The 144,179-nt window shown below is 39.0% G+C and overlaps 2 protein-coding genes across 2 annotated transcripts; one reads left to right on the top strand and one right to left on the bottom strand.

Moving 5' to 3' along the window:
* The first annotated feature begins 1,408 nt into the window (after positions 1 to 1,408).
* On the top strand, positions 1,409 to 10,862 carry gtf2b (general transcription factor 2B). Its single transcript, NM_001016277.2, is given in 7 exon segments — positions 1,409 to 1,452; positions 6,775 to 6,881; positions 7,957 to 8,090; positions 8,705 to 8,851; positions 8,946 to 9,075; positions 9,337 to 9,618; positions 9,990 to 10,862. Coding segments are annotated over 7 exon segments (951 nt in total). The 5' UTR covers positions 1,409 to 1,435; the 3' UTR covers positions 10,124 to 10,862.
* Positions 10,863 to 23,508: 12,646 nt separating this feature from the next.
* pkn2 (protein kinase N2) lies at positions 23,509 to 102,640 on the bottom strand. The gene is made up of 22 exons (XM_004913726.4): positions 101,708 to 102,640; positions 52,006 to 52,303; positions 46,528 to 46,682; positions 43,941 to 44,061; positions 43,122 to 43,267; positions 41,385 to 41,598; positions 39,535 to 39,720; positions 38,196 to 38,305; positions 37,136 to 37,279; positions 36,225 to 36,300; positions 34,813 to 34,984; positions 34,542 to 34,671; positions 33,681 to 33,811; positions 33,520 to 33,595; positions 33,352 to 33,443; positions 32,221 to 32,397; positions 30,660 to 30,722; positions 29,921 to 29,997; positions 28,829 to 28,971; positions 27,974 to 28,081; positions 25,785 to 25,865; positions 23,509 to 25,475 (listed from the first exon to the last, which is right to left on the bottom strand). Exons 1-22 carry the CDS (start codon positions 101,750 to 101,752, stop codon positions 25,272 to 25,274), a joined length of 2,949 nt encoding a protein of 982 aa, XP_004913783.1. The 5' UTR covers positions 101,753 to 102,640; the 3' UTR covers positions 23,509 to 25,271.
* Positions 102,641 to 144,179: the final 41,539 nt, after the last annotated feature.

Genomic DNA, 144,179 nt, shown 5'->3' on the forward strand with positions numbered 1-144,179 from the left:
CACCACAGCCCCACCTCTTCCCCACCCTTTGTGATGTCACCCCGCCCCCTTGCCCCACTAAGAAAGCCGGCAGAGGTGGCAACCCTAAAGTAAAACAATAAAAACAAACTTAATTGGTTGCCATATGTTTTTACCCAATTACAAACTTGCCCAATGTATATAAATGAGCCCTGTTATGCTTTGTGTGAAGCAGGACATTCTTAGCAGAAAGATAAGAGGCCCTCGCAAAGGGGACATATTTTCAAGTGCTCCAAATCTCTTCTAGCAGCGATGCGGGCTTAACGACCCATGTTTCCTTCCCATCTGCATTAATATAAATCACCGCTAGGTAAACATACGCCCTGTATAGTAGCTAGCCTAGTCGCAACTTACGGTAGCCATATACAGGCTGATTTTAGCTGCTATCGGTCCTTCAGACCAATTCAGCAGCTTATCTGCCCATGTATGGGCACGCACGACAGGCCACCCCAACCGACATCTGGCCTAAAATCGGCCAGATCTCTATTGGGCAGGTTTGATTTTTATGTTGGGTCAGGGACCACATTGACTGCACATTGATGCAGTCCCCAAACTGACAGCTCCTGTACCCTCTGTTTTAATTCAATCGTACCCCGCGAGTGGGCATAATGAATATCAGCTCATTTGCTGACCTTACAGTGTATGGCCACCTTAAGGGGCATATTTATTATGCTGTGTAAAAAAAAAAAAAAAATTCGCCAGGCTTCGCCGTGTAAAAATGGCGTAATTGTTTTACGCGTTTTTTCTTCCACCCGAACTTATGGGAAAATAACGGCGTAATATCCGACATTCAGGTGGCGATCTTTTCCATTTATTTTACACAGCTTTTTACTACGAATTAGTTTTACACAGCATAATAAATACGCCCCTAAGTGTCCATTAATCCTCAGCTGGGGCAGCCTTATTGCCCCACACATATTCTACTCCGGCCATTGTTTCTGTATAAAAGTTTTTTGGTTTTTTTTTATTATCTTTAGCAATATTTCCCCATTTAATAGTTAAGAATTTTAATGAAAGTTGTGGGAATCAATCCCAGATACGGCTATACCACCACATAAAAGAATTTCAAGAAAAATATATATTTTATATAAGAAAACATAACAAAGTTACTGCTTACTTGTACTAGGTTGAGAGTAGTAGTAAAATAAACTGCGTACCAAAGGGAAATGACAGAGTATACCCACACTGCATCTCGCCAAAACTCAGACGCCTGTACGTTCCTCCGTATTACGCACACGTAACTAAGCCCGGCGCTGTCTCTCTGTAGCTGGCAGTGCTGCGCATACATGTGACATCCGCTGTGCGCCGGCCGCCCTGCCTCACTGGGCACGTGACTGGCTAGTCTATATAAGGAAGAGCGCGCCGTCTGTCGGGCTTGTTTCAAAGCAGATTGAAAAGTCGGCGTTAGAAGACAGTCATGGCGTCGACGAGTCGGTTAGTATGTTACCTACCTTTTGGTGCCTTTGCAGTTGTGTTTGTCCTGTCCGTGGGCAGCATGCAGCGGGGGGCTGCTTTGGATAGACTTTCGCTTTCTATTACGCGGGGTGACGACCCTACTGGGGAGCGAATATGAAACTCTCTATACGGCCCCTAAATCAGAACTAATCGTGCCGTACGGTGCAGTTGTTCGGCCGTAGTCCCTGTGAACTTTGTATTAGTCGCTGGGGGAATGGTGGGGATTGTAATGCAGTGAGTTATGGAAGCCAGCGCTGTCAAGTTCGCCTTCATGGCTGGAATCCTTTGTGCCCTGCAGCCTAACTGGGCCAATATTATCCTGCAATGGGGATTGGTGGAACGAGCCATTATTACTATGTTTTCTCAATGGTGATAGGGTTTTGTGGTGGGCCCTTAACTATGGGATTCAGCATAGTCCAGTTATGGGGAGATTTAGGGATAGTACTTATTTGCCCTATTAGCCCAGGTTGAGGGCCACTGAGCAATTTGGACAGGAGACCCTGTTAAACTGACTGCCCCTGGGCTACAGCTGATTGGCTAATGCAGCAATGCCTGTCTGTCCTTTTTATTAACTAAGGGGCTTTTAAAGTCTAGAACAGTGGTCCCCAACCAGTGGCTCGTGAGCAACATGTTGCTCCCCAACCCTTTGGATGTTGCTCCCAGTGGCCTCAAATAAAGTGCTTATTTTTGAATTCTTGGCTTGGGGGCAAGTTTTGGAGGCATAAAAACCAGGTGTACTGCCAAACAGAGTCTCCTATTAGGCTGGCAGTCCATATAGGGGCTGCCAAATAGCCAATAACAGTCCTTATTTGGCACCCCCAGGTACATGTTTCATGCTCGTGTTGCTCCCCAAGTCTTTTTACACTTAAATGTAGCTCACGGGTAAAAAAGGTTGGGGATCCCTGTTCTAGAAGATAACCTAGTACTGTTTTGTGATTCTGTAAACCGGGTGGGTTCTTGTCTCCGCTATAGGGCAATATCCCTGCAATAGTGGCTTTGGCTTCCCCACTGGTTGCTATGTTAGTTGCTATCATTCTATTGACCTGAGTTTCCTGACCTTTTTCTCTGGGGACCAGAGCAAAGTCTAAAAGTTTTGTGACCCAAGTATTATTTATAATATACTTAATTATAATGTGGCTTATTTCATTTTAAGTAGAAGCAACACTGTAAGTCACTCACCTTAAAGCATTGGAATCCACTTTGGTGCCCTGATCTGTAGGGCTTTTGATGTATGCACTTCTCTTCTGGCTTTTAATTACATTTAGCTGCTTCAGTCAGAGCTACGTAGGTGTCTAAATGGTGTGGCATGGCGCTGTCAGGTGTATGTGGCTATGAGGCTGGCTGCAGTCATGTTTGGCATTTGCTTGGCAGGGGGCCTGTAGATGAGTCTTTAATGCTAAAGAAGTTCTGATCTTTCCCTTATATTGACTATTCTGGGGAAAAAATGGACTTTAATAGCTCCGCTTTCTCCCTGGGTTAAAAGGCTAGTAACAGCAGGACCTAAACACGCAGTCAAAACATTTACATATAACGTATGGGCATATTTATCTGAGTGAAAATAAATCTACCCATCACTTATTAACTTTGATAAATATGCCCCTAAAATACTATAAAAGCGCATTATTCCTTGAAAAATTTGCCCCTAGAGTAAGTAGCGGTTTATTGTCATCCCAACAATATACTTAAAAGTATGCAGTGGAACAAAATATCGTCCTCCTGGAGCAAAAAGGTGCAAGAGAATATGGACCTGTAAAACCTTCCTATGGTGAAGTGTCTATTTTCATCCATTTAATAAATGTGTCCCTTAGTGTGAAAACTTGAAGCTTGGGCACCAGTTTTAGAAAGTGATATCTTATTTGAAGATTCATCAATAGATCCCAAGGGTCTTTAAAAAAAAAAAACACTCTCTGAACACAGTGTGCGTTCTAAACATGCTTCAATGGGGTAAGGGAACATAAGTTGTAATTTTGGGAATATTAGTGCAGTAAAGAGGAGGGTGTGCTAGAAGTGTGTGCCACTCTTTATAAAGCTAAAAGTTTAGTGTTTAGGCCAGTTGTAAAGAGATGGGTAAACACTGCTAAATAAATGTTCATAAACCCTTGAATTTCATGGACTGTAATGTTTAACTTTGCTAATGGTTGCATATGTTAAAGAATGACTGACATTGCTGAATTTGACCTCTTAAGGTGGCCATACACGTAACGATCCGCTCGCCTGGCGAGATCGCAGAGCGAGCGGATCTTCTCCCGATATCCCCACCTACGGGTGGGTGATATCGGGGAATTTAGGCTAATTCGGTATGACTGTAAAGGGCGCAGTTGGTTCGGGGACCGCATCAACGAGCCGATGCGGTCCCCGGTCGGACTGAATCTTTTAACCTGCCCGATCAATATTTGCCCAATTTCAGGCCAGATATCGGTTGGGCAGGCCAGTCCAGTCGTTGCTGACCCTACACAGGCCGAAAAGCTGCCGAATCAGTCCAAGGGACTTATCGGCAGCTACAATCGGCCCGTGTATGGGGACCTTTATGGAGTATTTTTGACAGACCTACCTGCTATCCCATTTGATCAGTCTGTCCAATAGAAAATTCTGCCATTGCCTCACATTTACAGGGCATTAGCAGATCTAGAAGTATATTGTATCCCCAGAATGATTGGGACCTGGGGTTTTTCAGCTAAGAGAAATGTCTGTAATTTGGATCACCATACTTATGTTTGCTAAAAACACACTAAACGCTATTAGATTGTTTTGCCACCAATATGCATTCATGCAGCTTAGTTAGTCAAGTTCAAGGTACTGTTGTATTACAGAGAAAAACATTTTTTAAAATGATTTGCTTTAAATGGAGTCTATGGGAGATGTCCTTCCTTTAATTTGGAGCTTTCTGGATAAGGGATCCCATACCTTTAGTTGGATAAAATTCTTCTTGGGTATAGAACTTAATTTCCAAAGAATTGTCAGGTGGGTGAAAATGTTCAGTCCTTGGTCACTTATATGTACATTTCGAATCTTCTTCATTGGTAGTTTTTGATATTTCTGGGTTCCTTTGTAAGCTTCACTGGCACAGGGACTGGTGTGAATGATCTATGTCAGTGCTGTCCAACTGGCGGCCCGCGGGCCCCCCTCTGTGTGGCCCCCCACCTGTCTGGCTGCTTTGATGGCTTACCTTTGAGTAAGCATTAAATGGTATAAGTACTGAGATTAACTGGCCCCCTGCATGGTTCTCACCTCAGATTCAGGCTGTAATCCCTCTGTATTGTTTAAAAATGTAATCCATTGTGTTTTTCACACCTTTTAATCCCTGCATTGTTCACCCCCTGCAGTGTTCACACCTCAGGCTGAGACTGTAATCACTCCCATTGTTCACGTATTCACACCTCAGACATAGGTACTGTAGGCAGAGTATGGCACATGCAGCCAGCATAGGGCAGGTAGAGTATGGCACATACAGCCAGCATAGGGCAGGTAGAGTATGGCACACACAGGCAGCATAGGTCAGGGAGGGTATGGCACACACAGGAAGGGTAGGGCAGGCAGAGTATGGCACACACAGTCAGGGTAGGGCAGGCAGAGTATGGCACACACAGGCAGGGTAGGGCAGGCAGAGTATGGCACACAGAGGCAGCATAGGGAAGGCAGAGTATGGCACACACAGGCAGGGTAGGACAGGCAGAGTATGGCACACAGACAGCATAGGACAGGCAGAGTGCTGCCTGTGTGTGCCATACTCTGCTTGCCCTATGCTGCTTGTGGGAGGTGAACCTGGCAGGGGTTTGTTGTGGGAGTTTGTTAGCAGTTGGAAATAGCCATTAAATGGTCCCTAAGGTGTTTAATTATGTACTGGGGGTTGCTCTGCTATCCACAGGGGAGGAGGAGGCATATGGAATTTAAGGGTATATCTTAATATGACCTAATTCTTTCACATATGAATGATGGTTGATATCCCCACAGTAAGGACCAAGCATTTGGGATTTTGCTGTGCTACCACCATTGTGATAAAATAGGTGTGGTTTCAAAAAGGGGAGTGGTCAAAACTGGCTTCCATTAGCGGCCCTCCACCATGTATGCTAGAGAAATTCCGGCCCTTGGCACTGTAGAAGTTGGACAGCACTGATCTATGTAATTATACAAGTTGTACATTTCAAACAGTACACTGAGGCCTTTTGTATTCTATATGCGGTTGCAGTTATTCTGACTGCATATTTAATCGGATGGAAGTTTTATTGTTGCAGTGCATATACCAACTGTTCAGTATGGTGAACTGATCACACCCATGATATCTTTACTCTTTGGCTGTGTTTAACTCTCAAGCCATAAACCAGCTGAAAAAACTTGTTCCTTTTAATCCCCATGTTTTGTGTGCTTTAGATCGCTTTCGGTTTCTTTTAAACAAATTACTGGTGATTGATAGGTCTCAAGCAGTTTTCTCTAAATGGCACATTTTTATGTATGTCTTTCATTTTTCAGTTTTTGACACCCGGCTATTGGTATGTTTTTCTTACTTGCAATCAGAATGTAAGCTTTAAGACAAGCACTTGCTCTAATGGTATACATAGATGTATTTACTTGTTATAGGCATAATTAAAGGGTCATATTAATGGACTCTACAGTTGAGTAAATTAACTTGCTGTGTACTCCATGTTTAGTCTTCTTGCAGGTAATCCGCATTCCTTTAACTTGCAGCCTAAGTGTAGGGTGATGTTAGCAGCCCCTGCACTTTTTCTCCCCGGCACGCAGCATGCTTACTGCTCAAACCCAGGTTATGGTGCATGCTTTGTTAGGGGTAAATGCATAGAAATCCAACGTGACCCCAGCAGTGTTACTGCACCAATTCTAAACACAAAGGTAGCTTTTGGCTTCAAATGTACTCCTGTTTCTTGGCCTAAATTTAGTTGCCTGCTGTATATAGGCTGACTTTCTCGTTTTAAGTGATTTTCCCATCTAACCGAACAGTGTGTTTCTGTCTGCATTTATTAAGACCAAATGTTACTGCTAACAAATGCTTATGTCCAGTATTAAATAGAATAGGGCTGTTCAGCTGGAGGACTGAGGGCTGTATGTGGCTTTTTCTGAGTTCTTTATAGCCCGTCTGCCCAAGATCTCCAAAGACATCTTTCTATGGCATAACTGCTATAGAATAATTGGCCCAAATCATTTGAAATAAAAAATGTTATCCACAACATGGGAAACATTGTATGGCTTCAGTATACAGCTGCCTGGCTGGAGCCATGTAACACTCACTGCTGCTTGTACAAACTGCACATGTAAGTAAGTAACCTAATTTTTCTTATTTCCAAACAGCATTGATGCACTTCCCAAGGTAACTTGCCCAAACCATCCTGATGCCCTTCTGGTAGAAGATTATAGGGCTGGGGATATGATCTGTTCAGAATGCGGATTGGTAGTGGGTAAGTCTTTGTTATAAAACCCCATTATTAAATGTGTAATCTATTTCTGAGTTCACTGTTAGGGCTTGTGTTAAACATGAATTCTGTTTTTCACTAAATGCAAATCGGTAAACAAACTGGTTTTTTTAGTGTCCTATATATATTTTGCTTAAGTTCATAATAATCCTCATCATTATTACTATGGCTTAGGTATATATAATGCCTTTACGGTTGTGCTCTGTAGCTTTGTAGCTTCAGAGCCAGTTTTTCGTTTTTAAATATTTAGACCTACAGCATTTTGCTGGTGCTCTACATTAAGTGGTCAGATTATGCAGAGAGGAGCCCTTGGCCTGAACATCTAGATATTGGACTGTTTTGCAATCCCACAAACAGGAAAATAACACTTATCCATTCACTCTTTCATGGCCTGAAAAAGGTTGGCTACCCTATTTGCCAGTGCCCTATCATGTGCTGAGAAAGAGCATTGGTAGATTTGTTACTCTGTTTTAACAGAGTGGCTGTATCCCATAGGATGGTCTTCTGAAATCCTACCCTGATGTGATTTGGTCAGTCTCCCCCACACCTGAATTCAGGTTTACACATAAGAAAACTTTGTTAAATTTGTCAACCCCCTATAGTGCTAGTGATATCCATAGTGGCAAATAAATTGCAAACCTAAATCTTTCCCTTAGTGGACTTCAGGCAAAGCTCCTCTTTTGGCAACATATGGCATAGAGTTCTTTTGGTGCTTTAGATTCAGAAAAAAGCCACAAAGCCTCAGTCAGGGCAGTATCTGCAAAGAATTTGTCCTTCCCATGCTTTCCACTTTCCTCCCACATCCCAAAAACTTACTGGCAGGTTATTTGGCTCCTCATTAACCATAGTTTGTTGGAGACATGAGACTGTAACCTTCACTGGGGCAGGGACTGATATTCTGTAGCACAATACAGAGATTATACATATATTCATATGTTGGCACCATGTAAAGGAAAATGCAAAAGGCATAAAAGATAATGAACAGCTGCATATTGCTTTATAATACAGCAGGAATGTTAAAATGAAAATGTCATTCTTTGTGGCTGTATTTGTTTTTCAGGTGATCGAGTTATTGATGTTGGATCTGAATGGAGAACATTTAGCAATGATAAAGCTGCTAAAGATCCTTCTCGAGTTGGAGATGCACAGAATCCTCTTTTAAGCGGGGGAGACCTGACTACAATGATTGGCAAGGTAATCCTTTATAAAAATGAATGATAACACATTTATAAATTTCCAGTAAAGTGGACAATAAAATTAAAAGGGGATATATTAAAGGAACAGTAAAACACTCCCGTTATCCAGAAAGTTCCGAATTACGGAAAGGCCATCTCCCATAGACTATTGTAAGCAAATAATTCTAATTTTTAATTTTTTTTCTTTTTTCTCTAATAATTAAACAGTACCTTGTACTTGATCCCAACAAAGATATAATTAATCCTTATTGGAGGAAAGACAAGCCTTTTGGATTTATTCAATATTTAAATAAATGATTTTTAGCAGACTTAAGTTATGGAGATCCAAATTATGGAAAGATCCCTTATCTGGAAAACCCCAGGTCCCGAGCATTCTGGATAACAGGTCCCATACCTGTAATTAAAATATAATGTACTGTAGTGCTACACTGGTAGTTGTGTTTTTGCTTCTGAAAGCATAATATATAAACAAGCTGCTCTGTAGCCACAAGGCCAGCCATTCCATCTGGTTACAGATTAACTCTGTTTTCTAACATTCACAGTTCTTATTATGTGAACACTATTAGTGTGTGTGTGTGTATCTATGTATATCATGTATTGTTTCAATCTCAGGGGACAGGTGCTGCAAGCTTTGATGAATTTGGAAACAACAAATATCAAAATCGCAGGACTATGAGCAGCTCTGACAGAGCAATGATGAATGCTTTCAAAGAAATAACGAACATGGCAGACAGAATTAACCTTCCTCGCAACATAGTTGTAAGTAGCCATCTTATAAACTTATAAAATGCTAAAGATTCTCATGGATAAAAAGACATTGCTGTTTTTTTTTTTTTGTTTGTTTTTTTTTTAGGATCGGACTAATAATTTATTTAAGCAGGTATATGAGCAAAAAAGTCTAAAAGGGAGGAGCAATGATGCTATAGCTTCTGCATGCCTCTATATTGCCTGCAGACAGGAAGGGGTCCCTAGAACATTTAAAGGTAAATATTGATGTTTTATCTTCATTTAATTTAGGTCCTGTATATTCTTAATGTGGACTGATATCATCTTAGGTTTTTATTTTTGCAAGAACAGTAGCTAGTATGCCCAGAAGATGGGAATGATCATGTTTGCTGGCTTATGGCCTCAGGGCTATCTGCAAAGATGAGATTTGTTGTGTTCTGAGGGTTAGTCAGTGAAGAATGTTTGAACTAATGCTCCCAAGGCAGTATTGGACCTCTTCAATATTTATTTTTTCCCAGAAATCTGTGCAGTATCAAGAATTTCCAAGAAGGAAATTGGCAGATGTTTTAAACTCATCCTGAAAGCTCTTGAGACAAATGTGGATTTGATAACTACTGGAGATTTTATGTCACGGTTCTGCTCAAATCTGGGCCTTACTAAACAGGTTCAGATGGCAGCTACTCACATCGCACGCAAAGCTGTGGAGCTAGACTTGGTTCCAGGGAGAAGTCCAATCTCTGTGGCAGCTGCTGCCATTTACATGGCGTCTCAAGCATCTGCTGAGAAGAGAACACAGAAGGGTAGGTAGCATGGTCTGCTCTGTGGTATGCCCAATAATTGCCAAAGGGATATTGTATTACAATACAGATGCAGTCCTGTACTGGCACGGACTGGGGGCACCCCACCAGAACTAGTTTTGGAATAAGCTGAATTTCTCGTTGTTTTGGCATTGTGCATGTGTGATTCCACATTCGTGTCCTACGGGGTAGATGCCCCAGGGTAATGAACTACAGAACTGCAACTCGCCAATGTATTGCAAAGGGTAATATTTCATGTATGTGAAAGCAGACTATTTTAATGCTATTCATATAAACATGTACCCACTAACTTATTGGTGAGTTATTTTTGCTTTTGCTAATATTTTGAACATTTTTTTTTTTTCTCCCTGCAGAGATTGGTGACATTGCGGGAGTAGCTGATGTGACCATAAGGCAATCTTACAGACTGATATACCCACGAGCACCTGACTTGTTTCCTGCAGACTTCAAGTTTGACACACCAGTTGACAAATTACCTCAACTATAAACTAAGCTCTGATTGGTTCTAACATGTGTGACATATTACATTCTCTTTATTTAATGTGTTGATACTGAGCCATCAGAATAAAATTGGGTTATTTTCTGCTGCATATTTTAACTCTACACATTCCAAACTGGTACTTTGTGTGTATACAGGTGGGTTCACTATTCCAGTAGAGCAAAGTTTTTTTTTTTTTTTTTTTTGTTTTTTTTTCTGAAGTAGCAAATATTTAGAGCCCTGTAAATTGTTTGAAATTTCCTAGAGCACCAGAGTTTTGCTAGCTGGCACTTGATGGGAGTGTGCTAAGGCCAGTTCCCAGGCCACGAGTGAAGGAATGGTGTAGTTCCTTGAGAAAGTTCTTGTTTTGTACGGACTTATCTGCAGCAACCCAGTATTTACTTTTTATTGTAATGTAAAGTTTACAGTGGACTTGTCATTTTGTGTACATTTTTATGAATGTTGAGTAAATTTTCTATTTAATATATGCTTTATTTTAATGCCAAATGGGCTACTGTGACCTTTCTTTTTATTACGATCGCTACTTAATACCACTTACCTGATAGAAATGGTAACTTAAGCAATAGCCGCAGGAAACGGCGGTTGGAATAAATATTGCAGGTGTAAAATATGTTTTGCTTAACTTTGTAATATTTTGTTACAATGCTGAATTGCTAAATCCAATCTTGCTCATATTTGCAGTAGCAGAACCTTTTGCCAGGCTTTGTAGTAAAGGATTTTTGCTTTTCATTGTGTCTGTCTTTCAATTTGCTCATGTCGTTATAGAGTTCTGACCTAAACATCTTGCAAATCCCCTTTCCACTGCATTCTGTATAGGAATGTTTAATCACTGATACCAGTTTGAGAGTTTTCTATTCACAAGCTGTTTTTTCCAGTTTACTATAAATCCAGTTAATATAAATAGGGTATTTATTTAGAAGGTACTGCAACATGTGCTACCGTGCTAACTACTCTGGTGCTGACGCTGTGGCAGTGCCAATCACTTTGAAACCAAGCACTACAGTGCAGCATAAGCCTTCCATGCCTGAGTTGGGAAACAGACCGAGTGCTAGTTATGCACAAAAGCCTTGTGTTTGGATGCACGTGTTCAGTGGTGCAGTTTTGTTAGGATTGGACAATACTTACATTCAAAATCTGCTACAAAAGTAAGTTAAAGGGGAACTAAATCCTAAAAGTGAATACAACTAGAAATGTCAATATTTTACATACTAAATGAACTGTACTAGCCTGAAAGTACAGCATCTGTAATAATAATAATAGTAGTAATGATTCAGGCTTTTAGAGTTGTCAAAGGAGCTTAACATCTTTGATTCTTTCAGCTGATTCTGCAGGGCTGTGTTTAAAATTTTAATGGTAGTTGTGATGGTTTTGTAGCAGCCATGTAATGACGATAACTGGCCTTGTATTGTGACTTGCAGTAAATCAGCAGGAAAGATAGAGAACTACTGGGGCATCTTTGGAGGCACAGATCTTCCCTGTTATAGGGCTGTAGTTGCCTTGGGCTGGTACAGAAGCCTAAAACATCCTTAGTTAAGCTTTCATTTTTTTAAATTACCATGTTTGTGGGTTATTGCTTAAATTATAAAATATTCAGCAGCACTGTACTGTACATATGGGTGCTTAGCTACATACAGACCGACCAATGCAAGCTTTTGTGGGTAGGGTCCCTTGTATACAAGTAGGCCCCTTCCTGTTGATGTTTGTCAGTGTAACCTTGTTACCTAGGCCAGAGCCCCTATCAACCAAAGTAAGAATGCTCTTCTGTGCAATTATTTGACAATTAACATAAACATGATTTTTTTTTTTTGTATTAGCAGTTTTACACTTCTAGTACAGGTATGGGACCCCTTATCCAGAATGCTTGGGACCTGGGGTTTTCTGGATAAGGGACCTCTTACATTAAGTCTACTAAAGAAATTATTTAAACTAATCAAACCCAGTATTTTGGCTCCAATAAGGATAAATTATACCTTAGTTGGGATCAAGTACAATGTACTGTCTTATTATTACAGATTACATTATCACTCCTAGGCAGTGCTTTTAGGATGATATTTACTGGGGAGACCAGTCTCCCCGCAAGCTATCGACTACTATAGGCGGCAAATCTCCTGAAAATTTTTTCCCCCCACAGGGGAATCACGTCAATTGGCTTTTCATAAACCAGCACTTTTGCTGTAATTGAATTTTGTATATAAAATAAATGATGGTGACAAGTGAATGAGAAATTCTGCGAATTACAGTGGACAACTGAACAGTAGTCACATGTTTTTTTATTAGTGGAGGAGCCATAAGTGCAAAGCATTAGCCCCTTGGGTCTGTAACATTTGTGTTCCATTATCAGTTCCTTGCTTGTGTCCTGGGAGAGCCAAGGTCCCTGCCCAGCACATGTAGTTGGTTATATGTAGTTGGCCTTCCCTGCTTTGCGGTTTCAGTATGCTCAGTATCAATCACATTGGCCCATTTAGCTGGGTGAGACCCTTCCATGTTGCTTTGCTTCCCCTGTGTATCTGATACAACAGCCACACATTCTCACTGCCTGCCACAACAAAACTCCACATCTGGCATTGGCCCTAATCTCCCTGTAGTGCCAGTACATTACAGCAAGTAATGCTGCCACATTTGTGCAGTTTTGGCTCCAGTTTTGATTGCATTAACCTTTTCGGTGCAGAATCAAAATGGATAAAATTCTGAATCCGACAATTCACCATCTTAAACTTGCTGAGATTATGTAGACGTCAATGGCAGATGTCCTTTCTCTGGAGGATCCTTCTTTTACTTTGAAACTTTTGAGGGTTTGGATTTTTGATGCTGTTTTTTTTTTTTTTCAATTCAGACTTTTAAGTAAATGTCAGACATGTGGAAGTGAGGGTTTTTTTTTTAAATATAAATAAGTCTTATGGGCTTATTTATTAATTTTTGAGTCTGTAATAAGGGCAGTGACTAATATCCCCAAATTACCATCCCACTGGCTACAATGTAAATCGCCAGCGAGATGGCACTTCGGGGAGATTTGTCGCACAGCAACTAAATCCCTAAATCCAAGTTTGTTTTTCTAAATCAAATGAACTTTTAAAAAAATAAATAAAAAGCTCAATGCTTCCAATTTTCAAGTTTTCAAATGAATAAAATTCAAACTTGACTTTCTCAAATTAAAAATATGGTTTGGCTTTGCCTAGGGCAACTCCTTCTATCAAAACTTGCAAAGTTTTACATTCAAGTTTTTTTGAGGTTTTTTTTTGCACTTAATAAATATCAGACATTTGAACCATACAATGAGTTTTAGTGCTAAAAAAACTCAAGTCATAATAAAAAATAGAGCTGGGCGGTATGACCAAAAATTTATATCACTGTATTTTTCAAAATTATATCGGTGTCACGGTATTTGACGGTATTTTTTTTTTCCTATGCATGATTAGGTGTTAACCCCATTTCCTAATAAATTACAGAATAATTACTGCAGTATTGAAAATCAGAGTCAGGCAAGCGAAGGATCGGCAACAGAAAGTCGAAAGGTAAATCAGGCAGGCTTAGTTTCCCAGGCAAGGCCGCAGACAACATAGCACAGGAGGAGGCGTTTGATAGCTTTAAATACCCCCCACGCATGCGCAGAATCGGCGCATCGCGGACGTGCACGCTTTGACATGTACGTGCGCAACATCCCGCGGACAACGGGACGCGCATGCAAGGAGGTGCGCAAGACCGGCCCGCACGGGTGAGTACCCTGACACCACGGTATTGCGGTATCTGAAAAATAAATATAGTTTAAAAAAAAAAAACCCACTGGTATTCAGTATTAAACGGTATATCGCCCAGCCCTAATAAAAAACACCCCCCCACTCAAATGTTGATGAATCTGCCCCTGAGAGAAACATCAGAAATCGGTATGTATACATGAATAGAAATTAATTGGGAAGCCCATCTTATACGATTGCACAGTGAGGTTGGTGGCCAAAATGCCAGTTCTGCTGGTCTTGCTGTGCAGTGGATGTTTTACACCTGACTCAAACACTTGAAATTAGAATACAATATCATCACCGTAATATAAGTACATGGTGTGACTAGTGATCGTATTATTACCACCAGGCAAAACCAATACAGTAAAAAAAAAAAAAGTTTGTGGAATTGTGTATCTGCCAAAGCTCCCCAAAAAAGGAACTACAAATAGCAGTTGCTGGAGGGCCAGTACATCGCTTAAAGGAACAGTAACATCAAAAAATTAAAGTAATTAAAATATAACTGGTGTTTTTGCAACAGAAAAGCTACTATATAAATAAGCTGCTGTGTAGCCATGGGGGCAGCCATTCAAGCTGGAAAAAAGTAGAAAAGGCACAGGTTACATATAACAGATAAGCTCTGTAGAATACAATGGCAATCCACACAGTTTTTCTCTTATGTAACCTGTGTATTTTCATCTTGAATGGCTGCCCCCATGGCTACACAGCAGTTTACTTATATAAACTATAGTAGTCTTTTTGAGGCAAACACACCAGTTGTAGCAATGCAGGGCAACAGTACATTATATTATTACTTTTATACACTTTCATTTTTTTGTGTTACTGTTCCTTTAATCAGACTATACCAAAAGGATTTCTACTGAGCTCTGTAGGGATCCTGAACCTCACAAGAACAACAATATGTGAGACAAAGCCACCACCGTGCCCCTATTCAGGCCCATTGTGTGTGCAGGCTGAACATAAAGCAGTTCTAGTAAACATGACTTTACAGAGGCTTAGCAGGGACGATGTGGCCATTCTGCTGCGTGAGGTAACAAAGCCATATAAACAGGGTACAGCCCTTGGATCAACATGAGAGCAATGAATAGGGCACAGGGAACTTGTTGTTTAATTAGGAGAGCCACAGTCAATTATCTCTTGCACAAAGCAGCAAAAACAAAAAAATTAAATAAAAATTACTTCAATATTTACCTTCCTGATCTTTCAGATCAATTTTGGGAGTTGGAGAAGCCTGGGCAAACCCCCAGTAATATGAACCCCTCCTTACATGGAAACCTGACTCACAGGCAGGAACTGGGGGGTGGGAAGTGGTCCATTTACAGTGACCGTGTATCTCTGCTTAACCCTTCCACTGCCACAGATCTTAGAATTTGAATAAAGGAAAGTGCCACAGAGTGTACATGCTAGCAGCTCAAGCACCACCAGGCTGGGCATTGGAGCCATTCTTTATTCCCCTTACCCTAGACCAGTGCTGTCCAACTTCCGTGGTGCTGACGGACGGAATTTCTCTATCGTACATGGTGGAGGGCCGCTAGTGGAAGCCAGTTTTGACCATTCCCCCTTTTTAAACTACACCCACTTCAAACCACACCTATTTTATCACAATGGCGGTAGCACAGCAAAATCCCAAATGCTTGGTCCTTACAGCGAGGATATCAACCGTCATTCATATGTGAAAGAATTATATTATGTCATATTAAGTTAAACCCTTAAATCCATATGCCTCCTCCTCCCCTGTGGATAGCACAGAAACCCCCAGCATATAATTACACATCTTAGGCTATTTCCAACTGCTAACAAACCCCTGCCAGGTTCACCTCCCACAGGCAGCATAGGTCAGGCAGAGTATGGCGCACACACAGGCAGCACTCTGTCTGCCCTATGCTGCCTGTGTGTGCGCCATTCTCTGTCTGTCTTATGCTGCCAGTTTGTGCCATACTCTTTCTGCCCTACCCTGCCTGTGTGTGCCACACTCTGCCTGTCCTATGATGCCTGTGTGTGCCATACTCTGCCTGCCCTACCCGTTTTTGCCATGCCCTCCCTATGCTATGTACCATAATCTGCCTACTCTATGCTCCCTGTGTGTGCCATACACACAGGCAGCATAGTCCAGGCAGTACCTACAATGTCTAAGGTGTGAACAGGTGAACAATGTGGGTGATTACAGCCTGAGCCTGAGGTGTGAACACTGCAGGATGTTAACAATGCAGGGATTAAAAGGTGTGAACAACACAGGGGATTACATGTTTAAACAATACAGCCTGATTACAGCCTGAATCAGACGTGCGAACCATGCAGGGGGCCAGTTTATCTCAGTACTGATACCATTTAAAGCTTACACAAAGGTAAACCATCAAAGCAGCCAGAAAGGTGGGGGGCCACACAGAGGGGGGTCGAGGGCCGCCAGTTGGACAGCACTGCCCTAGACCACCAGCAAAAGGGAAAATGCCTGACCTCGTGGCCCACAATCTCCCCATGTCATCCAGACAAGCAAATACATAAAAACCTCACAAAGGTGGGGCTCCCGTCTGGATTGTGTAGCTCTGCTGCCTCCCCTACCTGAATGCGCACTCAGGTAACAGGCTTACACTATGCAGTATAAATAAAAGGTGTAAACCGTTTGGGGAGGTGCTCACAAACCCCCCCCCCCCCCCCCTTTTTTTATACCCTAATAATGTTTCATTGCGTGTAAGCAGCATAAAGACAATCCACACTATTCCTCTGCATAGAGAGCTACTGCTGGATTGTTTGTATCTGTGACACTTCCATAGCCCAGTGAGACCCACTTTGGATTTGGCTGAATGTGTCAAACTATATGGTTTCCTGGGGTCTTTCTACTCTTTGGGCAATGGTGGGCCTTGCATCTTAAAGGATGCTTTTTTTGTGGGTGTAACTTTAAAAATTCATGCCCAAAATTAATCTACATTAATCAGAAATCTCCATAAAGCTATATACATTTGGGAGACACGGGACATTCCCAATCAGTTGTATTTTTGAGCAAGTAATAAATTGTTTCTGATGAATTGCTATTATGAGAAATGACATTTTCAAAAATTGTTTTTTTTAGGCATTTAGTGCCGTATCTTTTGAGAAGTAAAATTACACAAACATTTAGGTAAATAAACAATATATAAAGTACCCCCAATCCAATTAAACACATACAGTTTCAGTAAAAGTCCTGTGAAGGTTCATCTTGCCTTTTAACTTGACCTCCCCTACCTCAACCTTTTCTCTATGTGTGATCTGCACAGAAGCCCTGGCTTAGTGTCCGAGACACAGTGGTGAGGTTTCCCCTTGCAACTATTGTAGCTGTGTGTTGCACAAACACTCTTCAGGGATTGCAGCCATAAATAGGGGTATGTGATAGAAGAGGTAAATGCATAGCACAGATTCTTTGCAAAGCAGAGGGACTTCAAAGTCCCAGAATTCATTGTTTCACAAAAGAACAAGATGAGGGAGGTGTTGGGTACACTGGGAAACAGTTCTTACAAGTGTTGCGGTTTCCTTCTATGGAATCAGGTATGGTTGTGCAACAAATTCAGCAAGAAGTGCAGCTAGCGCTTGTGCACATTCTCTACATAATCTCAACTGAATTAGCTGAAAAGGGGGGCATATCTAGATACTGTAGCTTTGCTATTAAAGGAGAAGGAAGGGCACAATCACTGGGGGTGGAAATGTTAGGCAGCCCCCAGTGACTGTAATCACTTACCTGATACCCCAGGTTGGTGCTCGTTAGGAGAAAACTGCTACAGCCCAGGGTAGCTGGGTGGGAGCAATCCTGTCCCTGTCATGGCGCTACTTGCACATGTGGTAGAGCGAAAAATGGAACTTTAACAAAAAAAAAAAATTTTCTTTTTCATTCTACTGCGCATGCGCCGGCCCCGGGATTCCAAAGATAGAGAAGGAAGAGGATCGCTCCCTCGCAGCTACCCCGGGCTGGTGCGGTTTTCTAACAGGAGCACCAACCTGGGATATAAGGTAAGCGACTACAATCATCAGGGGGGCCTAATAATTTTGGTACCACCCAGTGATTTTACCTTTCCTCCTCCAGTAACACCAAAAAATGATAAATATTTTATAATATAACTGACTGCTGCCCTGCACTGGTAAAAGTTTTCTTTGAATAAGCTGCTGTGTAGCCATGGGGGCAGCCATTCAAGATGAAAATACACAGGTTACATAAGAGAAAAACTGCGTGGATTGCCATTGTATTCTACAGAGCTTATCTGTTATATGTAACCTGTGCCTTTTCTCCTTTTTCCAGCTTGAATGGCTGCCCCCGTGGCCACACAGCAGGGTATTTATATAAACTATAGTAGGGTTGCTGCAGCAAACACACAACTTTACCAGTGCAGGGCAATAATATATTACAGTAATTACTTTGATACACTATTATTTTTTGGTGTTATTGCTCCTTTAATATATTACTCTTGCTACCTTTCAAATAATTTATTCTAACATTTAAAATTTTATTTTCAAATTAAAGTATTTGTTTTTCAGTTGTAATAATGGAGTGCGGGCAGCCATCTTACTTTCTTATACATGGTTCTGTGCTTGTAGGAACAGCCAGTACCACATCATGCAAGTTTTTAGGCAGCTACTACCTCAGCCATTCCTTTTGTCACATACATTGGGGCTTTGCCTCCTGTTCCCCCGCTGGCGACTGGTCTCGTGCCACATTCAGCGTTGCACACACCTTCCCTGCTAAAGCCTACCTTGTTATTGGGGGGAGCAGACCTGCTTTGGTAGAATACAGGTGATGTCAGGACCCATTTCTTCTTATTATATATAATGTATTTTGAACTCAAGTTTTCACTTCAGGTGTCATTTATTAACAGAGCATTTTGTCTGGCAGAGAAATGCCTAAAACCACCCATTCTGCTCCCTATATAAAGGGATATAAAGTGAAACCGTTGGTTCTTGTCCCAAATACACATATTAATAACAAATAATTGTTGGCTGCCGGCAGTCATTGGCACCTAAAATGCCAGTCACTATACTATTAACTGAGCATTTCATCACTTTGTTGTTACTCATATCAAAGGGGGGCTTTATGGTAGGGAAGAAAGCCTGACTGGAAGGGGTTTTTCTTCTATTTTTGGAATCTATATCGGAGGCAAAACAATCCTATTGGGTTTATCGATTTTTGAGTTTGTGAATTAAAGTTTGTTTTTCTAAATCAAATAAACTCGCATATCATAGTTACATAGTAACAAATTTGATTTTAAGTGCAAAAAACTAAAACCAAGAAAAACAAAACTCAGGCATTTAAACTGGGCATTTAAGCCAAAGCAGATGTAAAGTGAAGGTTACAATGACAACACTGGCAATAGAGTGGGATGCCACCTCTCCAACAAGCCCACTCATTAGCTTTATGCCATGCTAGAGCTGCCCAAGACCAAGTGTAGAAGCCCCTTCCCTGTTCCAGTACAATAATGCCCTTGTGCCAAAGTCTGTAGTTGGTTACTGGGATATGGGCATGAAGGAACCTGATTGGCCTACACATAACCATCATATCATCCCACTTGAGCAGCTGTAGAATAAACTTGAGTGGTGCCAGTGCCCCAGGCCTAGTTGCCCAAGCTCACCAATGCTGTTGTGGCTGAATGGAAGCAAATCCCACCGACGATGCTCCCAAATCTAGCAGAAGCTTTCCCAGAAGAACGGCGTAAGACTGAATGTTAATGCACCTGGTTTGAATGAGGCAGATAAGCGTATGGAAGCAATGTACTTGTTCTTTGGTTCTGATGGCACTATCACACTGTACAGTTACATCCTCACCTACAGGACAATCACACAGTGCAATCAACCAATGGAAACCACGAACAAACTCCACGCACTAAACAAAGATTTCAGTCTATTTAAATGTTTAATTTGTGCATTCATAGGACTTAATGACTGCAAAACACTCCTTTTCAGAATGACATTTTCTCCAAGGCACATTTCATATCAATGCATAGTGTACCATCCTAAAAATATTCTAGTTTCCTTACAAAGTGCTTGAGCAGCCACTTACAGCTATAGCAAAATATATTTACAATCTAGAGTTTAAAATCATAATTTGCCTAAAAATAGTCGATATCTGTAAAAAACAAAAAAAATTAAAAAAAAATAAAATTGGAACTAAAAGGAAATCCTACACAGATAAAATTAGTGCTTCTTTTCAGCTTACGTTGGTGACATACCCTGGCTTATAATATTTAGTGATTTCTTTAGACTAACGGTTATGTACAAAATGTGTTGGGAAACTTCTAACTCTCAATTCTGATTCAACTCTGTGACGCTGCGGCCATTCTACGTAACAATCACATGGGGAAACTGCACCACCGCAGGAAACTATGTACAAACAGGAGTAATAGAAGATACCTGCTCAGGTTGGCTCAGGGGCAATATTCTCCCCCACACAATACTGGGAGTTGGGGTAGGTTAAGGGCAGGGGACCCTATGTTTATGGAATGGCTACACACAAACCAACAGTTATGATTAAAAAAAAAGCATGAAATGACTACGATGCTCTAAAACTGCCTCTTTCCACTATAATACTCTGGATTTCCCGGCAAGCCATGCTCTGTAAAGTTACACTGTGTGGATAATAATAATACAGCCAATTGCTTTATTCCTTTGTACAATGGCATCTCCATCTGTGCAGCACTGGTACAGTCAGAACAGAGAGAACATCAGAGGTGTTGCCTGATATCAGTTGGGTGGCTGGCCAAGGAAAAAATCATTTACACAATGTAATAGAAGGGAAGGGCAGGGTTAACACTTTCCCTACGTGTAGTTGCATGTGTAGCCTACTAGGGGCGCCCAGCTGATTGTGTTGCACAGACCAAAGGCTGGAGGTGAATGTAGTGCACAGACCATGCACAAAAGCACACACAATAACATTACACATTTGTATCAACGCAAGGGACAGCCAGCCCACACTTTTACTAAGGCAAAGTTGCATTGTAACATTCATTTTCCTTCTTAGCTGCTTTGCTGGGTTATATCACATAATGTATCTTCTATGATCAAACATGATTGGCTCTATACCAGCACACACAACCTGTAGTGCCTGATGTAGAAAGACACTTCCCAGCATCCCGAATGCCAATGGAGACAGACCGAACCCTCCTGGATTAACCTGTGCCTAGTATTTACTAGAAATAAACATTATATGATTGCTTTTTTGCATTTAAAAAGTTAGTCTTTGTCAGTATGAATGGCAAAGCTACGGTGGCCTGGCGAGTGATTTGAGGTATTGTTTTACGGCTTAGTGCATTTCTTATACATAACATGAATACTTTTCAGGAACATGATAAGGAAGTGTGAGCGAGGCCCTTAGACATACATAGAATGACAATGGGTTTGCTTACTCCTTACTATCCAATGAAAATGCAGAACCCCCTACACACATTGCTACTGCTGGGAGGGATCTTTATGTTTGACGCTCCCTTTAAGCAGCAAATAAATGAAGACAAGTTTTGTTCTCTAATCTTTGAGGTACAGCTACAATTAGTGTTACAATAGGATTATAAAATATACATTTTTATCAAAAATATTTATACATTCTGTTACAACATATTGCGTTTACCCTCAGACGCTAAAAAAAAAGAAAAATCCAGTGGCCCATAATGTCTGTTAGTGTACAATGTAGCATTTTCTAGTGTCTGTGTTGTCTTAGGGGGTCAAATCACATGCCCACAGTACAAATAAAGAATAATAAAACTCCATAAATATGCATGTCAAGCAGTAAAAGGAAGGAAATCACCTGATGACCTGCAAGCAAGATGGCTGCAGCAAAATATGCCATGCTCCTTTATCAATAGGCAACAAATAGCATGGTCTGCCATTCCTGAATGACTGGAGGAACGCATGTAATACATAGGCAGATGTAGGGTTAGGCCTAATGAAGAGAAAATATAGACTTTTATGAGATCCACCTGCTGTACCCAACCCACTCACATCATACTAGGCCAATGACTTCATCCCCATCAATACTCTGCCATTCCTTACAATACAAAGGTAAAAGGAGTCAAGGCAAAATGAGTTTGGCAAGTGGCTTTGGTACATCTCCTTCAGTAAGTCTTATGGAAACCCATGTATAAGCCAGCGTGCCCAGGATCACCACTAGGTGCTCTCATCATTCTCTTACACCTTCAAGGATTTAAATCAAGGCTGCACTTTTTTTCTTCTATAAACTCATGAAGGTAGCGGGGGGTGGCAGGCAGCACTGGGCATACTGTGTGTATTAGCAAATGGAAATGTCCCGCACTCACAGGTCTTAGGTGAAGCAAAAGGTGTTTACTGAATCAGCATCTAACGTTTCGGCTGCCTCCGCAGCCTTTCTCAAATACTTTTTTTTAGAGAAAGGCTGCGGAGGCAGCCAAAACGTTAGATGCTGATTCAATAAACACCTTTTGCTTCACCTAAGACCTGTGAGTGCGGGACATTTCCATTTGCTATTTTTCCTATACCCTTTGGGACTGCACCCAGGCATTGTTATGATACTATGATGTGAGTGCCTGTTTACAAGCTGTATATATATATATATGCACAATATTCCCTATGTGATATCTTTCACACAGCTCAAACAAGCTTTGACCCTTTCTGCACTTTTGTTTTACCCCCTTTACGCCCACAAATAAAATAATTTGCAACTGTCACCTTAGTTAGCAGTAAAAATAGTTGGAAAAAACTCCAACAACTTTGGTTATAGTCATTACTCCTAGTGCTCAGGGCTGCTGTTCTGCCAAGCTTAATGCAGCCCAGAGAAACATAAGTGCAATAAATAGGGCTTGTGCTGAACATACTTTTTGCATATTGTTTAAATCATGGCAACCTATAGTTTTTTATATTTCTTGAGCTAAACATGAAACTAAACATGGAAGCTGAAGCTACTCCATGTTTGGTCCTTGCAAGGGTGATAGTGTATCAGAACACAGATAAAACAGACATCCATTACACAGGGGGATTATCTGAGCACTGGTAATTATCTCTCTCGCAAGAACAAAACATGGAGTAACTTCAACTTCCCTGTTTAGCTAAGTAGAAATAATAAAAAAAAAAAATTCAAAAAGTATGTTCAGCATAAGCTCTATTTTTGCTCTTATGTTCACCCACACTGCACACACATTGCTGCATATGCTTAAGCTTGGTAGAACTGTAGGTTAAGAGACTGCTCCGGTGAGTGCATTTATTGCACCCATGTTTAAAAAGGGGTATGCTGGCCCTTTAAGTATCCTGTACACCTGAGAGCAGAACACTGCAATGGGCTTAGTCATGGGTTTGGAGTGAGGCCACATGGGGACAACAGCAGGTAAGTTATGGCTGTACGGGAGCTGAGACACACACTATGCAATAAATTCGTATAATAAAAAGTTTGTTCATTATAAATATCTTAGATGTTTGGTGCAGCTGAACTGCAGGAAAAGAAACTGGTTTAATGAACACACGGCCAACAACCACCCATATAAATGCTCGGGCGCTCTAGGATAAATAAGAGGGAGCCAGCAAGTCCTGCTATGTGGCACAGAAGCCCTATGCCATAACAATGATAACAGAGATAAATATGAGCTAAGCTTCCCATTTACTGACAAACAGAACAGTGTTGGAGGATTATTGATTCGAAGCAGCAGCCCTGACATGAAAAACAGCGACACCTAGTGGCAGCCCCAGGCAAGTTGGCAAATACCTAAAAAAGATTTAAGGCATTGAGAAGTGAAGGTCTGGCTGCTAGAAATGAGCACTAAACGACTTTTACAAAGGCATCTGCCGAGATTCACATATTCAAATCAGCAAAACTAAAAAAGCTGCTAAAAGTGAACAGGAATACAGATATATATATACGTTGTGCTGCCCCTATATACTAATTCATTAGCAACAGGTGCAAGCCTGGGGAACAATTCATATATAAAAACAGTCATCATTTCCATTAAAAATTCCATCAAATTCAAGTTGGTTGTGGCTGATACATTTCAGTGAGTGAGCATCACAATTTGTTCTAGCTCTATCCAATTCACAGCTACTTATACCTATCATGCACTACAAAGTAGTAATGTTAAGTTTAGCATTGAGTTAAATAAATCACTATATCGATGGGAATTTATTTGTGCAGCTGCTCCCATTGCTCATTGCTAGGATTACATCTTTACCTTAAGGATGTTTTCTATTTTTTAAGAGACTCGAAATGTTTAATTGCCCCCGGAGTGGTTCCTAGGGGCGTGCAGGTTGCGCAGTTGACCGCCAGCCATAACCCGCCTAATCCAACCCGATTTGGCCTCCTGTATTTTAAGGCCCACGCCTGCACTGCCCATCTCTGATGTCATAAAGGGGGGCAGGTGGAGCAGGTGCATTCCTATAAATACAGGCTGCTGAAGGCAGAAGAGGGGATATTGTAAGGTTGTAGGGGGGTGTAGGAGGAAAAGTTTCGGCTAGAACCTGCCCGTGACCCTCAAAATGTTTGGATGTCAGATGCCAGCCCAAGCCCTTCTCTGACCCATGGCCCACAGGTTTCAATCTGACCAACACATCACTAGTTCTAAACACTTGGTCGCCCTACCATTTTTAGCTTATCAAGGAGAGGACAAAAACTAAATATAAGCCATTCTTTAAAGGGGCTGTCTGGTGAACATTAGAGGGTGGGCTATAAGTGTTAAAGGCCTGGCTTTCTTTGAAGGCAAAAACCAGACTGTTGGCTTCTAAACCCCAGCACCAGTAACAACCAACTTGACATTTATGGAAACCAGCAGGACGCCTATATATATGGCTTTTCTTTCTGATAAATCATTCACTTAAATCATCAAACCACACTAAAAATAACACCTTATTTGTTATGAGATATCCAACAGATAGAGGTTAATGAGCTGCAGCTGCAACTCTTTTTGAACTACAATTCCCAGAATGGATGGACAATAAGAGCTGTAGTCCAACAAGAGTGAAAGGGCCCTCCTGCTACAGACAGTGATTTATTTTTATAAAGTGACTACTAGTGTTATGGTTAAAAGGACTCTCTGAACATAGATTAGCATTGGAACATTATAAAAGGTTGGTCAATGTAAAGAGTTCTCTAATTCAATTGGTTCTTATCAGCTCTGATTCAGAGAATATTCTGCTCTGGATAATCCTTGCCAGTACGAACAAGAGAGGGTACAGTACAGATATCTAGCTCAGTGCCTGCATCCGTAGGGTTAGCTGGACCAGACTTGAAACTGCTTCCAGTGCTTGTTAAAATAATAAAAGAAAATAAAAAAATGGGCATTTGTTGAAAGAGGCCACTCTTCAGCGGAGTTTATATAAAATAGTAATTTGAAAGAATCTTCATGTAATTTCAAAAATAAAATAATTAGGAACTGAAGATGGCACAAGATGGCTGGGGACAGTATTTGCCATTTTGCTCCAGTTTCACAGTGTCCACGTACTCAACACCAATCCGCGATGTAATCAAAATCTCTAAATGCTTCTTGCTCTTCTTCTGTCAGTATCCTTGGCTCCCGGGGTGGCGTTAAAATAGGAGCTTCTGAGGTAAATTCGTCATCAAAATTGCTCACATCTTCCCGTCCTTTGATGGTGGGTACAAATGGGGGCTTGACTTTCTTTGCTAGCAAAGCGTTCCAGTCTGTATGCTGTAAAAAGACAGACGGGATTTGCTATAAGTACAGCCAGGCTCCTATTTAACTAGAGCTGTTAGCAGTTTCAATGGGGGAAGGGGGGTAGGGAACACAGAATGCTGTGGGGCACAAGAACATGCAAGATGATGGATACAAAAGTGGAACATACTGACAAGAGAGGTTTTTTTTCCCCTCTTTGCCTTTAGGCCTTGCCTAAATATATGCCCCCATCCACGCACACATTATTATTATATAATAATAATTTTGTTTGTTTTTTTCATCTATCAATGCTTGTGATATGACAGATCTCAGATGTGTACATACTCTGAAGAAAGGGTGCTTCTTTACGTCTTCAGCATCTTTTTCACTTGCACCAAGTCGACGCTCTGGATTTCTTCTCAAAAGCTGCAAACAAAGATAAAATATAGCAACAAGTTAAACCATGCTTGCTTTATGGAGGATATCTGTTCCTGAGCAGCAACCACTACATTAAAACATACTCATTACTGAAAGAAACAAAAAGGGAAGAATAGTAAGGGGAAGGATGTCACTACAGATGGAAACTTTTCAAGTTGCTTTCATTTTTAATTGCGTGGTTCCTATTCTGCATCTAAACACAGTGCAGTGTAAATGATATCCTCTGCATAGGATCAGTGGCCCCAGAAACAAGAAACTAATGTCTCTGCCTTGAATTCCTTAAAGTGAAGGTCAAAGCCTGTCATTTTTGGATTTGAAGCAGTGCTGTGTGTATAGCATGAGGCAAGTGACTACCTTCTGCTTTAAGGCGGCTCTCAGTGCCCATTTTAATTGTGAAGCTAGATTCCAAGGGAGAGCTTCATAACAACCAAAATATATAACAACATATATAAACTCAATATAAACTAACTAAAAACAAAACCACTTACACAGGTATTGTAAACTGAACTGCCTTTTATACATGTAAAAACCTAATATTATGCAATATTGAGCAGAAAGCATTGAAACCTCTAAGGAGTAGGGCTCTACTTTACCTCCTGTATCTTTCAGTATTTGTATGTAACCTTTGTTTCTTGTGTGCACCCTTCAAATACACATTGCTATGGAGTATTTTGCCCTTTATAAATATTATGGTCTGTGTTATGGACCAGTAGAGATATCAAACCAATTTATTGTTACTGACAAGAAGCCTATCACATCATGGGCAGACAGTCACGACAGTCAACTATTATCAAACAGCTGTAGGGGTGCAGTGGGCAAGTGCTGAGATCAGGCTGCTGGTGGTTATTATTATTATTAACATTTATTTATAAAGCGCCAACATATTCCGTAGCGCTGTACAATAAGTGGGTTTCATACATTGGACATACAGAGTAACATATAAAGCAATCAATAACCGATACAAGAGGTGAAGAGGGCCCTGGCCAAAAGAGCTTACAATCTACAATGGTTAGTAGTATAGGCACTTAGAGCCATGACTTCACAGAGAGTCCCATCATTTTCAGGCAGCTTGGGAAAAGCAGGTAAACTAAAGCATCCAGAGGCAAAGCCCAGGAGAGCAGGGAATATAGTCTGAGGAGCAGATATGAATGGCTACAAAGATTTCACCAACCCCATTATACAGGTGATTGGAAATAACACCCCAATATAACAAATCACACTTTTGCTTCTTTTCATCTACAGTGTACATGTTCACTGCATAACCAAATGCAATCCAGCTATGTACCAGGCACTTCAAAGGGCCATCTAGGGTGCATAACCCTGCATTGCTAAAGGCCATACAAAAATACACTTGTCGTAACCTGCTGGCATATTAAAGGAGAAATAAAGGTAAAAACTAAGTAAGCTTTAGCAGAAAGGTCTATGTAAATACAGCCATAAGCACTCACAGAAACGCTGCACTTTCTCTGAAAAAAGATTAGTTGTTTCTGTAATTCCTGTGCCACAGACACGCAGCTTTCTGTTCTCTGCTCTTTCCTGCTCCCCCCTCCCTCAAGAATGCTAAGTACTCACCCCCCCTTAGGAATGTGGATCTGAGCCAATCAGCAGGAAGCTTCCTCATAGTCTTACTAACCGAGCATGTACACTTGGTCTGGGTGTCTGTGCAGGAGTGAGGCATTATGGGAACTTTCTTTACACAGCTCAGCGTTTTTTCTTCCTGTTTGGCTTCAGATCTTCTGAACAGGTGAAATATGGGGAGACTTAAGGGCACTATTGAGACAACTGAAGGTGTGCCTGCAGCTTGAGATTAACTCTTTACTTGCCTTTCCTTCTCCTTTAATTCTCCACCACATACACACCACCAACCCCAGTATATAGAAAGAATCAAATGCAGAATAAAAGGGGAGTATACTGTCCCTTTAACGCCACATAGATTTCACAGACAAAATCAGCAAAAAATATTGTGCACAGAGTTTTCTTGTTTTGGATTATTACTGGGCCACTAAGAAAAAATATATAAGGTGTAATGGAAGGCAATGCTAGTGGGACAGTGTAGACAACCATATGAAGCCACAATTATGATGCTGGAAACTTACTCTTCTCATTATGGAGATAGCTTCTGTAGACAGAAATCGTGGATATCTGACTTCATCATTAACTATACTGTCAAACACTTCCTCTTCATCGTCTCCTGGAAAGGGGGACTGAAAAACAATATTGCACTTAAATGAGCCACTCGGGTATCACAGAGAATCACAGTAGGGTTAAGGCAAAGAGGCACACTTTTTAAGCTTTTTCATTCAGCACACTAGGCATATGGGCTGTGTTATGGATCAGTGTATGAACCTATGTCTCGGAGGAAGGCGAAGAGGAGAATATGGGCTACAAAGCACTCTTTGTGCAGCTGCACTCAGGTTGACGCTGTGCCAGTTAGTAGAGCTAAACCTGGGGTAACAGTAGGTTTAAGTGGTCTTTCGAGGTGTAAGAAACGAAGGCTCTATGAGAAAAAGATGCTGATGTCACCAGGACAGGAACAAGACACGTTTGGAAACAGACGTGAAAATTAGATCACTATAATTTGCTGAACTACCCCTGTGAAAAGGCAGCGAACCATATAAAATAGGCAAAACTAGATTGTGTGATGAGCCCGCAACATATATAAACCTTTATCTTACAAAAACTCCAGGGCACTTCAAAAAAACTTGAATAGCTGCTACTGCTCAGCAGAAATTCATTTATATATAAAATCCTGAAATGACCTGCAGTTTTTCTAAGAATGGATATATGACACCGCCTATCTTGGTACAGTGAGCAACAATTCATTTTGACTGTATGTGTCAAGTGTTGTTTTACTACAAGCAATGTTTAAAAAAAACAAAACAAAACAAAAAAAAAAACCACTGCACTGCTCCATCATTAATTTTTTCTGTTAAACAAAGCTTAAATCTTACCTCACCAACAAGCATCTCATAAATGAGTACTCCCAAACCCCACCAATCCACTGCTCTGGTGTACGATGTTTCTGTAAGCACCTCTGGAGCCAGGAACTCAGGAGTCCCGCAGAAAGTGCTTGTCCGGTCCCCAAAACCCATTCCTAAAATACAAAGAGCATTGTAAGCTGGAAGCTCAAGCTATTTTTTTTTTTTTTTTTAAATATGGTAAGCTATTTGTAAATGGCTACAGTAAGGTGCACAGTATCTAGTCTATTAGACTACACAAACTACAAATGCCGCAAAAATATAAAAATGGTATTTGTTTTTGTATACACAGCAGGAGTTTTTTTCCCCCATCTGATTTTCTTTTATTCTACTAAAAGGATCATCATCAAACACCCACAATATGGTTCTAAGTTGGTGTTTACGTGAAGAAAGGCAGGAGAAGTCAAAGATAAAAAGCCAAAGTGTTATTACACTGAAATAAATTTGTAAATAAAAAAATTGTCACTGAAATAATAGAGTTACTGTTCAATGTTGGCCTCTCTCTCAGCATGTCTTTGTTGATTCTCTCTCTAATATATATTTTGGTGGGGGGCGAGGTTGAATACAACTTCTATGCAAAATGAACTCCCCCCCACCCAAGGGCTGTATTACATTGCTAAGAGGGGGGAGGTGAAAAGCAACTTGATTATTTCAGAAATGGTACAGAATTTCTAATTAATTGATTACATATAGAACTTTTTTTTATATTTTAGTATGATGAAACTTATATTAAATTTTGGGAATAGCCCTCTTTAATGACTGGATTTACTGAAAAGGAAAGTGACACATTCCAGGTTTTAACAGGAACATGCCACTGTGCCTTCATAAACCCTATCGTCATTATTCTTTGCCTGAACCATAGCGGCGCTAACATCAGTTAAGTGACACATTCCTGTTAAAATTTGAAAATGTCCCTCTCTTTGAAGGCAGTCAGAAATGCAAGGGGATTACCTTAAGGAAAGAACAGAAATCAGCAGCCCCTAAAAACCCAAGCAAACTTAAAAACTGTAAAACAAGACCTACTATTATGAATAATCATCTTCATCATCAAGATATATATCATACCTTCTTTGCAAAGACCAAAGTCTGCAATTTTCACAAATCCTTCAGTGTCCAACAACAGGTTATCCAACTTCAGATCTCTACAAAAGAACATTGTAATGCAATAAATTTAAATACAACACATTTACTTTTCCATTACTATTTTTTCCCATTTTCAAAACTCAGAGTCCCTCACTACAGGGGTGGGGCATATATTATTGCTATACTCCTGTGTCTCTTATCTCAAGAAGATACTAAGCCACTGCATAAAATTAAGTTAATTTCTGATAATCAGCATAGCAGGACTTAATAGAAGTGCAGTCTTTTTAATCTCTAAAGGTGCTCATACACACACCAATATTATTGTACAAAACGAGGTTTGGTATGATATTAGGTGCGTGTCTCGTGGGTTGATGAGGCGCAATCTGCCCAGGGATGGAACATAACATGCCAAGGAACCTGAGCACGATGTATAAGGCATGTTGCACTTATGTGATCCCCCATGTGTTCTCACTACCATGCCATGTAGCATGCTATAAAACTAAATAGGAGGTTGGTATGAGTTTTAGAAATTTAGTGCTTACTAGTCCATCTGCAAATTAATTACTGTCTCTAATACAGAGCACATCCATTTATTATACATACATTAACTATATTACACACAACAAGATTCATTCTATTGGTGTTGACTTATACATTAGAAATTACAATGCATGACTGTGCAGTTACCTAACCAAAGTTTTCGTCTTTTATACAAGCTTACCTATAAACAATTTTGTGCTCATGCAAATACTGCAAACCAAGGACGACACAGGCTGCATAAAAACTAAAAAGGTAAACAAAATGTAAGTTAGATAAACATTTAATATTACATTACTAATATTAAATAAACATTGACTATTTTATTTCCTTTTCCCTGTGTTTAAATTAAGATTTATGTATTAAAGCAACAGCTAAACTATATCAGGGAAGTTACTCATAGCAAACTACTGCAAGTTGAGAGAAAAAAAAACAAAAAGCCAAAAGATCTTAAGGGGTGGTATGGATAATTGCACTAATTTAATTTAGCAATTTAGCACTTACGTTTTCGTAATCAGCTTATGTTAGTTATTGGCCCTGCTCTAAGGTAGACAGTAAAGACGGGGCTGGGGTGTGTCTCCTGATGACGATGCTGCTCTTTCCATAGAGAGACATATTTTTGATCTGTCGCTCTGTGCAAAAAGCAGCAAGCCTGGAGCGGCAAATGAGCTCTCTTATGTTTTGCCATATTGCCTGCCTTGGCAGAAAATAGCTTAACAATTGTCACTATGCTACAAATGTGCTGAGGTCTACGCAGATGCAAGAAATGTGGCAGCAACAACTAAAAACCAGTAACACTAAAAACTGGGACAAATAAACAGATACCATACAAGGTGTTACACACAGTATGGCCACCTTTCTACTGTTATACTTGTTTGGGCTGACAGCCTACAATTGGAAAAGCAGGAAGCAGAGTTGTCTGGAGGTCTGAGTGTTTCCGGTTCACTTCTTGGGCGGAATACCATATTGCGTAAGAATAATAAATGGGGAAGGAGGGGGGGTGCTCAGAGGTTGATTCTAGCGTCTTAGCATGTGTGTCACAGAAAGACAAGGCTTGTCTAGTGGCTTGGGAGCAACATGTTGCTCACCAACCCCTTGGATGTTGCTCTCAGTGCCCCCACACCAGGTAGTTATTTTTGAATTCCTGACTTGGTGGCAAGTTTTGGTTGAATAAAAACAAGATAAAGCCCCCCTGTAAGCTGATAGTGTGCATAGAGGCTACCTAATAGCCAACCTTAACCCTTATTTGGCACCTCCATGAACTTTTATGGTGCTTATGTTGCTCTACAAGTCTTTTTACATTTAACTGTGGCTCACGAGTAAGAAAGGTTGGGAACCCCTGCTCTAAGCTGTGCACTCATGCGTGCACACACAAATTTTAAGGCTAGTGCACATATCAAATTGTGGGGCACACAAAATAATTTTCACTTTTTACATATTTTGTATTAAATCGGCAACCAAAAGGGCAGTACCAGAGATCTATCACGGGCTATTGAACTGCTCTGTGGGTCCTTACCCTTAGTTTGCTACTGTAAAAATAAGCAAAAATAGGGCAACCCTAACCCCCAGGACTTCTATGGTTTTTAGTTTTGTAAGAATACAAGGTTTTTTTTCCTGTATACCTTTAATGTTAGGAGGCATGTTCTCAATATTGTGCTAGAATAAGAAAAAGAGGGGAACTATTTTGCATGACTTCCCAAATAATTACATACACTTTTTAAAATAATAAACACAAACCTACTTACACTGCCCTTGGTTCTGAAAATACATCAGTATGAATGTGCATCATTAGGTCCCCACCAGCTGCATATTCCATAACAAAGCAGACGTGATCTTTGGTTTGGAAGCAGGCAAATAAGTTTACCAAGAAAGGGTGGCGTACACTATTCACAGTTTCAAAAATGCGCTTTTCACACATAAGGCTGCAAAATAATACCAAAAAAAATATATAAAATATTGAAGGTCATTTAAAATGTAAAACCATACATTTTAACATGTAAAAACGCATAGTGTTGTGGGGGTGCCAATTGCCTTAGTATTATTAGAACAAACATTTTTTTTCAAGGAGAGAAAAAGTTTCTTAACTTACTTTGTTAAATGGGATGCCCATCCAAAATGGTTTATGTATAGACATAAAACGTTATTGGTTTTTCAAATTATTTGTAAATGCAACTGCTATTGGAAACATTATTTTATGCCTTTCTGTTCTCTTTGCTGCTGATTTTGACTCTTAAACAATGTACCAGATGCCAGCTGGAAGGAGAACTGACAGCTGCAACATTGCTTCAACAGTCATAACCAGCAGTGCAGAGTAGAAAGGGACAGTCAAATCCTGCTTTCAACTGTAATTACATTTACAAATAACTTTAAAACCTTTAATTTTTAATTAGTGTATACTAATATGGTTGCATAGAATTAAATTTTCTACAATAAATGATTTTAGGGTTGACATGCTCTTTAGGCAAAATATAAACTTTTGCAATAAGCAACAGCATCTGAGTGAAGTTTACATTTATAAAGCTTGCACTGCAATATCACACTTCTCATTAGCATGCTTGGGACTAGGGATTTTCCAGATAAGGGATATTTGAGCAATTTGGAAACCCATGCATTAAGTTTGCTAAAATACATTTAAACATTAAATAAACACAAATAGGATTGTTTTGCCACCAAAATGGACTTGTACAGCTTAGTTACCATCAAGCATAAGCTACTGTTATATTATTACTAAGAAAAAGGAAATTATTTCTAACAATTACAAATTATTTTCTTAAAATGGACATGATGGGAGATGGCCTTCCTGTAATTTGGAGCTTTCTGGATAAGGGGTCTAATACTTATATATCTTTTTATATACATACAAAAAATATACTGACCTGTCAACTTCATCTCGTGCAACAATGTCTCCTTTTTTTAAGGCTTTGATTGCAAACATCTCATTTGTGCTTTTGTACTCTGCCAACAACACCTATGATAAGATAGCTTTATAAGTTACCTAAAATATTTTAATTACATGTATCTGTTTTAGTCTGGAAGCAACTCACCTTTCCAAAATGTCCCCTACCGAGCACAGCACAACAATGGAAATCTTGAAGACTGAACTGGAAACGCTGTTGAATCCTGAAAGTGAATAAATGTGTGTTTAGTTCCTGTTAACAATCAGCAGCTTTATCCCCATATTGTTAGGCTACAGGTTGTACTGTACCGTCTGTCCTCCGATTCTTCAATTGTGCTATAGTTCATATCGGATACTGGAATCTCTGGTTCAATAGTTACTTCTGCCGTTGGCTTTGCAATGACACTGATTCTGTTATTTGAGTTTTCATAATTTGTATCCTACACAAGGTAACAAGAAACTATTAAGAAACTTAATAAAGAAACGAAAAAAGATTTAAAGAACATGTCAACCCCAAAAATAATTTTTGCCTAATAAAAGAAAACAAAATTCTAAGCAACTTCCCAATATCAATTTATTCAAAATGATTAGTGCTTTAAAAGTTATTTGTAAATGTAATTGCTATATAAAGCAGCATTTGCTGAACTCCTGGTTGTTACTTTTAAAACAATGTTACAAGTGCCAGGCAGGTCTGTAAAATCTGCCAGCGTTTGTTACATTGTTTCAAACACCAGAGCCACCAGGGCAGAGGCAGACATTGCTTTTAATAGCAGTTATATATACAAATAACTAAAAAAAACCATTACAAATATGTAATGAATGTATATTGCAAAGTTGCTTAGAATTAGGAAAAAAAATTATTTTTTGGGGTTAACATGTCCTTTAATGACTCCATTTGAGAAACATCAAAGACCACAGAGTACTTGCAGATTTGTACATACATCAGTAATTCAAGGAAAACCATTTTTTTTTACTATACACTGAAAAGCTGCTGGGAATATTTTCTGTTACTATGAGAAAAAAAAAAAAAAGAAGGATTGGAACGGTTAAAAATTGGTTATTTCCAAATCCTGTTAAAAAAGAAGTATCAGACCGATGCACATTTGGTCTTACAAGAACAACATTCATTTTAAACTATGTAAAAATGAGAAAAGAAGGAAGCAGTGATACCGGCACTGGGACGTTAGGTGCTTTATGTTCTGCTGAAGGTTGATAGAGGTCACCGAGAGATGACGACCGAGGAGGAGCGGGAGGAGCTTCAGGTTCTAAGTCGAAATCCAATTTTGCTACAGTAGACTCACTGTAAAGAAAAACGTGATGATTAACCTTTTTTGTTACCCTTCGTGCCTTTGTTTGCTTTACTTCATACCATTTAACTGAACAGCCAAAAATATACTAGTGACTGACAATGGCAGTCATGGCTCAGCATTGAAGGAAATACCTGATTGGTGAAAGTTCTAGGTTTCGTGGGTCCACAACAGGCACGGCGGCAGGAACAGCAACCTGAGGGCTGTAGGTTCCAGAATGATTCACTGTAGGGATTGCCCTTCTCACCAGCCTACCCCATGTGGCAATATTAATGTTCATCTGAGGAGCACGGAGAAATGTTTTGCCTGCAAAATACACAGCATACTGTCATGATCAATATGCAGACATTTATTTAATTAAAGCTACTAACAGCTTGAATGCAAGCATAGAACTTCAAGACTTGTATTTAAAAAAAAAAAAAAAAATCAACAAAATGACAACAGTTAACAATTAGCAAAATAATTTAGCTGATTGTAGAGCTAAAAATTACTTATTGATCAGGATTTTTAAAGTTAAAACTTCTGTCTTCTCAATGTGTCTGGGGAATGGGATTCAAAACAGGCCTTGACATTTCAAGTACACAAAGAACCAAACAGCATAAAAGAAAAGCAATTGTCTATAACATGATTTGTTTCTCATTCCCTTTCTCTTTCAAATTGTGAGCTCTTTTGGGCACAAGGTCGGCCTGGGGTGTCCGGGGGATCCCCACCCGAGTTGCGACGTCAAACCCTTTCCCCTCCCCCACTGCGTACAGGTTCTTTCCTGGTGCCCTGTCCGCCCAGGTTGGGTAGGGCCCTCTTTACCTCCTATATTAGTTGTATTTCTTTAACATAATCTGCATGCTCAATATATACACCATTTAATGCAGAGAACTGCATTATATGTTGGTGCTTTATAAATATGTACACAAAACCAAGAAATATTGTAAGCTGTAGCATTTGTTGTTTAAGCACACAGACTAACCTACACTCTGGAGTTGTCCAGCTGCTACAAATGATACACAGCCATTATTTCCACACACAAAAGGGAAAAAAAATAAGTGAACACAGTTCTGGGAGTCTAATGTTTTTAAATTTTTTAAAATGCACTACAATATTTAGTACACAGTAGGCAGTGTAGGACTTACTTTGAGCACCAACAGATGCAACATATAGAGGGAGCCCTGGACTTTTCCCCTGGTCAAGGCATGTATAACATGGTTCCCTTGCACTGTGGCAAGAGTAACTCTGTGCCAACTTTTATCCCTGATGATCATAAATGAGCCATACCTTTATACACCCTGCTATTAATAAGTTAGTTACCAGCATCCTCTAGCAGCTCAAGACCCTCAGCTTGTGCTACAAGCTATTGCTTCATTACAGATTGGGCAACAATAACCTTGCAACCTTTTATAAGCTTAGAGAAGACTAAACATATGCTTGTCCAAAATTAGAGATCCAAGAACTTTGCTAGAGACCTTTCTCTTAACAGGTGTTCCGATGCTAGCATTGATGAGTCTGTTTTTCCCTGCTAAACAGACGCTTCAAAGAAGTAACCATATATTACCTTGCTGCTTGGAAAATATTTTCTTTTGCCTCTGAAGTTTTGGCCTTCTTTCAATAACCGGGTTAAAGAAGGTTACCTGTTTACAGAAATAGAAAAACATTTTTTTTTTTAAAAAGTACCACTTTCATGAAAGTATACATTTTGACTGCATTTTGGCTCCAGGCAAAAATAGAAAAAAGGACAATTGCCGTCTATATTAAACTGCAAACTCTATAATTGCAGGATCAGTTGAGGAGCTCTACCAAGTACGTTGCAAATAATCTTGATCCATTTAAGTCTTGTATACTGATTTTAGGGTTAACAGAAATAAGAGGAGATCTTGGTGATGTCACTTCCATCTGAAGTATCTTAAATTATAACCACTGTACGTTTATCATATGCCTATGAATAAGTGTGTGCCGCATGAAACAGGCCATATGGTGTGTTGATAGATCAAATAAAGATTATTTTTTAAGCAGCATCCAGGAGTATAACAAGTCTGTAACCCACTGGAATTAAGATTAGGCTTGTGTGAGGTAAATGGCTGCACACTGTGGCTGTCTGGGTTGACATGTGCTGGACAGGGTCAGGTTTGAGTTCCGATTGTTTTGACCAGCACATCACTACTGGGCAGCAATGTCACAGTACTATTAAAGCCAAAAGCTATTTTGTCATTTTAAGTAGTCAGTGGCATCCAAAGCCAAGAGATACATTTTTTAAAAGAATGACACCCACACAGCCAGATGAGTTGAGTCTTGCCTAGATCATCATAAAAATTTAGGGGCCATCACAACAGGCAGAACTGAATACAACAGACACAGAGGTCACTTCTGGAAAGGGAGTAGAAGAAAACCAGAAATGCCATTATAACTGAAACCTGATGATGGAAACTGTACACATCCATTCTTTGTTATATATCTGGACTAACTTACCTCAGCAAAGAGTGTGCCCTGAGGTTCTAAATATAGGCACATGCCATGTCGCTGGTTGTCCAAGAAATCTTCTAGCCTCAGAAACTTAACTGCACATAACGACCTCCAGTCACGCCAAAAAACAGAGATCTCCAACTCTCGTGACTTAAAAAATAAAAAAAGTCATGAATGATTTTCCACTACATAATTCTGTTCACAACCATAAGGTGTTTTTTGTCTGCAAAAATGTGGGCCACAATGGGGAACTTGATCATAATATATATATATATATATATATATATATATATATATATATATATATATATATATATATATATATATATATATATATATATATATATATATATATATATATATATATATAATGTAAAAAATGCTGATGCACACCAGGAAAATTTTATCAAAAAAAAAGATGCTTAGTTTATTTAGATCGACGTTTCGGTCCTCACCCAGGACCTTTATCAAGATTGTTTATCTGATTTGCACCCAGGTTGTTATCCCTATAAGTGTGTGCCTCAGCCTATTATATATATATATATATATATATATATATATATATATATATATATATATATATATATATAAAAAGGCTGAGGCACACACTATATATAAACATGGCCCATTTTACCCCACTGCTAATGAGCCAGTCAGATTTTAACCTCACCTGCCTCCTAGCAATCTCTTTTGAAAGTCTCCAAAAAAGAATAATGCTTATATAGGTAAAGCAAGTTAACAAACAAGCAAGGGATTGCAAGGGCAAGTGAAATAGAAATAATACAAAGAGAGGAATAAGTGGGCAATGAACAGCAATACACAGGAATTAACTAACGGGGCAAGGAAGGGGGAGGGACAAAATACATCTTAATTTTCTATTATATAACTAAAAGTAACACAGCAGCTACTTTTTAATTCAACTAGAGCATATTTTCAGAGCAGTTGTTAAAGCTAGATTTTCAATATATATTAATTTGCAAGTCACATTTTATTCATACATTTGTGTACTGAAATTTCTTGTTGCTGGGAAGGTGAGAGAGGAGGCTGTCCAAGACTTCATCCTTACCCTATCCAGTTCCAGTGTAAACTTCTGATCCCATGACTGATTGGATATTGGTTTCCAGTTGGTCTGACCAACCACAGTATTGTCCAGCTTTAACATAGCACAGACCTCATCTGTAAGGAAAATTTAGCAACTCAGCTTAAAAGACTAAGAGGATTTAACAACAAAAAAAAAAAAACACAAAACACTTGCTGTTATAATCAGCAACAACAAAATATCTACTTAAGAACAGATTAGTTAGGATTTTTCTTTTTTACCCTTAAAGTACCAAACGGTCAGCTGTGTTACGCTTTGTGATCAATAAGATACAAGGATTAAGGGACACATAAATGCACATTCCATTTACCTAGCTGTTCCTGCCATCAGGCATGGATTTTAACCACAAATTACTGTTATCACCCCTTAAAGTGTCAGTGTTAACGTATGAAACAAATCCACAAAATCTGTTCACAGGCCATAACCTATTTAACTGAACAAAGGTATTAAGAACTTTAGTTAAAGCAACACTTCTCCCAAGTAGTGTATGTACCATTTAGCATTATTTAAACATTGGCATGTTTTTTTGCCTAATAAAAGAAAACAATTCTAAGCAACTTCCCAATATCAATTCATTAAAAATTATTAGTGCATTTAAAGTTATTTGTAAAAGTAATTGCTATAGAAAGCAGCATTTGCTGAACTCCTGGTTGTTACTTTTTAAACAATGTTTGAAGTGCCAGTCTCCTCCAGCAAGTCAGGTCTGTCAGTCTGCTGCTTGTGTTACATGGTTTCAAACACCAGAGCCACCAGGGCAGAGAATAGAAAGGACAGGCAGACACTGCTTTTAATAGCAGTTATATATACAAATAACTAAAAAAAACCATTACAAATATGTAATGAATGCATATTGCAAAGTTGCTTAGAATTAAGTTTTCTTTTATTAGGCAAAAAATTATTTTGGGGGTTGACATATCTGCCAGTGCAATGCTCTGAAGTATTTTATTACCCTTACATGGTATAGCATGAAGGGGCCTTTTATACAGAAGTGTGCCAGACTGAAAGTATTTATCAAAGTGCTAAATATTGTTAGCATATTACATTGCATCAGTCAATGCTTTCCACTTTGCATGCCATTTGTTCAATATGCTAGTGTAATCTAAAGCAAATAGCTTAAATGGGTCATTATGCTGCACTGTAATTCCCTAAACTAGAATATGTATGAAATGTACTTTTCAAAAAGCTTAAAATTGTGTTTTGGTGGAGTTCCCCTTTAAGGCTAAAAGCGTGAATTGTAATTCGATGTATGAAATGCTACTGTAGTTTAACATTAACCAAGGAAATTAAACAAATATTGTTACTGAACTGGAAAATTCCTCTGTCTTCAGAAGGTTCCGACTGCTACCACTTTTATTTTTACTCGTTCTGCTCATGAAGGAGGACCGTGCTTCACTTGGGCTCCATGCTGGTAAGGTAGCAGAGGCAGCCTTGGATCTGCCTGGTACATTTTCCAGTATATCTTGACAGCCCATAAGTCGAACTTCCAAGGTACCTTTAAAATGGAAGCAAGAATATAATTAGACTGTCCAAAAACAGTTAACCCTATGATTCGCAGTACTTACTACTTGGTATTAAAAAAGTGTTTTTAATGCACTAGAATTAATGAGGGCTCGCATTCCAAGAAGTTTTGAATGGAAATTTTTGCACCGAGACACATTGGTGACATCATCTCTACAGATACATTTACTGTACTGCTTTACAGTTATGCTGGACAAGCAGACATTTAGTGAGCAACAAAATACAGAAAAGACAAGAATAAACGAAAATAACTCAACCGCAATGCAAAACAATTTTATGAACATTAACCAGATGAAAAACAAAATACAAATGTTGAAAAAAAAACAAAAACACTAAATCAGAAAAGTAGTAACTTATGATTGATTTATATTGTTAATAAACCAATTCTTATATTAAAGTCAAATGTTTAAAAACAAAAAAAAAACATTCATTTAATATTAGTTTAGTGTACAGAAAATCTAGCGAATTTATGAGAAAGTGCACCTTTAAATAAACTCTAACCCCCATATGTAAAAAAGGCACTAAGTTTGCCCAGGAGCAGTAACCCATAGCAACTAATAACATATTTGCTTTTAAACAGGTGATCAGTAAATGCCACCTGCTGATTGGTTGCTATGGGTTACCACGCCTGGCCAAACTTACTGGGGCTTATTTAACAATACTGGGAAAATTCGCCCATGAGCACTAACCCATAGCAACTAATAAGTAATTTGCTTTTTCAGCCAGCTGCAGGTAGAACAATGAATGCAACATTTTTAAGGGCTCTGGCACACGGGGGAGATTAGTCGCCCGCGATAAAACTCCCTGTTCGCGGGCGACTAATCTCCCCGAGTTGCCTACCCCTGCCATCCCACCGGCGAACATGTAAGTCGCCGGCGGGATGGCAGACGCGGCAGCGCGATTTCGCGCAAATCGACGAAAAAGACTCCCGAGTCTTTTTCGGCGATTCCCTGAAATTGCCCCGCCGCGTCTGCCATCCCGCCGGCGACTTACATGTTCGCCGGTGGGATGGCAGGGGCAGGCAACTCGAGAGATTAGTCGCCTGCGAACAGGGAGTTTTATCGCGGGCGACTAATCTCCCCCGTGTGCCAGAGCCCTAATAGTTGCCATGAGATACTGCCCCTGGGCATATTTGCCCAGTGTCAATAAATGACACCCATTGTCTTTTTTTTTTTACATAACCCCATAAGAATGTTATATATGGATGTATACTTTAGCATTCAACTGCTCTTCATTTATCACATTTTTAATTATTTATTTAGCCTCTTCCTGGCCTTCAAGTAAAAAAACTGCTAACCGAATTGTCTGGGTCACTGACCATTAAAAAAAAAAAAAAAAGGATCGGTTGTGATGCTCTAAGTTTATGTTTAGACTTTTTACTTATATTTTTATTCAGACAATCTACTACACAATTCATCTTCCATTCTGTCTTCCCTGCTCAAAATTGACAGCTGCACCACACGTCAAGAATTAAAAAACTACCCAAAAAAGTTGCAAACTGTTTTACATCTTTATAAAAGTTCATTTTAAGACACACTGCCCCTATAACAGCTTGAGGAATTTTTCCCATAGAGTTGTATCATGTACAAATCTATTCATTGTAAATTTGTAAGCCTTCATAGAATGCATATTTTTCACCTGTTAAAGCCGCTGGCTTGGATAGTGTACTGTACTGATTCTGTGTAGAAATCATGCTTTGGCGTGGACTTAATGTTGGAGATGCAACTAGGGAAAGCTCCTCAATAATAACACTGCTCTTGGGATGGTTTTTTGGAAGTTCACTGAGTCTCTGTTCCAAGGAATATTTTAAGAGATCCAGCTTCTGACTTGACTCGTTAAATCTTGAGTGAGCCTGTCAAAAGCATATTGAAAACAAAAATGTATGGCCACAAAACAACGTAAAAGCACAGAATACATACATGATTATGATATGTGATGGTACAGAATGATTTTCTTTTTAAAGACTGGATATCAATCCATTGGATTAAAATCCACTGAAAAGCATCCAGGTGTGGTATCAGATCAACCTCTAGGACGCCAGTTCTGTTCTAGGCTGATAGCTATACAGAAGCTTGAGGAGCTGAAACAATGCATACAAATTAATGTTACATGTACACTGCATGCTGCTTTACTTGCAACAACCCGACATAATCAATTTATGCATTGCACTGCAATGTGCTTCTCTGGTGTGGCAGGTATTTACTGTGTGTGCATCTTTCAGCTGAACTCTGCAGCTGCCAGCTGTACAAGCAAGTAACAGAAGGCTGGCATCCAATGATATATAGCAATATTGTGGAAATCATTCTGAGTAAACAAAATTATATATTTTTTATATATTACACATACATACATATATACAGGTATGGGAGCTTTTATCCAGAATGCTCCGTACCTGGGTTTTTACAGATAAGGGGTCTTTCCATAATTTAGATCTCCATACCTTGCCTACTAAAAAAAATGATCATATAAAAACATAAAATAAACCTAGTAAGATTGTTTTGCTTTTAATAAGGATTAATTATATATTGGTTGGGATTAAGTACAAGGTACTGTTTTGTTATTACAGAGAAAAAATGTAAAAAATTATTGGAGCCTATGGGAGATAGCCTTTACCTAATTCAGAACTTTCTGGATAATGGGTCCTTTACCTGTGCATATATGGGATGTTTGAAATTTCTGGGTGATGCTTTTCTGTAAATTTATTGCTGATGGAAGACAGTTTTAAAGGAGAACAAAAGGTCTAATCAATCAGGGGTACTAAAATGTTAAGCACCCCCCAGTGGTGATAATCACTTGCCCGATACCCCAGGCTGGTGCTGTTTGCTAAAAACTGCACCGGCCCAGGCAATTTTTGTAGTAGACCATCGTCACCATCATCTTTGGCTTTTCGGTCATCCTTATTCCAGTCCAGGCAAGTGCATGCACAGTAGAATGCCAAACTTAGCTGCAAAAGGTCAGCTTTTTCTGTCTGCACATGTGCCTGCCTGGGCCCAGAGAAAAGACAACAGAAGAGCAAGATGATCGCACACAAATTAAGCAAAAGGACAATTTACCACATAAACAACACGAATAATAAATTTGAAATGTATGCATTTGAAACATATATAATTATTTTAAAAGGTTTATAGTCTCTGTGACTGTTTCAGTGTAGGACCCAGTGGCTCAAGATATGAACAAATGCATGAACAGTTTGACTAAAAAAAAAAAAATGTACCAAGGCCCAGAATGGTACAAAGGCCCAAGGTTCAGGAACAATATAAGCATGTGATACTACCTCTAATATTCCATATAACATATGCTTTTGCGTCCTTTAGTAGCTCAATAACCAAACCCACTGTAGTAAAAAACATTTGGAACGCTGAACAGAAAACATACTTCAGAAAGAGCCTTTCTGTCTGTAACTTTTCCTGAACCCAAAAGCTTCATGACATTCTTTGCTCCTTCAGTTACAGCAAATTCTATCCTAACGTGGTGTCGTAGTTCTTCCATTCTCAGCTCAAGGGGGCTTATCACAGGTTTTGCTGGAAAACAAAATATTGCACAGCATGTTTGCTAATTTGCTAGAAAAATAAATAAATAAATCACTTCACTGAATACATCTAGAATACTGAAAATGTGCAGCAGAAGGATAAGCTGTTGTTCATCAATACTGAAAATGTGCAGCAGAAGGATAAGCTGTTGTTCATCAACAGCTGAGGAGCTGCTTTAGACCACAGTAAGAAAAAAAAAAAAAAAAAAACAACAACTATCTCTGGCTACCACCCATGAAATTGAAAAGTTATCACTTAAAAGTACCAGCATTAGTGTTAGTCAGCTGATTGTGGCCTGAAAACATGTGCACTGGATCATACTGTGGTCTTTCACCTTGACTTGACTCACTGACGCAGTCCTCAACCAACAGGATTTTTGAAAACTGGCTTATTTTTGGACAGCTATCAGTCAGACAGGCTGCGGTGAGGGCCCCATAGATAGGGAAGTGGGGGCAGCAGCTTTCAGTGGCCTGCATATGGCTAAGTTTAATACACTACTAGCCACTATCACAATGGTGCTACAAACAATCAAGCCACCTGCTGAAGGGCACATAAGAGGTTACCACGTTACCACTTACTTTAATTCAATATTGACTGAATTGAGAAGTGCGTTTATTATTGTTGAAAATGGAGCTACCAGGTACACCAGTCTTTAAATATTTACCATTGTCAAAAGACATCTCATTAGTCTGCTGATTGGCTTGTAAAATTTGCATGCGTATTACTTCTATTTTAGTCTTGCTATCCTGGAGCATTTGCTGAGCAGTGCCAAGAAGTTTTCGATCCTGCAAAAGACAAAATGAATCTTTAACATCTGAACAAACTTACTAATAAAGCAGTATTCAACAAAATTAAAACAAGTAAAAATGTGGTCTAAAACCCCATAAATGGATTCACAAATAAGAGCCCCCAATGCAGATAGTCTAAAAGCTGTCTAGTAAGTGTAATTTCCCAAAACAATATTTGAAGCACAGTGTGCATTTCCTAATAAGAATGTCCTGCACATGCTGCTACTCTGCTCCTGAACCCAGCCAACTGATCTATACAGCCAAACAGCCTGGGTCAGTTAGCTGCACTAGATGTATTGCTTATTGATGGTGCATGACATTGGTAAGTTTTGATCAGTCTGCTACAAGCTCAGATTGGTAAGCTATGAGTAAATGCACTGGTGCACTAGTAAACCTGACACTAAACTGAAAAGAATAGCATAGCATACTGAAAGCTAGCTTAATGGTGAACTAATTTAATTAAAGTGGTTTCATGTATTACTCTCTCTTTATACACTTCTCTATACAGAGTGTATATAAGCAAGGAAAAGGAAGTGTCTGAGCAGATTATACAGAGCACAATTCTCCTTCAGACAAAAGGTACTGTATGAGTTTTTAAAAAAAGTCCATGTAACAAAACTGGAGCTTGTACCAAAATAAATGTAGACTGCTAACTATGCAATGCATGCCTGAAGTTTCTTCTAGTCCACTATTAAATATTGATAGAGCATAAAATTAGAATTGTTATAATCTGAAAACAATATTTTATTTATACCTGGTGTAATCCTATTAATGGGGTGTGTACGTATATTTTTTTCTTCCTGAGTGCTTTTTAAAGTATGATATATATTGGTTGAGGTGAAAGTCAAATGTTGCACATTCCTCCTCTATGTCACAGATGAAGCATGGGATGCCACAAACACTAGTACAACTTGGTAACAGATTTCTGTGGTTCTCTCACTGCTGACACATCAAGCTGAAAGGCCGCTGTCATTCTGCCTTTCAGTCACTGGTGGTAGCAACAGCCCAATCTTAATTTAAGTAAAGCAAGTCTGAGTCAAGATAATTTAAGAAGCAAGCCGTTTAGGAGTGCCTCTTTTCCACCAACCCTCTCTCAGTTGGACAGGTCTGTAACCCTGCCTAATCATCCAATCTCTGCCCGAGCCACCTACTTTATGACACAACTCTGCCACTCCTGGCCCTCAACCCCTCCCTTATGCAATCACCCAGCCCCATTATTTCCCTGCATTCTGGTATTGCCCCAGTCAAAAGGTTGAAAACCTAAATGGATTAAATCAGAAGTTAGATATAGCTGCATAATCCCGTGCCAACTGTGTGTGTACTTGTTACAGTTAATTCGCTTGCCTAGGCACGTTTATTGTTTAATATTTTGTTTATAGAAATATTAGCTGTGCTCATTTCATTTCCTTTCATTGTCCCCAGTTTCACCTTGCTAATATATTGTAGCACCCCAGTAAATTTTACAGACTTCCATGCTCAGCCTTTTTCACAAAAATGACACACTGGCTCAGGGTAATAGGTAGCAAGGACAGGACAGCAGGGTTTCACACCTCCTCGTACCAAAACATGTCATTAGGGTAAGGTCCATGGTCCACGAGGAGATTAGCCATCCATGGTTAAATCTCGGCTACCGCAGGCCTTCCCACTGGCAAAAAGGTAAATCACCGGTGGGAAGGCACACGCAGGCTTTGTTTTCATAAGCGGCACAAAGTTTCCTCCTGCCAGATTAGTTGCCCACAGCAGCTGAGATTTAACATGGCGACTAATCTCTCCATGGATCATGGCCCTTACCCTAATGACATCTTTTGGTGCGAGGAGGTGCGAAACCCTGCTGTCCTGTCCTTGCTACCTAATACCCTGAGCTAGGGTGTCATTCCAGTGAAATAGACCAATAGTCAGTGACTTTAGGGGGGGCCACATGGGACATAACTGTTCAGTTAGTTTGTGAGCATGCAGGTCAGATTCAAAAGCAAACTAAATGAACAGTCATGTCTAATACGCCCCCCCGCGTCACTGATTGGCTACTGACTGCTAACAGCTTAGAGAGCTGAAAGCAGGAAGTAGTGTTCTGGCCATTATGTTAGACATCTGCCCACTCTGCCATTACATTTTTGGCTAACTATATTGAATTTTTTTTTTATTTTGCGCCTATTTTACACAGTTTCATTTACACTGAACAATTAATTTAAAATAAATTAAAGCACATGGTTGTGCATACCAGAAGTAAAACAAACCTTAGAAAAAAAAGCATATGAAATAACTGACCTGCATTAGACCCCTACCCTATTTAATGACAGAAAAAAAGTTACCTTCTCCAGGAAGACAAGATGAACATATTAATATTTGTTTTAGATTTTTAAGAGCAGTGCGTTCCTTATATTATTGCGAGAGAGTTTTTATTGTTTATATATATGCAATTTTAAAATCTTAGGAAATCAACAACTGATATTTTAATGTACTTACTTTTGAAGGTCCATTAGAGTAGGTCTGAATCATGTTTTCAGCTCCTTGCTTCACTTTTAACTCAATGTCTAGTTGCTTCTGTAATGCTATCAGCCTTCCATTAAAAGCTGAAGAGCCAGAATCACTTTTAGGAGTATCTGGAGTTTTTGGACAATCTGTAAGAAATAAATCAGGATGATGAGATTTTGCCATTATGTTATATCCCTAAGAGATATACCAGGTTACCACACACAAGTCCTTTGCCATGGCCTTTTCTCATCAAGCTAAAGCCGGCCATACACGTACCGATAATATTGTAAGAAACCTCGTTTTGTAAAATATTCGCTGCGTGTATGGCGGCTCGACAAGGCGACCGATATCACAAAGGCCGTGGATATCAGTTGACTCACCGATCGGCCAGGTTAAAAGACTCTGATCGGGCACCATTGAAGGCGCCCAAGCAAAATCTACGTTAAGGGGTAAATCGGCAGAAGGAGGTAGAATTTCTATTGTTTCTACCTCCATATCTAACAATTCAGCCCTGAATGTCTGTGGAGGGTGAAAACGATCTTTCGTGCAAAAGATCGGAATTGCTATGTGTATGGCCACCTTAGCTAAGGTGAGAAATGGACTATTATCTTCATTATCTTTACACCATCTTGCTTATGCATATGGCCAGACAGATGAGCCCAATTACGTCCACTGAGTAACTGAGAAAGGCAAGCCTAGCTGACATGTGCAACATCTTTTGGAAGAAAAGCAATGCTGATGATTTAAAAAAAAAAAAAAAAGACTTTTGTGCTTTCTCCATTACCTTCTATTTTTGTACTACATTTTTGCACAGACCACAGCTTGTGTGTTTGATCCATTAAGGAGAGAAGTCATACAGGGACTATGCCATTTTTAGAAGGGCCATCAAGTCACTGGTTATTTCAAAATTAAGCTGACCCCATGTGCCATTTTGCCCCCTTCCGACTGAGCGGATAGCTTACTGGTGGGTGTAAGGCTGAATCTGCTGAGAGGTATAAAGACACGTTTAGGTGCTACTCTGCTGGCTACAAAAGGTTGGTGGAAAATATGTTCCGTATGCAGTGGGTCTTTCTTTTGCCATAGTTAAAATGGGTGGAACAAAAAACAATGACAATGTACAGAAAATATGGAAACAAAATGAAAAAGTGTAAATAGAACCATGACACGTTTACTTCCACAGTCATTTGATTCAAATACAAAAACTTGCACATAGAAGGAAAGAGGGAAAGTTGCCAATGACAAGTATTAAAGGACCAGTTACACCACAAAGTGAAAGCTTTTCTAATGGTTAAAGTTTGCATCTTTGACCCCTTACTTACAAATAAACTATTTCTTTAAAGGAGAAGGAAAGGCTAATAAAGAGTTAACCTCAAGCTGCAGGCATACCTTTCTGCTCTCAATAGTGCCCTTAAGTTTCCCCACATTTCACCTGTTCAGAAGATCAAAAGCCAAACAGGAAGAAAAAACGCTGAGCTGTGTAAAGAAAGTTCCCATAATGCCTCACTCCTGCACAGACACCCAGATCAAGTGAACATGCTCAGTTAGTTAGACTATGAGTCAGCTTCCTGCTGATTGGCTCAGATCCACATTCCTAAGGGGGGGGGGGAGTGAGTTCTTAGCATTTTTGAGGGAGGAAAGAGCCAGAGAGAGCAGAAAGCTGCGTGTCTCTGGCACAGGCATTACAGACAAGACAAGAAATCTTTTTTTCAGAGAAGTCAGTGCAGCGTTTCTGTGAGTGCTTATGGCTGTATTTACATAGACCTTTCTGCTAAAGCTTACTTAGTTTTTACCTTTCTTTCTCCTTTAAAACAAATGTCTTGTTTTACATAAGAGGTTCTCATAACATATTTCCAAAGAAATGATCCCTGTGTAAGATCCTGTGTAAGAACTAAACCCACTGTATTCTACAGGGCTTATTTGTTAGCTGTTGTAAAATGTAAAATTCAGCTTAAATGGCTGCCAACATTGCTACATAACTTATTCATAAACTGTTTCTAAAGCAAACAAAACCTTTTCATTTTTTGGTGTTCCTTTAATCCCATAGATGACTGAATTTTTGTCAAATCGCTTAAAGAGAATTGCTGGACTGGGGTAAGAGCTAAGAAAAAAAAAATCACTGGGGGGAGTTCCTAACAAATTTGTAACTCACAGTGACTGAGGCTTTCCTTGGCCTTTAATCACTGCACCCTATATTTGTTTTACTCTTCGATCATCTTTTAGAAAAGTATTTTTATAATGCAATCTTTATTTCTAAATTACACTGTTTACATTGCAAGTACATTACTCTACCATTTAATCTTTAATTCTTGAACCAACAAATTTTAGTTGTAATATTTGTGTGTAGGCACAAACAGTGTAATTTAGAAATAAAAAGGCAGCCATCTCAATGCATTGTGCCTGAGTCTGAGCTTTCTGACACATTAGAACTGCTTTAAAGCAGGTATAAAAACAAGCTATTGTTTCTCATTTTTTGTGGTGTTTAGTAGCTGTGACAAGTAGCTTCATGTGTCTTCACCCTAAGGGCTCTGGTACACGGGGAGATTAGTCGCCCGCGATAAATATTCGCTATTGCGGGCAGCTAATCTCCCCGGACATGCCTTCCCACCAGCAAGAATGTAAATCGCTGGTGGGATGGAATATGTGTCGATTTGGTTTTCTAAAGTCACCCGAAGTTTCCGTTGTGGCAACTTCAAAGCGATGCGTATACCATCCCCCTGCAAAATGTATAAAGGGAGTTCTACTGTATGTAGTATATGTAAAAACATATGCCCATATGCCGTAACCCATAGCAACCAATGACCAACAAAAGTTGCATGCTGAGTGGTTGCCACTGTTGGGCTTTTTTTCAAGTGGGTATTGTCTTGTTTGCTTTCCTACCATTAAACATGTAATTAAAGCACAGTAAGTATAGAAAACCACTAATAACACAAAAACATATCAGAAAAAGGCCAGATATCATTTAAGGATGTCCATCAGGGGTCCCCATACATGGGTAGATAAGCTTCCAAATCTGTCTAAGGGACTCAAATATACCTGTGTATATTTTTTATCTCCACTATGTAAATTTTTTTAAATAAAAATCTTAGACATATTTGGATTCCACAGACTGAAAGGAAACATTGATAGGTTGGGAACTGGCCCTTGTAGCATACACAGACTATCTTTACAGAATGATCCAACCCCTTCATCATTTTGTTCCATTGTGAAGCGATGGATTCTGGTACTTGATGTCCCTTGTGCACCACCCAATATACTAAGCAGAATTCATTACTTCACAATGGTACAAGGTAAAGAAGAGGTTGTATTACCGTACCTTGTGAGGTATGTTGGGAAAAGGTTTCCTACAAGTATCATGGTTTCCTTCCAGTCTGCGAAATCAGTAATGCTATATAAACCAGCAAAATCATTTGTGATGTTTTGATGAATCCTAAAATTGTGGTTTTGGCACATTCCTAAATTAAATATATTTATTAAAAATACATTTTTATATTTAGTGTGTTTATTTAATGTACATGCACTACATTATGCCTTCATGACAGGACAATATGTGTTGTAAGAACAGTACAAGTACCTGAGCCAATCGGAAAGTTTTACATTTAGGCAGAATCTATGGTTTGCCAACCAGCAGCAAGTCTTTTACAAAGTAAGAAATGAAGGTCAGTTAGATTTGGGGTGAAACAGTTTCTATGACTGATACAGACTTGTGTGCCAAATATATCCCTATCTTGAAATAAAGAGTCCAAAAACCAATGTTTTAGAATAGTCTACACACAAAGATCACTAAAATGTATTTAAATTACATACCAGGTTTTTTAAACAAGCACAGGGAAAATGGTTTTTCAATGTTTCAACCCTCCACAGTTTTTTTGTGGACAGTGCTTAAGTATGGGATAGCTTATGCTGCGTCCCAGTATCCTAAATGCTCACAAAAAATGACACTTGGTGCCCACACTTATTCTAAAGTGTAGAATAAGCCATTTTAAATTCAGGACAATCCTGCAACACTGCTCTAATTCTTCCCTTCTTACCTAGATGTTAATAGAGAAGGAAGACGACAAAGCAGAACTTTAAATGCCAACTGGCTAGCACTCACTAAAATAGATTTTAGCATCAAGCTCAAAATTCTGAGAAAACCCAGAGGATTCCAGATAGGGGTTCCCAAACCTGTATCTGCTATTATGTCAGCATAACTGTAACCCAAGGATCCCCAACATTTTTACTCGTGAGCCACACTCAGAAGTGTTGGTGTGTAACACAAGCATGAAAAAATTTCTTTGGGGATTCCAAATAAGGCTATTTGGTAGCCCCATGTGAACTGCTAGCCTGCAGGAGACTCTGCTTGGAGTAAGACTGCTTCCAAAACTTGCCTCCAAGCCAGAAATGCAAAAATGGGCACCTGCTTTGAGGCCACTGGGAGCAACCTCAATGGGGGTGGGGAGCAACATGTTGCTCACGAGCCACTGGTTGGGGACTACTGCTGTAATCCAATAGGCTTTATGACTACCATGGAATCTGAAGTTAGAATTGTGGTCAAAATGCCCTGGCAGACATGTCAGGTTTGGCTGCCGACTGAAGAGGAAGGGTGATTTGCCACTGCTGTTGTACCCGAAAGTATAGCAGTTGTCAAAATGCTTTGTGTGCCACAGTACAAACTGGTTGCTTTAGCCAAACCATACGTATATAGTCTAAGGCTAAAGTACAAATGTCTTGCCCATTGATGTAGTTAGCTTCTGTTTGCACAAAGTGCAGAGTGGCTTTTGAAAGGTGCAACAAGAAAGTCTTTCTTGAGGACTGAACTGAGGGGCAATTTTAAATGAGAATTAAATCTCTGATTGCTGAAGGTGTCTAAGAAAATAAAGATTTAAGACTCTCTCAAGAATGCCTAATTAAGTACTGCAAAGGTGCTCAGGGCACACATTCTGCACATGAATGAAATCTTTTTTACTTTTAGTATGTTATAGATAGACCCGGGCTATCCTTTCCATAAAACTACCCAAGGGCATGTGTGTAGGGCACACGAAATACTACTAAATACTACAGCATGCCCCTACGCTACAAAGAACATTTCAGGTTTTGTATCCTCGCAAGCATCAACTATGCAGCTAAATGCTAAGTCACTGCCAGGAAGAAATGAACAATGCTATCAACTGCAAATGAGTCAGCATCTCTTAGTATAGAACAATTGCCCTCGACATCCTGCTCAGTCAGCATAATAAAATAAGCTAAACCTCAAAAACTGTATTAAAAAAAGTATGCTACATCTTAATGGTGAAATATGCATTCTAAGAGGGCAAATTATGATAAAGAGGCACTGCACGTTCTAAAAAGTGTATTTTTATTGGGCTGACTTAAGATTCAACATTCATAAATATCATCTGACAATTACCTATAAAGATGAGAAAGGCAAAGTGAATATTAGATTGCTATAATGCAACAAGAAGTCAGAAGCCACTGACTGAAGTACTGTACCTGGAAGATTCTCTGCCTCTCGCATTACAATATGTGCATTTAGTTCTTGCAGATTGTTGTGAAGCTCTTCTAGTTTTTTGTTTGACTTTTTTAATATATTGTCCACATAAGCCAAGTTTTTTTTATCCGTAGTGACTTTACGAAGATTTTCAGCACCTTCTTTGATTTTAAGTTCTTTTCTAATTTCACGCTTTATCTGGTCCTTCATCTCATCCAAATGCGGCTGAGCCAGTGGATCTGAAAAGTCGATTTTTGGAAAAATGCCCATGGGTTCAGCGACTATACTGCTTCTGGGGTCCTGTAGAGAGGAAAAATTTCAGAAATAAAAGACCAAGCATAAATTCCGACAAAAGGGAACATAGTTATATGCTACAATGTATAACAATATAGTTATAAAAGTTATAAACATATATATATTTACCCCATCCCCTACAACATTTTAAAAGGACCAGAAATTATTATAATATATATATAGAATTATTATAATATATATATATATATATATATATATATATATATATACACATAAGAGTTCCCGATAAACAGCACTCACGATATCATGAAATCTCAGGTGCCTGGGTGCAGTCCTCTTCAGCGTAGATAATAAACAAAAATATGAATCGCATCGCTCAGGACTTATAACAAAGTTGTAGTTTATTTATATATATATATATTCCTAATATTGACCCTACTGTTGTTAGGCTGTAAGCTCCACTGGGATAGGGACTGATGTGAATGATGTATAATGCATGTAAAACTTCATAAATAAACTTACAAAGCACTACTAGGAACCACCTATATTACAATAGGTAAATTATTAGATTATAGGAAAAGTACACATAGGGAAGACAACATTATACTAAATAATAGTAATCTTTAAAGTCCCGCATCAACGCGCCTGTATTATAAAATTATTATATAATATAAACAGATAATATAAATGCCACAAATATTTTACGTTAAAGTATTTCATTCTATAGGCGTTTTTAATGCAATAAATGCCATTTTAGCCCTAATTATATGTAACCAAGTACAAAAAACATGGTATCTTACACAGCAAATCTGTCTGTCTGTAAAAATGTAGGTAAAACAGCTCTACTCTGCAAGAAGAACAGCCTCAATTCTACTTGGCAGCTTATTTTTAAGACTATGGTCACACATTGTGTCTCTCGGTCTGTGTACAAACGAAGGCTGGAAAACAGGCGAACTGCCTCCCCTGGCTCTTATGTCTGCATTAACAGACACTGCGTTGGTCTGATTGCAGACATACAGAGTGGATTTTGGTGCAAAAACGCATGCTCACATTTCTGTACTGAAATCCACTCCATGCACCCAGGAAGAAGCAGTGCTTGTTAATGCAGACACAGGAGGAGGAACAGCCAAGCTCATCTTTGTGCACAACAAATGTTGCAAATGTGTATTAAAGGCATATAAACATATTTACATATTTTCCAAAAGCATCAGGATGTCATCTCTGGTAGCAATTTTTTTTCCTAAAAAAACAAAAAAAACAAAAAAAACAAACCCTATATTTTGGATTGAAGCAGGAAACAATGTTGGGTTTAAATAATTAAAGGTGGCCATAAACTGGCTGATCCACATACATGTATGATCAGCCCTAATGAACACAACTACAGGAAGTGCAGGGTAGCAGCTACTCCACCTTACTTTCTTGATACATCATGCATGCTCCCATGGGAAGCTTTTATAAAACATGGGGCTCCATACTGCTTACAGTAGTTAGCAGGACAAGTATTTATGGATGAGTCCCCAATAAATTGCAAATAACAGCATGCCTGGCTATGCCCCAGCCCTGCTCAATTAGGCCAAAAACAAAACCACCGCCTTCCCGCAAGTCTGACCTTTTCACCATTTCACCAGGGGCCCTGCATGCACCCACCAACATGATGCATCAGCAAATTATTTACTTACTAACAGTATAGCTGATAATACTTGCCCAGAGGGCACATTTTTCTGTAGACCAAAACCACAACCACTTTTGCCAGCGAGTGTCAGGTAATAATTATGCCTCATGCACCATTGCCCTATCAGTCTTCCAGCTATATAGTTTCATGCGTTTTCAGAATCGCAAATAATCTTGTGTCTTAACCACTTATCCTTACAGACTGCAAGCTTTTTTGCAGGGCCCCCTTTACCTCTTGTATCAGTTATTGGTTGCTGTATGTCCAATGTATAAACTAACTCACTTATTGTATAATGCTGTGGAATATGTTGGTGCTTTAGAAATAAGTTAATAATAATAATAATCTCTAGACAGTAATCTTATTAGATTACAGCATAGGCTGTTGTGTGGACTGGCCTTACAATTTGTGTGCATTTGGACTTTAGAGGGAACACTAATGCAGACCTAAAAATTTGTAAAGGATGGCAAATAATTCAGTTTAAGTCTATCTTTCTGTTTTCTTGCTCAAGTCTTTAGATATTTAATAATGTATCCCCTTGTACCTGTATATGGGGTCAAAAGTCAGTGTAAATTCAATTCCTGACTTAAACCGGTCAGCAAAACAATAAAGTTTGCATTGAGACTACTTAAGCAACTAAATGACTGAAGAAGCCATGACCAAATTCCTTTTGTGTTTTCTGCTTTGAACAGTATTTATTATTGTTCCTTTCTGAAAGGCTTGCATGCCATGGTGCGCTCGTGTATGCTGCCAGGTTTTGCATGGTTTCATTTGTAATGATCCATTACAAAGACCTGATCGTGACTTATAAAGACTCTTCCTTTTTTTCCCCCCCACACCACTAATGCTGTAATTTATCTATTTTTACTTCTGTATGACATTACATCTTTATAAGCATGCCGTATTTTACAAGGTGTACTGTTGCATTACTATGGAATGTTTGGTTTATTTCAATTATTTATGATCACAGCTTTTTAAAGGAACACTATCCCCCCAGAATGAATACTTAACCAACAGATATATATCGGTAAATAATGTCCTTTTACATCCTTTCCCTTGATCCACCATTTAGTGATGGGCTGTGTGCTCCCTCAGAGATCACATGACCAGAAATAACGCAGCTCTAACTGTAACAGGAAGTAGTGTGGGAGCAAAAGGCAGAACTGTCCATTAATTGGTCAACGTGGCCTAGCATGTATGTGTACACTATGAATCCTATGATCCTAGGATGCGGCTCTTAAAAGGAAAGTCATATTGCCATTTTACTGCCAATAATTTAGCCACATTAGTGCCACCTAGAACATTATATTCATTCTGCAGAAAGCTTTACCATACCCAAGTGCCCTAGAAGCTTCCTCTGTTTGTTTAAGATAGTAGCTGCCATTTTAGCTTGATGTCCATAGCTTCCTGCTGCAGCTCAAGGGGCTGGTAGCTCAGATCACACATTCTAATGGGAGGGGGGGTGAATTCTTCCGAGAGGGGGGAGCAGAAGAAGGGAGACAGGAGAGAGCTGCGCAGACTCCGCCCTGGAATGAAGGATTTTTCTGAGAGAGGAAGTCTAATACCGAAGTACATGTTTACACAACTAGACAAGAATAAATCCTGTTTTTCTTTTGACAGAGAACTCTGTAGCGTTTCTGTGAGTGCTTATGGCTGTATTTACAAAGACCTTACTGATTACTTAGTTTTTACTTTTCCTTCTCCTTTAATTCTTAAAATGGCAATTTTCTATTTAGGACTACCCAATTGCACATACTAATAAAAAAGTATATTTTTATGAAAATTATTTATTTAGATGAAGCACAGTTTTACATGAGTTTGTTTATGCAGTATATTTTTATAGAGACCTACATTGTTTAGGGGGTGTAGTTTTCCTTTAAATATGCCCCCTAAAAGCTTATTTATGTATGGAAAAAGCTTCCAGTGAAAATAGTAACTTGTGGGGTTCCTGGCAAGATTCAGTGTATTTATGTAAAAAACTATCCTTTTTAATCCTTGTTTCAACTATAGGCACTTTATAGGTTTATTTCTGGAATGTAGAATATAAAATTCCATAACAGTAAGGGGCTTGAGATTAGAGAACTCTGCACATGGTCAATGATATGACCAGTGTAGCAAGGACCAGACAGTATGAGACATGAACATAAAAAAAGGACAAGTTCTCATGCAGTATATGTACAATAGGTCTAAATGCTAAACATCATTCATAGGAACCTGCCACACATAGCCAATTCTATCCACCCTTACACTCCAAAAAGCTTCTTGATGTGCCTGTACCCGGAAAAATTTAATCGGGAAGATCAGGCACATGGAGCAGATTTTGGCCTAAAACCGTGCAAAGTTTCACGCTAAAATTCACTCCATGTGCCTGCACAGGGGCCAATCCGATGTAACTATCAACTTGGGGTAATAGGGAACAAGGCTGGTCGCTACCTCCAGAAGCAGGTAAGCTGACCTCCAACAGTAATACTTGTTCCAATAAATTTACTGATTCTCAATACTTTTCACTCATTTTGATATTGCAAAATACATGGTCCAACACATTTTGTTTTTATCTTATACTTCTTCTCTCAGCTTAAAAAAAAAAAAAAAAAAAATAAGAATAAAATATAAGTTAGTTCAATTAGTATTTTAACTGCGTGGGTGACAGTAAGAATTATTTATGTCTTATAAGATGTTTTATATTATAGCCCGACAGGATTCTTGGTACAGGTGTCTCCTGTGCAGAAACCCCAACTATGCAACATTTAAGATTGTTTAAAAAATAAAAGTTTGTTCTAAATATTCTATTATACCCTTTCCCTTTATGAAAACATCTGTGCATTACTCACATGGGGTGTATAATAGTAAAAGTTAAATATCAGCCAAGTAAAGACCAAGCATCAGGTTTATCAAGTTTATTCTTAAAACAGCTTACAAATCATCCCTATAGAACAATTTAATTCCTGTAAGAATGTTACTGTTGTCTAGCTCTCTGTAATTGTATTTATTATTAATATGCTTTATTTATACAGTGCCAACATATTACTATAGATACACAGAACCAACTATTTGAACATACAAACAGATCATTTTCAGTTGACTAATAAGCAATATGACAAAAAGCAAAAAAAGTGAAAGTTTTCGTTTATCCACAATGAGAGAGACAGAGAGAGACAGAGAGAGAGAGACAGAGAGAGAGAGACAGAGAGAGAGAGACAGAGAGAGAGAGACAGAGAGAGAGAGAGAGAGACAGAGACAGAGAGAGAGAGAGAGAGACAGAGAGAGAGAGAGAGACAGAGAGAGAGAGACAGAGAGAGAGAGAATGTGTTTGTATGTTAATGTGGTTGAGGCTGCACAGGTAAATAGAAATCCAAATATGAGTGACTAAAATATAAGATGCCCAATGGCAACAATTTAGAAAAATGGCATGTGCCTAGTTCCACCTATGATGGAACTGATACAGACAAAATATAACTTCTATTTCTAACTTAATCAAGATTGTTAAATTAATAAATAAAACTCATTACTCTGGGTATCAAATATCAGCAGGTAAGTACTGACTGACACAGGTTTCTAATACTCCGCATTAACATGTCTCTGTATACATTAATTTTGCCATCAAAAATGAGGGAGGTAGCAACCACCAGAATATGCCAGATCAGGCAAACATAGTGGATTTCAGTGTAAAACTGCTTGAGTCTTGTGCCAAAATCCACTCCACGTGCCTGTACCGGAACTGATGCAATGGCTCTGGGGTGCAGGCACATTAATAAGCTTTTTGGAGTGTAGGGGCAGATTCTCTGCTTGCGTTTATCCACAGGCCAGGAATCTGCCACAAATGGCAGGGGCCATATACTTTGTTAAAAACCTCTGCAAAATGCCCTGGCTGTTTAACAAGGGTGGGGCATGGCATCAGGAGACTACACAATGTAGGTGTATAAGGTATAGTATATATGTGCACTGGGGTTCATTTGGAGGGGTTGACCTTGATGGACTTTGGTTTTTTTTCAACTCAACTTTGTAATGTAACAATGTGACAAAGCTATCAGCTTGTGATAATGAAGAACAAGGCAGGTCACTACACTACCTCCAGAAGCAGGTAAACTGACCTCGAACAGTAATACACCAATAAGAGTTTACAGGGTAACCCTTTTGAAATAAAAAATAACAAAAGTGGTATAAAGGTGATACCTTTATTGGCTAACTTAGATAATCATAGGAAGCTTTCAGAACATTTTAGTTCCTTTTTCAAGCTGATTATGTTAGTTAGCCAATAAAGGTATCACCTTTATACCACTTTGTTATTTTTTATTTCAAAAGGGTTACCCTGTAAACATTTTGACTGGCTAACCCGGTACATCACCTTTTCCTACACCAATAAGAGCAATACACCAATAAGAGAATATACATGCAATAAGAGAATATCAGACTCTAAATGGCATTCCTCCCGTGTACCTACTGTAGCCCAGCCGGAGCCTGCACAATGTATTTCTCCCTAGTGCACTGCTGAAGAAACACTAACAGGGTAGAGACTTATTGGGCCAATACAGTACACTGCACAAACAATATTAGCTTTGATACAGGTAACGACAACTTAATGTACATACAAAAAAATGTCTTTAGTTCCTTTAAAATATTGGTAAGGCTGAGTGCAGAAGCTGAAATAGTTCAGTTTCTCTTCAACGTGTTAGCACAGGTAGGCCACTGTTTGCAGCTTGACACACCAGAGAACTGGCTGTACATTACCCACAGATCCGCCAAGTAAGCCTCATGCCTTATCAATGATCCATTCCCTAAAAGGCATAGTGAAACTTAGTTTTGTGCTATTTATATAACAGGTTGGAACTACAGTTAGGCTTACATAAGAAAATCTTTAATACTCCATTTTTTCTCTCATTTGTTTTTTTTTTTTTGTTTTTTTTTTTGCTAAGAAGCAGCAGTACCAGCTTGAGGTACATAAGTCATCTTGACTATACGGTCATATTTGGAGGTAAAGCAAGATCAAACTCCGGACTGAGAGCACAGCAGAGATAACAAGGGAAAAGGTTTAGTTCCCTATATGGGTACAGAGGGCCATACCTGTTATGGAATTTAGGAGTTTTACTTGCAGCAGCTATTCACAATAGTGGAAGACACCCTAACTGATGCACACAGAATGGGTGACAAAAAGCCTGGAAATACTTTAATTAAACAGCACTTGTAATAAATGCTCACTGCACACACACACACACACACACACATATATATATATATATATACATACACATATATATACATACACACATATATATACATACACACATATATATATACATACATACATATATACAGTGGAGGAAATAATTATTTGACCCCTCACTGATTTTGTAAGTTTGTCCAATGACAAAGAAATGAAAAGTCTCAGAACAGTATCATTTCAATGGTAGGTTTATTTTAACAGTGGCAGATAGCACATCAAAAGGAAAATCGAAAAAATAACTTTAAATAAAAGATAGCAACTGATTTGCATTTCATTGAGTGAAATAAGTTTTTGAACCCTCTAACAAAAAAAGACTTAATACTTAGTGGAAAAACCCTTGTTTGCAAGCACAGAGGTCAAACGTTTCTTGTAATTGATGACCAAGTTTGCGCACATTTTAGGAGGAATGTTGGTCCACTCCTCTTTGCAGATCATCTCTAAATCCCTAAGGTTTCGAGGCTGTCTCTGTGCAACTCTGAGCTTGAGCTCCCTCCATAGGTTTTCTATTGGATTAAGGTCCGGAGACTGACTAGGCCACTCCATGACCTTAATGTGCTTCTTCTTGAGCCACTCCTTTGTTGCCTTTGCTGTATGTTTTGGGTCATTGTCGTGCTGGAACACCCATCCACGACCCATTTTCAGTTTCCTGGCAGAGGGAAGGAGGTTGTCGTTCAGGATTTCACGATACATGGCTCCGTCCATTTTCCCGTTAATGCGAATAAGTTGTCCTGTGCCCTTAGCAGAAAAACACCCCCAAAGCAAAATGTTTCCACCCCCATGCTTGACGGTGGGGACGGTGTTTTGGGGGTCATAGGCAGCATTTTTCTTCCTCCAAACACAGCGAGTTGAGTTAATGCCAAAGAGCTCTATTTTGGTCTCATCAGACCACAGCACCTTCTCCCAGTCACTCACAGAATCATTCAGGTGTTCATTGGCAAACTTCAGACGGGCCTGCACATGTGCCTTCTTGAGCAGGGGGACCTTGCGAGCCCTGCAGGATTTTAATCCATTGCGGTGTAATGTGTTTCCAATGGTTTTCTTGGTGACTGTGGTCCCTGCTAATTTCAGGTCATTAACTAACTCCTCCCGTGTAGTTCTAGGATGCTTTTTCACCTTTCTCAGAATCATTGACACCCCACGAGGTGAGATCTTGCGTGGAGCCCCAGAGCGAGGTCGATTGATGGTCATTTTGTGCTCCTTCCATTTTCGAACAATCGCACCAACAGTTGTCACCTTCTCTCCCAGCTTCTTGCTAATGGTTTTGTAGCCCATTCCAGCCTTGTGCAGGTCTACAATTTTGTCTCTGACATCCTTGGACAGCTCTTTGGTCTTTCCCATGTTGGAGAGTTTGGAGTCTGCTTGATTGATTGATTCTGTGGACAGGTGTCTTTTATACAGGTGACTAGTTAAGACAGGTGTCCTTAATGAGGTTGACTAATTGAGTAGAAGTGTCTAACCACTCTGTGGGAGCCAGAACTCTTAATGGTTGGTAGGGGTTCAAAAACTTATTTCACTCAATGAAATGCAAATCAGTTGCTATCTTTTATTTAAAGTTATTTTTTCGATTTTCCTTTTGATGTGCTATCTGCCACTGTTAAAATAAACCTACCATTGAAATGATACTGTTCTGAGACTTTTCATTTCTTTGTCATTGGACAAACTTACAAAATCAGTGAGGGGTCAAATAATTATTTCCTCCACTGTATACATACATACATATATATACATACATACATATACAGTCCAGAGTGGGAGGCACACCATAAAAATGAGAGTAAACCTAGGTGCCAGAGCTATAAAATCTGTAGATAAATAAAGGATGTCGGCACTCTTAGGATTTCCACAATAAGGCAAAAAAAGTAAAGTTTTTTTTCAAATGCAAGTGGTGAGATTTATTGTTTCCAACGTTTCAGTCCTTTACTAGGACTTTCGTCAGGGAGTGCAGGAAGGCAAAGACATTGGCGTTTTTTAAACATATTTTGGCGCCAAGACATAGTGTTGCTAAGCAACCGAACATCAACAAAACAAAACAGTGCTAGTGTACAGAGTAAAAAGTAAATGAATAAAGAGAATAGATAAGATAAGAGTGTGTATGATGTCATAGATCCGCCTGTCATCCCAGCGCCATTAAAGCGCTAACTAAAAAATACTTACAGCCCATCGCTTCCTGATCGTCAGACAGTGATCGGCTCCTGACAGGCAGGAGCTCATTGCGTGCGCACGCAGTCGGGACGGCAGCAGAGGGGCCAGCGTTGCTAGGGGGCCGTGAGTGGTGGAGACGCCGTGCTGCGAGCAGGCAGTGCTCCCCCTCCTGGGCACATTTAGGTGAATACACTCCAAGTATAGCGCTCACGCAGCGCTCTGTTTGCAGACCTCGGGGAATGCACATACTTGGTAATAGCCGAGTAGATGTGCACAGTCCCTTGTCCTGTATAGCGGGTATTCAATGGAGATAGATGCCACCACTAGACAACGCATCCCAGGCCTATCCATGCCCCCCGCGGGGCAAGTTCAAAGTAATGCACGTCCCAAAGTTATTAACCCCAAAGGGGTAAATGCAATAGGTGTCACTGTCCAAACGAACAGCCTCATACGCATGAGGCACTATGAGCGGGCATGTGGGGGTACAGCCTGCTACCCCTTAATCGGATCGGGCAAATAGAAGGTGTTTAGGCAGAGTATACACCAAAAGCACACATCTCAAGGAAAAGAAAGAAAAAGGTATTAAAATGAGCAGGAAGATACCTGACATTATAACATTATAATAGCATGCAGCTTTTCCGGACAATATGAGCAAATCACCATTATTATATTCCAGGTAGGAAGAGGTTACAGCTTAGCCGATAATATAGGCAAAGAGGAGACAGATATGCATTGTAGTTTAAGGGCGAAGAGATACAATAGCAAATATCACATTGAAAGTAAACTGGTTTTATACAAAGTAGCCATCAATGTACACAGGTGTAGACGGAGTGATATTAGATGAAGCATCCTAATGGCAATGTTTCGTTAAGGCCCTTGGGGGATACACAGTCCAATCTGTGGATCCATCTTGATTCTCTCTGCAATAATGCTTGGTCCCTGTTCCCTCCTCTTGGCAGAGGGGGTTGAAAGTCAATGGCCATACACTTAAAGGTGGGTAAAGGGTGCTTCAATTTAAGGAAATGTCTCGCTACCGGTTGGTCTGCTTTGCCCTCTTTTAGTGCTCTGCTCACTGCAGAGCGGTGATTTCCAATGCGTTCACGTAGGGTAGTAATGGTTTTGCCCACGTAATAAAGTCCACACGGGCAGGTAATGATGTACACAACGTATGTGGAGGTGCATGTCAGTCTATGGTTGATCCTGAGTCGTTTGCCAGTAAGGGGATGAGGGAAGTCAGGACCTGTGAGCAGACATCTACAAGTGGTGCAATCGGGACACTTGTAACAACCTAATTTCTTATATGTAGATAGCCAGTCAGTCTGAGTTTTAGAAGGCCCTTTGAAGTCCGTTTTGACCAATAAATCCCTCAGGCTACTGCTTCTCTTATAACCCAGCATTGGCTTATCGGAGAGATACAGTGATAGCGTTTCATCCTGGCTAATCATTGACCAGTTTCTCTGGATGCTTTTAGATAAAGATGACGATGTAGAGCCGTATGTAGTAGTAAAAATAAGAGGGGTAGTTTGATTCGCAACTGTTTTCTTCTTGTTGATCAGTTCGTCCTGAGTATGTAGAAGTGCCCTTTGCAGTTGTTGGTTTAACTGGATGTCAGTATAGCCTCGTTCAAGGAACCTTTTATACATCTCGTTAAGTTGTATTTTCGCTGTGTCGGGTGAGCTGTTATTCCTTATTACCCGCAGGAATTGTGAGTAGGGGATACCTCTAACAGTAGCTGGGGGGTGGTGGCTGGTAGCATGCAATATGGAGTTGCGGTCGGTGCATACATACATATATATACATACATACATACATACATTATATACATACATACATACATACATATACATATATACATGTATATATACATATATACATATATATACATATACACATATACATACATATACACATATACATACATATACACATATACATATATATATATATATATATACACATATACATACATATATATATACATATATATATATATATATACACATATACATACATATATATATACATATATATATATATATATATATATATATACACATACATATACTGTATACTATATTATATATATATATATATATATATATATATATATATATATATATATATATATAAGTCCAAGAATTTGGTGCACACCAGGATATTTTTTCAAAAATTAAAACGTTACTTTTATTTAAACATGCTGTTAAAACAGGCCAACGTTTCGGTCTCCTCCTAAGACCATTATCAAGACCACATACACAGTTAAAATCAGCAAATAAATAGATAAAACCTCTAGACACTCCCCCAAGCCCCACACTCCCATCCCAGTCACATGACTGAATAGTTAACCCTGTAGGCTAAAGCATAACAAAGTCATTGTTATGCATAAGGGAGCATGTAGTGCAAGAAATACCAAGTTAAAAAAGTTCATACTTATCTACTGACAAATAATGCAGAAAATGTAACCATAGATGGTACGGGAAAATACAGAAAAGAAAAAAGGAAACAAAGACATTAAATGCTTAACCATAAACTGGCAAATATTGTAGCCCGGTACAGTTTACTTATGAGGTCAGCACAACAAGAATACACTTTTTGGATGTTGAACTTATCAGAAATGGTACACGGTTAGACTTTACTCTTTTTCGGAAACCGACTGATAAGAATGTTCTGTTGCATTACCAAAGTAGTCACCCTGAACCTATGAAAAAGTCACTACCCATTTCCCAATTCTGCAGAGTCCTAAGGAACAATTCGGTTCATGACCTAGCAGAAAAACAGCTGGAAGAGATTTGGGTTCGTTTTAGTGAGAGGGGGTACCCGGACAACATTTTGCAGCAGGCATTTAAAATTGCACAGGAAAGATGTACAGGGGCTAAGAACCCTAGGAGTAGTGAGACAAGGCTGGTCTTTAGTACCAAGTACAATCAGAGTACGAGAGCCCTGGGTAAATTTGTTCGGGATCAGTGGAATATAGTTGGAGCTGACAGCGATTTAAGGAGAATAGTCCCGGAACCACCAATGATCTGCTATAGAAGGGGCACCAACCTCAGGGACCTTTTAGTTAAAAATGACCCGGTAAAATGCTATTCCCGACAACGGGGCACTTGGCTTACAGGGGCTAAACAGGGGTGTTTTCGTTGCCCTAACTGTACCTCATGCCGATACATGACCCCAGGTGATTCATTTTTGCACCCACACACAGGGAAACGTTATAAAATTAGACATCGCATTACATGTACTACTTTGTATGTAATCTATTTGATTACATGTCCCTGTGGGCTTTCATATGTGGGGAAGACGGATCAAACACTACGATTACGGATGGATGGGCATCGTTCGGCCATAAGCACAGCCTTCAGGGATGGTACAACCAATAAGCCTGTTGCCAAACATTTTCTAGAGATGGGGCACAGGTTGCCCACCTTTCATTACATTGCAATTGATCATGTGCCGCCCCTTACAAGGGGTGGTGATCGGGCCAGGCTACTTCTCCAAAGAGAGGTGTTTTGGATTAAAAAACTAGGTACTTTGGCACCGGCAGGGTTAAATGAACACTGCTCTTTTCTATGTTTTCTAGAGCAAAGGTGAGGAGATGTATTGCTGAGTTTGCTACACTGGCTACAATATTTGCCAGTTTATGGTTAAGCATTTAATGTCTTTGTTTCCTTTTTTCTTTTCTGTATTTTCCCGTACCATCTATGGTTACATTTTCTGCATTATTTGTCAGTAGATAAGTATGAACTTTTTTAACTTGGTATTTCTTGCACTACATGCTCCCTTATGCATAACAATGACTTTGTTATGCTTTAGCCTACAGGGTTAACTATTCAGTCATGTGACTGGGATGGGAGTGTGGGGCTTGGGGGAGTGTCTAGAGGTTTTATCTATTTATTTGCTGATTTTAACTGTGTATGTGGTCTTGATAATGGTCTTAGGAGGAGACCGAAACGTTGGCCTGTTTTAACAGCATGTTTAAATAAAAGTAACGTTTTAATTTTTGAAAAAATATCCTGGTGTGCACCAAATTCTTGGACTTCTGGATAATTAGACACATGGAGGTAGCACCCAGGTGATTTATATTACGGGTTTGGTGTGCTGAAAATTTTGTGGACTGTGTATATATATATATATATATATATATATATATATATATATATACACACATATATATATATATATATATATACACACACACACACACACACATATATATATGTGGACCGGAACAAAAGGGCACTTAAAAGTGATATGTTTCATTTTGGTTTCAAGGTGATGCTATGTTTACAGCTTGTGACATAAGAATCTCATTTCTTGAGATGCCTTTTATAGTATCCATTTAAAGTTGGACTGTAATTTTCAAAAGTATATTGCCAAACTAATGCCAACATAAATGCCCACAGCTCTTTAACAGCCCACCCTGTGCACAGCATCTCAGGTAGTCACTACAGAATGGCCCCTTAATTAGCCCAGAAAACCCCATTTAGGTGATTTCCTTACCAGACCAAAGCCTTCTGTGTAAGGCAAGAAACAGAGTTCATTTAGGGAACTGAAATATGGACACACATGACATGTGGGTGTAAGCAATTCTCTAAAAAATAATCAAATATAGAGACTATTTGCTTAATTAATGCAGGAGAAAACCAATGCATACAATTAGAAGTGGCAAGCTCAGCCCCAACCCTACACATAAGCCATTCACCAACCATCAAATGATAGAAAAAGTTGAAAGCCTTTTACAAAGCTTAACCAGGTAAAGGCTTTCACAAAGCCTTTCTACAGTAACAGGAGATCAGACACTTAAAGCAACATTAACCTAAAGTACGTTAAAGGTATATGATCAGCTGACTACTAAAACTGCAATATCAAGTTCCTTTATGCAACAAAGAACTGGTTGGGCCTGTTCCAAACCTTTACAGAACTGTCACTTCTAGGCAAATTTACAAAGGAAATACAGGCATACACAGCTTCTCATATGCATTTTACATATCATAAGTATTTCATTCAGTTGTTATTACTATGTCCTGTTTTAAGAACAATTTGCAAAAAAGTAGTAACAGTGGCTGAATGGGAAGCACATCTAGCCTAACCAATAGGTATTTTTTTTTTTTTTTTTTGTTAGTTAGGACTCACTTTTATAATATTTTTGCCTGCTAGCTTTCTATGAAGACATGCATAACATTGAAATTTTAAGAAATGGATTTGTTGGCATCAGTGAAAGTAGACTAAATTCCAATCTGCAGACACAAGTTAAATGGCTGAAATCATAAACAACTGCAACTTCAAAATGTCTCAGAATGAATCTAAATAATACTATACTATTATAATACTATATAATACTATATTAATACTATAATCATACAGTCCACTTTCCTTTTAAGTGGGCCACACCCAAAGGACCAGATCATTCACTTGCGGTAAGATTTAGCCAGCATGTTATGGCTTCTAACAGACTTTATCACTCAACATAGCTGGATCAAACAACCAGGAAAAGCGTGCGTTAAAGGAACAGTAACACCAAAAAATGAAAGTGTATAAAACTAACTAAAATATAATGTACTGCTGCCCTGCACTGGTAAAAGTTGTGTAATTACTTCAGAAAGACTACTATAAATTTATATAAATAAGCTGCTGTGTAGCCATGGGGGCAGCCATTCAAAGGAGAAAAGGCACAGGCACATGGCAGATAACAGATAAAACACAATTGTATTCTACAGAACTTATCTGTTATCTGCTATGTAACCTGTGCCTTTTCTCCTTTTTTCCAGCTTGAATGGCTGCCCCCGTGGCTACACAGCAGCTTATTATATAAATTATAGTAGTGTTACTATAGCAAACACACCAGTTTTACCAGTGCAGGGCAACAGTGCATTATATTTTTATTACTTTAAAGCTCTTTTATTTTTTGGTGTTACTGTTCCTTTAAAGAAACTCAGACAACTTGATCCAATCTACTTGACCATCCACAAGCAGCCATATTTCTCTGTATCAGATGACTGGCAATAGTCCAATAGTCTACCAAAGTGTAGCCAGCATTAGGCAAAGCCTTATTTAAAGATACAGATTAACAACACATTTCCAATAGTTCTAAAGTTATTTGTAAATATAATATACTGTTATGTTCCTTCTATTCTGACCTGGCGGTTCAGACTTTAAAACAAATCTCGCTGAAGCCATCTGTTTAACATACCTTAAAGAGAAGCATGCAAGGCAGACTTCTGCTACACTTGTGTAAGAGATATAACTAGCTGAGCAGAAAGGAACAGCAAAATACTGATTTCAAGTTGCAAATACATCAACACATTTCTTAAATACAAAGTTATTTAGAACTTTTCTTTCATTAGGCAACATTTCATTTTTGGGTTTACTTCCCCACAAAATGCCAAGTTTCTCTTTTTAGAGGCTCCAAAGTCACAGCAAATATTACAAATATAAGAGCAATCTCAGGTTCCAAGGATTCATAATTCCCAACAAATTATCATTCAGACTAAGTAATGCCTAATAGCTAAGAAACAGAAATGTACTTTATTAAGCACAGCAGTGCACATACCAAATAAAAGTGATCAATACTTAAATGAATAAGGCTTTCTATTTCATAAGTAGTTGTACTCTAGACATTTACCATAGAAATCCCAGTACTTCCTTGGCAGGTTATTATATCTGAATAAAACATGACTTTTCATAAAACATTAAAGGTAAATTACAGACTTAGTAAATTATTAAAAAGCAGAAAATACAAATGAAAACTCTGGGTACACCACTTCTCACTAATTAATCCCATGGTGCCCGAACAATTCCACAAGCAAGAAATTCCAGAATTTACAGAAAGCAGTCAAATGCTTTTTTCATAGTTAAGTGGGATAAAAAGCATAAAGGCTGTGACAGGCGGGGAGACTAGTCGCTCCCCAAAATGCCATCACGCCATGTAAATCGCCGGTGGGATGGCATACACGGCACCAAAATTTCGGCAAATCACCATGCCGCGTATGCCATCCCACCGGAGATTTACATTCTAGCCTATGGCATAAATTGGCATAAATTGTTTGAATTTCTGGCAACAATTTTCTATATGTACATCCTTATTTAGATTTGGAAAGCACATAAGACGACAGCTGAAGAAACACAAAATTTTAGGCACAGGTAAATATGGCTGGCAAACTGCTCAAAAATCACCCTACATACAAGTGATGTAGGCCCAACCTGACCCTAACAGGCTGCTTCAAACCCTAACCCAGCCTGAACCCACCCATGACCCACAAATCTTGTGTGGAAGTCATCCCAAACCTGCGGGACCCACGGGCACATACACTAACACATACAATAGGTTTGTTTTTCATTAAACCTACAGTCCTGAGTCAAATGTGAACCAAAAGGGACTTAATTTGCCCAGAGGAAAAAAAAAAAATACAGCAACCAATAAGATGTTTGCTTTTAAATAGGTGACCAGTAAAGAATACCTGGACTTTGCTAAAGTACCACACAAAGTTAAAATTGAGAAACATTTGCCTGGAACATAATATTTGTACTTGGATAGAAAACTGGCTGAAGGACAGATTACAAAAAGTGGTGGTAAATGGAACATTTTCTAATTGGATCAGCATTGTTAGTGGAGTACCGCAGGGGTCAGTCCTTGGTCCTTTGTTAAAAGTACTGTTTCTATTTTTCTGATGATACTAAATTGTGCAAAACTATACTAAGTTCCATGCAGGATTCTGCCACTTTGCAGAGCAATCTGACAAAATTGTAAAACTGGGCAGCAAAATGGAAAATGAGGTTCAATGTTGATAGTTATGCACTTTGGTAGAAATAATATAAACGCAAGTTATCCACTAAATGATAGTGTGTTGGGGGGATTCTTAACTGAGAAGGGTCTGAGGATTTTTTTCCCATAAAAACGATCAGCACACCAGAGGACAACCCTTTAGATTAGAGGACCGGAACATTCATTTGAAGTGGTTTTTCACGGTGAGGGCAGTGAGATTGGGGAATGCCCTTCTTAGTGATTTTGTTAATGCCTTTAAGAGGGACTTGAATGAGTTTTTGAAAAGATTGTTATCCAAGGCTATTGTGATACTAAAATCTACAATAAGTACTGATGTTGGTATATATAGTTATATGTGAGTGAGTGTATAGATTGATTGGTGTGTGTGTGTTTGGGGTTTGCTTTAAAATGTTAAACTTGATGGGCAACATCACCCTTGATGTTGGTTTACTACTACACTACCCTGTGAGGACTGAGGCAGCAGAAATGTCATGTGTCAAAACTATCCTCTTCTTTATATTTAGGACCACATACATTAAGAACATGCTTCATAAGAGAAACAAAACATACCACAATTTTTAATTGGTTTTCATTTTTTCATTTTTATAATTTTTGAATTATTTTCCTTCTTCTGCCTCCAGTCTCTCATTCAAATCAATGCCTGGTTGCTAAACTAAAATTGGACCCTAGCAACCAGATGCTTAAATTCCAACCTGAAAAAGAATAATCCAAAAACCACAAGTAAAAAATGAAGACCAATTGCAAATTCTCAGAATATCAATCACTACATCATATTAAAAGTTAATCAAAAGGTGAACCACCCATTTAAATAAGCATTTGTAAACAAGTGTATAAATTTACTAAAGAGTATAAATAAACTATAGATAAGGTAAAATAGCATAAGAGCATATGCAGTGTTTCCTTACTGAATTGTGCACTGCTAATTCTATAGCATCAAGCGGAGTCTATAATAAGAAAAGATAGGAGCCAGTTGGTGTTGTCACTGTGGCAGCCCAATTTAGGCGCAAAGAACTACTCAGAGTTCCAAGGGCAAACGTTTGACCTGACAGATGATAGCTAGTCACTGTTAAAACCAAAACATCAATTTTTCTCCTTTTCCCCTTTACCCTGCATGAAAGGATGTTATTCATGTTAAATAAGATTTCTGTTTGCTGCAGCTTTATTTATACTGTATCTACAAACAGCATTTTAATTTGTTAATTTTTTCATTTTAAATTTGTACCTTTACTGCAATATCTTCGCTCAATACAAAGCCGTAAAAATCAGTGGACAAGGTTTAAATAAGTTGGGTTTTCACAGATTTGTATTGTATTGATTTCACACAAAACATTATTTAGCACATACTTATGTATGTGCTAAATAATGTTTTGTGTGAAATCAATACAAATATCTTACATGCTTTGAATTTTACAGCTGTAAAAAATAGTTTTGTTACACTGAGCAAACAGCTTTTTTCTTAGTGTTTTTACGGAAACTTCACAGGTGAAACATGCAGTTGTTAACTCGGGGTTGTAACATAATACCCTACAGCAGCAAATGCAAAACCTTATAACATCACTTCAAACAAGGAAAACAGAAAAACACTGCTATTTATAGGGCTTGTGTGGGCAAACTCCCAAATCCTCTGATCTAAGCAGTTAAATGTTCACTCTCCAAAACACACTATCAAGCAAGCACACAGCTAAAAGAGCTTTGCTACTGACAAAAATTTTGGGATCAAAAAACATACATTATGGAACATGGGGCAGTTTGTGGCTCAGCCTGCATGATTTCTCCCTCACATGTAGGCAATAAAATGTCCTTAAATAACCTTCTATAATCTTGTAATCAATGTGCTTCTGCCAGTGTAATCACAAATATAAGACAGAATGATTACAAAGTTATGAAGGGGTATTTGGGGCCATCTTGTTGCTGGTGAGGGAGAAACCTAAACAAAAGGACACAGTACAGAGTATCTCATAGAACTCAAATAGGAGTTACAGAGAATGTTTATACATTTGTAATTTTAAAGATCCAGAGAATTTTTAGTCTCCCCGTGTGCCAGAACCCTTAAAGGAAAGGATCAATGCTGCTTAGAGTTGGGCAACTGAGCAGATCAGAAGGCACAGTATGTGCTAAATTAGTGGAGCTAGAGAGTTTGTTGTCCTCAAGTCAAAAAATAGTTTTCACTTGTGCAGCTTTGCCAGAAGACCCGTGTGCCACACTTGGCTTTGAGAATCCTTGCCGGTTTATGAGAAGATTTGCAGGCAGTTGTATGTATGCTTACTGCAGTTTTATTATTGTCATTTCCTTGTCAGTAAAGTACACACAATGGCACGCCTTCAAGTTTCTACATATTCTATATGCACTACAGGAACTAAATTAATGCGCACCGAATATGAAATATAGAGTGTATCTACTAGTGTATTCTACAGCTGATCCCACATAAATTTGATTTGCTGTGATATTTTTAATTTAAAAGCACTGAAACCCCAAAAAAGCATCCATAATTATAACCATTGTTTAAGGTTGTTAGTTTGATGATGATTGTGCACCTCAATTTAAAACAGAGCAACCAATAATCAACTGAATTGAGACTTAGCTTTTGTTTGGAATCATTATGCTTTTGTTTTTTTTTAGGGTGCTAAGGGTTAAAAAGCAGTTTCAGAGCATGATTCCGCGCTATACTTTACTATAGGCATGGTGGTTTTTAAGGTGTAGCTGGTCTTAGATTTTCCACACACATTGTTTTTCACCTTGGCGAAAAACTTCTGTGCTGTCACATATAAATCTCTTCACAATCTACAGATTGGAACGTTCTGTTACACAATGCTATAGTAAAAAAAAAAAAAGGTTTTTAATTTTGCTCCCCAAATATTAAATGTACAGTTTTGTGCAATTTAATACAAAATACATGCTCTTTATAAGGAGTCATAAAGGGGCATGGCCTAAAAGACAAGGGTGTGCCCATTTAAACTTGGCAACAAAAAACATTCTGCATAGCAATGACAACTCCCTAGATTTTCTCATAGCATACATCAAGATAACATACATATGTGCCAAATCATTTATTGTCTTGTAGTAAGCACAAGTAGAGGGTACAGTGACCCTTTAAAGGGGACATTATCCCACTACGAATTAGTGTAAAATTGTTACGATTTTACAAAAGTGTATTTTTAATACTTAGCAGAAAATTTGAACATTTCCTTAAATCGGGAAAAACACCATCCATAATTAAATTTGTGGGACATACTGTATAAAAAAAACAAGAATGTGCCAGTGTAATACAGAAGAAACCTGCTTTAAGAAAAGTAGTTTTTTTGGAAAATGTTTTAATAAATAAACCTACTAGCCCCACCCATCTGTTCTGCTTCCTGCTGCCTCCATTCCCAAGCATGCTGCATAAGGGGATATCTTATCACTAGAAAAAAACAACAACTTTTTTAATCTGCAATCAGAGAAAAATGCTTAGCAGTTTTTAAATCTACAACTGATTTTGAACATTTTTTTTTTTTTTAAAAAGGCAATCTTGTGGTTTCTCATTTTGAAGGAAAACATGGAAAAAGACAAATCATAATGGAACCCAGAACCACCGAATCTATGCTTCACAATTGTACTTTATATCTGCACCGTAGATGTGATTAAATGGTTAAAATATATGTCTAAACAACAAAAATACAAATTCCTTTCAAAGGGTTTGTGCAGCACAAAAAAATATTCAGCATTAGGCACTACCTGCACTACTATGCCTCAACTTGGCCATAGTAGGCATACATTGGCCCAGGGCATGCAGTTTTGTGAGGACAGGGCCACATCCACTGCCTAATATGTTTGATTCTGATGAGATTTTTCAAAAATCCTAATATATCTGAGAACAAGTTCTGATCAGGCCATCATTATGGCCCCATGCATAGGTCTATAAGCTGCAAACAACTGCAAAATACAGAACATAAAAAACAAACCACTACAATACTAATAAGCATCTTACATCATTCCACAATACAGTTAGCAAATAATGGACTTATGATAACTGTCAGCCATCCAACAATACCTGGCATTTTGATGCCAAAGTAGCAGGGAAAAAATGCCAGATGGCCAACTTCCCTAAAATTCTAATTAGGCAACTTTAGTTATTCGGCAATAACAGAGTAGCCTTGTAGCAAAGTTTATTTTGATTTTTTCTAGGCCAATTTCCAGGAACCTCTATAATAGCACCCACAGACATACCGCTAGCACACTCTTGTGTCACTAATGAGAAAGCGGAATCCAATAAAATTCTTGGGGATGTTCTACAGAAATATGGGTGTAGTGACTACAGAAAACAATGGGGTAAAAAGGGATTTGATAATGCACACTTTGACTGAATCATGATGGGCAATACATCACATCTGTGAAAATGTACTAGATTACATTACTAGATTACACACCTGTGACCAATTTACTGGATATGAACATTACCATTAAGGCTGATGCCAGACGTGGCGTTTTTACGCTGCGTATTTTCTCCGCCTAAAAACGCCGCACAACCCACACAGCCCCTGACTATGGCGTTTTTCAGCCTAGTACTGGTGACGTAGCAAATCCCATTTCCCATGGAGCTAATAGTGCGAAATAGTAAAAAACGCCGCGTATTTCCGCAAGGTCTGGCAGCTGCCTTTGTGTGTACATAGGAATAGGTTGCTGTGCAAATAACGGCGTATTTCGGCAAACGCATGAAAAGTCCGTGGTAACGCGTTTTCTAGCGTATTTATGCATTGTGTGGTTTCCTTCGAGTCTTTTCAAGTTATTTCTATGGATGATGACATCATGCGTTTTTCAGCCGCCGAGAGAATTAGAAAATACACAGTGTAAAAAAGCCTCGTCTGGCATCAGCCTTAAGGCTTTTTCGATGGAAAACACACTATGCGTAAATACACTAGAAAACGCATTACCACTGACTTTTCATGCGTTTGCCGAAATACGCAGTTATTTGCACAGCAACCTATTCCTATGTATACACAAAGGCAGCTGCCAGACCTTGCGGAAATACGCGGCGTTTTTTACTATTCCGCACTATTAGCTCCATGGGAAACGGGATTTGCTACGTCACCAGTACTAGGCTGAAAAACGCCATAGTCAGAGGCTGTGTGGGTTGTGCGGCGTTTTTAAGCGGAGAAAATATGCAGCGTAAAGACGCCACGTCTGGCATCAGCCTAAGCCCTTGTAGCAAAGCGAGGAGTATCTCCTTTAGGCTAAATAGAACGGTTAAGAGTTAATATTGCTAAAAGAAAGACAACCTAATTCAAATGTTTTTTCTCCTTTCAAGTTACACTTGAAACTAGAAATAGATAATCACAACCCTTTCCACTAACTGCTGAAGCGGTGTTTATACAGTGTCACCAACAACATGCAATGTGTCACTGGGTTATCTTCGTATTAAATAAATTATTACTTACAAACTAGTCTTACAACCATACAGAAACAAGGCAGGGAGTACAAAGCACATATCCTAAAACTATATTTTTAAACATAGTAACATAGTAAGTTGGGTTGAAAAAAGACATACGTCCATCAAGTTCTACCATAATGCCTATATATAACCTGCCTAACTACTAGTTGATCCAGAGGAAGGCAAAAAACCCCATCTGAAGCCTCTCTAATTTGCCGCAGAGGGGAAAAAATTCCTTCCTGACTCCAAGATGGCAATCGGACCAGTCCCTGGATCAACTTGTACTAAGAGCTATCTCCCATAACCCTGTATTCCCTCACTTGCTAAGAATCCATCCAGCCCCTTCTTAAAGTTATATAATGTATCAGCCAGCACGACTGATTCGGGGAGGGAATTCCAGAACTTCACAGCTCTCAATAGTGACTTTCTTTTGCCATGCAACCACCACCGCAAAACAAGTGAAACTCCTCTGCTCAAGTGTGTGGGCCACTATACTGAACAGATTGATGCACCGGTGCCCTTTCCCCAGATGTACAGAAGCAGCTGAGGATGTTAGGGACATGGCATTCCAAAACAGCTGGGGGTGAAAAAGCTAAACATGACTGCTCTAAAATAAAGTCATGTAATCGCACAGGAAGTACATATATGGTTACATGACATACTATAATATAGTCCATAATGCAGCCAACAGTATATAAAGCAGAGTTGTCTCAACACTTATAGTATATTTGTTGCCCGCATTAAAAATTCGCTACCGCAGGTGACAAATCTTCCGGAAAATGCCTTGCCCTTCCCTAACATTGTAATCGCCGCAAGTAAATTACATTACTCCCTGTGATTCAGATTAATTACAGGGAAATACCTGCTTTGCATTTTCCAACAATTAAGCCAAATCGCTGTGAGTAAAGTTATTTATTTGTTAGCGAAGGGCAAGGTATTTTCGGGAAGATTTCTCACCAACAGTAGCAAATCTTTATTGCAGACTGCAAATCTCCCTTTGTATCATAAATATCTATATGGCTACTTCATGTATTAGTACAGATACAGGTATCGGACCCCTTATCCGGAAACCCGTTATCCAGAAAGCTCCGAATTACGGAAAGCCTGTCTCCCATAGACTCCATTTTAATCAAATAATTCAGAATTTTAAAACTGATTTCCTTTTTCTCTGTAGTAAGAAAACAGTACCTTGTAATTGATCCCAATTAAGATATAATTAATCCTTATTGAATGCAAAACAATCCTGTTGGGTTTAATTAATATTTTGTTGATTTTTTAGTAGACTTAAGGTATGGAGATCCAAATTACAGAAAGACCCCTTATCCGGAATACCCTTGGTCCCGAGCATTCTGGATAATAGGTCCTATACCTGTATAAGACACGTTCAGCTATACAGAATGCTGGGACCTGCAGTTTTCCAGATAAGGAGTCTTTCCATAATTTGGATCACAATATCTTAAAAAGTCTACCAAAAAAAATTTAAACATTTAACTCAATAAGACTGTTTTGCCTCCAATAAGGATTAATTAGATCTTAGTACACAGGGAAAAATGAAAATGTTTTGCCTTATTTATTTAAAATGGAGTCCATAAGAAAGGGTCTTCCTTTAATTTGGAGCTGTCTAGATAATGCAGTCACACTAACACAAATAACATTTATTAGCTGAAAGCAAAATGCTTGAATAACTAACTTAGTTCCCATTTTTTAAAACATAAATACTTGAGTATGTTATTAGGACAGACATATCTGCTAATATATTTTATATTTGTCAAAGTCTCCGCATAAAAAGCTGGGGAAACAACTGAAAAGCAGATTCTAGCCTGGCACATTAAGATTAACACTTTAAGATAAGCGTATAAGTTATAGTGCCACCTATGTTTATCACAAGCAGATATAGTTTGCATTTATAGTGTAATTTAAAAAATAAATCTAAATTTTTATTTCATGCTATTGTGCAATGCTTATTGATTCATTTTCACGTTTATGCACTAAGGCAGCTCTCTGGCATGATACCTCAAATTCTGAGGTATAACAGTTATATATGCACTTATACTTTACACTAAAATTTTCCTTAAAAACCCACTACAAAACAATAATAACTGTCAAAACAGTTGTCTATGAAGATTCTCATTCATCCAGGTCATGATATACAGTATCTAGTAGAATTAAGTCTAAAACAACTGGACTTTTCTGAGTTTTTTCTTGACAACGTTTCACCACTCATCCGAGTGGCTTCTTCAGTTCAAATGACTGGTAGGGAATTCCCCGGTACTTAAGCTCTTGATGGTAGTAGAGTCACAGACATCCAATCACAATGGTTCCATTGAACTTGTTCAGTTAGGTGTTAGCTGAAACTGACAGGTGTAAGAAGGTATGATCCAATCACAATGGTACCAAGATTCTCATTGATGAAGGTGTTAATCCTTTAAAGTACATGACTGGAAGTGTGAACTGTTGTGAAACTGCCGGGGTAAGGATGTCAACGCGCCATTGTATGAGACAAAAGCTGGTGCACCCTAAAGACCCTACACCCAAGCACATGAAAAGTAATGTGGTCTATGCTGTCCAGTGTAGTGAAGAGTGCTCAGACTTATACATTGAGGAGACAAAACAACCTCTCTGTAAGAGAATGGCCCAACATAGGCGGGCGAACTCCTCAGGACAAGACTCAGCAGTCTATCTACACCTCAAAGAAAAAGGTCACTCTTTTGAGGACAGTAACATGCATATTTTGGACCGAGAGGACAGATGGTTCGAAAGAGGTGTGAAAGAGGCCATTTATGCCAGCCTGGAAAAACCATCCCTGAACAGAGGCCTGAGACACCGCTTGTCACCAACATACAATGGCGCGTTGACATCCTTACCCCGGCAGTTTCACAACAATTCACACTTCCAGTCATGTACTTTGAAGGATTAACACCTTCATCAATGAGAATCTTGGTACCATTGTGATTGGATCATACCTTCTTACACCTGTCAGTTTCAGCTAACACCTAACTGAACAAGTTCAATGGAACCATTGTGATTGGATGTCTGTGACTCTACTACCATCAAGAGTTTAAATACCGGGGAATTCCCTACCAGTCATTTGAACTGAAGAAGCCACTCGGATGAGTGGTGAAACGTTTTCAAGAAAAAACTCAGAAAAGTCCAGTTGTTTTAGACTTAATTCTACTAGATAATGTCAAAACAGATATATTTTAGAAACAAATAACACCTTAATAATAATCTAGCTACTGAAAAAAAAATCTAAATAATGGATAACAATACAGGTGTTGAGACCGTTATCCCGAATGATTGGGGCCTGGGGTTTTCTGGATAAGGGGGTCTTCCATAATTTGGATCTCCATATCTTATGTCTGCTAAAAAAAATATTTTAAACATGAATTAAACCTAATGGAATTGTTTTACCTCTTATAAGGATTCATTATAGCTTGCTTGGGATCAAGACAAGCTACTGTTTATTATTAGAGAATAATATGGAGATGGGCTTCCTGCAATTCAGAACTTTCTGGATAACTGGTTAGAGCAATGCTGTCCAACTGGCGGCCCGTGACCCCCCTCTGTGTGGCCCCCCCCTGCTGTCTGGCTGCATTGATGGCTTACCTTTGTGTAAGATTTAAATGGTATCAGTACTGAGATTAAATGGCCCCCTGCATGGTTCACACCTCAGATTCAGGCTGTAAACCCCTGTACTGTTCACACCTTTTAATCCCTGCATTGTTCACCAACATTGTTCACCTGTTTACACCTCAGACTTTAGGAACAGTGCCAGCATTGTGTCACTGTATGTAACTTGCCTGTGTGTAGGGCACACAGGCAGCTAAGGGCAGGAAGAGTTTAGCACACATAGTTGGGGCAGGGCAGGCAGTGTATGGCACACACAGGCAGAGCACAGCACACATAGGCAGCATAGGGCAAGAGTATGGCACACTAAGGCAGGGTAGGTATGGCACACACAGGCAGCTAAGGGCAGGAAGAGTATGGCACACTCAGGCAGGGTAGGGCAGGTAGATTATGGCACATACAGGCAGTACTCTGCCTGCCCTATGCTGCCTGTGTGCCATACTCTGCCTGCCCTATGCTGCCTGTGGGAGGTGAACCTGAAAGGGGTTTGCTCAGGGAGTTTGCTAGCAGCTGGAAATAGCCATTAAATGGAAAGTGTATCAAAGTAATTAACATATTATGTACTATTTCCCTGCACTGACAAAAGCTATGTGTTTGCTTCACAAACCCTACTATAGTTTATTACAAAGCTGCTGTGTAGCCATGGGAGCAGCAATTAAAGCTGGAAGAAAGTAGAAAAGGCAAGGGTTACTTAGCAGAAAACAGAAAAACTGTATAGACTCTCATTGTAATCTACAGAGTTTATCGGTTATGTGCTATGTAACCTATGCCTTTTCTACTTTTTCAAGCTTGAATGGCTGCCCTCATCATTTTAAAACACTTTTTTTTGGTGTTACTGTTTCTTTAACATTGGAAATGCTACATGGATTACCAAACATATTTTTATGTAGGCTCCTTTGACTGTAATGGATATAGAAAGGTCTCATATTAATAAGCAAAAGTGGCCATTAAAGGACATGACAGTTGAAATTGGGCAGCAGTTCAAGAATGCTACAGCAAAAGTTTGGCATATAGGTTCAATGACAGTCTGGCACATTCTAAAATGATAAGCAGTTGTGGAAAGGATTCTTAGGAAGCAGGGGTATATAAAATATACATACCAGTAATGACAAGAAAGAATTCACCAACAGAATGGAAGTTAAGCTGGTCATACATGGCCATGTGTATTGCCCGTGTATGGGCACGCTGATGCAGTCCTTTCCCGACATGCCTGCACAGGTGCCTAATATATTCCATCTTGCTAGCACAGGGGCCAAACAATCAGATCAGTCCAATTTGTCCAGAATGAAGGGGTCCAAATCAGGCAAAGATCCACTTATTTGGCAGGTGGACCATATATGTATATGGCCAGTTTTAGTCTGGCAAACATGAAACTAAGTTTAAACCCTGCTATACAGGGTCTTGTATGTTATATGAAGGGTTCACTTTTAAAGGAGAAGGAAAGGCTAATAAAGAGTTAACCTCAAGCTGCAGGCATACCTTCAGTTCTCTCAATAGTGCACTTAAGTCTCCCCATATTTCTCCCGTTCAGATGATCAGGAGCCTCATAAGAACAAAAAATGTTGAGCTGTGTAAAGAAAGTTCCCATAATGCCTCGCTCCTGCACCAAGACCAAGGCCCCTGTACATGCTCAGTTAGACTATGAGGAAGCTTCCTGCTGATTGGCTCAGATCACACATTCCTAAGGGGGGGGGGGGAGTTCTTAGTATTCTTGAGGGAGAGGGGAGCAGGATAGGGGAGAGGAGAGAGCTGTGTGTCTCTGGCACAGGAAACCAAACAGACAGGAAATCCTGTTTCTTTTGATAGAAAACTCAGTGCAGAGTTTCTGAGTGCTTATAGCTGTATTTACATAGACCTTTCTGATAAAGCTTACTTAGTTTTTACCTTTCCTTCTACTTTAAGCCCCAGTGTATATTTGCTTGCCAACATCTGGCTTAAAAGCTTGAAGCAAATTAAATCAGGTGCAAAGAAACAGTTTCTAGAAGAATTATAATGGTTATTTTGATAGCCATAAAGCATTAAAGGTGGTAAAGGGTTCTGATGCAAGTCAGGTGGATGCATGATGTGTCCAAAGGATTGAAATCAATGCTAGAAGACAGATGTGCACTAGTCCCTTTAAGTATGAAGCAGCTGAAATCTTAAGACTTGCATCCATGATAGTTGAGACAAAGACAAAAGATCATACTCACCCATTATCAATTCAGCTCAACCTGATCAGATAAGTTATCCCTGGTATGGCCAGTCCTACACTTACTTTGACCTACTACAGCTTCATTACAGATTTTACTGAGACTAAGCTTTACCTGCAAGTTGCCTTCAAGGTTAAAACTCCCAAATGGTTGCCATTTTTATTGGCCACCACTCTGACACAGTTGACCAGCTTAAATATACTGCAAAACCCTGACAAACAATTCCTGTTTTGTTTAATGTAGGTTAATGTAAATGTCCTTAATATATTCACAATTAATGAGTGCAGAGAATTTCTCATCTTTGAAGGAATTTTGTGGTCACAGCCTCATTGTACCCCCACTTAAATGGTTTAAAACTGTTTAGAAGCTAGCACAACATTCCCTTTTTTTGCATGCATGAAAGCTGGCAATGGCTGTCCAGAGGTAACTAGGAGTAGTGAAAACAATATGTTCTTATAGAAGGTTGAGAATGGGAGAAGGATGAAGCCACAGAGACTGCTACATAAAGAGAGTCCAGTTCTGCTATGAAAGGGAGACAAAGGAAATAAGTAAAGGGGAAAGAAATTTAAAGCGCAAGGTATCAATTGAAAGAAGGAAAAAAAAATGGAATGGTAAGATAGATCTAAACTAGCCTGCATGAGTTTAAGATAGGACAAGATATTTTCCTAGCTTTTTATTTTCATTACAGGTTAACATGACCATGCACACACACACGATATGGATATCATCAGCATGAACAACCTCCTCAGTTTGATCACAGTCTATAAACAGGAGCAACAGGTGCATTAGCTAACAACAACAACAACAACAAAATTTCACTATTTTCGAAACATTTAAAAAAAAATAAAATAATAATAATAATGAAGTAATGGAAAAGTAGCAGACAAAAGCAGAATGAAAACATCCATTTAAATCAAAACACATTTTTTTTTTTACTACTAAAACACATGACAAGGCACAGCTACACAATTACTTTTGGTTTGTTCTAATTATCCATTGCACTTTAAAGGAGAAGGAAAGGCTAAGTCACTTGGGGGTGCTAAAGTGTTAGGCACCCCAAGTGACATTAATTGCCTACGTTGTACCCTGGGCTAGTGCCCCTGTTAGGAGAAAACAGCACCAGCCCGGGGTATCTGCAGCGAGCGCTTCCTCCTTCCTTTTGCCGGCGCATGCGCAGTAGAGTGAAAAACCGACTTCTCTGTTAAAGTTCGGCTTTTCACTCTACTGCGCATGCGCGTGCGAGCGAACCCGGAAGGAGGAAGCGCTGCAGCTACCCCGGGCTGGTGCTGTTCTCTCCGAACAGGGGCACCAGCCCGGGGTAAAAGGTAAGCGATTTAAGTCACTTGGGGGTGCCTAACATTTTGGCACCCCAAGTAACTTTGCCTTTCCTTCTCCTTTAAGGGGACCTGTCATCCTAAGAAATAATTCCTTTTCTAAAACGTTTGTTGAACAAAAAACTTATAGTTTAAAAAAAACTAAGTTACATTATAGTTACATTTTTAAACTTATAGTTTAAAAATGTTTTCAATTTTGTTTCCTGCAGTCTTGGAATTTACAATCACAGCAAACAAGCATGTGCCATATTGTGGACACTTATTAAGCTAAGCTTTACTTCATCTTGTATCTTGTGTATGCTCCACAATGGGGGACCTGAGAGTGCATTGCTATCTAGGACGTGCTGAATGAAAAGTGAAAGTAATTGCCTTTCCTACCTATATGCCCGAAGAGTATAGGCGAGTCAGGCAATATATAATGGACAGCTCTTTTTAAATACTTTTATAATAGATATGAAAGTTGTATTAAAAAAGAATTTGGCTTTCATGCTTAATTTGCTAAGGACTTTTATTATACTTCTTTTTATGTATTGGTGACAAATCCCCCCCCTTTAAGGCAATCGATAGAAACTTAAGGCAATCAAAGAAACTTATTTCCCTATTACATGCACCCTAAGCGCAATGGCATTTGTCATATTTTGATGTCAGTGTAATTTCATATAATAATTACCTGACTCATAATTGCAATGGCATGGGTCACTGAAAATACCTTTGCATTGACACTAATGGTAATTACAAGCTTTTGGTCTGAGAGATAATAATTGCTTGGGCAGTAGAACTAGCAATGCATCATTGCTCTAACACACATAATAGGGCCAACATTTACAGGAAGCAAATTATCCTGCCTTTTTTAAGGAGAAGTAACACGAAGACTTAAGGGCACATTCATTACGACAGGTCCGAATACAAAAAATTTGTATTTTTTTTTTTTTAAAGGTTACAACTTTTGCATGTTTTCTGCGACTTTTCGTACAAAATCGCACAATAAAATCGTATTGTTGAACAGAGTACAAAAGCTTTGGTATCATGACTTTCCTTGGGCCAGGTTGGAGCTGCAGAGTGCCATTGAGTCCTATAGGAGGCTTCCAAAATCATGCACAGAAGGATCAAAGTCAGAAAGGTTTTCCTGCAGATTTTCGTATTTCAAGATATTAATTTTTCGTACTTTAAAAAGCACAATACAAAAAAATCGTATTTAATATGATTTTTTTGTATCGTGCTTTTTAAAGGTACGAAAAACATACTTTGATAAATCTGCCCCCTATAGAGCCCAAGATGCTTCCCTGCTTGAATAAAATCCAGGACCAGAGAAATATGAGGCAACAATGCTTACCACTATGCCGCCATACATATATAATGATATACCTTCTTGTTTTGGATTGTTTTCAACATTGGCAAACCACTGATTACTCATTCCCAAAATATTACAAGCATGTAAACAGGTTCAAATTTTTTCTTAGTAACATGTTTGGTGTAGCTTGGGGTTAGCGGAAGGGACAGTTCTAAAAGTTAGAAGCTATATGATAAGGGAGAGGTGAGGGGGGTCAAGACAGTGCTAGTTAAGGGGGCTTTTAAAGGGGGGTAGGGGTTCTAGGTTCAATTCCTGCCAGGGTGCCATCTAGAAAGAGTTTGTATGTGGATTTCCTGCAACACCCCAAAAAACACACTGTCAAGTTGACTGGCTCCTGATCTAATGAGCCCTACTGCATGCAAATGTAAATTCCACTGGGGCAAGGATTGATCTGAATTATGTATAATCTTCGTAAAGCTCTGCAGAATATGCCAACACTACGTAAATAAATAATTATAATTAACCGAAAATGTAAAAGAAAATCAGAAAAAAAGATTGATATTACACACAGGAGGCTGGGACTGCATTTTATTGAAAGTGTGGGATGGGTCAGGGGGCCACAAAGAACAGAGTTTTGCATGCAGCCCCAGTAACACCTGTTGGACATTCCTACCCTTAAGGAAACAGCTACATTAACGGATTGGGAGTCTCTAGGTTGTTACAAGTGTGCTCTGCAGAGACTTACGCCCTCTGATGAAAATTTAGATTTTTAGAGCCTAACAACCATAAAAAATGTCCCAGTGAGGTGTGTGCTTTACATGATGGAGATATAAGGCTTTAAACTTACTCTGTGACAAGTAGCAGTGCTCACCAGTAAGTGTCTCAGCTGATGCTCACTTGTTTTGTCATAGACTGGCAGCGGCAGCCATAGGGCACCAAGAACATGTCAACACATAAATGTAAGAAAAAGTTGTCCATCTGGCTCTAGCCTTACTTGCAGGAAATGTGATAAAAGTAGAAAAGTGACCTCATCCTTGATCAAAGCTTTCTCTCAGGTTTGCTTTGCTATTAAAGGCTTTAGAAACTGTCAATTCTGCTAGTGGCTGTTTGCATGCTTGGATTTTTTTGGGGGGTTTATTTGGCTTCATTTTTTTTTTTTTTTTTTTTTTTTAAAAGTATCTTTTCTCAGAAAAAAATATAGAAAGAAACAAAAGAAAAATGAAAACCAAGCAATAATCAGAAACATAAGAGAATAATAAAAGAGTATTCAAAATATGCAATAGACAGCTTTCCCCCTTTGACAACAATTACATTTAAGGATTAATTAGACAAGCTCTTATTAAAACCCTTGAGAATTTCAGGCCAACTGAACCAAAGATACTCCTGCCCAGTCAGCAGGTTTCCCTTCCTCCCTAGCCGTCTATTTAACTTCTAACCAATTAAGAAGAACCTCCTCCTCCTCAGATGGATGTTTTGCTGAAATAATGCCTATGCAGTTTTTTTGTAAAAACTTCAAGGGATTGGAACATATCTAACTTATACCTATTATGAAAATCAAGAAACCAAATAATTAAGCGAAACAATATACCAGCTAAGTGATTACAATTACTGAGGGGTACCCAACATTCGGCACACCCCTGTGATTAACCCTTTCCTACTCCTTTAAGTGTTTTGAGTTTGTAAATGCATGCAACATTTCATTAAAATGTATCATCAGTGTCTAGTATAGCATTCTTGCTCCTGAGATTTTGCAACTGCTATTCCTTTCCAGTTTATTAAAGGACCATCAAACTTCATTCAGGCTAATACATTTTTCACTGATAATTGTATTGTATGTGCGAATGTCTCATCTAAATGACGTGTCCAGTCACCCTCTGTACACCGAACAGAGTTGGCTGAATGCTTTCCATATTTGGTGAGGGTTTGTAAGGTCATCAAAATACCTAATGAAGCACAGTGCACTTCCACCAAGTGATTAAGCACTTCCTTGTGGGGCAGCTAGATAACCCTCTGTAAGGCAAGTCACCAACCTCATAGGAAAATGAGCTTAGAATGAAGAGGATTTTGTCCACAAAAACAAACTTTTCTTTCTTAAGGGCAATGTCACAGATGTTTTGTCACCTACAGGGTAGATTATTTTGCATGGGTGACTAAATAAAATATAAACCTTTGCCCAGGTGATAATGGGAACTGCTGGGCCCAAACCAGTTGAATTAGATGGTCGGAGGGTAGAGTATCAGGTTTGGCCCAAGTTCCAACCTAAACTCGTGTATATGTTCAATAATTAGGCCTTCTGTTAAATTCTGAAATGAAAGGGATACTGACTGGCTTAAAAAAAATTAGCCACTTCAATCCCAACAAATATAGACAAAGGCATTAAGGGATAAATCAATCAATCCGTTGTCTGTCTGGGTCCAATGCAAGATGAGAAGACAGTATAGAAATATAGCAATTTAAAAACCACACAAATTGATATAAAATTAAATATAATTTAAAAGATTTTTTTTGCAGCACAGGCTGCAGTATATACAATACAATAGTTGAAAAACAATTTGCCTTTTTGAGGCTCAATTTGTGTGTATATATTTTCCTTATTCTCTAGAATCTGAGCTTTTAAATTATACATTTTAAATAAAGGGGAACTTATCTTATGTCCTTGTGTTAAGACCAGGAGCAACTAGCCATACCATAATACCACCCCCCCCCCCGATCTCCCACCATTCCAAGCTTTGCACTGCCCTATTGTTACTCTTAGCAGAATGTCCGAGTGCACTTCCTGTAAAGTATTAACAATAATTATTCTGGTCATCAAGAAGATATGAAGTTCATTTTTATCAAATGGATAGAAAAGTACTTAAAATTATATTTTTACTAAATGCTGATTAAAGATTATTTTAAACATGTGTCGGTATTTTTGAAAATGTATGTATACTCAACACTGTTGTGTTCTGAACCTAGAAGTATTATAGTTCCTGGCATTAGCCATTTTGCTGCTACAGTTCTATATGTACTCTGTCTACAGTGTATTCTGTGTTTCAAAAAACAAATTATCCTTTCTTAGCAAAGATATTTATGAATAAAGCATGAAGTTGAAAAAGACCTCTCTTGTGCCTCATTACTACAAAAGACCTGGAGGGCATACACTGTCTGAAAGCTGCCAATTATCCTCCATACCGAGACTCTTCCTTGCTAGTTGAAAGGCATTTAGCAACTGCTGGCTTCTGATGATATGCAAAGATCCTTTATAGCAGCTTGTTTTTGAGATGCTGCTGATAAAGCTGGAAAAGCCCTGTGTTTGGGAGAACTCACAACTGCTGCAAACTTTGCATGACTGCACTGCCAAAAAGACCCAGATTAGCTCATTGTTGTACTTTCCTCTCTCTCCACGTTATCTGTAGCTTACAGTCCTCCGCTGTGTGACTAAAATATTAGGAATTTATATATCATCATGTATTTGGAACCTCTGACAATAACTAAAAACTCTAAAACTTGACAGCAACTAGTCAGTGTTCATTAAGGGCAGTGGCAGACACTGAGATTAGTCGCCCGCGTTAACGAAGATTTTTTCGGGTGCAGGGCGACTAATCTCCCCGCAATGCCATCCCACCGGCAAGAATGTAATACGCCGGTGGGATGGCATACGCGTCGCTACAATTTCCCGAAGTCGCCTTGAGAGGAAACTTTGGGTGACTTCGGGAAATCGTAGCAACGCATATATTGCCGGTGGGATGGCACTGTGGAGAGACTATTACCCGGGGTAATGAAGATTTGTCACGGGGCAAAATGTCCGAAATGCCATCCCACCGGCTAGAATGTAAATCTCCGGTGGGATGGCATTTCAGGGAGATTAGTCGCCCACGACAAGGGAGATTTGTCACGGCGCGACTAATCTCCCCGTGTGTCACAGCCCTAAGGATAAATTAAAATTTAGACACCCTTTAAGTCATTAATGCCCTTTTTTATAGAATTCTTGTAGAATCGTATTTAAAGGAGAAGGAAAGGCAAAGTCACTTGGGGGGTGCCAAAATGTTAGGCACCCCCAAGTGACTTACATCGCTTACCTTCTACCCCGGGCTGGTGCCCCTGTTAGGAGAGAACAGCACCAGCCTGGGGTAGCTGCAGCGCTTCCTCCTTCCGTCTTCGGTCGCACGCGCAGTAGAGTGAAAAGCCGAACTTTAACAGAGAAGTCAGCTTTTCACTCTACTGCACATGTGCCTGTCGTTTAGTCCTTCCAAAACGAAGGCGGAAGGAGGAAGCGCTCCACTACAGGTACCCCAGGCTGGTGCTGTTTTCTCCTAACAGGGGCACCAGCCCGGGGTACAAGGTAAGCGATTTAAGTCACTTGGGGGTGCCTAACATTTTGTAACCCTGTGAACAAGGGACAAAACATTCCTATTTCACCAAGCATGAATTGAAAAATACCTTACATTTTACGCCAGGAAACTGCACTGGGTGCTTTTGATGTGCCTACATGTAAAGCCTAGGTTTTCCTACAATGTATATAAGTTGGGCACATCTTCCCCCACCCAAATAGCATCATTTGTACTGCATACATCTCCTAAAACAAATAGCAGCTTTCAGCCATTTTCCCTCTCACACATCTTCAGTGATGACTGCATCTGCAAAAAGCTCATGCAATTAAAATTGCAGCCTGACACAAACTGCACTTAAAATGATAAAATGTTCTGCTTTAATTAACACTGCAATGGTTAAGCTGAGCTCAAGAGGGAGGTTAGGAGGAAAAAAAACACAGCTAGAGAGAGTTTCTATTTGAATAAGCAATGCCATCTCTTTATTGGCTGCTAGACTCACAGGCTTGAAAAGCAACCTGAGCTAAGAACTGAGTATGCCCAGAAGCCAACAGCCAAAGTAAATTCCTGAAGGAGGGGGACGATTGGGTAAGAGGAGAATAAAATCCAAGTAATTAAGGGGGTGCAACAGCCTTACTATTAACCTTTGAACATCCAGGGTGTTGTAAGAGGTATTGAAAGATCTTAAGAGGCTGTGGACTGATTAAAGGACATGTAAAAAAAATGTAATGGAGTAGCAACTTGAACGGGAGTCTAATCTCCCTGAAAAGCTTTTTCGCCTGCAATAAAGGGAATCACCGGCGGAAAGGCCTATGCATCATTTCGGTTTTCCAAAGTTTCCTCCTGTAAGCTATGCGTAGGCCTTTCCACTGCCAATTCCCTTTATTGCAAGTAGAAAGGCATTTTGGGGGTGGGGGGGGGGGTAGAAGAGATTTATTGCAGGACATTATCCTAAGACAACAAACCATCAATTGCCTTTGTTATTGCTTCTATTATGTTGTACTATGTTTTTATAGTTAACAACACAGATTTATAAATCACCAACATATCATGCAACACAATACTGGCATTTTTGTAGCTAGTTAATTAAATAATTATACCATTATACTATGGAGAACTTAAAGGGAAAACTCACATTTTTTCTTGTTTGTTGGGTCCCCTCTACCACAATACCCACCCTAGCAGTGTATTATATAAATACAAGACCCTTGTGCTAGTATAAGTGTTTGTCCCTTGGAAAAGTGGACTACCAATCAACAAGCACCTGACAAACGTCTTTTCCAGAACCAGGGTGATTCTTACACTTGATGATGGATATATTGGTTGGTATAACAATAATAAAGCGTTTTCTCAACATAAATAATCTTGACATGTACATTTAACAAGGGTCCTCCAACCATCCAGAACCTTTTTGCAAAATAAATCTGTCATATCAGCATAATATTGTCCTGGCATGTCCAGAGTTAAACCTGGCAGCATTTGACTTTACGTCCACAAGACACCCTTAATTCATTCAATACACAACAAGGGACTGTGTAAGGTGACAAATTCATGAAACTCATCAGACAATGCGGGACCAGCCAGTTGGGGCAGGAAGCTGGGGGCCTTTGCCTCTCTGATCAACAGATCAAAGAAACCAAAGTGTGGACGTAGGAACAGCAGGGGGTGCAGCTAGGAAAAAATATGGATTTTAGAAAGGGATCCATATCTCCTTTGCTTTAGGGTTCACATCCTCATAAATCACATATTGGTTATGAGGGGGTCCCATGCTTCCCAATGATACCAAATGGGGACTACTTATACCCACCGGTTAGGAGGGATAGTTTCTGGGGGACTGTTATATTTTGATCACCCACATATGGGTTAAAACAAGCCCCTATTTTCATAATAATATTGGGTACTGGCAAGTACCAATATTATCTGATAAGAAACTGACATGAGAAGTGCAGCTCTCTACAGGGGAGGTCATGTGACAAGTCCCTGAGCACTCCCTCCTCATGCATACAGTAATGAGGGAGGGTCCCAGCAGGAGGATAAAAAGGGCACAGACCCAGGTACTAGTCAGCTCATTCGTGGGGTCCCAATCTGTTGGGGGATAGGCTCAGGATTTCCAAACTCTTGCCTAAGGAGGACACAAAAGATAACTCAGTTACGTACATAGGGTTTTCTCTGTGTTTTATTTTCTTTTCTTTTATTTACTGTTTGTATATATATATATATGTCTCTTTTTGTAACTAACCTTTTTTGCACTGTTTACCTTCGTAATATTAAATATAAAATTTAATAAGTTCTGTCCTTTGGCTCTATAAAGATCCCTACGTACCTTGTTTACATGTAAATGTATTAATTGCTTGGCTGTATGTGTATTGAGTAGAGGGCAGATTCTGTGTAAATGCTAATTAACTAGTTGACTGTTAGCAGGAGAGTGTGTTTGTAAATTAACCCCAACTACAGTAAGAAAGTTTGTGAGATACATTTGTGTATTAGGTTTCTACCGCCTGTTAATGATAGATGGTGGCAGCGAATAGTTATTTGGGGCGGTGGTGTGTTTGGGGGTGCTTGATGTTAGTCTAACCTATGTAAAAAGGTGACTGAGTGTGACCCCTTGGTTCCCTGTCCCAGTGTCATATGTGTCTGAGAGTGGCGTGTTCCTGACAAAATGAATTCTAATTCTTATGCAGAGGATAGAACAAAAAGTTTCTGCAAAACAAGCTTCTCTGATGCCATCCCCATTTTTCACAAGCTTAGAGTACATTAGACCCATCTCTACAGTGTTTTGCAGTGTGGGAGTTAAGGCAATGCAGGCCGAACTGGGCAGGGGTTAAGTGTGATATGTTTGTGCCATTAGAACCATGCAGGCTTAGGGATTAAACCTGCTCTCTTCCAGCCAGTATAGTTCTCCTCCAGCCAAGACTCAACTTCTCACAAAGCCTTCCACATTTTCCTCCAGCCAGGTGGCTTGTGCTACATCAGGGGTCTCAAACTCGCGACTCGCGGCCCGCGGGCCATTTGCGGCCCTCGGTACAATATTTTGTGGCCCACACCAACGCCTTCTCAAAAGCAATGAATGGATCGCGATTTTTATTGCGATTCAAGGGATCATGCAAGGCACGGCGGGCGGGAGCTGCTGATTGCGGAAATGACGTTATGCCATCATAACCGTTATTATGGGAAGACGTTCTGTGTGCACAATTAGCTGCTAAGGAGCTAATTGTGCACACAGAATGTCTTCCCATAATAACTGCGGAAATGACGTTATGCCATCATAACAGTTATTATGGGAAGACGTTCTGTGTGCACAATTAGCTGCTAAGGAGCTAATTGTGCACACAGAACGTCTTCCCATAATAACTGTTATGATGGCATAACGTCATTTCCGCAATCAGCAGCTCCCGCCCGCCGTGCCTTGCATTATCCCTTGAAAGACAATTTTTTGTGAAATCCCTTATGCGGCCCAGCCTCATCCTGACTTTGCCTCCTGCGGCCCCCAGGTAAATTGAGTTTGAGCCCCCTGTGCTACATTGTTTCAGTGTAGCTGAATATGCAGATAGAGAAACACTGCATGTGCCATTTTATTATTGTATTGAAAAAAAAAATAAACTTTTATCATCCATGTTTGATATACGGATAGGTATTCACCTTTATAAGCAGGTAAAATGCTTAATAGAAGAAACAGGAACATGTTAGATAAAAATGTAACCTGGTAGAAACATTATGTCTTTGTATTAATCATTTACTTTTCAGAAATCTACTATAAATGGTGACAGTATCAGCTCAAGCCAATCAAGACTATCCAGTTATTATATACTCAAATATCCTCTTATTCTCCCACAAAATGATTCAGCTATGGCCCTGGACACAAATAGTCGTTCAAATACATACTACCATGGAAGGATGTAGGTAAGTACCAGCACCCCCCATTCCCAGTTTTTCCCACATCTCAGGAGTAATACTTCGCACACAGGCAATGGTCTACTTTAGTGATGTGCGGGTCGAGAAATACTCAACCCGCACCTGACCCTAAACCACTTCTTTCTTCTATTTATAGACCTGCCGGGTCGCACCTATAAATTAGAGAGCCGGAAGAGGAAGCTGGCAGTGTAAGGTTGCGGGCAGGGAGAACAGAACCAGCGGGTCCTGCAGGTATAGGGCTGGCCTGCACATTACTTGTCTATTTGTTTAACTTAACAGCCAAAAGCAGAATTACCAAAAATATGGTACCAATCCTATAATTATTCAGCCTTCCAACAGCTGGATTAAGGGCATAGCCTTTAACTGCCAACGGCGTACGCCTTTTGGCAGATAAAGATACTCTCTGCAGAAGCGGCATGTGCCGCTTCCGCAGAGAACTTTTAACCATGACAGCCCCCTGGGCAACGTGCCAGGGGGGCTGTCATGTCGGCCCTGGGACGCTTACGTCGCAGGCCCCCCCCCCCCAAGCAGCAGACGCGATCGCATCGTGTCTGCTGCTTGTTACCTCTTCCTGCTTCCTCTCCAGCACCGGCCCACGTGAGTTCACGGAAGATGGAGGACAGGACTGCAGCACCAGGACCAGGCAAGCTTGAAGACAGGTAAGGGTGATTTTTTTGCATTTACACACACATACAGCACACAATTTTGCAGTTTTTTTTGTTTTGCACACTTATATACACACTTACACACTGTCACACAACTTTTACACATGTACACACATGTATACACAAACATTTTTTTTTTATTTATTTTTTTTTACCACTTTGTTTTTAGTTTATTTTCCTTAAAAACTGTTTATTATGACAGCATGACTATTACGCTGTGTGACTTATTTTGTTGTTTCACTAATTTTCAGAATTTTTGTTGTTTTATTGCATTTTTATCCCTGTATTAGTATTCCTGATCTGTTTTTATCATAGCTTTGCCATATGTAACTTTGGTGTAGAAAAATAACTTTACCTATTTTGAATTCCTCAGAATGTGTACTTTCTAAAAATACTGTATATACTCGAGTAGCACCCTCTCTCCTTTGTGTGCAAATTAGGCCACCTGCAACTAGACCCTCCAGTGCCCTGGCCTAGGCTCCCACTAGCAATACTTATTTCCCCTTACATCCCTCCGACACTGGGTCTGCTGCCAGTTTGCCAATGTGCAATGAGCGTGGGGTTGTACTCATTGTTTTTGTTGACCCTCTTCTCCGCTTACAGCACTAGTTTACTGTTTTTCTTTGAAATAAATATTGAAAAACATATACCCCAATGATGCCTCAATTAATTTTATTGGTATTTATTTTGATTATTAACTTAGCAGTAGCTGCTGCATTTCCCACCCTAGGCTTATACTCGAGTCAATTAATTTTTCCAGTTTTCTTAGGTAAAATTAGGTACCTCGACTTATATTCGGATCGGCTTATACTCTAGTATATACAGTATATGGTTTTCTGGGGGTCCCTGTATAGTTAGGGGGTGTTTCAGCACATAATACGCTGACAGGGGGCTCTGTGTGCAAAAGCCGAGTTGGCAGGCGAGAAATCCTTATGCGCTATTTTCATTTTGGGGTCAGTACATAACACAGACTTTGGTATATCTATGCATATTGGGCATCAAACTGTTCAGTAGACCTCTGGTGTTCCTATTGGGGGTGATTTTCCATCGTACGCAAGATATTGTGTGAGATAAATGCGGCAAACTGCAACATTTTTAGGCGATTTTCTGAAATATCATAAAAATCTGCAAACTTAGGAAAGCTTTACAGCTTGGTACTTTGGAGTAAAAGGAAATGTGTACCCATTATAGATTCGAGGGAATGTGTACTTTCCAAAAATATATGGCTTTCTGGAGTGAGCATACTTTTTTGTAGCATTATCCCACATAAAGGATGTAAATGTGTTGATTTTCTGAAATTCATATGGAGGTATGTTCCCATTGGGGCCCCTACATGCCACATACTTAGGTAAACCTATACATATTGGGCATCAAACTGTTCAGTGGACCCCTGGCATTCATATTTAGGGTGTTTTATTTGGTTACTTTATGACCTGTAGGAGATAAGATACTATAGACTGGAAGCTTTGAAGCGATTTTTTAAAAACTTCACAAATTTTGATAAAAACCTATAACTTTAGGAAAGCATTGTGACTTGATAGTTTGGAGTAGACAGACAATTGTGCCTACTCTGGATTCCCCAGAATCTGTTCTTTCCAGAAATGTGTAATTTTCTGGGATAAACCTTCTGTTAGTGGAAGTTTAGGCCTTGAAATCTAAAGTATGCAGCTTTCTGAAGCAGTGCTTTGGAAATTTGGTAGTGTACTGCTGGGAGTTTTTGACCTATACAAGTGAGAAATCTCCATAAAACTATATATATTTGGTATTGACACGTTCAGGAGACATGGGACTTTTCAAATCAGTTGTATTTTTGTGCATAAAATAATTTTTGTTTCTGGTATGTGTGTTTATATTATGGAAAATGTGATTTTTAAAAACATTTTATATTTAGAAGCCTATATCTTGTTACAGAATTGGAATTACACCAACATTCTAACATATTTTGAAAGCTTAGGTTGTCCTGAAAAAAACAATATATTGTTTTCCTGGGTAAACTTAAAGTCCCCCAGAGGAAAGGCCCCTAAAGTGAAACGGTCTGGCAGTAGAAGTTCCACTTTGGTCCAAAACGGCTGCCAGTGAAAGGGTTAAAGGAATACGGTCATGGAAAAACATGTTTTTTTTTTTTTCAAAACACATCAGTTAATAGAGCTTCTCCAGAAGAATCCTGCATTAAAATGCGTTTTTTTTTTTTCAAAAGCACAAACAGATTTTTTAATATTTAATTTTGAAGTTTCACATGGGGCTAGCCGTATTCTTCATTTCTCAGGGTGCTAGAGCCATGTGACCTGTGCTCTGATAAACTTCAGTCACACACTACTGCTGCACTGCAAGTTGCAGCGATATCACCCCCCTCCCTGCAGCCGATCAGCAGAACAATGGGAAGGTAGCAAGATAGCAGCTCCCAGTAGAACATGGAGTTTTGTCGCGGGCGACTAATTTCCCCGTGTGCCAGAGCCCTAAATAGTAAGAAATCCAAGAGCACGGGTGTAAGCTTCTATGAACCTGGTTGCCAATCATTAATGTTCAAGATGGGAACAAAATAGCCATGACCAAAGATGGTGGTTATTAACACTACAGAACAACTCACTGGTTTAGAAGGGGCTACAAGTGCATAGTTAAATTAAGACAAGTGGCACTGATACAACTGGTGCATGGAGAGAGCATCCGAGTACTGGTATTAAAATGGAGAGAGTTTAATTTTCCTTTAAAAAAATCCACATAGTATAACTGCCATTTCGGCAAGGTGAGTGGTGGGGTCATCATTCACTGCCATGTTTGTATATTTTCCCATATCTTCCTATGGAAAACAGTTAGAAGGTAGATAGAGCGGTTTGAGAACCACTGTTTACAGTTTAATTATAGCAGCATTCAAAATGCCCTATGTGCCATTAGTCTAAAGACAGACTGCAGCAGTGTCAAATAATTATCTTCTTATAAGCTAAATAAAATGACACAAACAGCTGTTCAGAGATCAGTGCACACGCCTTGCGTCTCAGTCCTGTGAAGATTGCAAAACAGATGGAACATCCTTATCTTTTGCAAAAACAATAATCCTTACAAACAGGAGCTGGAATCAAAATGATAATTATCTGGCCTTCTTGCAGTGAAAAGGTACCAAGAAACAACACTTCCCCATGAATAAATATCTGTAATAGTGACCAAACGTCTGCAGTCACATTTTAAGGCTGATGCCACACAATGCTGATCCTTGGCCTGAAGATAAATGCAGGCCAAGAATCTGCCCCCCGTGCTTTAAAAATCTTGAAGGCACACAATGTGGGATTCAACGCGAAACTGCATACGTGAACATTTTCAATTACACTTTGCGTGCCTTTACCCGGGACGATGTAATGGCTCCCTGTGCAGGCACAAAAAAAGATTTTTTAGGCGTGGGGTGGGGGGGGGGGATTTCTGGTCTGAGTTTATCCGCAGGCCAAGAATCCGCCCCGTGTGGCATCAGCCTAAGGCACAATGAGCTTTAACAAGGAGCTTTCTCTAACAACATAAGGTATTTGTTAGTAAATCCATTGATCCAGCAAAGTCCAAGAATACAGTAACAAAAATTTGCCAGCATTCTGATTTATATAAACAAGTGAGAGGAACCGCAATACCGAAAGTGTTCTGATCGGTGGACCTTTATGACTGAACATACAAAAGAAGTCTAAAAGAGGAAATGTACACATACAAAAAAGTGAAAACCTTAGCAAATTCAGATTCTGCTGAATCTTCAATGCTCAGTCTAGTCAAATCCGAAACCCAGTACCATGACAGTGCTGTACACTTGATGGCAATATTGTTATCGTTTACTAATATAGCACTGACACATTTACGTGGAACTTTACAGAGATTACACAGGTTAATTTGTCCTTGCCCCAGTGGAGTTTACAATCCAATACATTTTGTTAGTATATATTGCTGGAAGGTTGCCATTTTAGCTCAAGCCTAAATAAGCATATTAAGGTTTAGATTCAGTAAAATCTTTTATGGACAATTTTTACTTTTATCTAAATCTTAAGGTTACAGAGCCTCTGCATAAAAAGCACAATATAGCCAAGTTATCCATCTTGACTAATTTGAATGATTTAGGTTTTAGAATTGAGCTATATTCACAATGCAGCATGCTTGAGAGTGAAAGGCTATTATTATTATTGTTATTAACATTTATTTATAAAGCGCCAACATATTCTGCAGCGCTATTAAAAAGATACATTACTGCAGAACGTAAAAGAATATATATATAACTATATAGCAGTTAAACAGTGCAGCATTATAGACTGATGTACTAAATTGGCAACATACACCTTCTGCATAAGCAAAATAGAAAGAATACGTAGAACTTATATTGAAAAGGTATTATGCCCATTCTTTTAAAAGAACAAGTCAAGCGATAATCACTGGGCAAATGAGTTTGTCACCCCCCCCCCCCAAGTGAATATAATGCTAAAGCCAGAATGCGTCAGCCTGAGTGCAGATACATAAAGCTGATTTTGGCACTAAAATGCATACTACTACATTTTGTCCAGAAATCCACTGAGTCCGATGCAGTGCCTGTCAGTGCAGACAGAAGAGTGAGCCAATCGGCTATTTCTCGGCCTACGATTATACACAGGTCAAGAAACAGCCATATCCGGCATTAGCCTAATGCCTAACCTTAGGCCCCGGGCTGGCCCTCCTGTCCACTGAAAAGTGCACCAACCTGGATAGATATGCACCTCTGCCTTTAAGTGCCGAGCCCCAAATTCTACTTCTAGGAGTTTTTATTTTCTTTGGGTGTCGTGGGTAGTCTTAATGCCTCCAACACAGGTGTGGGCTAATATAGCCCGCAGTCCAGTTGGGATAAACAACAGTATTTAGTGAATAAAGAAAAACTGCTACTGAACACTATGCCATACCACACTAAGAAGGAGATCACGGTGTGGGCAGTCATTTTGGGAAACAAGCATGCAAATGAGGCTGTGTGAGTTTGCTTATTACATGCACGCATGACATCAAATGCATCATGAGCATACCAGGAGGCTCTCCCACTAACTGCATACATGTGACAAAACATGGCTGCCCACACTGCCTGCTCCCTCCAGGGGCAGGCAGTATAGCAGTCCCATGGGAGAAATAATTTTCCTCCAATTGGTGCCCTATAAATCACTACGCAAACATAGCTTACAGGATCAGAAGCATACCTTCCATTATAAAAGGGGCTATTTATGAAGCTGGATAAAAAATTTGTGAAAATGGAGTAAAATAAAATTCCAACATTGAAGAGATAGTGAATGCTGATTTTTTCACAGCATTTTTAAAGCCACTGGGCTATGGATATGTCTAAAATCAATTATAAATACACTGTATTTTACGCAGCAGTCCCCGGCATTCATATGCCAATGTATTTATCTGCTATTTTTTGTATGCTTATGAAAATGACATAGTAAGATTAACATGGCTAAAGTCTGATTTACTTTTATACAACTATGAGAACCGATATATATATATACATTGCTGTACGATATAATTTTAATTCATTTCAGTGAGAAAAAAAAACAAAATTCGACAAACCCAGTGATAGAAGTTGCACAAATCATTCAGTGCTCATGCAAATATGTATTTGGAAACTTGGCTCCTTTATAGTATAAGGCTTGGCGTGCCAGCATTTAAACAATATAAACAGAATATTCACCACAGAATGATACCATGTGTTTGAACCAAGGATACTACAATCCATGTGTTGATGCTAAATGACTAGTAATAAATTATAATATAACAATACATGCATAAAATGTCAGTGAAATTTCACAGCCTCCCATGAAATTACATCAGAAATAGCATAGCACAAATAAAAAAATTTTATCTTCAAGGAAAACTAATAGTTGGTGTGCATTTATGATTTTCAACCCAGCTATGTAACCTGCTGTGCACTAAGGAATCTGAGCTCTCATATACAAGCTATATTGATATATATGTATATTATATCTGACAGATACTGTTGGCCCAGCATTATGTTATACAGAAATGTTTGTGTGCCATGGATTTCCAGGACTGCAATAGGCGTCTATTCAGATGTCTGAAGAAAGGACTTATATGGTATGAAACAGCTCATGGTCATCGTCATCTGGATAAATTGTAATGTTGGTTCAATGAAAGGTATCAAGGCCAAAGACTACAGCTAAAATTGTATAAAACCAGCATAACCACTATGTACAATTGTGCAAAAGAGAAAAAAGGATTAATCAGGAGAAGAAAAATAAAGCGAGAGCAATTTCTATTTCAACAAAGTGCACAAGCTCCCTAGAAAAGAAAAAATATGACTGAACAACAGAACTGATTTTCAACGCAGCCATCCTGCAGCAAAGATAGAGTCTCATTCTTTAACTGCATTTGGCTTAGCAATCTGTTCTGAAAATCAGGTGAATGCTCATTTACAGGCAAAAACAAGGGACTGCTCAAAAATATTAGTAATAGGTTAAATTAATGTATTGGATGTTGTCGCTAGTAAAAAATTGCCTGCTATCCTGCAATTTATCAAAATTCAAGAACAGCAGCTGCAAGCCGCCAATAAGGTTAAAGCAAAAAAAAAAAAAAAAACAACCAGTTAAGAAGCAGTGCATCAAGAATTAAATAAGCTTCCCTACAACACCCTTCCATTGTGACCTATGAATATTATGGGACTTCTAGGTCAGTACAGCAGATGGTACCAATTGAGAAAATAAATTAATTCTAAAAGGACAAGCCAATGTTTTAGACACCCTCTAGTGAATAAAATTGTGAACTCTCGATCTTGGCTGGCACCCCATCCACTAAAAAAATACACTAGTTGGGGGTACTGTTCCTTAGGCACCATTTTATTATCTATATCAATGGCACAGAGATCCTTTCTGGTGTCCTGTACAGTAAAATAAAAACGAGGAGTTTAAGGTTAAAGTTATGATTTTTACACTGCTTATCTGAATCAGCACAGAGGATTGCTGGGGCATCAGGAAATAATGGTAGTGCTCAAGAAACAGTAACCTAAAATAGCAGGCCCATGAATATCACTTGACTTGTCCTTGAATATAAAGATGTTCTAGTTTTAGACATACACAGACACTATAAATCTAGCATCCATAAACAGCCTACACATAGGGATGCTAGGATCCACAGTTCAACCTGAACAATAATTCTAACTCGAAGATTTAAGGTGGCCATACACTTAAAGATCTGCTCATCTGCTGAGACTACAAAATGATTAGACATTTTCCAAATTTGGTCACGTTGCACGTGCCTTCACTCAAGTAAATACAATGGCTCAGGGTGCAGGTATATAAAGCAGCTTTTAGGAGTGTAGGGGCCCACATGTGGCAGTAGCCTTGAAGTTTGTGTATATCAACCTTCAGATGTGAAAGCCTTTACTTGACTAGAATTATTTTTTTTTTATTCCACACAATAAAAAAAGAATGCAAACACAAAGGTTAAATGTTCACCTTAGAATTACATTTTAGTATGATGTGGACAGCAGTATTGTAAGACAAATTACAATTAGTATTTTTTTTGTTGTTTTTGAAATATTTACATTTTTGTTCTGCAGCTCTTAGCCTTAAAATGTTTACTGTTATCTTATTGCTAGTGCTTAATGGCTGTAGCACACGCTAAGATTAGTCGCCCGCAACAGATCTCCCTTTTCGGGGGCGACACATCTCCCCAATATGACAAGGGAGATCCGTCGTGGGCGACTAATCTCAGCGTGTGCCACAGCCCTAAAGGGGCAGTATAGACCTGTTTTACATAACTATAATGTATAAGGCTTGTGCCAAACAATTCTTTTGCCTATTGTTTTTATCACAAACAGATCTATGGTTTTAATTATTTCTTGAACTAAACAGGGCATAGAGGGAGACAATGGTACTAAAGGTACTCCATGTTTGGTCCTGCAAATTAGATTACATGGAGTAGCAACAATCTACCCGTTTTCCCTGTTTGGCTTAATAACGAAAAACATACTGGTTCTTTGATAAAGACAATAGGCAAGAAGTATATTCAGCACAAGCCCTATTTATTGAACTCATTAAAACTAGGGGTATACTGCCCCTTTAATTACCCTAAAAAACAGGAGGCAATTTGAAAATCAAAAAAGCAACATTAACAGGTGAATTACTGAATGAAAGAAATATAAGAATGGTTAAAAAAAATACTTTCTATGATTCTTTTTTTTTTTTTGGTTGAGGGGTCAGTGACCTTAACAGACTGCAAATAAGAATGGGCAATTTTAGAATCAAAATAATGATCAGTTAACAAGCTGCTTACAATACATCCACCTATAAAATGCGAAATCCCTTCAATAACAGATCATTGTAGCTTGAGGGGTGCCGGAAGATTGCAGCTCACAATGGTCTCTTGACCTATGCATTTAGTGATCTCCTTAAGTATGGTGGCACTGAACTATGGGTCACAAACTTTATCTGGGCCGTATAGTTTAAATATACATTCCGTGGCATTCCAGCAACAAAAAGACTAGCTGCCATGCCTTCACAAAACATACAAATCTAAGAACAAATAACCAGCATTCATAACATAGCTGACATTTAAATGTTGTTGGAAAGACACTTTAAATTCCAGGATTAAAACATTTTTTTCCACTGTTTTTGATTTAAAATTAACTACATTTGCATTTTTCTCCAATTTGCCACATTAGCCCTGGACAATGGGAAAAAACAAAATTGTGGAATACTGTATCAACCACATTAAGTGGTAGAAGTGTCTACATGCTTATTAATAGCAACTTACATATCAAATACTGCTCATTTGCTCAAATTAGATAGACACCTGCACTAAGGGTTTGTGCAATCAGAATATTTTGTCACTCTGAAGGTGTGTAATGTGAGACCTGGGGGCTTGTTCACCAACTGAACTGTACCAGAGCTGCTTCATTTTTCAACCAATAAGCAAATAGTTTTGATCAGTCTATTATAAGTTACAAAATGAAATTAGCTTCTTGGTTGCTATGGGTATCTGCACTAGTGCAATTTAGAGTCTATATTAGTAAGTCGAATGTGATATATTATGGCATATTTTTTGCAGCAGGTATTTCCCTTGCTTGCACAGAGATGTGGGTCTGTTACACTGAACATGTTTGTGACTGCATTTGAAGATAGTTGCCAAACACACAGCTAAAACACATTACATGAATGCAGGTAAACAACAACAAAAAAAGTACCTCACCCTGATAGTGACAAAGATACATATGAATGGGCATCCTATTCTCCCCTACAGTTGCTATACCCTGCACTGCATTTACACCCATAAATACCTGGTCAATGGGAAGTATATTTCAATTCTGTGACAACATAAAGTCAGCAGGTAGCCCCCAAGCATCATTGGTCAACTCAAACAAATAAATAAAGCAATTACAGGATAGTGTGCCCACCCTTGTATAATAACAATGCAGACTCAGATATACAACTTATATATGATGGCATATGTATATGTTTGACACAGTGAGATTCTGCGGATTCATACATGGGGGTAAAGCCAAGATTATTGACCCTGCTCCCTACAAGCAGTTAACTCATGAACTACAACTCCCATGATGTCCCTCATTATCATAGGGTGCGATCAAACAACGACGGGAGGTCCATAAAATAAAACGAATAAAGTCACACACAACATTGTCCGAAATGCCCTATTTCTGTAGCCTAATCCCCACTAAGCAGCAGCAGAGCTAAGAGCAAGCCAGACAGCCCCACAACACTCGTGTGTTTCTCCCATTTCCCTCTGCAGAAAAGAAGTTTGTGGAAGAGCAGGCAGCAACTCCCAAGCAGCGCACAGAGGGAATGAAACACACCCTGGGGAGCCTCGGTCCCCTCACACGGAGGCATGGAGCTGGCAACAGGTCCTTTCCCAGTGCCTCCCTGCCCGGGAGATCGCCCGCCTTTCCTCACCTGATAGTCGGTCAGAATGATCTCCCTGTCCGTGTTGGACGCCATTTCGCTTTCCGGCTGCTCCTGTCCGAGCACCTGGGAGAACGGAAAGGGGAGAAAAGCTCCGAACTCGCTGAGGGGGAGGGCAAAATCACCCGTCTCCCCCCCGTTTCTGCCCCAGCCTAGAGCAGCCAAGCTCCGGGGTGGACCCTCCTCGCATAAAGTCCTGGAAGCCAAGAGAAAGGAAGCGGGAGCCGGGGGTAGCGAGGATACAGGAAACCAGCCACACGCAGGGAATGGCAGCGCCGCCTCCTCCGCCCTCACCCTGCCCCAACAGCAACCCTCAGACCCTCTCACTATCGCCGTCCGTATTAGGTGTCTGTCGCGCCGTTTGCGTGTCACGCTGTCGTGAAAAGGGCGATTTTTTTTTCGGCCGTTTTCATGGGGTCACGTGACGTGACCCTTAAATTGTGACAGAGGCGCTGCATTGGTCAGTGTTCCTGCAGTTATTTCAACAGCGTCCTTAGAGCTGCAGTGTTTCTGCTATCGTCGCTCCCTCATCTCTTCTCAAGTGATCCTGGGAGCTGTAGTTCATAATCAGAAACAATGTCCGCAAATAGAAATTGTGTCAGCTAAATATTCTTAAAACCTTTGTTGCTGAATGAATGATTGGTTTACTTTTATGTTTTGTCCAGAAGTATGTTACATGTAGATTTGTTTCTCGGGTATTAATATCAAGCTGTTAGAAAAAAAAATATAAAAATAAAGCTAGGATTTTTGTGCATTTGAAAACACACAATGAACATGTAAGAACACATATATTGTGATTTTATGTTTTTTTAACAAAACTAAGTGTGTTTTGTGATTTTCAAAGGCAACCTCTTGTTCTATTGTCTTATGACCCGTGCGAAGTGCTAAAAAATGCAGCATATTGCGCTTAAGAAAAATAAAGAAATAATTGCAATAAAAGGCAACTTTGAATACTCATGAATACTTCCAGGCACAATAGCAGAGAATCAATTACAGTGTGTGCTTAGGTGTGATTAACCCTGTGTCTCAAACGCTCATCAAATGCACAAAAACGCACCAGAGAGTAATAGCCCTTAAATGCAATGGAAAGGAGACATTTTGACGCTAATTTCCAGCACAGTCCAATGTGTTAAAAACAGGCACAACCCAGTCCGGGCCTGTGTCATCTAGACTTAGAACATTTTCAGCTCAACTGCATCAGTCACCATTATAGTATCACACACATCCCTCTGTTGATTGGAACAACTTCTGGGAAACAACACTGAATTGTGGGGAAAGAACATTGTATTTGCACTCTAAACTACTCACTGCATGTAAAAGGCTTTTCTATAAAACAAACTACCTTTCCTATAGTCTTATCTTTTTTTCCTATTAAGGCTTATGTCCAACAGGGTGATTAATCGCCCACAATAAATCTTTGCTATCGCCGGTGACAAATCTCCCCAAAATGCCTTTCCACCGCCAATAATGCAGATCGCTGGTGGTAAGGCATACACATAGCTAAGTTGCTCAAAGTTTCCTATGCTTGGCATTAAGCATAATTTTTACTGCCCAGGCTATTAAATTAAAAAAGTAGTTCATAATTAGATAACGAGTCTCCTCTTCATTAATGTCCAAAAATAGAAATTGTGTCAGATAAACATTCTTCAAAGTTTCCTATGTTTGGCATGAAGCATAATTTTTACTGCCTTGGCTATTAAAGGAAAACTATACCCCAGAATGAATACTTAACCAACAGATAGTTTATATTATGTTTAGTGACCTGTTAAAGAATCTCATTAAACTGGAAAATATATATCAATAAATATTGCCCTTTTACATCCTTTCCCTTGATCCACCATTTAGTGATGGGCTGTGTGCTCCCTCAGAGATCACCCTCAGAAATAATGCAGCTCTAACTGTAACAGGAAGAACTGTGGGAGCAAAAGGCAGAACTCTGTCCATTAATTGGCTGATGTGGCCTAGCATGCATGTCTGCCTTGGCTTGTTTGTGTGCACTGTGAATCCCAGGAGGTGGCCCTTAATTCTTAAAATGGCAATTTTCTATTTATGATTACGCAATGGCACTTACTTCTAAAAAGAAGTATGTTTTTATGAAAATGGCTTATTTAGTTCCTCAGGAGAAGACTAAAATCTGAACCTGTATGGCCATCTTTAGCTGGATACCCTTGTCACTACTGCGGGGAGAAATATCAGAGGGGTTGGTGAGCAACATGTTGCTCATGAGCCACTGGTTGGGGATTACTGGTCTAACCCATATTGTATTGTTGACCAGCTGCTAGAAACAGCCTTATGTCAATGCTCCTTCTAATGAGGTGAGTATGTACTGTAAGTCCTACACTGCCTATTACAATTCTAAGTCTGTAGTGCATGTAAAATCTTGCCCCCAGCAAACAGTGTGATTGATAAGTAAAACCATGTTGCACTTACCCTGATCTCTAGAGATCTAGTGAGTATGTAGTGCTTTTGAGCCCCATCTAATTAACATACACCTGTAAGGAATTCCTTGTTCTAAAGGCTGAATGGCAGCTAGAAGCAATATCAGGCTACAATTTGTACACCAAATACAGAAAGAAATCACCAGCGCTTGGTCTAACCCACTTAGTGTTGTTTTGTACACTAAACACAAAAAGAAATCACCAGCATCAACACTAAGTGGCTTAGACGAAGCGCTGATGATTTCTTTCTGTGCTTGGTGTATAAGTTAGAGCCTGATATTGCTTCTAGCTGCCATTCAGCCTTTAGAACTAGGAATTCCTTACAGATGTATGTTAATTAGCTAGGGCCTAAAAGCTTCTTCCTTGCTCACTAGAGCTCCCGAGTGAAGGGTAAGTGCAACCTGGTCTTATTACTTACACACTGTAGGGACCTGTTTTTAAATATACTGCAGACTTATAATTCTAATATGCAGTGTAATATAATATATGCATATAATGATGGACCTTGATGTGGCACATATTTTGGCCAAATTGTGGTACTAATACCTCATTTTTTGTAACACTTATTTTTTAAGGAAGAAACTGTATGCAGACATTCTTATGATCATTATCATTCTTTTTGAAGAGAATGCTAAAAGGCAACCACACAATCTCTTCATATGATATGGGAAATTATAGTTTTAAAAAATTATATTTAGAGAACACTAGGATTTCACTCATATTGTGGGTAATCCAGGATAAAATCCTAAAAGAGACATTCAATTTGTACCTTTTAGTGCTATAACTCTCAGTTTTCTTAGACTGCCACAGGGTCTTGTTATTATCAGCTGACACAAACTTGTGTTGCTCTTTCTAAAGTGAAAATGACTCAAGGAGGAGGAGTCTAGAATGACAGAGCAGCCTTCATCAGAGAGGTAGGAGTTTGACATTCATGATTTAATCTGTAAAAAGCAGAGCATTAAGGCATTTTTTCTTTCCAGCAGCTTTGTGTCTGCTTCATTGCTTTCATTTCATAATAATGTAGGAATGTGATGGAAATTTCCAAAGAACTTCAGACTCAGTTTATCAACCTTTTGGAATACATTGGGAGGGATTTGTATTACTGTGAGATAGGTCACAATGCAATTTTATTAATTAATTCTCTGCTTTATGGGCTTATCTCTTAAAATAGTGGAGATTATTGCTAAAAGCCCACGGTAAAGCCTTGCAATGCTGGTGCTCATGCACTAATTTATTGTGAACAGGATTTTTCATTTGTTTAAAAAAAAAAATGAAATCTTTATAGTTTACCACTATCAATGCAGAAATCAGTGGCACTCTAAAGGCTGCCATACACAATGCCCATACAAAGGTTAAATGGACAGACACTGCTTAAGGGTCCATAGAGGAAATGGTTGGTATTCAACCATTGGGCCCACAAACTAGATGGACACATACAAGCGACCATCCTTCTATTCCTTTTTATTTCTTCAAGTGACTGCTGGAATGATCAGAACAGCAGAACTGTGGCTTTGCTTTATTTGAATATATAAATAAAAATATACATACCTGCATATAGGTTTTCCATCTGCCAACACATCACTCACTTACTGATGTTCAAACATGTCTGGCCATCTGCAGTCTTATATGATCTGGATAATTGGTCAAAATGGGCAAACAGCCTAGAAAGCATGCTCATATGTTTGGATGTTTGGGCAGCATGGTAGAAATTGATCAAACTGCCCAGCCCAATCAAACCAGATAATGTATGACTTACTATTCTCCCTTTAAAATACTAACCCTAAATTTTTTTTACATTTTCATGTGGTTTCCTTCTGACACTATTGGTGAACTTTTATTTTCCCCTAGTATTTTATTTTAGGGTAGTAAGCATCATCTGCAGCAGTCTTGTCCAACTTATTACATGCAGTGGGCCAATTATATGTCATACAGCACGTAGGGAGGACCAAACTTAATTAAAATGACAATGTCATAGTGGGGGGGGGGGGGGCATAAAAATGGCTTGGATGGTCACATCTGGCCCACAGACCCCCTGTTCAACAGTGCTGATCTACAGTATGTGAACTAACCAGAATTTTCACTATAGGGGGTTTTTACTAAACCGCAACTTTTTTGAAAAATTCTTGGATAAAAAAGCATGAGTTTTCCAAGATTTAATATGTGACAGAACTGTGACAATTGTTGTGATAATATAGATGTCAATGACAGATGTCCATTTTACAACTGGAAGATCTTTCTTGTGGTTTTAGATGTTTTGAAAAATTTTTCATGCTGGCTTTTGTGCCACAATATGAAAAAGTCACAGTTGTTGTGTGACAAGTGAAAAAAGTCTTGGTTTTCATGACTTTTCTGTGAATTTTTTCATTCATTCTTTTTCAGTTCAGATCTTTTGCTTAATGACTGGCATTCATTTTTTTGTGGTTTAAAAAACATATAAATGTGAAAATTTACAGAGTTTTAGTAAATTCCCCCCATAGTAAATCAAGTTGTTGTACCAGGCCAGAATAGGGATATAAAATAGTTCCTGCTATTTCAAGTACACAAAGGACCAAATAGTCCCCCCACTGCGCACCAAACAGTGACTGTCTATGGCATCTAACAGCAGCAGCCCCTCTGCTTTTGTTAAGAGTCCACAGCCATTCTGGGTTGGGGTTGTACCTTGATGCCCATGTTGGGAGACACTTTTTAAGGATTAGGGCAACTCTTTTTTGGTGGTGCACCTTATCATGGTTGGAGGAGCAAGTGTAATACTAATCACAATTATTATTATTATTATTATTATTATCAGCAGGTAGCATTTATTGACTACCTGTTAAAAAGCAAAAATCTGGCTGGCTGCTATTGTTTATTAGCCCTTGCCAATATTATCCAATGAAAATGTTTGTGGGCAAATATTTTTCTGTAAATTCTTCTTTTTAAAGGAAAAAGAAAGTCAAAGTCACTTGGGGGTGCCAAAATGTTAGGCACCCCCAAGTGACTTTGACCACCTACCTTTTACCCTGGGCTGGTGCTCCTGTGAGGAGGGAACAGCACCAGCCCGGGGTAGCTGCCGGCGCTTCCTTCTTCCTGATTCGCTGTGTGCGCAGTAGAGTGAAAAGCCGAACTTAAACATTAAAGTCGGCTTTTCACTCTACTGCGCATGCGCCCACCGCTGGCATTCCAGCAACGGAAGCCGGAAGAAGGAAGCGATCCGCTCCAGGTGCCCCGGGCTGGTGCTGTTTTCTCCTAACAGCGGCACCAGCCCGGGGTACGAGGTAAGCGGTTAAAGTCACTTGGGGGTGCCTAACATTTTGGCACCCCCAAGTGATTTTGCCTTTCGTTTCCCTTTAAATCTTCTTTTAAATAATTTTATCATTATTGAGTAAAGATTAAATCCCTTAGGACTGTGGTGGTGTATAGCAAGATCCCTGCTAATTCTTATTGCCTTCTAGGCTCTGGAAGTAACGGAGCCTTTGTGTATTAGCTTCAGAACACGATTTAGCTAGAATATCTGTGACTAGTTACAATTTGTAGAAGGATGATAGTTTAATGTAAGTTCCATATTTGCGGTTGTCACCTAATACCTGCCTTTTAGGTAGTTTTAACCAATCCCAGGATTGCTTATTCATTGTATTCTAGGGGAATGTAAGCTAGTGAATGAGGATAATCTCCTTACCTTGTCAAGATCGGATCATTTCGTATGTAATGTGACTAGTCCAGTATTCTGAGTATTTTTGCTTGGTAGTATCTGTTACAGTCTGGTAAACCTGTCCTCCTTTGCTTGCTATTAGAATCTCAGTGTAAGCATGTGTTCACTCCCCAGCACACATGGTGGTTTATTATTGATTGGAATTTTACTAGAGTTGCCTCAGGAATTTATGCCTGGAATGCATAAAATAAATGTAACATTCTAGACATTATTATTTAGCTGCATTTATGCACCCAAACAGAGATGCATTCCTACTTATAAAGGTCAAGCATAATAGGCCAATTGACAAGGTAAAATAATTTTTCGGTGTAGGAAGATGAAAGCATAATTTTCCTTCCTTTAATATTCACCTGGTAAGTGTTGTCTTATACTAGTTGTAGGCAAGTGGTGAAGATTTTATTGAAATTAAAGTTGTTTAGTAAAGATATCACTTACTAGTTCCCAGGGCCTTTGTTATAAAAGAGAGAGTTCCTTTAGAAAACACCTCAGTGTTTGTCCAACTTCTGTTGTACCGAGGGCCAGCATTTTTCTAAACCAACATGGTGAAGGGCCGATAATGGAAGCCAATTTCGAACATTCCCATTTTTTAAAATCAACCCACTCCCCACTTAAAATCAACCAATATTATCACAAGAGCTTTTAAGACCTTTTCCACCTTAATGGTGGTAGCGCAGCAAAAACCCAAATGGGTGGTGGTCACTGAAGGGATATCACCTCTTATTCATATGTGAAAGAAGTTTATTATGTTATATTAAGACATACCCTTAAATCCATATGCCTCCTCCTCCCCTTTGCATAGCACAGCAACCCAGCACATAATTACACACCTTAGGGACCATATAATGACTATTTCAAAATGCTAACAAACTCCCAGAACATCCTCTGCCAGGTTCACCTTCCACAGGCAGCATAGGGCAGGCAGATTATGGAACACATAGGCAGCATAGGGAAGGCAGGTTATAAAACACGCAGTCAGGGTAGGGCATACAGAGAATGACACACACAGGCAGCATAGGGCAGGCAGAGTATTGCACACACAAGCAGCATAGGGCAGACACAGGCAGCATAGGGTAGGCAGAGTATGGCACACACAGGCAGCATAGGGCAGGTAAAGTATAGCGCACACACAGGCAGCATAATGCAGGCAGAGTATGGCACGCACAATGTTGGCACTGCTCCTACAGTCTGAATGTGAACAGGTGAACCATTGCGCTTACAGTTGTGAACAATGCAGGGGATGAACAATTCAGTGGCTAAAAGGTGTGAAAAATACAGGGGATTACAGGTGTAAACAATACAGGGGTTTAGAGCCTGAATCTGAGGTGTGAACAATGCAGTACTGATACCATTAAAAGCTTACTCAAAGCTTACTCAAAGCAATCACAGTAGGCAGACAGGGGGGCACACGGGGGGGGGGGGGTGGCATGGGCCCCCAGTTGGACAGCACTGATCTAACTAAATCCATTCTATAACATACCAAGGTGAACAATCCCTTACAAATATTGATTTGGAGTGCAAAAATCTAGTAGCTCTGCAAGTTTGTCTCTACATGTTTGCATGTTCTTATTAATTTGAGTGCCTGGTTTGAGCATTCACCCAATCACACATTTATGAACCTGCCAAATAATTAAGAGTTGATAAGAGGAATATTCATGAAAGTGTTGTGATTACTTTACCAATTTCTTTTTCAATAGTACACAAATAATTTTTCATGTGATGGGTCAACATTGCGGGTTCGATCATTTCAGAATGACTACTGAGTGGTCCAATATTTACTTTACAATTTCTTTATTACACTGTTCCCTTAGGACCTCTTATCCTTCATTCAGTTCCTGCCTCCAGTTTGCTTATGATTAACTTTCAGTTCTTGAAAAAATCACTTTTGCTTTCTTTCAGTTTTTTTTTCTGTTTCTGGATTGTGTGCCATCAAATAGTAAATAGTCTTCAGATTTGCACAGAAATGACAGAAGATGAAATTAGGATCATAAAAATCAATGTTAATAATCTGAATTACTATCAATAAAAGTGACTTTTTGGTTTATACATGATTTGGGGGGAAAATAAAGTATTTTTGGAGAAGCTAAGTCATTTTGGCATTTTACTGCCAATAGATTAGCCACATTAGTGCCACCTAGAATGCTATATTTATTCTGCAGAAAGCTTTACTATACTGACTAAACAGCCCTAGAAGATCCCTCCATTTGTGTAAAATAGCATCTGCCATTTTAGCTTGGGCTCAGTAATTTTGGTGCAGCTGAGATCACACCTTCTGATGGGAAGGGGAGCAGGAGAAAAGAGAGAGCTGTGCAAACTCCGGCCCTGGAATGAAGGATTTTTCTGGGAGAGGAAGCCTGATACCTAATTACATGTGCATACCTCCCAACTGTACTGATTTTAATGGGACATTTACTCTTTTAACAGCTCAGCCCGCAGTTCAGTTTCCTACTGAAAAGTCTGTAATTTCCCTTTGATCTCCTGCACTAAACGCTAAAAACTGTTATAACACATAAAATGACCTCAAACCCCCAGAAATCTGTTCAAACTTTAAATAACCTGCCAAATTTAGTAAAATTGGAATGGTATTTAGGTGGTGAGGTCGCAAAAATGGGCATGGTCAACATTTTCACCACATTATGAGAGCAAGTTCTTTTTGTCCCTCTTGCATAGTTATTGAAATAGGGTGAAAAAACAAATACATAGTAATAACCATGGCCATTAAGCATACCATTTATGGTAAATTGTATAAAATGGTATTATAGTAAATTGTATAAAATGGTATTATGTCTGATTTTATTGCATTTTGAAATAGTGCAAAATCCCATCTGGCCTCAATGTTCTAAGGACATAGGTTTTCTGTTTGATTTTTCCTTGGTACCTTAGCTCATAATAACATTGCAGATATATAACTATATCATCACTAAAGATTCCCTGCTGTAAGATTAGGGATCTCATCAACATCTCCCCTTGGATTGAAGTTGTTGGATTGCAGTCTACCGCCTCCACCTCATTCACAGAATTCATTGCCTTTCAATTTGGAACCAATCATCTGGGTCACACATGAAACTTTAGGGCTGATTCACTAAAGGTCGATAAGTGTTATCACATGTTTTTTTGCGTTAAAATTGACTCAAAAAATGCGTGATTCGCTAAAGTATTATCGTGTGTGTTAAGTCGCATATCACATGCATTAAATTTCGCACTAACGGATGCATTTTAACGCATTGCATTATTTGCATGCAGAAATAATATTAATGTATGATTCACAAACACTTAGACGCACTAAATATTGCATTTGCCTGTGCGAAAAATAACACCTACTTGAGGCAGGCGGTAATTATAGAAAAGTACAGTTAATGAGCTTTTGGCAATAAAATATGGACTTTGCAGTGTTATTTATTTAACTATGTGTTGGCCCTAGAGTGATGCAGCCTCCAGTTTGCAGGGAAATGGTCATTTTCTTAAAAGTAGTTTTACGAAAGTAATGCCGTGTATGGCTAATATGGCGTGCGTTTTTTCGCACGCGGCAACTATTTGTGCGCGATGCGTTCATTAGCGCCCGTTCCGTCAAATACTGCACGAAAATAGTCTTTGCGACTTAACGCAAGCAGCATCGCGTCTAAATTAACGCAAGTATCCTTTTAGTGAATCGTGCGTTAAGATGCAAAAAATTAGACGTGATAACATTTTTAACGCATGCTATAAATAGCACTCGAAATATCGACCTTTAGTGAATCAACCCTTTTCTGTTTTTAAATTTGAGAAACCAGTTTCCCTTTTTTCCATCTTTTTTACGTAAACAGAAAATGTGCACTTTTTTGCATTTAAAACAAATTCCGTTCACTCGGAGCTTAATAAAATGATTTCTTAATAGAAAATCATCTCTTTAATTATGCATAGTATAATGGGAACTGAACTCGTTTGAAAGAAAAATAAACTTTGCAGTAATTTTAACATTATTACTTAGCTCTTTAGCAATCTTCATGGATGCAGATTACTACTTTTATCAATCAATAAAGGAAATGGTTCAGTTGGTAGAGTCTTTATAATGCCTATAAAGTTCAGAAAGGTATTAACCCTTAAAGGACAAATATGATATCATATAGCTGCATACATCCTGTGATACTCACCAACAGTGATTGGCAAAATGTTTCGCCAGACATAGATTTGCTGCGTGTCCAAAAAAGAATAGTTGCGGCGGGCGTCAAAAGAATAGTTGCACGGCCAAAATTGTCGCAAGAATAGTCACAGGCATCAAAAGAATATTTGCACGTCCAAAATTGCCGCAAGAATAGTTGCGCGTCCAAAAATTGTAGCAAGAATAGTCGGGGGCGGCAAAAGAATAGTCGCACATCCAAAATTGTCGCAAGAATAGTTGGAAGAATAGTCGCAGGTGTCAAAAGAATAGTCGCGCGTCAAAAGAATAGTTGTGGGCGACATTTTTTTCCACGCAACATTTTCGCCGTTTAGCTCATCACTACTCACCAAGACTTTGCCATGAAGAGAGTTCTATGTTATAGGGTTCTTGTATAAAAGTATAAGTATTTACCTGTATTTAGTTTAGGGAAATACTTGTGTTTACATAGTTATACGGTATCAGACTGTACAGGCTATGGATAAAGAGGGAGTGTGGTGGAGTCAACCTGTTGCTGCTATGTTTAGTGTACTTTACTACTAAATGTTTTTGTCTGACCTGACTACTATGCATTACTGAAGCTGTATTTTCTGTTTTAAAGGGATACACATTGAGAGTCTCCTTCTGACTTAGTACAGTTGCTCTTCCTCCTCATATGCTTGTAGTATTCTACACCCCATGGACTGCTGAGACACAAATTCACTATAAGAGAATAGGTGTAGAAGTTGTTAACTAAAATGTAACCTTATTGTTAAGCCAATTTCAGACTTTTTGAGTTGAAACCCAATATTTGATCAGGGGCCTTTCACTTTCTGTAATTCTATTCAACAGGAAATTACTATTGCCCCTAAAACGTACCCTTACTGACCCCTAATATGTGCTTTTAACAGTAGTAGTAGTGATTTTTTTTAACTATGTGGCTTTCTAGCTGCACCCAATCTCCAATGCCTGATTTATAATTTGTATAAGATTATCTGTTGGTCCCAAATTGCACATGCTTTGCAGATCAGACCTTGTATTGATCCCTTAGATCAGTGCTGTCCAACTTCTGTTGTACCGAGGGCTGGAATTTTTCCGACCTACGTGGTGGAGGGCCGATAATGGAAGCCAGTTTTGACCACTCCCCTTTTTGAAACCACACCCATGTTATCACATGACCATACCCATATTAATGGTTGTAGTACAGCAAAAACCTGCCATACTCTGCCTGCCCTACCCTGCCTGTGTGCCATACTCTGCCTGCCCTACCCTGCCTACGTGCCATACTTTCACTGTGTGTGCCATTCTTGGCTGGTTTGTGCCATACTCTGCCTGCCCTATCCTGCCTGTGTGTGCCATACTCTGCCTTCCCTACCCTGCCTGCGTGTGCCATACTTTCACTGTGTGTGCCATTCTTGGCTGGTTTGTGCCAAACTTGGCCTGTGCGTGCTATACTCTGCTTGCCCTACTCTGCCTGTGTGTGCCATACTCTGCCTTCCCTACCCTGCCTGCATGTGCCATACTTTCACTGTGTGTGCCATTCTTGGCTGGTTTGTGCCAAACTTGGCCTGCGTGTGCCATACTCTGCCTGCCCTACTCTGCCTGTGTGTGCCATACTCTGCCTTCCCTACCCTGCCTGTGTGTGCCATACTCTGCTTGCCCTATGCTGCCTGTGTGTATGGCACACACAGGCAGCCTACAGTGACACAATGCTGGCACTGCTCCTACAGTCTGCACAATAACTATATATTAAAAGACTTTTTAATTGCAGTACCACCTCAGTATATGTTCTTTTTGTAGTATGCAGGGATTATTTGTGGGTTTCTACTGCTCCTGAGGTGTGAACAGGGGAACAATGGGGGTGATTACAGCCTGAGCCTGAGGTGTGAACACTGCAGGGGGTGAACAATGCAGAGATTAAAAGGTGTGAACAACACAGGGAATTACATATTTAAACAATACAGCCTGATTACAGCCTGAATCTGAGGTGAGAACCATGCAGGGGGGGGCAGATAATCACAGTACTGATGCCATTTAAAGCTTACACAAGAGTAAGCTTTCAAAGCAGCCAGACTGGTAGGGGGCCACACAGAGGGGGATCGCGGGCCGCCAGTTGGACAGCACTGCCTTAGATCAAAGCAATTTGTCCATCAATGTTTGTGGTCAAACTCCAATTATATTTAGTCATTCGTTGCTATACTACTATATCCTAAACTTGACATGTGTATGACCATTTTTGAGGCACTATTTATAGGTCCATTTGACTTAAAGAGAGTGTACTTTATGTAAACCATACACATGAACTAGCGCTTGTGAAGGGAAGCTGACAGATTACCACCTAATCAAGGTGACACAAATAAGCATGAAAAATGTATTAGATTTTTGATCCGCACTACCCCCAACCATTGTTCAGTGGCACACAATGTAACAAAGCTAAACTGATGCCTTCATAAATCAGAATTAGTAGTATTTTTCCGAGTTATACTGGGTACAAAGCTTGCTATACCATGCAAGAATAATATGAACCCACACACCTACAACCACAGCTTCTAGTATACCACTGAGAGATAAAAGCTCTTGGGGGCTGATAGTGTTTAGCTCACAAACGGCAAGAGGGTCACAGGTTAGACATGCCAGACTTATGTATATTATATTTGTTATTTTGGGCCCTTCTGTCATTGACCAGGATGCTCTTTTTGGATAACCTTAGAACTTTCTTGCCCCACAACAATTTTTTTGCAACTTGTCTCCATTTTTAAAGACTCCTAAGTCAGTCTGCATTTGTGTGACATTTGTTCATGCACAGAATGGTCAGTACCAATGTATTTATCTGACTTACATGCTACCAGTTGAAAATTATCCTGAAAAAAAAAATATTTTCCAAAACAACACCTCAGAATTTGAAATGTATAGAAAGTATTTTCCAATCCACAAGAAAAAAAACGACAGGGTTGTTAGAACTGTAGAGTTAATTACAGGTGCAAATGCTAAAGCGCTAAGATAAGAAAGGAACAACTTGCGTATTTGAATGGAGTAAAGTGCAGAAATCCTAAATCTTTGTGCCCATTTTTGTAAATTAGCTAAATTGTTTATCTGTGGGGAAAGGGGGAACTGAATTTGCTGGGCAAATTACAGAACATTGCATGCTGAATATATTCAAATATATTTCTTACGGCTTATGGCAATGTACGGTAGGTAGGGTTTTTATTAATGTGGTTCTCTCTAATAGAAATAGCTAATCACTTGGGCATGGTTATTATGGGGCAATTGCAAGCATTTCTACTACCATTGACATAAGACCTGTTATTGGCACAGAGAGTGACTGAAGTTTATCAGAGCACAAGTCACATGGTTGAGGGCACCTGGAAAACATGACTAGCCCCATGTCAAATTCTAAAATCAAATATAAAAAAATCTGTTTGCTCTTTTGAAAAACAGATTTCAGTGCAGGATTCTGCTGGTGGAGTGCTATAAAAAATTCCTTTAAATAGCCAATTTCACCATTTAGAAGGGTAGTCCAGCAGGCCTGGACTAGCAATATGTGGATTCTGGCACAGAATGCTGTGAGATGCCATAACAAGTGACTGGCTGTGGGGGTAGTTTGTGCCGTTGTGTACTTGAAATGCCAGGGCCTATTTTAGATCCCAGCAAATTTTATTTATGTAAATGCTTAGGCATAGGTACCTGAATATCTCATTTTTTTAATATGTTTAACTTTCATTAACCTTATTTAATAAAATATGTATTCTTGCGTTTTCCACCTTAAAAAATGTTTGGTAGAAAGTAGATATATTTTAAAAAGAACCTTTGTTTTCAATTTTATGAATTCTTTCCATAGTACAATGTCACTTCTGTGCTATGAGGGTGTTTTTATTTTACTCCACAGAGTGGGCCATCCTGAGATAATACCCAGGACTTAACTAGAGTAATCTCCTATTTCAAACTAATACAGTTAAACAACAATGAACCTGTCTCACATTTCACTGCTTACTAAAAGTTGCAATAGATGCCGGGAGAAACAGCTTAACACATAACTGTCTAAAAAACTGTAATTTATGATGACAAACAAATATAATATCCCCTCTTGCTTGGAAGATCAGACAAAAGCATATACTGTATGTAATGCTGTTGGAGTCTTGCACATTCTATATGGGTTGTGGGTAAGATGTGTAAGATGATCCCCATGTGAACACCAAGATCCCACTCCAGCACCCAGCAGTAAATACGAAATGCACAAAGAATGGGGCACATCTGCATGGCATGCTGGGAAACAATGTAATCAATTCTTACCTAAAACATTGGAATCATTGGAAACATCATCATATTGTTTCCCAGCATTATATGCATGTGTGCCTTTTTCTTTCTTCATGGCCAATATCCTGCTGAGTTTAATTACATTATTCTTGAACAATCTATAGTAACTTTTCTAGCTGCACACTTGCATACTTTCTGGTGCACACAAACATATATACTTTCCATTGTATGATAATACATTAGAGTTACCATGCATACATACATGATGATAGTCAATAAAAGTTTAAAAGTAAAAAAAAAGACAGATTTGTTAAAAAATGTACTTCTTACCATGTTCCCACTGTCATGAGTGCTCCATTTATTTTCTTTTTAACTGCTTCTAGATCAGACTCACCACTTTTTTTTTAGGGGGCATTTACTATTTCCTTTTTTTCATATTTCTTTCAGCAAGAATACAATTTTTTTTAAATGCCCCCTTAATGTACATTCATATTTTGAAGAGTAGTTTTAGGAGAAAACAGGTTTTTATTGAGTGTGCAGTTAACTTATCCTTTTGGTTAGTTAGTTATTGATTTTACAATTATTATTTGCTGTTCATTGAAATGTTACATGATGAAGTTTTAAAAGGGCAAATATTTGTCTCTATAAATAGATGAACTTTTTGAAATGTTTCATTTATATACAATGTCAAGGCATCATTATGCAACAGTAAAATATGCAGAAAATACCTCTCTATAATTGTTTTGATGATAGAACAGCGAGGGAGCTTTTGTGCCTATTTGTTTGCGTTAGCTACTGAAATGCAGATAATCCACATTTGTAACCAATAAAGTTACACAACCAAGGACACCACTGTTTCTTATTGTGGAGAATGTTCAATAGAAGCCCAAGTGTTGTTTCAAAGTCTTAGTTCAGTGGGTGCAATTTATAACTACATATTTATTTTTCTTTCTGAATCACTGGAGCAGGCCAAAATCCATGGTTAAGGTGTCAAAATTAATGACTGAAGTGTTTTGGGAGCAGCTTTCCAGCCCCTGTCTAAGATGTTTTTTTTCTGGACTAGAGGATTTCTTTATTTTTGTACCATATTCAGTCTGATGATGCTTTTTTAAGCACTGCTAAGCTTTAGAGCCATATCTGTCAGTATTACTGGCGTACTATTTGGGTCTATTATTATTGTTATTATTATTATTTATAATAATAATTTATTATTATTATTATTTACTATTATTATTTTTGTGGATCTAAGAACTTTTGCTGTCTACCAACATAGATGTACTTCAACTGATCTAAATATGGGAATCTTGAATTGATCTAATACTTGTTACCTTATCCTTTTAACCCTTTTTATATCAGCGGGCATTTTTGAGGAAAGTGTGCCAAAGGAGTGACGCTGACGTACTTCCTACATATTAAATTTACATGCTGTCATTCTCCAACACTTTACATAGCTTCTTTCCCATTGAAGATTACACATGCCCACACACTATGGCTAATTTTGCAGGAGCCAGGTAACCTTCCACAAAGTGGTGACACCAAACCAGGAGTAGCACAGGGAACCAGCATTAAATTGCTCTTCTACCTATAATCACCCTATTCTGAGTCAAGTCAGACCCTTATTCAATTGTTGCCAGGTCCGCATGAGGTTTTCAGAGAAAAATACAGAAGGAAGCTGGAGTATAATAGTAAAGAAAATACTTTTTAAGACAGACCAATACCAAACAAAAAGACAAAAGAGTAGTCAATTGCACAGGCTGAGGTCAGTAAAGGGCAGAAAACAAATAGATAAGTCAGGTCAAGGGTCAATAACAACCAATTCACTGACACAAAAACAGAAATCAGATGAACTGAGCAGAAGCTTCAGGACCAGCAATCAAACTCAGAGCAAACAGGATAGTAATGGGAATGTGCAACCAGGACCAGAACCCAGGGCAAGACAGAACAAAGAATCTGACCTAGGGGACAGGAGAGAGAACAGCTATATACTGTGCCAGTGACAATTCCTGCACAATGTTTAATCACGTAATTCCAGGCATAAACTGGCAAACAAAATTTGGGTGCATCCGTTCTGGTGACAATTCTCATAAAATGTTTCAATACGAGATGGTGGCTGATATTTCCATGTAAGAGCATGTGATGGCAGGGTACAGTAAACACTGTTAAGCGGTGCAAAAAACATTGGCTTACTATAGAATAATCTGATGAGCACAGAAATGTGCAATCACTGCCCTCTGACATTATTCCCCCCACCGCGCAGAATATGATGACCACACCTACGAATGTCACAGTCAGCTGCAACATGAAATAATGCATATAAGGGATCCCATTAGTTTCTAGCAGAAAGAAAGCAGCTACAGATCAGTATGGGCAATTGACTACTAAAGTTCATCCTGACATCACTGCAGTGGTCAAAACACTGTGTGTGCCTTAGGCCTTAGCAATAGCCTTGAATCCAGGGTACAATTGTGAAATTGCATATTCAAACCCCAGTTCACTGTACATACATAGATACAATATTGAAAGGTTCTGCAAAATTTAGGGAGATCCTTAACCAGAGAGCACCAAGTATTGGCATCCTGTGGAGCTCACATTGCCCTGTAGGTAGAGTAGCATGAAAGGTTCCTAGCTGCCACTAGCTACAGGGGCTTGGTTGAGTTTCTTGAAGAGTTCTCCCCATAGAACCTTTTGCTCATAACTTTCCAGATGATAACATTTTTGCTCCAGCAACACAGTTTAGACACAGAGCAGGCATATCCACCATCTATCCATCATATTCTTTAAGGGAACAGAAAATGCATCACTCCAGTTTGTTGATGTTACCTGCATAATCTGTATTGACTTTTCATGAGACAGCAAACTGACCTTGATCCTTTCTACTATCCCATATGTGATATTTTTTTTCAGTTCTCCTCTGCCCTTCTAATCCTCTGTCCCTTCCCCCCATTTATCTCTGTAAAAAAGACTACTGATTTAGAAGAAATCCCAGAGCTTTGAAAAACTAAATCTCCTTACCCCTTCCCTGTGAGGAAGCAACTGGTCTGGCTAATTTCATCAGACCCCATCTCAGACTATGTCTGGCTGACAAAGATTAAGCCAATTGCAGAGAGATTTTTGTGTCCTTCTGTCAATGACTAAAAGAAACTAAACCATTTCTCTGATTGGCTAAAAGCCATAGGCTTAATTAATGCTATGCACTTAAATGATGATGTCATGCAATGAAATCATTGAAGCTCTTGGGCAGGGTGGGGGCCATAACAGTCCAAAATTCCATCTGGCATGTGGACCTTCTTTTGAAAAGACCTGGACTATATATATGTCCCAGAAAGTGGAAAGAAAGTGTGACTCCTGCAGATATCTGCTCTCATGTGTCCATTAGTGGTCTCTGTATATAAAATATAAAGCGTACCTTCTCTTGTGCCTGAATAAACCCCCTCTTGTTGTATTAGGAATATCAACAGAAACAGGATTGTTAAAGTGCATGCAAATATAAAAATAAAATGTAATATTAAAGAAAATGTAATCCTAAGCAACTTTCCAGTATTTACTGACTCGCTATCTCTAGTGGTTTTAAAACCTGTAATGTAACTGCAATTAAAAGCTCCATTTTTTGGTTTATATCTCCTTTAAGGTTATTCATATCATTTCCAGTAACCTGATACTTTTTGTTCATTGCCAGAAGGCAGAAATAGCTTTCAGCCTCATCACAGTGACAGACAGGTGCCTCTGGGATGGTAATGGCTACTATATTAATTAGTCAATATCTTATTTTATGCCTATGCGTCTTTCTCCATTAGTGCTATTGATCTCACAAGTGCCGGTTTTAGTGTAGGGGGCAGAGAGGGCTGAAGGCTATTAGTGTGATTCTAGGAGCTGAACAACAGCTGGTGGGCTGCAGGTGGGGCATCCCTGATTTTGTTATTTGCCCTGATAGATTTGGCCCATTCTTCCTACATTGCCTGGACTCTCCCTTTCCTCTTACTCCAGCCTGGGATCTCAGATTGCCTTTCCTACAAGAGAACCCCAGAATTATTATTAACTCACTGAAAAAACATTAACTTATATTTACCAGAAAGTGACTGGGAAGGCTTTTTTTTTTATTTTTAATCCTTTTTTAAAACCTAAGGATAGTATATTTAAATAGTAAGAATCCAAGATGGTGCATTCCTTATTTCTGTAATTGCTATCTCCTCTGCCCTTGAGAACATATTTGTATGTGAGCAATACGGCACAGTGAAAGCTGCTTTGTCAAATCAATGTTGAGAAATTGACATTTAGATTAGATTACATTTTACAAATGCAAATTTTTAATGTGATTTGTGGTCTCACAGAAACATACAGTTGCATATTAAGTAATTGCGCTTGTCTGTGAAAGTATAGCAAAGTTGCATTTCAGTGGAAATAGTCGTGGGAATCCAGCTTTTATTGCATGATAATGTGTTTTACATTGTGTTTTACAGAGGAAAGATGTAAAGTGTACCTACTACAGCTCCTATACATTTGATATAAATTCTTATTTACATTATATAGTGGCAAATACTTACTGTATTGAGCTTTGGGTGGTACAGTCCCATTAACATATGGAATAATCTTTCTAAGCAAGTTCCATGGGGAAACTTATGTGTCATATATTTTGTTGGTACTATACAAATGCAACAAACATACTAATGATATACCACTTCCTCCTCAATGCTGATCAATATGTGCCTGTCCCTGATGAGGCAAGGATACATGAGACTGGCCAACCAATTAAAACAGGGGTTTTTATTATCACCATGTTTTTATATTTCACCAGTTATACCCTGCACCAGCACATAAGTAGTGGTTTCCTAGGATCCCTTGCAGGGGTATAGAAAGAGCACTGTAATATCCTGCTTGGAATTGAACCAGTCACCTGCAGGTTTCTGTTTATTATTTTTTACCACTGCTCTATTTGAGTAGACAGCTAAGGTTCTGATTCCCTGCTATAGTACCCTTGTATATTCATGTAGGTATGGTTAGTTTCACCTGATATTAATCTGGTCACATGTGCTCTGTGTTAACCATCAACCTGCCTATATAACCCTCTGCTCTGCACTCAGTCATGGCCTGTAATAGGTCTTTTTAGCAAAGTTCCTGGGTGTGCTGCTATTCTGTGTATTTGGTTCTGACCCTTGCCTGTATCTTTACTTCGAGTGAACTCCGCCTGGACTGACCCCTTTCCTGTTTGACTTCTCTTCTGGATCCTGATTCTGTACTGCACTACTGTTCTGGTTTTGACCTGGCCTGCCTGACTGATTCTAGTAAACTCCTTTAGTCATCTTCCCACAATCTGGTTCCCTTGCTCACCTAGAACCTTTGCCCTGGTCCTCTCACTTTAAGACCGGGCGGCACCCGAGTAGTGGAGGGCTCCACCCAAAGCGAAAGGTGGCTGTTATAGGCAGGAGTGTGAGCTGGGACCGGGACCTTGGCAATTGCTCTGGGTTTTTGGTTACTGATTGCAACAAGTACATGTACAGTATAGTTAAATATAGGGGCTGAGCTACAATTTGCTGGGTGCACCTATTTAATTGCAAGAGAGGCAAGGTGCATTGAACTCTTGGGCAAAGGAAGCATGTACCCAACATCTCTCTTGACTAGGCAGTAAATACAGGGCTCCCTTTGCATGTTGGGCCGATAGGTGCCTGCTGTTATATCAAACGAGTGACTCAGAACTGAATGTAACCAGTGGCTCCTGAGCAACATGTTGCTCACCAACCCTTTGGATGTTGCTCCCAGCGGCTTCAAAGCATGTGCTTAATCTTGAAATTCTGGCTAGTAGGCAAGTTTTGATTGCATAAAAACCTAGTGTAATGCCAAACAGAGCTTTGCGTAGGACTTCAGTCAACATATTGGGCTATCAAATAACCAATTATAGCTCTCATTGGCACCTCCAGGAACTTTTTTCATGCTTGTGTTGCTCTCCAACACTTTTTCCATTTGAATGTAGCTCATGGGTATAAAAGGTTGGGGGTCCCTGGCTTAAAGGAGAAGGAAAGGCTAATAAAGAGTTAATCTCAAGCTGCAGGCATACCTTCAGCTTCAGTTGTCTCAATAGTGCCCTTAAGTCTTCCCATATTTCACCTGTTCAAATGATCAGAAGCCAAACAGGAAGAAAAAACGCTGAGCTGTGTAAAGAAAGTTCCCATAATGCCTCACATGCTCAGTTTGTAAGACTAGTCAACTTCTTGCTGATTGGCTCAGATCCCCATTCCTAAGGGGGGGGGGGGTGAGTTCTTAGCATTCTTGAGGGAGGGGGGAGCAGGAGAGGGGAGAGAGCAGAGAGCTGATTGTCTATGGCACATGAATTACAGACACAACAAATCTTTTGACAGAGAAGTCAGTGCAGCATTTCTGTGAGTGCATATGGCTGTATTTACATAGACCTTTCTGATAAAGCTTACTTAGTTTTTATCTTTCCTTCTCCTTTAAGACAACGCTTACCTCACTGGCTATTACTGACATGCAATTTACTAACCAGCTCAAATATTTGTGCTTCCACTATAAGGTGCAACACTTTGCTTTTAAATGTGCTCAGTGCAGACATGCTGGGTTTCTGAACAGTATCATCTTGGGTGTGGGTGTGAGTATATTTTTTTTCTTTGAGCCCTAATTTGTCAATTTTTATCCTATAGGAAACAACATAGTGGATTTATAGCTAGGGCAGCCATCAGCCATACTACATAGTTAGCAGCATGTCAGCAGAATCAGTGCCAGAATGGCCCAGCTGGGTACCAGGGAAACTCCTGATAGGCCCATGTGTCCGTAGGTCCTCCTACTGACCAAACAATTTGGCCTTTTATGCCTATACCATGGTCATTTCCCATTTTTGTTTGAAAGCCAAGAGGGGAAGTGGAGGGGATAGTAGGGAGATAAGACTAAAAGAATGGAGCTTTGCTGAACAGAGGCCAGAAAGAGACTGTACAGTAATCATACCTGTAGTTAATTTTCTTTTAGTGTAAACCCTTGAGGATACTTTGTAGTAGAATGATAGGCAGCAGACTTACTAACATTAATCTGATATATTTTTTTCAAGCCAGTTTGTCAGGAATAACATCATCTGTGCAATTTACTATTAGTCTAGCTTGGTGCATTCCTTGCCACTTTTCTGGGCAGGGAGAGAGGAGGTACAGTATGCGTGAGTTTGTTTTGGAGTTCTGCTGAGGTCACAGTGGTTTCCTTTCCCTCAAGAGTTGACGCAAACGAAAATGAACTTTACAGTTGTTGTGCATAAAGAACAAAAGATAAGGGTGCCATCTAGTGGAATAATATATTTAATTCATTAAATGTTCATGTTAGCATTATTACCATCTTACTGTGTCATTATTTTGTGTTTTTACATATAATAGAATATTGGAATTGGAAACAATGTAGCAACATTCAGCTCTTTTCCAACTGAGTCTATTCCATTTCTCTACCAGCCTGTTAATTACAGAACATTCAAGGCATTATAGCAATAACTAATAAGTCTCTTTTGCAGTAAGAAAACTTCAAAGAACTTCAGAGTAGAAACTGATTCTTCAGTTACAAGAAAGCAGGAAGATTCCAAAGCACCATCTGATAGGCAATAGTAATAACCTACTTTGCAGGTTTTACTTCCTGGGTAATAACAACCCAGGCAGGCAACTTAACATGTAAATATGAACAGTCTATGCAGCTGCTAAGAACTGTGTTGTGATAGTCTTTGGCAGTGCTGAGAAACAGACAGCAAGTAGTTAGTATCACTGGGGCTGCTGGGTACTGTAGCATCGCTACAGTATTCTGGAACTGGGGTGGGAAAACCAGAGTAGTCGCAGCAACAGAGGTCTGACAGGAGCTCTGAATAAGTAGGATCGTAGTCTGGTCACAAGTCAAGTCAGGAATGGAAGTGACCAGATAATGCAGCATCAGTAGAGCTGAACCCATGCTACAAGTAGGTCATACGCATGAAGGAATAACCTACATTTGAGCTGCAAACAATGAAAAGTTCACTCAGTAACCAGGTATCCTGGAGAGTCCATAATAGGGTAAGGGCAAGAGTTGGAAACTAGATCAGATTCCAAATACTGTGGCTATTGTGCATAACTCCTGCTTGTCACTGTTGGACAGCCTGGGATGCCTTGAAGGAATTACCCTGCACCTCATTCATAAAACTGGGCTTGAAGCATTCCATTTTCATTAGGACAAAAAAATGTCTTCACAGGATGTAAGCATTGCTCAAGATGGATTTGTAGCCATTGATTTTATCAGCAAGCTGAGCTGTGCCCCTTCTATGTGTTAATAATAATTATAATTCTGTCTTAAATTAATACGGTCATGGGAAAACATGATTTTTTTTTTTTCAAAATGCATCAGTTAATAGAGCTTCTCCAGCAGAATTCTAAATTGAAATCTGTTTTTCAAAAATGCAATCAGTTTTCTTATATTTAATTTTAAAATTTCACATGGGGCTAGCAATATTCTTCATTTCCCAGGGTGCCACAGCCATGTGACCTATGCTCTTATAAACTTCAGTCACACTTTACTGCTGAGCTGCAAGTTGGAGTGATATTACCCCTCTCCCAGCAGCTGATCTGCAGAACAATGGGAACTCAGGCACAATGCACTGGGATGGCTGCCTACACACCAATATTAAAACTAAAAAAATAAATTTTTTGGTTCAAGAATAAAATTTTAAATGGTAGAGTGAATTATTTGATATGTAAAGTGTAATTTAGAAATAAAAAGTATACCATAAAAATTATGACAGTATCCCTTTAATATCACCAGAGTGTCTTCTTCCTGATGTGGTAGCCCGAATATTAAGCTATTGAACATAATCATATTCCATATAATCAGAATGATTATACTGGATTCTAGGCAGGGAGGATCAATTAACTCAGCAGCCACACCTTTGTGCAAGCACCTGCTTTCATCTAATGCTGTCTATAGTTTGACAGCTGACTCTGTGTGTAAGGCTGTTGCTCAAAGTGGAAACATAGTTAGTACTTTGGACCATATGCTATGGCACCATGTGTTTTTCATTCCTCCTTAGGTTAAGGGGAGGCAGCAATTGAAAGGAACTTACCAAGAGCTGAGTGAGGCTGAAGAAGAACTGTTACATTTTGATGAATATTCTATTTAACACTGCTTATTATCAATGAACGTTACAAATGGAGGTCACAGAGAAAGCATCACACCTGCTCTGGCGTGCATTGTTGCCAAATATCTCATACTAATATACTGTAGCTACTGTTTGATCAGACCTTGACAATTCAATACACTCCCTCACTTTGACCTACTTATTTTGGGTCAGCAATTGTTCTTATGAGTAAAGCATCACTAAATCCAATAAATAGTTCAACAACAAACAATGTATATTTATACATGTATATTTAATTTACATATAAATATTGCATTTTTAAGTTCAAATTAAATACAAGAAACCATTTACATGTAAAATCCTTTATTGGCGATTGTATACCAGATCCCTTTTCCCCTATGCTTTCCCACATGTTTCCCCTGCAGTGGTATTGCATACATAGAAACAAGAAGGAGAACCACAGGAACCCTGGAGCACTCGCAAAATCATGGACAGCGGGAAACTCTATGACCTCCGGTAGGACCTAGCAGCGGAGAGAAAGCAACACGCAAAGAGTGAAGGGGCCAGGGGGAAAGAAAGCGTCCATCTCTGATAGGTGCAAATCATCATATTAAAACTGTACCCCAAACAATGCAGGTCTCTATAAAAATATATTGCATAAACAAACTCATATGTAAAACCCTGCTTCATCTAAATAAACAATTTTCATAAAAATATACTTTTTTAGTAGAATGTGCTATTGGGTAATCCTAAATAGAAAATTGACATTGTAAGAATTAAGGGCCGCCTCCTGGGATCATAGGATTTATTCAACCCCTGTTAAAGGTTAAACTGATTAGCTGAATTTATGGGTGTCCTATTTTAAAGAAAGCATCCAGAAATTCCAAAATAGATCAAACAGGAAAGAGTGGAATGTGGGGAAGAAGCAGGACAGACTGGAGCATGACAGAGTAGGTAAAGAAGCAGGACAGACTGGAGTGTGGGAAGAAGCAGGACAGACTGGAGCATGACAGAGTAGGTAAAGAAGCAGGACAGACTGGTGCATATGGAAGAAGCAGGACAGTTTGGAGCAGGACAGACTGGAGCATAGGGAAAAAGCATAGCAAATTGGAGCAAGACAGAATAGGCATAAAAGCAGGATAGACTGGAGCATAGGGAAGAAGCAGGACAGAGTAGGTAAAGAAACAGGACAGACTGGGGTGGGGGAAGAAGCATGAGCAGAACAGAGTACACAAAAAAATCAGGGCAGCTTGATGGGTTTAGAGCAGATGAAGAAGCAGGACAGACTGGAGTGCATATAGAGTGAGTGAAGATGCAGAACAGACTGGGAAGGGACAGAGAGGACAAAAAGTAGGACAGACTGCAGTAGGACAAACCTGATGAATAACCAGGACAGACTTGAGAGGATGAAAAAGCATGGCAGAATAGAGTGGAATAGAATGGGCAAAAAACAGGACAGACTTCTTCACCCACAGAACAGGGTGAACAAGGCAGGACAAGGCAACAGCCAGGGGGAACCAGGGACAAAATTGCGGTGCACCCACAACCTTTTGGTTGCATTCCTTGTCCAGGGGTTAGGACAGGGCTGCTAATAACAGGTCCCTGGTTCACTATCTCAGCAGAGCCTTACACATAGCTTGCAGTTAGCAATGAAACTGTATAGGGCAGTGTACATGGGCATTCCTTGCAATTATCAGTTTTACTTTTTTTATTCATTTAAAACCATGTCTTGGTTTAGTAACTACACTCATGTTTTTTGTGAAGCAGCATTTATTGTTACAATTGCTTCCTACAGTATGCCGTCTGTTGGATCTAAGTGTTTGTATATTAATTTGCTTTTCTTTTGCTGGAATGTTTCCACATTTTCCTCTGGAGCAGTCAATTTTTTATTGTTTGACTTTCAGTAATCTCTTAACACAAATAATTACATCATTCTCCTCTAAACCACCCATAAAAAATATTGTTTAAACAATCATTTGGCAAGGCTGCCTGTATAGCTTCAATTTAGAGTTTTAGTACTTAGCAAAGACAATTCAAGATTATAAAATATTTAAAGGTAGCAATATATAGGTTATTTTCTTGCATGAGTACCAAACCCTTGTTCTTAACAGCATTAAAAAAAAGAATTAAGTATTATACCCCAACAATTCACTTATACACTGGGTTCATTTATGATTGGCAATTTAATAGTAGCCTGCATGTTAACTCATTGGCCCACAGCTTCAAGAAAGAACAGCCCTAGGTACCCCATTTCCTATTAAGGTAAGGAATATCCTAAAGTACAGCAATTAACAGCCCTAAAAGTCTGAAACATCAATTGTAGTTATTGTCCCAGACCCCCCATAATTTCCCAGTGCACCATCAACGGAAAACATTTTATAGGAGTAACATTCCTATTCCAAACATTCTAAAGTTGCCGGGCTTGCTACTGCAGTGGGGGGTGCATTGTACATAAAAAATACAAGATATTAGCTATGGTTAGCTGACAAATGAAAAGCCCCCATTTTCTGCATTTATTTAGACATTATTTATTTGGTTAATACCAGGTATAAGTGAATGTGGATAAATGTGGTGAATGAATGTGGCGCAGTATAAAAGAAAATCCCATCCTAAGCAGTAAAGATAAATGTGTGCCTATAATCTGAGAATAATGTTGCCACTCTGGATCATACCATTAGGTTCAGCATACAGAGAGTTATACAAGTCTTTATGAATCCTTCCTAATGACTCATTTGTTTACTGTTCACAGAAAAAGGAAAATACCAATCTATATGATGACACCCAATGTCGGTACAAAGGGAATGACTCAGAACTCCCTTGGATGTTTGGCAGCCTCTAACTAAATCACTGGTTTGTACATTCTCATACTGGACTGACTGAATTTGTAAGGAGTAACAAATGCATAGTTGTGGGGGGGGGGGGGGTCATTAAACAAAACTTATTAAAACTACTAGTAGTGAGAAAAGAGGAGGATTTTTTTGTTTTTCAAAACATCATTTAATAATTGCATTAAAAAGGTTTCATGCTTCAGGGTATTTTAATAGTGTTGGTCCAAATGAATTGTTTAGCCTACTGTACTCATTCTAGACCATGTGTTGCTGCTAACATGGGCACAATTATTCACCTTTGAATAAAATCACAATGGATATTTCCACCAAGTGACATGTTGTAATAGTTAGAAACACAAAGCCAGGAAGTGCTTTCGTTTACAGTGTTCTGCCAATAACTGAGCAAGGCTAAATATAAGCCATTACATTTAATTTCAAATGAGTCCTCATTTATTGCATTATTTATTCTTGTTATTTAAAATAGTGGGTGGTCTTCTAAGATGTTACAGCTGTGACTTGAAATAAATTGGCTGAGAAAAACTACATTTTACATATCATATTAGAATTTAGTTAAAATTGAGCAACCCTGAGCCATTCTAAATAGGGGTCCAGGGACTGAGAAATTGTTCAGCCAAAATAAAAATAAATGATACTGTCAGCCACCATTTATTAAATGACAGAGCTGGCTGTGGAGCAAACCTCTGAAGATAGCTACAGTTGAAAAGATTAGCGCAGTAGAAGCTACATGACCACACAAAGTTTAGAAAAGTGTCACTTTAATGGGTGTAAAGATGCTTTATTCTAGATAAAGCCAATGGATATCATTTAAGGAACATCCTCAAAGGCTGATCCCACAAACTTCCACAATAACCCCCAAATGTAATAAAAGACACTAAGGGGCTGATTTACTAAGACACGATTTCGAATCCGAATTGGAAAAATTCCGATTGGAAACGAACATTTTGCGACTTGTTCGTATTTTTTGCGATTTTTTCGGCGTCTTTACGATTTTTGCGTAAAAACGCGAGTTTTTCGGCGTCTTTACGAAAGTTGCGCAAAGTCGCGATTTTTTCGTAGCGTTAACACTTGCACGCAAAGTCGCACCTTTTTCGTAGCGTTAAAACTTAAAAGGCGCAACGTTTCGCGCAAGTTTTAACGCTACGAAAAAACCGCGACTTTGCGCAACTTTCGTAAAGACGCCGAAAAACTCGCGTTTTTACGCAAAAATCGTAAAGACGCCGAAAAACTCGCGTTTTTATGCAAAAATCGGAAAGACGCCGAAAAAATCGCAAAATTACCGATCATTACGAAAAAAACGCAATCGGACGCATTCGGCCCGTTCGTGGGTTAGTAAATGTGCCCCTAAGTATGCCCAGGAGCAGTAACCCATAGCAACCAATAAGATGTTTGCTTTTGAACAGGTGACCAGAAAATTCTACTTGATGATTGGTTGCTATAGGATACTGCTCCTGGGCAAAGTTTGTGTCTTTTATTACATAAGCCATGAGTGCTTACTTATAACTAGAATTTATGCTAGCAGGGGATGGGTCCTCCACTGTTATAATTGTTGTTTTTCATCTCAGTTCAAAAAAATAAGTGGACTGGTCCAAATTAGTTTATTGAATTAAATAGACAGAGCACAGTGGTTCTTTAAGCAATGGGCAAAATATTTTTGAAAGAACCAAAGGTTGTGACAAAATGAGGAAGAACTTGGAGCAAAAGGTTACATAAATATAGGTGGCCACACTGTTGCCTTATTTGTAGATGTCTACAAAAGTTTTCTAAATTTACAGTACACAGACGTTGTCACGTTGTGGATTTTCTTCTTAATTACCCTACTGTTTTTAGGCTTGATAAAGGGTCTGAAGCTTTGCCTTTTCATTGTATGCTTTGTGGGAATTCACTCAAATGGCAAAGGTGGAAAAATGTTTCAGAAGCAGGGTTTCAAAATATATGTTCAATAGCAAATAACATACAGTATGCAACAGGATTAAAGTTCATTCCCCTAACAGCAAAACCGACTGGTTCATCCGTAGACTATACACCTCCTCAACATGTTCTGACAGTGCCTCAGCCACTCTTAAAATATTCATGTGAATATTGTATAAACTGTGCAATTAAAAGGACTCAACAATGTACTATGTTTAGTTTTTACTAAACGGTGCTTACTTTTCAAGCTTAGGCATTTTAACACAATGCAGAGTTGCTATATAAGAGGACAGAGGGAACACTAACTTATTTCAGGTGAGACTAAACTAGAATTTCATGGCTGTAAGCACACAGGAACAGGGAGATATATGTAAGCAGAGTAGATTGTATATATTTTTTAAAATTAAACATAATTTTCCTAAACACTACTCTCTTTCACTAATCCATGTACATAATTTTAATGATGGTGTATTTTAGACATTGAGTGAATATTGATGATTTTTTCTGAATAAGTTAAATAACAGATAAATAATGGAGTAAACAGGAGCAACTGAATATAGCAATATCGGCATTAGCAGGCAATTAGGCTTCAGGGATACTAGTAGCAATTAGCTACAGACACTTCCTTTATAACTGATGCTCTGCCTAGAGATGAGGAAACTTGGGCATGATTTTGATGAAAAGTTTGCCCACCTGAATGAAGAATCATGTTTGATGTGATCTGTAGAAGCCTTTAGTTTTTCAATTCAGTTTTACAAAACACCTGTTTGTAGCTTAGCGTGATCATGGTGACTTCTACTCTCGTTTTCATACTCATGACTTCTACTCTCATACTCTACCAGGATGAAGATTTATGTGATGATCAGGAGCAGACAGTTGTTTGCAATCAGCCTTGGAAGACTGGGAATTGGTTGGTATGTAGATAGACATATGATAGAGGTTTAACATTTGGATAGGACCTTCTTGAGCTCAATATAAGGTTACAAATATATAAAGTAATAAGTTATTTCCCCTTAGGTCATCAATAAATGGTTCTCCCCATATGTCAATCTAATAAACCTTCACTCTGGGCTTACAGGGGTATCTCCTGACATTAGATTATTGGAGATGATTATTGTTCTTTGCAAGTGCTAAAGGTGTATATTTATTTGCAGTTAGTAATTTGTTTGCCCAAAAAAAGAGGTTGTTCACCTTAAAATGAACTTTTCACTCTCTCTTACACTAACCACAGTGCTCTTTATAGCAAAGCACTGTGGCATAAGAACAGTGCACATCATTTGACAAAATAGATTACAAGAAAGAAGCCTAGTGTTGACCCACAGTATAACTATTGTCTTCCATAATGAGTTAAAATAAGAACATAGATGCGATTGGCCAAATGTTATGAAGGGAGGCAGTAGGTAATATCAGTTTAAGGTTAAGGTCATAAACAACCCGATTGTTGCCCCTGCAAAAGTATATTTATACTTTCTTATACAGCAGCCCTGCATTGTTGCCACTGATAGGAGATCAAATACAGAGATATATGATGGGCCATTCTTGACACCAAGGGCACAAGTGCAAGCACTGAGGGGTACAAGAGCCTTTTTTGCACTTTACATGCTGCATTCAGCTTTGCAAATGAGGCTTATGGTTTCTTTAGCAGCCTCATTGTTATCTACCTTTTTTCTATTCACTCTGTAGTTTACAAATACAGAAATGCAGCCGTTATCCATTTTGTGTAATTAGTTCTGTCCACTGCTTCTCTCATCTCAGACATACAGTACCAAGCACCAGTGTTGCTGCAATTAGTTTTGTCCAGCACTTACTGGAGTTAATGTGCTATCATGTTACATCAATTGGGTGCTTAAATAGGCTATTTATGGACTCTTATTCTTGCCCTTAGCACACAGGTTTCAGCGGTGAAAATAGTCTAATCCATGTATGACCTGCTTCCCCTCTTGTCTTGGAAAATCCCTTAATGTTTAGATGACTGTGATTCAGACCTTGCCTAATTGGCAAAAACAAGAATTCTACCTTGTAGATCAGGGGGATAAATCACTATTTTTCCACTTAAGTAAAAGAAATACAAGTAAACCTGAGTGCCATAAATGTCACTCCTTTACAATAACTATATAGAAATATTACAAAACAGGTTTTCTGGACTGGGGTTCCTTCTTCGTGCTGACACTTTACAAATACTGGGGATCTAAATGTACAGAAAACTATTCATGTAAATCATGTATAACAGCAAAAGAAATCAAAAAGAGCCATCATATACATAAAAAATGTGACAGGTCAGTGACCATTTTAATTAGAAATCTGAATAACCTTTGGAAGCCTTTTATGTCATAAAAAGACATAAAACCAATGCTTTTAAAGTATCAAATATTTGAATGTGAGAGCGCAACTAGTCCCCAGGCGGAAGTACTCTTTCCATGAGCACTGAGGGACATACTCTTGCCCACATTAGTGGTCTTGCACTTCTGGCTGGGTTCATAACAAATGGCCACTATTAGTGTGTTTTATTTGGTGTCTTTATTTTCCTTTGGTTTCTTTTGTAGCTGTGCAAATGAATCCTTAGTTTATATCCTGTCTCTCTGAGGACTGAGAGCACATTATCATGTGGACAAAAAGAAGGTGGTACAGGTGAAGGTGCCTGGGATTTTGTCATACTATTGTCTATTTAAAATGTATGACTCCATCAATCATATTTTTCTTTTCTGCAATGTGTTTAATATGCTACACATATATAGATTTCTGCATATACAATGTACACAACATATAGATAACATACAAAAATACGACCAATGAACGATACAAGAGGTAAAAAGGGCCTTGCCCAAAAGAGCTTACATGCTGAGTACTTCCGACTACTTCAGACTAATTCAGCTTCATTTTGTAAAATACCACCTCAAAGAAGGGCCCTCAAAATCTATAAAGTTTTAAATGTAATATTTATCTATAGCTAACCAAGTCGTGTTTCTACCTTATTGCACAGATATACTATAAGCAGGCCCGGATTTGTGGCGAGGCCACTACAGCCCGGGTCTAGGGCGGCACAAATGTAGGGGCAGCATGCCGCCCCGCCGCAACGGAAATGGGGGGCAGCCTTGGGGTGCCAGGATTTGAAATCCGGCGCTGACTATAAGGCCTGGTTAGTGTCAGTTAATTGGTTTTGGCCTAGCCAGATTATGAGTTGAAATTCCTCCTGTTTAACCTGGCTATGGATTTGAGCTTGTATTTTATTTGCCACACTTGCTGGTATGACCTACTCCTGTTCTGACCTTCTGACAAATTCTAAACAAATTCTTTTAGCATCACCTAGTATATTATCAGGCAGCACCACACTGACAGTTGCTGGAAAGCAATTGATTTTCCATGTTCACCCTGGTGGCTCTAGTGTTTGCTCTCCTACCTATCTACATGTATGGGATTCGTTAACCAGAAACCTGTTATCCAAAAAGCTATTATAACGGGAAGGCCATCTCTCACAGACCCCATTATAATCAAATAACACACATTTTTAATTTTTATTTCACTTTTCTCTGTAATAATAAAACAGTACCTCGTACTTGATCCCAACTAAGATATAATTTACTGGAGGCAAAACAATCCTACTGGGTCTAATTAATATTTAAATGATTATTTAGTAGCTTAAGGTATGGTGATTACAGAAAGACCCCTTATCCACAAAACCCCAGGTCCCAAGCATTCTGGATAAGAGGTCCCATACCTGTTTATTATACTGAGCCATGCTGGGCAACTGTATAATGTCGTTCAGTCGGGCTAGGAGAAGTATCTGATTAGCCTTTTACCCACTCATTTTCTAAACGCTGATTCCCAGTTTTGTCAGATTCTTCTTTGTGTCATTCTGGTCCCTAGTGAGAGTGAACACTGAACTTTTCTGATATATACAGACAAAAACAAAAGATCCTCTGCACTCAATTAGTCCATGTGAAAAATGTATAATGAAGCAGTAGAATTCAGTAGAATAGCAGTGCTGGGCCAAGCTGACCGGGCGCCCTAGGCAACCGCCCAAGGTAAAAGAGGAGGTACCTGCCTGGCGCCCCCCCACCGTTGCGCCCTAGGCAGGTGCCTCTTCTGCCTACCCCTAGTTCCGGCCCTGTTGGCTAGAGGGGAAAAGCAGTGTGTAGCCCACTCATTCTTTACAACATGTGTCTTAACTAGTGACATTGTTGCTGTTCAAATGAAAGACACTATGGGGCCTATTTATTATGCTGTAAAATGAAATTCACTGAAAAAAGGTGTAAAAAGCTATGTAAAATAAATGGAGAAGTTTGCCGTCCGAACGCCGTTATTTTATGGAAGTTCCGGTGGATGAAAATACATGAAAAAAATTAAGCCGATTTTATGCCATATTTTACACGGTGAAGCCTGACGATGTGTGATGAATTCTGTCGCTGTGTTTTACACAGCATAATTAATCTGCCCCTTAGAGCTACACATTCCATTTGATAAGAATCCTTGTAGGCTGTAACTCCCTTCCTGTATATGACCAGCAATCTCGTCAAAGTTTTAATTACAGCATGATCATGCATGAATATTAATAAGTAATATATTTGCTGCTCTAACTATAATAATCTGTTAGAAACAGAGCAATGTTATTAAATGCTCAATAACAGTATTATAGACCCCTTTGCTTACAGGAAGATACATTGGAGTGTATGATTGGACAATAGGCAGGGCAGGCCATTAGTATGATAGAAAAGTTTGTATAACTTTGTAGTCTTACTTTGAGTCTTTGGAGCCACATGATTGGGCAGCATTTTATTTATTTATTATTACAGTGCCAACATATTCTGCAGGGCTTTATAGAATTATATATTGTTCCAAACACTCACTGCTACAAAGTAGCAAAGGTGGCCACACACGTGGCGATTTGCGATCTTTCGCGCGACCATCGGTCGAAATCTTTTAATCTGGCCAATCAGCAGATATCGGTCGACTCGCCGACTTGCCATACACGCACCGAATATCGTACGAAACGAGGTTTCTTACGATATTATCGGTGTGTGTATGGCCAGCTTAAGGTTCCTATATCCCATACACACTCAATTCAGGAGACAAATAACCTTCCTGTATATGTTTGAATTGTGGAAGGAAACCTATGCAAGAACAGGGACAAGATTTAGATTCCTAGGAGATAGTGCCTTAGCTGGACTCAAACCTAAGTGCTGTAAGGCTAACCACTGAGCCACCATGCTACCCTTTCTGTAACTTAATTGTCTTTTTTCCCCCTAAATATATTCTTCACGTCCCATGCTTTTTGCTCTGCATGTCTTTCCCATCTTGTGTCTAGACTTGTAGCTCTAATCTGGAGGCAGCTCAGAAGCATTCTAGCTGTCACCCTGAGAATGGTTAAAAACTTCCATCAAGTGGAGATGTTGCAGGAGCTTTGTTGTCTTAGAGACCAGTCTCTGTTTCTAAATACAAAGCACCACACAAGCATAAACTTGAAAAAAACACACTAAGAAAAAATAATATAGATTTAGAATTTTTTTCTACCACGACTAATCTCACGAATGTCTACTCATTTATTAAAAAACTGCAAAAAAATACTCATGAGGGCCGAAATGCTTAAAAAAAAAGTGAATATCTCCAATTGTAACTTTTACATCACTTAAATAGCTCAAATAGCTCCCCAAAATAGTATGAAAAATCGAATACTTTTGACTTCTATATGACCTTGACAACTTTTAGATGGCGTATTTTTACATTTACATAATTAACAGCAAAAAAATTGTTTTTAGCACAAAAAACAGGACATTCAGAAAGAATAAATAAAACCATTGATAAATCTGTTCCTATATGTTTTTATAACATCTAATCTGTGCAAACTTATCCTACAGCACTTCTGTTCAACCTCATGAATCTGTTGCAAGGTATAAACTTTGATTGAATAGAACAAACCTTCCAGGCATTTGTTGAGACAATAGATAAAGTCTGAGCAGACAGCAACAACAATGCCATAAATATCAGGAACTATGATTTTCTCATGTAAATGCTAAATTTCACCAGCGTGGTTAACAATTTAGCCACCAATCAGCAATTGATTTTAATCCATTTACTACTCTATCAGTTGTATATATCTATATGTATGTATGGAATTGGTTATAGAATTAGTTACTAAGGGTACCTGCCCTATAATAACTTAGCTCCCGTTTAGCCCTCAGAATTTGTACATATTTGAACAGGTAAAGGATATATATTACTTGAAATGCTTGGGACCTGGGCTTTTCTTGATAAAAGTTTTTTTTAGTAATACTTTAATGTGGTTATGTAGTAAAAGGTACTAAGTTTCCCCAGCTGCAGTTAAAAACTTCCATCAAGTGGAGATGTTGCAGGAGCTATGTTGTCTTAGAGACCAGTCTTTGTTTCTAAATACAAAGCACCAAACAAGCATAAACATGAAAAAAGGATTAATGTAGTGTAATTAGGATCAAGTTCAATGTACTGTTTTATTATTACCTGTACAGAAAAAATAATAATTACGAAAAATGTATGTTTTATAATAATAATTTGATCAAAGTGACATCACAAAACAAAATGTTTAGTACATTGTTAGCCAGTAGCAAAAATAATAAATAAAAAACGCATACAAAAGTATTTTGCCTGATGAAGAGGCCTTAGAGCTCTGAAAGCTTGCAATGTATTTTTAGTTAGCCAACATAGGTATCATTTCTACAATACTTTTGTATTCATGTTTTTTATTTATTATTACAATGACATGGGAGCTGTCCTTTGGATTTCCATATAAGAGATCCTCTACCTGTACAAGATTACACATATAGTTACACAGTTACAAAAAACAGCTCATTTGTAAAACCCTACTTCATCTAAATAAACCATTTCCATAAAAATATCCTTTTTTAGTAGTATGTGCCTTTTCCATTTTAAGTAATAAGAGCCAACCCCTAGGTGCAGACACCTTCACATCCTGTTACAGTTAGAGCTGCATTATTTCAGGTTCAGGGTGAACTCTGAGGGAGCACACAGACCATCACAAAATGGTGGCTCAAGGGAAAATATGTAAAAGTATTACATTTACCTATTATATGCCAGATTCTTTAATAGGCCACTTAATATGATATCAGCTATCTTTTGTTAAGTACTTATTCTGGGAGTATAGTTTTCCTTTAAGCACTGTGGCCAAAAACTACTCTGCATACCATAAGGTATGGCCTTGTTACCTATAAAGTGGCAAAATTATACTTTCATCCTTCAAGTTAATGTTATTTTCATATGCAGGACAGTACTGTATTTGCTTTAGTAGCCCCTGGATGACACTGCCTAGCGTTACACTATTTGTTATTCACAAAATCCCCCCCTCCCCAAATCCTTCTTAATTAAGTAAATCAATTTTTTGCGGTTGTTTATATGTATTTTTTGGTCACAGCCTCATTGCACCCCCGCCTAATGGTTTACAATTTAGTGGTTGAGCACAACTTTCCCTTTTTCTTGTGTTATTGTTTATACAGGAGCAGTGGCCAGCTCCATGTTGTAGCCCCCACTATTCCCAGCTACAGTCAGGTGATCCCAATGGAGCCAATAAAAGGGCAACGATATGGGAGTTTTAACCTTATAAGCAAGCATGTTGCAGGTAAAACTTAGTCCCTTTGCTCAGTACTAATCTTAAATTACTTATATAGGTCAGTCAGTGTAGGACTGGCCAGAAGGGATGACTTTGACGTAGCTGGCCAGCTTGAAGTATATTGCAATGTACGGACAAACAATCCCTCTTTTTGGGGTGGGGAGGGAAGGCATTTCTTAGTAGCTGAATGCACAGAAATGTCCTAATGTCCTATATCTACATATTGATAATGGGTGAGTGCAGAGGATTTTTTGCGGTTGTTTATATGTATTTTGTGGTCACAGCCTCATTGCACCCCCGCCTAATGGTTTACAATTTAGTGGTTGAGCACAACTTTCCCTTTTTCTTGTGTTATTGTTAATTAAGTAGACCCTCAACACACTCATTTAGTGTATAACTCACATTTTGTTATATCTACCAATTCAAGGACAGATCTCTGCAGTACTGCACTAACAATACTGGTCCAATTACAAATGTTTCTTTTACCACAAATCTTTGTAAATTATCCTTCAAATATAGAAATAACTGGTTAGAGATCACTTGAAAAAAAAAATAATACTTACTGCATGTGTCACATGTGCCACATTTCTGTAACATTGTTTGTTTTTTAGCCTTAAGGTGATCAAAGTAAAAATAAACTTTCAACATTTTTTTCTGCATTAACAAACTTTTAATGAAGAAAAAGCTTATAATTGGGAATAGTTTCTCTAGTGGAATATATTGGTTGCAATGTAACCCTTAAAGGTTTTAGGATATGTAAATGTCCTTTTTATGGCCAATGATGTGGCTTTTAAAACAAAAAAGGAATGTGACTGTGTCTGTTCCTAATGCATTTATTGACTGAATATAAAAATCATTACTGTTGGAAATGTATTGCTACAGGCTCGGCTACAGATGACTACACATGGCTTTTCAGAACTAGATAAAACAAGTGAAATAATGAGGAGATGATATGCAGACATACATGTGAGATTATAAATATCCTTTATGTATGTTACCTATCCACACTAAATCTGGTATTAAAAAAACTACAGTAGGAGTGTTACATTTCTTTTTCAGAGGGGGTGGGGGATTTCATTTATTATGGATTGTCCTCTTTCTGTCTTTTGCTTCCTAACAGGAAGCTTATGAGTACCAAGTGAACTGTGTCTCCTTCTACATCATATGGGAGGACTGATTTAAGTATTAATATGTCAGTTTTTTACAGAAAATATAGAGATCATCCTTTAGCGCCAAAAGGGAGTTCGGATGGAACAGGTATTATCGCAACAAGAAAGAAAAACAAAAGGGGTCATTCACATAGACCCTCTGTGGGTATGCACCTGTGAAACAGAATGTTTAACCTTTGCCTAATACATTCTTCGTTGAAGAGTGTAGCACCAAACCCCAGAAACCCTCAGCCATTGTTCCTGATATGCCTCACAGCGTTTGTTATCGTAAGTTGCCTAGAAACTGGCTGATCACCAATCCCAGGGATAATGCAATCCCCAAAGCAGCCCAGGAACCACCAACAGGTGACTGGAGGTTGACAACCCAACCATGATGGGAAAGGAAAATGAAAGAGATATGGCCTTTGGGCCCTGGCCAATACCCTATATGGGAGAACACCCACTTTCAGTGGGGCCCTGCCACACTATCTTAAAGGACATGTTAACCTCAAATCTAATTTTTGCCTAAACAAGAAAACATAATGCTAAGCAACTTTGTGATATACATTCAATCCAAATTTGTAATGGCTTTTAAGTTATTTATAAATATTATTGCTATTAGAATCAATGTCTTGCTGGAGGAGACTGACTTTTGAAACATTGTTTAAAAAAATCATAACCAGGAGTAAATTCATACTGGAAAGCTGCCAAGAGTTCTTTTATTAGGCAAAAAGTTATTCTTTTGGGTTGACATCCCTTCATAAATAAATTCACAGCACTTTTTTTTTTTTTACTTATTTTATAGTTTTTTAAATTATTTTCCTTCCTCTGCTGCCTTTTTCAGCTTTCAAATAGGAGTCACTGACCCTGGCAGCCAAAAAACTATTGCTTTATGAGGCTACAATTTTATAGTCATTGTTACATTTTATTATTTATCCTCTATCTAGGCCCTCTTCTATTCATCTTCCAATCTCTCATTCTCACCACTGCCTGGTTGCTAGGACATATTGGACCATAATAGCCAGATAACTGCTGAAATACCAAACTAGGGAGCCCAGGCCCTCTTCTATTCATCTTCCAATCTCTCATTCTCACCACTGCCTGGTTGCTAGGACATATTGGACCATAATAGCCAGATAACTGCTGAAATACCAAACTAGGGAGCCCAGGCCCTCTTCTATTCATCTTCCAATCTCTCATTCACACCACTGCCTGGTTGCTAGGACCTATTGGGCCATAATAACCAGATAACTGCTGAAATACCAAACTAGGGAGCCCAGACCCTCTTCTATTCATCTTCCAATCTCTCATTCACACCACTGCCTGGTTGCTAGGACCTATTGGTCCATAATAACCAGATAACTGCTGAAATACCAAACTAGGGAGCCCAGACCCTCTTCTATTCATCTTCCAATCTCTCATTCACACCACTGCCTGGTTGCTAGGACTTATTGGACCATAATAGCCAGATAACTGCTGAAATACCAAACTAGGGAGCTGCTGAACAAAACACTGAATCATTTTAAAAAAAATAAAAATTGTCACGGAATATCACAGTCTACACCATACTAAAAACCTGTGAATGCTGGACTCAAAGAGTAAGATGCAAATTATTCTACAAGTCCATTCACCTATAGAAACAAACTAGTCAGTTATTTAAAAGCAGACGACTTTCTAGTTGCTATGAGTTACCACACCTAGGTAAACTTCATGGCTTTATTATATGTGTGGGAAAGTGTATTAAAGGCATGCTTGAATTTTACCTGTGGGTGTAATTCAAGATTCCACTAGGTGGGGGCACTACACTACAAGGTGTATATTAAACAATTAAAATAGAGATTTTTGCAGCTCACCAGAGAGGAACTACCTAACTCTCTGTTTACTTATATAAGATTTTTTGGGGCATATTTATTAAAAAGTAAAAATAAAATAAACCTCAACCCTAAAACTTCTATAAAAGAGAAGAGAGATCAGTGTGCTCTCAGTTTAAAAAATATTCTCCTTCTCTTCCAGTGCAACTGCAGTGTGACTCTGTGAAACAGAACAATTATAAGAATGTCATATGTCATATATGTTTCCTACATCAATATCTAAGAAACTTTAAGCTTCAGATGAGGATATATCACACTATAAGGCATCTGGCATCTCTCTACTCTCTCACATGTGTAGAGTCCTGTCCCAGAGACAGGTGAAGTCTTTTGTAGCCTGTATTTGTGTTCATTAGCCAAACAAGTCAGGAAGCTTGTGAGCAAATGTACTGCTCCTGGGAATATATGTACTGTACATTGATAAAAGTGCTTTACATCTGTTAGGTAAACTGAAGCCTCAACACAAGTAAATTACATTTATATAGAGACCTTTTTACAATTTAGAATTTTAAGACATGCATTGAAAGGTGTGAGAGTGCCATCTTGTGGATACTAGTTGCTGTTTGTGCAATTCAAGCACAGCAATTTTGTATTTCGTGAAATTAGAAAACTTTACTGCTGCTTATTATTAATGTTAAGTAACATTTCAAAAGGACCAAATGCCCTATTTCAAGCGTGACTGATTTCTCCAATTGTAATGAGAAAAAAGCCTTTCTAATCACTGTTTTGCGCCTGCAATATATGATGCTTGCTGAGTATTTCTGCAGTCAGCCTTACCACATTGCTGCACTGACCCAATGCCCCTTTTTACACAAGCTTATTTGAGATTCCCACTTTATAATCTCATTGACCATTTCTATAGTAAATGTGTGCTTTATGTAGTGTATAGAATAGAGCAATCAATGTTTTTACGAGGAATGGAATCCCGAGCATATATTGGGCACCAGAAGAATTAACTGGAAACAAATCTACTACTGACGGTGATTTGTTCCAGATGATTAATTTCCAGCTTCCTAATGCTATAGATGTTTTGTGATGTAATAAACAAATAAGGAACAACACTTTTAATAAAAAAGGGATTTCTCCTCAAAGCATTGGTCATTAATCTTTGGTTCTGGCTTACCAGAGTCAGCATTGCTAACAAGGTTCATGCTCCTTATGAGATGGACAGTAGCAGATGGAGCTGCTGCTGTGGGCTTTGCATACAGTATGGGCTCATTCTTGTAATTAATTTTTTTTGGGGGGGGGGGGGAATGAGAGGGCCAAGCCTGCTGGTAACTCATGACTTTTGATTGCTTTGAAAGTAGTCTATTTTAGAGAAAAAGAAAATCACAATATTCCGACCTACTCCTAGGGGCACATTTACTAATCCACGAATCTGAATCACGAATGGGAAAAAATCGGATTGGAAATGAAAATTTCTGAAGATCGCAAATATCACGAAAATGCTTACGAAAAAATCGTATTAGTCACGAAAATATCGTATTGGCGATCCGAAAGTCACGAAATTTTCGTACCGAACAATTGTAAACAGTGGTAAAACCTTTCCGATTTTTTCGTGCAAACGTCCGAAAAAGTCGTGCGGCGTACGAAAAAGTCGTCCGGACGCCCGAAAAAATCGGCGAAAATACGCTCGGAGCATTCGCGCCTTTGTAAATGTGCCCCATAGTATCTCATACATTTTAAGAGAATAATCCAATGACTTTATAACTGAACCCTAAGTGAATAAATTCAGGGACAGAAGCTCCTCTACCATCTTTGAATAATGAAGGAACCCTACACCTAACCCTCTCTGCTAATAAGCCAAATCCGTGAGAATTTGGAGTGAAAACTGGGTAACGTGGACTTATTCCTGTTGTTCAGTTTTAATTATTTTAAATAAATCTGTTCCTTGCTATTGAACTCCTTTAGTAATCTGTACCTGCAACATCTTTGAACAACACCCCATTTGCCAGAAGATACTTGATGTTTGAACTATGTGTAACCAAAGCTAGCTAAAACAGCTCAACCTGAGCCTGGTACTATGTAACTAAAACCAGAAAACTGAATAGGTTCCATATGCAATTATGCACCTTACTCTAGACATTTCTAAGGAACATGGTAACAACTGCTTTCCATCTAGTAATTACTATTTTATGCAGTCCTAATAGTATGGAAAGAGTCAGGGAACCAGGTTTTATATGGCTCTGTCTCTTTGCCATTAGTTGGGTTTGCAAGTAATTTAACAACACTAAAATAGTAATAATTATTATTATTATTATTATTGTTGTTGTTGTTATTATTATTAATAATAACTCTACCTCTTTTACTATATTTTTTACCTCTTTTACTATCTAAAGACAAACATCCTCTTGGAGTCTGTAGCTTGCCTTTGCTTAGCTCATTTAACAGGATTTTACTGTAAATATATCATATATATTTACTTTTAGGACTAAAAAGGTGTCCCTAAAATCTGCAAAGCCCACTGCATTTCCAGCATCAGAGGAAAGTTTACTCTTGCCCTCATGTAATCAAGTCACCCCTGGCTGGTGAACTCTGCTGCCTATGAAGTTATTGATGCAGCCCTCCTGTGGGACCGACACAAAGCACACACATATATGATGGCTGGGTAGCCCTAGTTAGTGAAACTTCTCTGTCCTACCACTCTTACTCACTTTATGACATGTTCTCACTCATTGACTTAGCACATACTAACAGTGACATGCTGTGGCCTGGATACTGCATGCAGAGCTCCTGGTTGCACAACTGTTCTCACCTGCCCTTACTAACAGTCTTGCAGGCTCCTAACTAAATATCGTGTAAACACTGATATTCCTAGCTGGTGGACATACATTATACATTATCCAGATCTTACTGAGGCTCCTCCTCCGACTCAATCCCCTTAGAGTATTCTAGGCTTTGGACCACCCCTCTCTAGAAGCTTCCTAAGGGAGTTCTACCCTATATTTCCAGCTTACATTTACCAGTCAGATGTACAGCACCACATAGCAGTTCGGATCACTACCTTTACCAAGGTTCCCAGAAGTTTCTCAAACCTTCACTGTAGGCCCAGCACATACTCTGTTTTGCTCATGTGCTCAACCCTATATGCACAGAAAATAGTGTTATATCTCTCATATACAACATTTGACTCATAAGTACAGGATCAGTATGTAAACCATTACTTGTGTTGATTGCAAGTTTGAGTTAATTGGGAGGGCTTCTTTGTGCAGCCAGTCGATTTAGCAACTACACTATTGCAAGACTGAGAAGTGTGCTGACTGCACTGGTTTCCATTTATGGACCCATGCACATCTTAATGAATTACTAACCAAAGTAATGGGGCATGTACTTTTTTTTTTTTAATCTAAAACTGTTCCTTTAAAACTGAAAATGTAAAAAGTACTCATGAGGTCTGGCCTATTGTAATTTGAACTGCTCATCACATAATTGTCTTCCGCATGCATCTGAACTAATTATGAATTAGCTATCCAGAATGCATGTTTTAGAAAATTAACTCTTTTAAACAGGGCTACTTATTATAAGTTAC

The sequence above is a fragment of the Xenopus tropicalis genome, chromosome 4 (genome assembly GCF_000004195.4).
Source record: "Xenopus tropicalis strain Nigerian chromosome 4, UCB_Xtro_10.0, whole genome shotgun sequence".
NCBI lineage: Eukaryota > Metazoa > Chordata > Amphibia > Anura > Pipidae > Xenopus > Xenopus tropicalis.

Bases quoted from the DNA above. Each gene is read 5' to 3' on its own strand.
- pkn2 (XM_004913726.4), bottom strand. From the start codon at position 101,752: ATGGCGTCCAACACGGACAGGGAGATCATTCTGACCGACTATCAG. The intron at 52,304-101,707 runs GTGAGGAAAGGC...TCCTCTCTACAG, and splicing joins TCATTCTGACCGACTATCAG to GACCCCAGAAGCAGTATAGT. The intron at 33,812-34,541 runs GTATCACTGCTT...TACCTTGTGTAG, and splicing joins CACCTAACGTCCCAGTGCCG to GATACAAATTATGAAAACTC.